Source organism: Salmo trutta, chromosome 33 (assembly GCF_901001165.1).
Source record: "Salmo trutta chromosome 33, fSalTru1.1, whole genome shotgun sequence".
Lineage (NCBI taxonomy): Eukaryota > Metazoa > Chordata > Actinopteri > Salmoniformes > Salmonidae > Salmo > Salmo trutta.
Window position 1 is genome coordinate 4920020 of NC_042989.1, and position 144179 is coordinate 5064198.

General features: G+C 45.5%; 1 protein-coding gene and 2 long non-coding RNA genes across 6 annotated transcripts; 1 reads left to right on the plus strand and 2 right to left on the minus strand.

The window, feature by feature from the left end:
* The first annotated feature begins 3349 nt into the window (after positions 1-3349).
* On the plus strand, positions 3350-4009 carry LOC115172277 (uncharacterized). The gene is made up of 2 exons (XR_003871414.1): positions 3350-3603; positions 3834-4009. It is a non-coding gene; the product is annotated as an uncharacterized LOC115172277 (long non-coding RNA).
* Positions 4010-7690: 3681 nt separating this feature from the next.
* Positions 7691-8402, minus strand: LOC115172276 (uncharacterized). The gene is made up of 2 exons (XR_003871413.1): positions 8313-8402; positions 7691-8199 (listed from the first exon to the last, which is right to left on the minus strand). It is a non-coding gene; the product is annotated as an uncharacterized LOC115172276 (long non-coding RNA).
* Positions 8403-16839: 8437 nt separating this feature from the next.
* plekhh1 (pleckstrin homology domain containing, family H (with MyTH4 domain) member 1) lies at positions 16840-83029 on the minus strand. 4 transcript variants are annotated; one of them, XM_029729573.1, is made up of 31 exons: positions 82700-83028; positions 66758-66973; positions 56719-56781; positions 56234-56383; positions 55929-56012; positions 52389-52470; positions 51389-51993; positions 50023-50154; positions 49638-49850; positions 48395-48473; positions 48021-48112; positions 47753-47900; positions 46174-46313; positions 45972-46082; positions 45765-45851; positions 41476-41637; positions 40389-40469; positions 38913-39092; positions 36631-36742; positions 36145-36257; positions 33208-33384; positions 32896-32993; positions 32504-32681; positions 32155-32310; positions 31565-31662; positions 31244-31400; positions 30962-31110; positions 30630-30759; positions 25799-25882; positions 24057-24203; positions 16840-18845 (listed from the first exon to the last, which is right to left on the minus strand). In XM_029729573.1, the coding sequence occupies exons 2-31, from the start codon at positions 66908-66910 to the stop codon at positions 18636-18638; spliced, it is 4371 nt and encodes a 1456-aa protein (XP_029585433.1). In that variant the 5' UTR covers positions 66911-66973; positions 82700-83028; the 3' UTR covers positions 16840-18635. The 4 variants fall into 4 exon arrangements, with proteins under 4 accessions (XP_029585433.1, XP_029585436.1, XP_029585434.1 ...); XM_029729576.1 differs by having other exon boundaries at positions 31259-31400; positions 82700-83027; XM_029729574.1 differs by lacking the exon at positions 82700-83028 and adding an exon at positions 69256-69639.
* Between the last annotated feature and the right edge of the window lie 61150 nt (positions 83030-144179).

The window sequence follows — 144179 nt, forward strand, 5'->3', positions numbered from 1 at the left end:
TAAGACTGCACTCAGTCAGCTGTATAAGGAAATAAGCAAACAGGAAACCGCTCACCCAGAGGCGACGCTCCTAGTGGCCGGGGACTTTAATGCAGGGAAACTTAAATCAGTTTTTCCTAATTTCTATCAACATGTTAAATGCGCAACCAGAGGGGAAAAAAATTATAGATCCCCTGTACTCAACACAGAGACGCATACAAAGCTCTCCCTCGCCCTCCATTTGGTAAATCTGACCACAATTCTATCCTCCTCATTCCTGCTTACAAGCAAAAATTAAAGCAGGAAGCACCAGTGACTCGGTCTATAAAAAAGTGGTCAGATGAAGCAGATGCTAAACTACAGGACTATGCTGGAATGGTCCAAACACACCAAAAGGCACTACAGGGAAGTGCGTACGGCCCAGTACATCACTGGGGAAAGCTTCCTGCCATCCAGGACCTATATACCAGGCGGTGTCAGAGGAAGGCCCTAAAAATTGTCAAAGACCCCAGCCACCCCAGTCATAGACTGTTCTCTCTGCTACCGCATGGCAAGCGGTACCAGAGCTCCAAGTCTAGGACCAAAAGGCTTCTCAACAGCTTTTACCCCCAAGCCATAAGACTCCTGAACAAGTAATCAAATGGCTATTCGGACTATTTGCATTGTCCCGCCCCACCAACCCCTCTTTTACGCTGCTTCTACTCTCTGTTTATCATATATGCATAGTCACTTTAACTATACATTCATGTACATACAACCTCAATTAGCCCGACTAACCGGTGCCCCCGCACATTGGCTACCCGGACTATCTGCATTGTGTCCCGCCACCCACCACCTGCCAACCCCTCTTTTACGCTACTGCTACTCTCTGTTTATCATACAGTTGTGGCCAAAAGTTTTGAGAATGACACAAATATTAATTTCCACAAAGTTTGCTGCTTCAGTGTCTTTAGATATTTTTGTCAGATGTTACTATGGAATAATGAAGTATAATTACAAGCATTTCATAAGTGTCAAAGGCTTTTATAGACAATTTCATGAAGTTGATGCAAAGAGTCAATATTTGCAGTGTTGACCCTTCTTTTTCAAGACCTCTGCAATCCGCCCTGGCATGCTGTCAATTAACTTCTGGGCCACATCCTGACTGATGGCAGCCCATTCTTGCATAATCAATGCTTGGAGTTTGTCAGAATTTGTGGGGTTTTGTTTGTCCACCCGCCTCTTCAGGATTGACCACAAGTTCTCAATGGGATTAAGGTCTGGGGAGTTTCCTGGCCATGGACCCAAAATATCGATGTTTTGTTCCCCGAGCCACTTATTTATCACTTTTGCCTTATGGCAAGGTGCTCCATCATGCTGGAAAAGGCATTGTTCATCACCAAACTGTTCCTGGATGGTTGGGAGAAGTTGCTCTCAGAGGATGTGTTGGTATCATTCTTTATTCATGGCTGTGTTCTTAGGCATAATTGTGAGTGAGCCCACTCCCTTGGCTGAGAAGTAACCCCATACATGAATGGTCTCAGGATGCTTTACTGTTGGCATGATACAGGACTGATGGTAGCGCTCACCTTGTCTTCTCCAGACAAGATTTTTTCCGAATGGCCCAAACAATCGGAAAGGGGATTCATCAGAGAAAATGACTTTACCCCAGTCCTCAGCAGTCCAATCCCTGTACCTTTTGCAGAATATCAGTCTGTCCCTGATGTTTTTCCTGGAGAGAAGTGGCTTCTTTTCTGCCCTTTTTGACACCAGGCCATCCTCCAAAAGTCTTCGCCTCACTGTGCGTGCAGATGCACTCACACCTGCCTGCTGCCATTCCTGAGCAAGCTCTGTACTGGTGGTGCCCCGATCCCGCAGCTGAATCAACTTTAGGAGACGGTCCTGGCGCTTGCTGGACTTTCTTGGGCACCCTGAAGCCTTCTTCACAACAATTGAACCGCTCTCCTTGAAGTTCTTGATGATCCAATAAATGGTTGATTTAGGTGCAATCTTACTGGCAGCAATATCCTTGCCTGTGAAGCCCTTTTGTGCAAAGCAATGATGACGGCACGTGTTTCCTTGCAGGTAACCATGGTTGAAAGAGGAAGAACAATGATTCCAAGCACCACCCTCCTTTTGAAGCTTCCAGTCTGTTATTTGAACTCAATCAGCATGACAGAGTGATCTCCAGCCCTGTCCTCGTCAACACTCACACCTGTGTTAACGAGAGAACCACTGACACGATGTCAGCTGATCCTTTTGTGGCAGGGCTGAAATGCAGTGGAAATATTTTGGGGGGATTCAGTTCATTTGCATGGCAGAGGGACATTGCAATTAATTGCAATTCATCTGATCACTCTTCATAACACTCTGGAGTATATGCAAATTGTCATCATACAAACTGAGGCCGCAGACTTTGTGAAAATGTATATTTGTGTCATTCTCAAAACCTTTGGCCACGACTGTATATGCATAGTCACTTTAGCCATACTTACATGTACATACTACCTTAATTAGCCCAACTACTGTTATTTTCCACTGTTGTTTTTATTTCTTTACTTATCTATTGTTCACATAATACCTATTTTTAACTTAAAAATTGCACTGTTGGTTAGGACATAAGTAAGAATTTCACTGTTGTATTCGGTGCACGTGACAAATAAACTTTGATTTGATTGATGTGCCTTTCTAAATCATAGCAAAGGGTCTGAATACTTATGTAAATAAGGCATCTGCTTTTTTATGCTTAATACCTTTGCAAGCATTTCTAAAAACCTATTTTCATTCTGTCATTATGGGGTATTGTGTGTAGTTTGAGGATTTTTCCCCCCATAAATTTTAGAATAAGGCTGTAATGTAACAAAATGTGGAAAAAGTGAAGGGGTCTGAATACTTTCCGAATGCACTGTATTTATCTTACAATTGACTTCAGGTGTGTGAGTTTTATTGTCTGTTCAAGGTCAGTGGCCTCTGGGCATCCAGCCAATTTAAGAGTTCAGGCCAGGTGCTTCGTTCTTTAGTCCCTATCAGAACAAAATCCCTTGTTTTGCTTGAACTGGCTGTAACCTATTCCTTGAGACCCAGCAACGGCAAACAAAATCTAGGAGGACAACTGCATCAGGTGGCACATCAAATCACACATCAATGGTCTCCACAAAACCTAAAAAAAAATTGAATCAAATGAGCCTACACAGAGCCGCCAGAAAACGTGTGGCGAGATAGCACTCGCCCCAGTACTTTTCAATCTGGTCACTTTCAAGCAGCAGCAACAAACCCGTTTACCAGACATATTCATTAGTTCACATCATAGAACTTTTTTGAAAAACTTACGTCAACTGAGAAGAATGCAGGAGTTTCTTATTAGACAGGTTTACACAGTACCTCCCCCAATTTCAGCCTGTTTGCCTCTATTTTGTCTTGCGAATGCAACCCTATCCCTGGGATTTCACACTGTCACAGTGGTCTTCTAGCTACAGCCTACAGAGCCTCATCAACCACACCTCTCAACAAATAAATGTAGTTGCACCAGCACCTCATTGTTTGACTCTGCAGTCTGCACGTGGTTTCTTTCATCGCTCACGCTCTTCTCCTGCCTGGTTGCTTGCCTCATGAGAGAGTGAACACACATTTTAAATGGAAAACAAGGTATGTGTAAATAAAAGTAGCTAATAAAAGCAGTTTAGTCATCCTCTAAAACTAGCTACATTGATGCAATCTATAGCTAGCTAACAAAACTACTAATGTTAGCTTTAGTAGCCTAGCTACAGTAGATAGATAGCTAGCTAGCTAACATTAGCTAGCTAGGTTGTTCCAATCATGCAGCAATCAGCTAACATTAATAACTTCGATTCACTGAATAAATGTGTTTGGAACAGGATAAAGAAGGCGAAACGATCGGATTCTGCTACCCAAGGCTAAGGGATAGTGACGTTCCTGAAAAAGGTTAGTCAGACAGTTTGTTAGTCCAGTAATGTTGGAATATTATTTTATTTTTTACTGCAGGTGATCATTCACAAAATGTTTGTGGTGCACTATCTTAAAAGCAAAAAAATTCCACCACAGAGCAGTCTATATAGACAATATGAACACGTTTGTACAACTATAACAGATGGATGGCTAATGCAGAAAGAGAGAATATATGTATTCTAGCACCACCATAACCTTCACAACTAGAGACAGGCAGCTTGCAAAGTCTACTGTGTATAGTGTTAAATGTAACCCTGCCTTACATAAAGCTTACAGACTGAATAATTACAGAAGAGCACTGTATTCAGATGAACAAATAATAGTTTATGACATACAATTCAAATAGTTCACAATGTAGAAAAGTGTGTCTTTTTTATTTTTGAAGGTCCACTGTTTAACATTGTGTGTATAGAGTGAAATTGATATTTAAATACATTGTAACCATTCTTTGCATAACTCTCAGCCCTGATATAGTACTTCACTAAACTACAGAGTATGTTGCCCATTGAAGTAGTTGTTTCTGGCTCATTTGATATCCAATTCAGAATGAATAATAACGAGGTTTGTGGTAGTTTGAAAGGGTTTCATGCACCTTTGGCCAGGAGTGTTTCCAATTCACATGACCCGACAAGAAAACTCCCAACCCTATAATCATAGCACAGATTAAAAGGGAAGCAAGCTATCTATAATAATAATAATAATAATATTTTGTCATAGTCTATGAATAGGACCCAGAGTTTTACCTGACCAGATCATTAGATCAGAAAAAACTCCAGGCCCCAGAAAAGACAAGTACACATTTTGCCACACCACTTTGGAACCTGTGGTGCCACCTCTGTGCCTATAACAACATAAGCTACACACAGAACAAATAGGCTACAATATATAGATTAGAGTGTAAAGAATATTTTCAGTATTTCTGCATCTATTTCAATCAATAATGAAATCCTATTAATTCATCCAAAAATTCTAGACTACAATTAAAGGAAAAATCAACCCAAAACCACTCATTACTTTAATTTACAGTGTTAAATAACACCAACATGTGAGAACAATATTTTTGTTGCGAAAATATGTTTCATTTTGGCATTATAGTAAGGTTTGTAGCAACATGGAGAATCAGTCTAGTGAGAGCGACTGTCACAGTGCTACGTCATACCGGATGGATTTCTGCATGCTTGAAATGGCAATAACTCAGATAAACAGGGAATCAATAGAACCATAGTTTGGGGGTGATGAGGGTGGGGGAGAGAGTATGTCCGCTAATAGAGGACTATTAAAGGCCCAGTGTACTACTTTAGTGAGAATATATATATATATATATATATATATATTCTCACTAAAGTAGTACACTGGGCCTTTAATAGTGTGTATATATATATATATATATATATATAAAAATTCTAGGCACACTTAACCAGCATGGCTACCACAGCATTCTGCAGCGATACACCATCCCATCTGGTTTGCGCTTAGTGGGACTATCATTTATTTTTCAACAGGACAATGACCCAACACACCTCCAGGCTGTGTAAGGGCTATTTGACCAAGAAGGAGAGTGATGGAGTGCTGCATCAGATGACCTGGCCTCCACAATCACCCAACCTCAACCCAATTAAGATGGTTTGGGATGAGTTGGACCGCAGAGTGAAAGAAAAGTAGCCAACAAGTGCTCAGCATTTGTGGGAACTCCTTCAAGACTGTTGGAAAAGCATTCCAGGTGAAGCTGGTTGAGAGAATCCCAAGATTGTGCAAAGCTGTCAAAGGCAAAGGGTGGCTACTTTGAAGAATCTCAAATGTATTTTCGTTACTACATGATTACACGTGTTATTTCATAGTACTGATGTCTCAACTATTATTTTACCTGGTAGAAAATAGTCAAAATAAAGAAAAACGCTTGAATGAGTACGTGAGTCCAAACTTTTGACTGGTACTGTACAGTTGAAGTTTACATACACCTTAGCCAAATACATTTAAACTCAGTTTTTCACAATTCCTGACATTTAATCCAAGTAAAAATTCCCTGTCATTGGTCAGTTAGGATCACCACTTTATTTTAAGAATGTGAAATGTCAGAATAATAGTAGAGAGAATGATTTATTTCAGCTTTTATTTCTTTCATCACATTCCCAGTGGGTCAGAAGTTTACATACACTCAATTAGTATTTGGTAGCATTGCCTTTAAATTGTTTAACTTGGGTCAAACGTTTCGGGTAGTCTTCCACAAACTTCCCACAATAAGTTGGGTGAATTTTGGCCTATTCCTCCTGACAGAGCTGGTGTAACTGAGTCAGGTTTGTAGGCTTCCTTGCTCGCACACGCTTTTTCAGTTCTGCCCACACATTTTCTATAGGATTGAAGTCAGGGCTTTGTGATGGCCACTCCAATACCTTGACTTTGTTGTCCTTAAGCCATTTTGCCACAACTTTGGAAGTATGCTTGTGGTCATTGTCCATTTGGAAGACCCATTTGCGACCAAGCTTTAACTTTCTGACTGATGTCTTGGGATGTTGCTTCAATATATCCACATAATTTTCCTACCTCATGATGCCATCTATTTTGTGAAGTGCACCAGTCCCTCCTGCAGCAAAGCACTCCCACAACATGATGTTGCCACCCCCGTGCTTCACGGTTGTGATGGTGTTCTTTGGCTTGCAAGCCTCCCCCTTTTTCCTCCAAACATAACAATGGTCATTATGGTCAAACAGTTCTATTGTTGTTATATCAGGCCAGAGGACATTTTTTCAAAAAGTACACTCTTTGTTCCCATGTGCAGTTGCAAACCGTAGTCTGGGTTTTTTATGGCGGTTTTGGAGCAGTGGCTTCTTCCTTACTGAGGGGCCTTTCAGGTTATGTCGATATAGGACTCATTTTACTGTGGATTTAGATACTTTTGTACCGGTTTCCTCCAGCATCTTCACAAGGTCCTTTGCTGTTGTTCTGAGATTTATTTGCACTTTTCGCACCAAAGTACGTTCTTCTCTAGGAGACAGAACGCGTGTCCTTCCTGAACGGTATGACGGCTGCATGGTCCCATGGTGTTTATACTTGCGTACTATTGTTTGTACAGATGAACGTGGTACCTTCAGGCATTTTGGAAATTGCTCCCAAGGATGAACCAGACTTGTGGACGTCTACAATTGTTTTCTGAGGTTTTGGCTGATTTCGTTTGATTTTCCCATGATGTCAAACAAAGAGGCACTGAGTTTGAAGGTAGGCCTTGAAATACATCCACAGATACACCTCCAATTGACTCAAATTATGTCAATTAGCCTATCAGAAGCTTCTAAAGACATTACATAATTTTCTAGAATATTCCAAGTTGTTTAAAGGCACAGTCAACTTAGTGTATGTAATCTTCTGACCCACTGGAATTGTGATACAGTGAATTATAAGTGAAATAATCTGTCTGTAAACAATTGTTGGAAAAATGACTTGTGTCATGCACAAAGTAGATGTCCTAACCGACTTGCCAAAACTATAGTTTGTTAACAAGACATTTGTGGAGTGGTTGAAAAACAAGTTAAATGACTCCAACCTAAGTGTATGTAAACTTCCGACAACTGTGTGTGTGTGTGTGTGTGTGTGTGTGTGTGTGTGTGTGTGTGTGTGTGTGTGTGTGTGTGTGTGTGTGTGTGTGTGTGTGTGTGTGTGTGTGTGTGTGTGTGTGTGTGTGTGTGTATGTATGTATGTATGTATGTATGTATGTATATATATATATATATATATATATATATATATATATATATATATATATATATATTTTGGGGGGGGGGGTGGTTTGATTGAATTCTAGAGGCGTTGACGGGAGGGGGACTTGCAAGATCACATTTTCATAAACCAACAAGCAGCCGCATACAGAACGTGGAAAGGAATGCGGAACCCGATGCGGACAGTAATGTTTTCAGAAGACATATAAAAAAGGACACCATCCGGTACAGAACAGTTTGAATAGTTCAGAGTTCATCACAACAATTATATAACTTCTTGAATTACGTCTACAGTAAAAACAACTATTCAGATCGTGGGAACATTGCTTTCCATAATGTCTAAAACTGACATTCTACAGTAGGCATGTAGGAAAATTAACTTAAACAAGCGCAGTCGATTGTTCATTTGAACCATACAACCGACTGTGGACAATATTTGATATACTAAAAGTGTTACTAACCTAAAGTTAGTCTTACCTGCTGATCCACCGGCAATGATCTGGTGAGATGCCTCCCGTAATAAACCTTGCTTTTTGGGGGATGTCATCTTGTTTCGCTAGTCTGCCTGCAAAAGCACACATCACATGAGTTCACTGAAATACCTTCCAGATAAACGCAATACAAAATCTACAGTCAGTTCATTTCAACGTGGTGAAATAACATTTGTGTAACTATGACCTAGTGTATTTTCTGGGATGACCAAAGTGTCGAGTATGTCCCAAACAAGGGCAACTGGAATTTCAGAGGCTATTTAAACTTCGGGTTTACCTGTTAGTGAATGAGTAATGACAGCTAGGGCATATTCATTACACCGATTCTGTTGAAAAACGTGTTTTAAACGGAAGTACACGGAACGAAACGGGGAGGGACCTACCTGCATTTATCCAATAGAAACTCTTTGGACATATGCCGCCGCTTGTCAATTTCGCTTCGAGCGTAACGTTGAACAGCGCAACAGCAAAATTATGAATTTCCGAGTTGTGTAGCCCATAGAGATAGATAGAGAACTCATTTGTAACTGTGCCAGAATGGGTATCGGGAGGGATCAGCCAATGAAGTTGAAAGTCCCACCCAGTTGGCTACGTTAAAATGGAAGCCCTAAATGGCGCTAAAATAGTATTTTGTCCACAAGAGGCCTCTATCATTCTCTATGGTGTAGCCTTACTAGACACTCCGTTTAATTTTAACCTTGACGATGATACGGTAGTGGTGCATGATGCAACAGCATAGCCTACAAGAAAAACTCAAAACATATGAACTCAAGTTTAAGTTATAGGCTATGCAAAAAATAATGCCATGATATTTGTTATAGAGCCCACCGCGGAGGTCATAATACCCAGAAAACCTAGCGGTCAAACAAAGAAATGGTTCCAATCGTTTTTCCACAATAATTTTTTCCCATATGGAATTTTAGAAACAGTTAAAATAATAGCTGTGTTTCGTGTAGGCTTGCCCTGGCTTCGCCATCTGACAGTCCGACACACAAATCTGGGTTTGGAGGATGCCAGGCATAGTGCCAACTAAAGTTTGGTGGATGAAGAATAATGCAGGTTAAGTGTGCCTTGAATTCTAAATAAATCACAGACAGTGTCACCAGCAAAGCACCCCCACACCTCCTCCTCCATGCTTCACGGTGGGAACCACACATGTGGAGAGCATCCATTCACCTACTCTGCGTCCCACAAAGACACGGTGGTTGGAACCAAAAATCTAAAATCTGGACTCATCATACCAAAGGACAGATGTACATAGGGCCACAGCCTCTAAGGTGCAGGGTTGAGTTACCAGGTGGTAGCCAGCTAGTGACAGTGACTACGTTCAGGGCAGGGTACTGGGTGGAGGCCGGTTAGTGATGGATATTTACATGTAACAGTCTGATGGCCTTGAGATTGAAAAACAGTTTTGATGCACCTGTACTGACCTCGCCTTCTGGATGATAGCGAGGTGAACAGGCCGTGGCTCAGGTAGCTGAGGTCCTTGATTATCTTCTTGGCCTTCATGTGACACCGGGTGCTGTAGATGTCCTGGAGGAAGGCAGTGTGTCCCTGGTGATGTGTTGGGCAGACCGCACCAACCTCTAGACAGCCTTGCGGATGGTGCAGTTGCCATACCAGGCGGTGATACAGGCATTGTAATTCTGGCATGCATCAGAGGAACATGCCCATTATGGCAGACTACTGTCCAGACCCGGGTTCAAATAATATTTAAAATATCTCAATTACTTTAACATACATTTGTAGTAAGTATTCCGATATTTTTTACAAGTAGTTTAATATTTTAATGTATTTGGAAATACACTTGGAAAGATACTCTAATACACTGACTCAAATACACTCCCATGCATTTAACCCATGTATTTGAAAGAAGTATTTGAAAATACTCTCAAATAGGGTTAATATTGGTTAAGTTGCTAACATAGCAAAGTGTAATGCCTAAGCTGTCTTGGGTGGCAGGTAGCCTAGTGGTTAGAGCGTTGGGCCCCGAGGTGACAAGGTAATAAATCTGTCGTTCTGCTCCTGAACAAGGCAGTGAAGCCACTGTTCCTAGGCCGTCATTGAAAATAAGAATTTGTTCTTAACTGACTTGCCTAGTTAAATAAATAAAACATGTGTACAATAAGTCGTTTTTCTCAAAGTTGCCGGAATGCCACGTGCGCACCCACTTATATCAGTACATTTGTAACAGCCTAAACATTACGAAACTTCTATTCGATCAAATAAGCCTGACATAATTCAACAGTATCTCATAGACCTCCACCCGAAAAAGGGTTTATCTCACGCGGACAGATATTGGGCGGAGTACTATCTTCACGCGGACAGATATTGGGCGGAGTACTATCTTCCCCGCGTCGTCTCCTCTCTGTAAACGGGTTCAGAGGGTATGCCGTTGTCATAGTGGGCGTGGCACACGTCTCAAGCGGCATAATAGTAAGTAAAACGATATAGCCTTCTGAGGTAAATAATGCTAAGGCTATAAAAAAACTAAGAAAGGATATTCAGCGTCTCATTAAAACATATTTTGTAATGGGATGTAATCGTGAATCAAAATGACTCTTTTCTTAATACTGTCACCTTTTTAGGGGGGGGGGGGTGTGAAATACATGTTTCTTAACAGAAATCCATTTTCTAAATAGGATCAATTTCATTTTCCTCAAATTTTCTATCATCGAGCTTGCTAGTGAAAGCTAGCGTAGCTGGATTTTATTTAGAAAGATATTACTTCAACATTAATAAAACCCTAGCAAGCTATATTCATAACCATACAGGTATATGACTAAAAACGTTTATTTTGCTGTATTTGACTATGGTGACAATAAAACAGTAATTGGAATTGTTGAGGGGTGGGGGGGTCTTTCTGGTTGCATTCTACGAAATGTCCACTAGAATTTAGTGTTGAGAATGTTGAGCTGATAAGCCTAAATGTATAATGAACAAACATATAAACGCAAAATGCAACAATTTACAGTGATTTTACTGAGTTACAATTCATATAAGGAAATCAGTCAATTTAAATAAATTCATTTGGCACAAATCTATGGATTTCACAACACTGGGCAGGGGCGGAGCCATGGGTGGGCCTGGGACGGCATAGGCTCACCCACTGGGGAGCCAGGCCCAGCCAGTCAGAATGAGTTTTTCCCCCACAAAGGGCTTTATTACAGACAGAAATACTCCTCAGTTTTCATCAGCTGGCCGGGTGGCTGGTCTCACACAATCTCGCAGGTGAAGAAACCAGATGTTGAGGTCCTGGGCTGACGTGGTTACATGTGGTCTGCATGTGGTGGACATTCCTGCAGTCAGCATGAAATTGCACTCTCCCTCAAAACTTGAAACATGTGTGGCATTGTGTTGTGTGACAAAACTGCACATTTTAGAGTGGCCTTTTATTGTCCCCAGCACAAGGTGCACCTGTGTAATAATCATGCTGTTTAATCAGCTTCTTGATATGCCACACCTGTCAGGTAGATGGATTCTCTTGGCTAAGGAGAAATGCTCGCTAAGGAGAAATGCTCAGAAATGCTCACTAACAGGGATGTAAACACAACATTTGAGAGAAATAAGCTTTTTGCGCATATGGAACATTTATGGGATCTTTTATTTCAGCTCATGAAACATGGGACCAACACTTTACATGTTGTGTTTATATTTTTCTTCAGTATAATTTATAGGCTATACAATTACTACATAATATAATTATAATCCAGTATGATGATATTAATAATACTAAATAATAATACTAACAATAAATGACAATAATTAATGTTCCACTCATTTAAAAAAATATATATTTCATTTGTACGAATTATTTTATTTTATCATTAAAATATAGAAATGACTCATATACTCTCATTTATCCTTCTTTACAATAAATAATTGTGTCCCATTTTGCCAATCAAGTTGTCCAAATTTCCCAATATCGGCTGAAAAAATACAATATTTTGTATAGTGTAGTAGAGTTCTTAAGCTATTTAGAATGGTATCATGTTGGGGGTTAAGACAACGGGCTGAATCTGTAAGGTGTTCAAGAAAGCACATTTTCGGAAAGTGTCCCACTTTACCAATACTCACCCTACAATTTGGTAGACTATCCGCCACATTGTCAGAACCCTAATTACTAGTTTATTCAACATCTCTTTCGTATCGTCTGAGATTCCTAAATATTGGAAAGCGGCCGCAGTCATCCCCCTCTTCAAAGGGGGAGACACTCTAGACCCAATCTGTTACAGACCTATATCCATCCTGCCCTGCCTTTCTAAAGTCTTTGAAAGCCAAGTGAACAAACAGATCACCGACCATCTCGAATCCCACCGTACCTTCTTCGCTATGCACTCCGGTTGCACCTCAGCCACTCTCAAGGTCCTAAATGATATCATAACCACCATCGATAAAAACAGTACTGTGCAGCTGTCTTCATCGACCTGGCCAAGGCTTTCAACTCTGTCAATCACCGTATTCTTATCGGCAGACTCAACAGCCTTGGTTACTCAAATGACTGCCTCGCCTGGTTCACTAACTTCTTCTCAGATAGAGTTCAGTGTGTCAAATCTGAGGGCCTGTTGTGCGGACCTCTGGCAGTCTCTATGGGGGTGCCACAGGGTTCAATTCTCGGGCCGACTCTTTTCTCTGTATATATCAATGATGTCGCTCTTGCTGCGGCTGATTCTTTGATCTACCTCTACGCAGACAACACCATTCTGTATACATCTGGCCCTTCTTTGGACACTGTGTTAACAAACATCCAAAGAGCTTAAATTCCATGCAACACTACTTCCGTGGCCTCCAACTGCTCTTAAACGCTAGTAAAACTAAATGCATGCTCTTCAACCAATCGCTGCCCGCACACCCGCCCGCCCGCCTAGCATCACTACTCTGGACGGTTCTGACTTAGAGTATGTGGACAACTATAAATACCTAGGTGTCTGGCTAGACTGTAAACTCTCCTTCCAGACTCATATTAAGCATCTCCAATCCAAAATTAAATCTAGAATCGGCTTCCTATTTTACAACAAAGCCTCCTTCACTCATGCTGCCGAACATACCCTCGTACAACTGACTATCCTGCTGATCCTTGACTTCGGCAATGTAATTTACAAAATCGCCTCCAACACTCTACTCAGCAAATTGGATGTAGTCTATCACAGTGCCATCTGTTTTGTCACCAAAGCCAAATATACTAACCACCATTGCGACCTGTATGCTCTTGTTGGCTGGTCCTCGCTACATATTCGTCGCCAAACCCACTGGCTCCAGGTCATCTATAAGTCTTTGCTAGGTAAAGCTCTGCCTTATCTCAGCTCACTGGTCACCATAGCAACACCCACCCGTAGCACGCGCTCCAGCAGGTATATCTCACTGGTCACCCCCGCCTTTTCTTCCAGTTCTCTGTTGCCAATGACTGGAACGAATTGCAAAAATCACTGAAGTTGGAGACTTATATCTCTCTCACTAACTTCAAGCATTGGCTGTCAGAGCAGCTTACAGATCGCTGTAGCTGTACACAGCCCATCCAACCAACTACCTACCTACCTCATCCCCATTTTTTTCTGCTCTTTGGCACACCAGTATTTCTACTTGCACATCCTCATCTGCACATCTATCACTCCAGTGTCAATTGCTAAATTGTAATTACTTCGCCACAATGGCCTATATATTGCCATAACTCCTTACTTCATTTGCACACACTGTATACACACTCTATTGTGTTTTTGGCTGTACGTTTATTTATCCCACGTCTAACTCTGTGTTGTTGTTTTTTGTCACACTGCTTTGCTTTATCTTGGCCAGGTCGCAGTTGTAAATGAGAACTTGTTCTCAGCTGGCCTACCTGGTTAAATAAAGGTGAAATAAGTAAAACAAATAATAATACATTTGGTTTTTATTACCATTTAAATATTCAAATAAAAGTATTTGTTTTGGGCTGTGTATTAAATACACATGTGTGGTGCATTCGTAAAGTATTCAGACCCCATGACCTTTTCCACATTACAGCCTTATTCTAAAATGGATTACATTTTTGTTATCCCTTAGAAATCTACACACAATACCCCATAATGACAAAGTGAAAACTGTTTTTTAGAAATTGTTGCTAATTTATTAAAAAATAAAAACAGAAATACCTTATTTACATAAGTATTCAGACCCTTTGCTATGAGACTCAAAATTGAGCTGCATCCTGTTTCCATTGATCATCCTTGATGTCACGTCCTGGCCAGTATAAGGATTAATTGTTATTGTAGTTTGGTCAGGACGTGGCAGAGGGTATTTGGTTTATGTGGTTCGGGGTGGTGTTTTTTCTAAAAAGGGCATTTGATTTAAGTATTCCGGGGTTTTTGGGCACTGTTCCTTGTTTACGTATTTCTATGTTGATCTAGTTAGTTGTATGTCTATGTTTGGTTAATTGGGGTGGACTTCCAATTGAAGGCAGCTGTGTGGTGTTGCCTTTGATTGGAAGTCCTATATTAGTTGGGTGTGTTTGTCTGTGTAATTGTGGGAGATTGTTTCTTGTTTAGCGTGTGTGAGCCTAACAGGACTGTCTAGTAATCGTGAGTTGGTTTTGTTATTTTGTATGTTCATTTTTGAGTTTATTAAATGTTCAAAATGAACTATCTCAACTCTGCTGCATATTGGTCCTCTTTTTCCGACGATGATTTCGCAATATCGTCTGACGACGAAGAAATTCCTGACACTTGAGATGTTTCTGAACTTGATTGGAGTCCACCTGTGGTAAATTCAATGATTGGACATGATTTGGAAAGGCACACACCTGTCTATATAAGCACAGTTGTCAGTTGCATGTCAGAGTAAAAATCAAGCCATGAGGTCAAAGAAATTGTCCGTAGAGCTCCGAGACAGGATTGTGTTGAGGCACAGATCTGGGGAAGGGTACCAAAACATTTATGCAGCATTGAAGGTCCCCAAGAACACAGTGGCATCCATCATTCTTAAATGGAAGAAGATTGGAACTACTAAGACTTTTCCTAGAGCTAGGTGCCCAGCCAAACTGAGCAATCGAGGGAGAAGAGTCAGGGAGGTGACCAAGAATCCAATGGTCACTCTGACAGAGCTACAGAGTTCCTCTGTGGAGATGGGAAAACCTTCTCTGAGTACATTTAATTAAACCCCAGAATACACGCCCACTGGGTAGCCTACCAATTTAATCAGGGAGTTTTTGTTCAATTCGTTTTTTTCTGTTCATTTCTTCAAAGCAATCCCTTTAAATATGATGTACCTTTAATTAGAATTTGATTGGCACAAGACTTTAATGTAGACTATGGAGAATGCTCTCAGAACACAGAAAGATAGCCATGTAAACATACGTATATCGGTCTCTGTTTCAGAACCCATGGGCAGATTTAAAAACACTCAGATTTGACCTACTTCATGGAGGTAGCTTTTACGCACGAACCCACGAAAGTTGCCACATTCAGTTCATCAATGGTACCATTGGAAGTAATGTAGCCTACACTATATTTATACTATGGAGAATAGTATGCAATGGTGTGATATAATAAATATACCCTAATTGCCTGCACTGATCATGGAACTGTGTGACGGCAAATGCCAAGTCTTGTACCATGCGTCAAGTTCAAAGTAACGGTTTGAGCGCCGTAATGAGCTCCATAATGAGCTCCATAATGATTTATTAAGCCTACATGTCCACATTAGTTTTTTTTACTATAATTTGTATTTGGCCTTCATGAAATAGTATCCACTATTACTTGACCCTCAGCCAAAACCACAAGGACGTGACAGCATTTTACAGAGGAAAGGAATAAAGGTCGGCTGAATCAAACAATGTAATGGAATGATACTAACGCAGGGAAGGGAACAAAAACTCAATTAAAAGTTATATATAAATGCTTATTACATAAGGCCGCTACTGATAGCGGCTAATAATATTTAACAGAGCCTATAGCGTACACATTTAAGGAAAAAGGAACATTTTACCCTCATGCATAGGTTCAAGGTCAGAAACGCATAGAGAGAAAAGTGCATAAAAAGGGGAAAAGTTCAATTTACACATGCGTAACTTGGGTCTGAATTTCCCCCATAGGGCCTAAAGCAAAAAATACTATTTAAAATCATAAGGCTAAAAAAGAGACAAACACATAAGCAACGTTACGGTATGGCCAAACCTACAACAAGCTATGCTTCCATTCTCTTCAACAGAGAACAAAAACAATGACAAACAATTGTCTTTTTCCTAAGTTGGCAGTGTCCAGTAATTACTTTTTTCCCCCCTCATATTAGAGTAACTACAAAAACATGAGGTTTTGAGAAATCATTAAATAAAAAGAGAAAGATTTATAGCAATGCTGTTGGCAGGAAAACATCATTACCATTTTGACCCGTTTGGATGAAGCAAATCAGAGCAACTACCATCCTAGCTACCAAACCCCACCTACGTCAACATATGCACAATGCATAGCCTACTGTACATCACACTGGCACATTTGCCAATGTATGGGGATAGTTTGGGTGTAAAAAAAAACAAGATAAGAACAAGCATATTGTATTTTCCAGTATGTCTGAAGTCTTTCGAAATGTTTCCTAGGTCAAAGCCATGCCAAATTCCATCATACTGTATATAAGCACTTTCAACGTCAACATATTTTCCAATTAGGCTAGAAATGTGTGATTGTTTCCACATTGAGAAAGAATTATGGGGCTTGAAAGTGGAATTGAAAATGTATCACACAAAACAGTTGTGTAGATTGTACAGTTTATTTGATTTTAAACACAGAATCTCATAACAGCTAAGCACGTCGTATATAATCTGTTTCATTGACCTAACATCCCTAATTCACAAATCATACTGCATTCATACAGTGTTAAACTGTCAAGTTAAATTATTCAGCTACAATAGACAAACAAAGTCATTGTCCGTTTTGAATGTTTCAGTTGAAAACCTAACAGTTCTGCCAAACATAATTTACAGCATACAAAAAAAAGCCACAAAATGCTGAAAATGAAATAAATAAGAACAAAAAACAAGTGGTTTGATCCAAAACAATTCAAGTCACTAATAACATTTGAATATCTGTAAGCGTACCAGTCGAATGTGGCTGGACCTCTCCATGTAATCCGTCCTACCTGGCTGCGTTCCCATTACCTTCCATTGTATTGTATAGTCGTAGCGTTCGTCGTTTACATTTGTGTTGCTGTTCCTGTCCATTAGTGTTCTGTATTATATCATGTTCTATGTTTTGTGTGGACCCCAGGAAGAATAAGCTGCTGCTTCTTCAGAAGGAACATGACACCCAAAGAGTTCATACATCTGACAGACACATCACACATTGTATACCATCTCTATTTCTATTCTTCACTATAATCTTTAAAAAATATTGATAACCATTATGTGGTCAAAATGGTTCTAAAAACATTGCTTGGTCAGAATGGTACAATCATCACTTGTATTATACGTTATAGAGCTTTGATGGTTCCTCCTCAGGCCCTGGCCTGGTGTTTTCTATAAAAGTCAGACATTTTGTTCAATTGTTTGATGAAAACAATCAAGTACAATTTGATTTCTTGAATATTATAATTATTTTGTACTGGTTTAATGTTAAATAACATTAGTCCAATCCATATTAGGTACCAAAGAGCCAGAAGAAATCAACATTATTTTCCTCTTTTTTTAAACAGCTTTTTTCCCTTTAAAAAAAGACAGTGGATGCATTGCAAAGGGAGCCCTATTCCCTATGTAGTCCACTATGAAGGGAATAGGGTGCCATTTGGCATACACTGTCTGGAACAGACAAGGGTGGGGGTGTGGGAGAGTTGAGGTTTAAATGAGGAGGGAGAAGCTGCCAGCTATTGAGGTTATTTCTCATTGTATAGCTAATGGCCAGACTACCAAGGTCAACAAGTTGTGTGTGTGTGTGTGTGTGTTGGTCCTTTATACTGATCCCACACTGTAAATCTCCTTTTTCAAGGCTCAATTGTTTTTCAAATAGTCCCCAAACGTGAGAATATTTTTGTAAATTAAGCAGAGGTGAACACTTATTACAGGAATAAATACAACAATTTAAAGACTAAAACCGAAGAGCGACATCTTCATATGAACCACAAACGATATCATCTCCCACTTCTTCCGACTAACTGTTATCCCTTTTACCTATTGTCCATTCCACATATGACGATCATCATGGTTAAAAAGGAACGTCATGTGTATATGCAACAGAATCCACTCCTGGCCAGAGGGAATGAGGGCAAAATAAAACAATGGCCATGTTCAGGTGTAATGTGTGTGGAGCAAAATATATTCTGTACCACAACTCCCACAATACCCTGTAGTTTCTCAGTCCTGGATCATGTTCAGTAGGGTACACTGTAGCAAAACAGTTTGAAATGGAAAACAAAAATGAGCCTTTCTTATTTGACAAGTCCAGGAATAGATCCTCCTTGTTTCAGTCAGTTTTCTTCCATTCATTGGCTAAGGAACATGACCCTGTTTTTCCAAAGATGCACTGGAACAGGGGGTCGATTGTTGTTTCTGTATTCACAGTAGAGTGGGTCCTTTGGTTGTGTAGGTCATGGAGGGAAAGTGTCTGCTATCCACGTCCCACATCTTCCCGACCTCAGCCCCAGCCCCACGGGGCCCCAGAGGGGAGCAGGGTCCTGGGGACTGGTGCTGGGCCCCAGGGGGGCAAGGGAGGACGGGGGTCCAGTAGTTAATATAGCTGGCCATTAACAGAGTCAACTCCAGGATCTGGGAGGAGAGAAGAGGGAGGGAGGACAGGAGGAGGAGACCGTGCAGGGGAGAGAGCAGAGGACAGAAGGAGAAGACGGGAGGGGAGAGGAGAAGACAGAGTAAGGAGGGGAAAATTGTTTAACCATTTTAAATGATTGAATTTCATTTGATCCAAGGGAGCTGGATGCCCATTTGCTCACATTTAGAAGTTCAGTTTAAAGCCAATGAGAAAACCATATAAATGACTTGATATTTAGCAACCTGTCATGAATACAGCAGGGCCTTATTAGCACGTCCTACAGTCGTAAATTGACTCTACTGTATGCTTAGGCCAGGCATCAACCCAACACAGATCGATGGCTCAAGCCAAAATCACCTTTTAAAGTCAATTTCAATGCACTGGTCATTTATTTGCGTTTCTTTGAATCGCTCCCTTTGGCTCCTCTGAAGCAGAACAGATCAAATAAAATCGAGGATCAACCTGCTTTCTACATCTGCCCAGTGGAGGGTAACCTTGCTATTATATCACGTTATATGAGATTTTATCCAAACTATTTAAGGTACAGTGATGTGATCCCTGTGGGAATTGAACCCATGACCCTGGTTGCTGCTTGTGGATCACGCAACATAGCAGGAGCTCACCTCCTACTTTTCACACTGGCTTTCTGCACAGTAAGATCCTATTGACTGACTGAAAGTTGGCAGAGCTGTTGTGGTCCATGATGATAATTATCCACTAATCGTTTTCACTGACCACTTGCACTTGGCCAGAGATAAAGCCAAACCTACGGTAAGTCTTACCTACAGATATACACTGAACATTAATATAAACACAACAGGTAAAGTTTCGGTCCCATGTTTCATCAGCTGAAATAAAATATCCCAGAAATGTTCCATATGCACAAAAAGCTTACTTCTCTCAAATGTAGTGCCCAAATTGTGCATTTGTCCTTTGCCAAGAAAATCCATCCACCTGACAGGTGTGGCATATCAAGAAGCTGATTAAACAGCATTATCCTTACACAGGTGCACCTTGTGCTGGGGACAATAAAAGGCCACTCTAAAATGTGCAGTTTTGTCATACAACACAGTGCCACAGATCTCAAGTTTTGAGGGAGCGTGCAATTGGCATGCTGACTTTTGGAATGTCCACCAGAGCTGTTGCCAGATATTTTCTCTACCATAACCCACCTCCAACATCGTTTTTGAGAATTTGGCAGAACATCCAACTGGCCTCACAACTGGAAACCCCGTGTATGGCGTCGTGTGAGTGAGCGGTTTTATGATGTCAACGTTGTGAACAGAGTGCCCCATGGTGGCGGTGGGGTTATGGTATGGGCAGGCACAAGCTACAGACAATGAACACAATTGCATTTTATTCTATGGCAATTTGAATGCGCAGAGATACCGTGATGAGATCCTGAGGCCCATTGTCGTGCCAGTCATATGTCGCCATCACCTCATGTTTCAGCGAGATAATGCACGGCACCATGTCGCAAGGATCTGTACACAATTCCTGGAAGCTGAAAATGGCCCAGTTCCAGTAGCGGTACATGGGTAAAATCACTGGGGAAGCCAACCCAGAAAAAATGCCATATTATAACCTATGTGTTGTGATAATTGCATTGTTTGCTCTACAACCTGTTAATTCATATGCCTTGCGACCGTGATCTACACTACCGTTCAAAAGTTGGGGGTCACTTAGAAATGTCCTTGTTTTTGAAAGAAAAGCACTTTTTTTTTGTCCATTAAAATAACATCAAATTGATCAGAATTACAGTGTAGACATTGTTAATGTTGTAAATTACTATTGTAGCTGGAAACGGCTGATTTTTAATAGAATGTCTACATAGGTGTACAGAGGCCCATTATCAGCAACCATCACTCCTGTGTTCCAATGGCACGTTGTGTTAGCTAATTGAAGTTGATCATTTTAAAAGGCTAATTGATCTTTAGAAAACCCTTTTGCAATTATGTTAGCACAGCTGAAAACTGTTGTCCTGATTAGAAAAGCAATAAAACTGGCCTTTTTTAGACTAGTTGAGTATCTGGAGCATCAGCGTTTCAGGATACAGGCTCAAAAAGTCCAGAAACAAAGATTTTCTTCTGAAACTCGTCAGTCTATTATTGTTCTGAGAAATGAAGGCTATTCCACGCGAGAAATTGCCAAGAAACTGAAGATCTCATACAACGCTTTGTACTGTACTACTCCCTTCACAGAACAGCGTAAACTGGCTTTAACCAGAATAGAAAGAGTAGTGGGAGACCCCGGTGCACAACTGAGCAAGATGACAAGTACATTAGTGTCTAGTTTGAGAAACAGACGCCTCACAAGTCCTCAACTGGCAACTTCATTAAATAGTAGTCTCAACGTCAACAGTGAAGAGGCGACTCCGGGATGCTGGCCTTCTAGGCAGAGTTGCAAAGAAAAAGTAATATCTCAGACTGGCCAAAACTCCTTTCATGTATGTTTTCATGGAAAACAAGGACATTTCTAAGTCACCCCATACTTTTGAACGGTAGTGTATAGTCTAATAGGCCGACACAATAAGAAGACAGAGGCAGAATAAATTCAACCACAACTTTGTTTCATCACAAAACCGTAGAGAAACCTCTGTCCGGTGAAGTCCACAAAACATATTGCATGTAACAGACAGTTACATGACCTACTGCATGGTCAAGCATGGTAACGTTTCCGACATTTCAGACCACTTAACAACTAACGTTATTGATTTGGAACCACGGAGAGTCACCGCAAGTCGCAAAGAAAACAGGAGCTGCCTCCACTATCCCAACACCGTTTCAACATCATATCAACTATGCTTAGTCTAATACAGTGACAACTAAAAGATACCAAAAACAATTTAGTCCAATCGACGTAAGCTAAATATGATGTGGCTGTCCATGTTTCTGATTTCTGTGTGCGTGTGCATTCGTGTAAGTAGAAAAAAAACATGTCGACTCAGCCTACTTGTAGAGAAACGCCAATGCCATTCTCCTCTCTTCCATGTTGACGAAACGGTCTCTATCACTCTGTCACACAGTACACGCTTATATTTTTTGTTTTCGCAAAAATGTTTGCTTGCTAGCCTAACTTCCTTTCATTGGCAACGTTAACTAGTTAACATTTGCCTTCCACATCTAGCTACATATTGAACTTCCATCCTCTCAGGCCAGGGGCACAATGTACGAATTTATGATTGGATCAGAATTACCATTATAATCATTGGCCTGTATGGAGAATTAGTAAGTCCAAATCCCTATCTCCATCTATGGCTAATTTAGGAAAGGGACAATTTTAGCTGTCTGGCTCCACTGGAGGACAACAACACAATGAGATGCAACAGTTCAAGTTGTTTCTGTCAATGACGTATGCTCTCGATGCAATGCGATAGGAGTTAGGCCAAATCCAAACTGGCTTGCCTTGACGCTTTTTTTGGTGCACCAGGACCATTCACAGTTGAGCTCACTCAGTTGAGCTCAACGCTGATTGGGTATTATTTTATACTTTATTTGTCAAGGGATCCCGAATGCTCGCTGGCTTCCCTTGCATTCAATGCTACGTGTGGCGACAATGTCATACTCTTTATGACCAGACAGCATCAGATAGATGGCCTACACATACAGAAACAGAGGTGCGCTGTTTTGCTCGCTCGGATGCTTTCTCCGGTGAGATACATTCAGACTCATGAGAATTTAAGGAAAATGATGAACCACAGAGAGACGAAAGATTCCTTATTTGGTACATTTTGGAGGGAAGCCTGTCTTTCCTTGGCATCCATGAATACACACCACTACCCAGTTCTTCCATAGCCTGCATACTCACCAGAAATGTCACCCATTGAGCATGATTGGGATGCTCTGGATCGACAGCGTGTTCTAGTTCCCGCCAATATCTGGCAACTTTGCACAGACATTGAAGAAGAGTGGGACAACATTCCACAGGCCATAATCAATAGCCTGATAAAAGCTGCATGAGGCAAATGGTGGTCACACAAGATACTGACTGGTTTTCTGATTCACTCACCTACTTTTTGTTAAGGTATATGTGACCAACAGATGCATATCTGTATTCCCAGTCATGTGAAATCCATAGATTAAGGCCTAATGCATTAATTTCAATTGACTGATTTCCTTAACTGTTTTACTCAGTAAAATATTTAAAATTGTTGCATGTTGCGTTTATATTTTTGTTCATTATAGAATGAAATAATATTTTTATGGCCTTGACTTGAGTTAAGACATACTGGAGACTAGGTAACCTTACCTTGGGTTTAGCCATAGAGACGACTAGGTAACCTTACCTTGGGTTTAGCCATAGAGACAACTAGGTAACCTTTCCTTGGGTTTAGCCATAGAGACAACTAGGTAACCTTTCCTTGGGTTTAGCCATAGAGACGACTAGGTAACTTTACCTTGGGTTTAGCCATAGAGACGACTAGGTAACTTTACCTTGGGTTTAGCCATAGAGACGACTAGGTAACCTTACCTTGGGTTTAGCCATAGAGACGACTAGGTAACCTTACCTTGGGTTTAGCCATAGAGACAACTAGGTAACCTTTCCTTGGGTTTAGCCATAGAGACGACTAGGTAACCTTACCTTGGGTTTAGCCATAGAGACGACTAGGTAACCTTACCTTGGGTTTAGCCATAGAGACGACTAGGTAAACTTACCTTGGGTTTAGCCATAGAGACAACTAGGTAACCTTTCCTTGGGTTTAGCCATAGAGACGACTAGGTAACTTTACCTTGGGTTTAGCCATAGAGACAACTAGGTAACTTTACCCTGGGTTTAGCCATAGAGACAACTAGGTAACTTTACCTTGGGTTTAGCCATAGAGACAACTAGGTAACCTTACCTTGGGTTTAGCAATAGAGGCGACTAGGTAACTTTACCTTGGGTTTAGCCATAGAGACAACTAGGTAACCTTACCTTGGGTTTAGCCATAGAGACAACTAGGTAACTTTACCTTGGGTTTAGCCATAGAGACAACTAGGTAACCTTACCTTGGGTTTAGCAATAGAGACGACTAGGTAACTTTACCTTGGGTTTAGCCATAGAGACAACTAGGTAACCTTACCTTGGGTTTAGCCATAGAGACAACTAGGTAACTTTACCTTGGGTTTAGCCATAGAGACAACTAGGTAACCTTTCCTTGGGTTTAGCCATAGAGACAACTAGGTAACCTTACCTTGGGTTTAGCAATAGAGACGACTAGGTAACTTTACCTTGGGTTTAGCCATAGCGAAGACCAGTTTCTCCACACTCTTCTTCCCTCCACCCTGCTCTTTGGTCTGGCTCACTACCACCATCAGGTCGTCACGGCAACCGCCAAAGGTGATCACTGATTGGTAGGAGTACATGACCAGAAGGTGCTGTAAAGGAATGGATGATTTATTTCAGTTGTTTAAATACAGTACCAGTCAAACGTTTGGACACACCTACTCATTCCAGGGTTTTTCTTAATTTGTACTATTTTCTACATTGTAGAATAATAGTGAAGACATCAAACCTATGAAATAACACATCAAAATATATTTTAGATTTTAGATTCTTCAAAGTAGCCACCCTTTGCCTTGATGACAGCTTTGCACACTCTTGGCATTTGATGTCTTCACTATTATTCTACAATGTAGAAATTAGTCAAAATAAAGGAAAACCCTTGAAGTAGGTGTGTCCAAACTTTTGACTGGTACTGTATGTACGTGAATAGGAAAACGTTTGGTTTGTTTGGTTTAGTAGTGTAAAAGGCCCTTAAAGGAAAATACCACTCAAAAACAATATTTTGGTATTTGTTTAATTGGTCCACTGTTGATACTGTCCCAAAATGACAATGCAAAACACATCATACTGTGACACTTTCTGTATTTTAAAAGTTGATTGCTGGCATGCAAAACATTTTGGGATTGTATCAACAGTGGACTAATGAAACAAGTACCAAAAGATAGTTTTTGAGTGGAATTTTCCTTTAAGTAATCTGTCTCATCTCTCTTCCTGGTACAGGAAGGATCCTTTCTTTGGGAATTGGTTTCTTGTTATTGTTTTCTCAAGAGGCAAATTGAGCATGAACCATTGAAGCAGCCAGACATCATTTCTAATTCTTTATTGTGTATTTTTTCCTTATTTTCTCCCTAAGAACTAGTAAATGTATTGGAGCGTGAAAGGACGCCAAACCAGAAATGACAGAGGAATACGGCTAAGATAATTATAGTGTTGTAAGTTTATCATTGTTTATATCTCAGTCAGCATTTTGATCTCTGGGTAGACCCAGATCTGGTTTCATATACTATTTGAAATCTTTCAAATACTTTGGCCCTTTTCTCAAGACTGCCTGGAGAACCAGATGGGTGGGATTTGCACTTTTGGGTCATTTTTATTGGTTTTATAAACCCAGGCAAGGTTAATCAAGCCCAGCTTAAGTATTTCAAATGCTTTCAAATAGTATTTGAATTGAACCCATGTCTGGTAAAATTGTAGGCCAGCAGTTTCTGTTTCCCTGTGGGGATCTGGTGTTTCAAACGCTGCAGTAGAAAATCATTCCAGACCAGTAGATCAACAAGCTTCTGCTCCTGTGGTCTGGCAACAGCCAGACTGGTAAAGAGAGACGAGAAACCCCAAACCTTAAGTGCTCTGAATCTAAGCTAAGATTGTGCCCGATTAAAAAAGGAATTAGAGAATACCAAACCATAAAACTTTGGTTGGAATCTGAGAGGTTGTTGTCTTTAAAAAAAAATGTCTAATGAAGGTAATTAATGGTTGAAATATGATGTCATTATCTGTTCAATAGCTTTCTTCTGATGGTGGTCCACTGACCACTGGCTGTAGGTACTGAATCACCAAAACACTTTTAGTACCAGTAATCCTACATGGTTGGATTTTGACCTGCATGCATACTGTTAATAATCACTTATTCCATGGTAAATGAGCTAAGGAAGCAGACATATAAACATGTAGATAAACACACACTTACCATGGTATAGTCAAGCACACACAGTCCATCCTCATTGACGGCTAGCCAAATCTGGGACTGCTCCACAGACGAGGGAGGTATAGGCTGCAGACAGAGACGGAGGAGAGACGCAGATGGTATACAGAGACAGTAGATCAAGCTCAAAGTGTTTTAATGTCACGTGCACAAGTACAGTGAAATGCCTTTCTTGCAATCTAAAACCCAACAATGCAGTAATCAATATCAATGTTGCAATAAAAATAACATAAGGTAGAACAAGTAATAAAAATAAGAAGAACACGAGAAAGTAAGAAGCTACACTACATGATCAAAAGTGTGTGTACACCTGCTCATCGAACATCTCATTCCAAAATCATGGCCATTAAAATGAAGTTGGTCTCCCCTTTGCTGCTATAACAGCCTCCACTCTTCTTGGAAGGCTTTTACACTAGATGTTGGAACATTGCTGTGGGGACTTGCTTCCATTCAGCCACAGGAGCATTAGTGAGGTCGGGCACTGATGTTGGGCCATTAGGCCTGGCTCACGGTCGGCGTTCCAATTCATCCCAAGGGAATTGGAAACACAAGAATCGTCTAGAATGTCATTGTATGCTGTAGCGTTAAGATTTCCCTTCACTGGAACTAAGGGGCCTGAACCATGAAAAACAGCTCAAGACCATTATTCCTCCTCCACCAAACTTTACAGTTGACACTATGCATTGGGGCAGGTAGCGTTCTCCTGGCATCTGCCAAACCCAGATTTGACTGCCAGATGGTGAAGCATGATTCATCACTCCAGAAAACGCGCTTCCACCACTCCAGAGTCCAATAGCGGCGAGCTTTACAGCACTCCAGCCGACGCTTGACATTGTGCATGGTGATCTTAGGTTTGTGTGCGGCTGCTCGGCCATGGAAACCTATTTCATGAAGCTCCCGACAAACAGTTATTGTGCTGATGTTGTTTCCAGAGGCAGTTTGGACCTTGGTAGTGAGTGTTGCAACGGAAGACAGACGATTTTAACGCGCTACACGATTCAGCACTCTGCGGTCCTGTTCTGTGAGCTTATGTGGCCTACCACTTTGCAGCTGAGCAGTTAGACGTTTCCACTTCTAGACGTTTCCACTTCACAATAACTGCACTTACAGTTGGCCGGGGCAGCTCTAGCAGGGCAGAAATTTTACTAACTGACTTGTTGGAAAGGTGGCATCCTATGAAAGCGCCATGTTGAAAGTCATTGAGCACTTCTACTGCCAATGTTTGTCTATGGAGATTGCATGGCTGTGTGCTCGATTTTACACACCTGTCAGCAACGGGTATGGCTGAAATAGCCGAATTTACTAACTTGAAGGGGTGTCCAAATACCTTTGTATATATAGTGTATATACAAGGTCGGTTCCAGTACCATATTTACAATGTGAAGGGATACTGGAGTGATAGAGGTAGATACTGAATGTATAGGGGTAAGGTGACTAGGCATCAGGATATATGATAAACAGAGTAGCAGCAGCGTAAATTATGATTGTATGTGAGTGTGTGTGCATGTGTGTAGAGTCAGTATAAATGTGTGTGCATGTTATGTGTGTGTTGGAGTGTCAGTGTGTGTGAGTCCTGTGAGTATGCATAGAGAATAAAGTACAAGGGTCAACTCAGACAGAGGGTAGTGCGTACGGCCCAGTACATCACTGGGGCCAAGCTTCCTGCCATCCAGGACCTCTATACCAGGCGGTGTCAGAGGAAGGCCCTAAAAATTGTCAAAGACTCCAGCCTCCCTAGTCATAGACTGTTCTCTCTGCTACCGCACGGCAAGCGGTACCGGAGCGCCAAGTCTAGGTCCAAGAGGCATCTAAACAGCTTCTACCCCCAAGCCATAAGACTCCTGAACATCTAATCAAATGGCTACCCAGACTATTTGCATTGCCCCCCCCCCCCCCCTTTACACCACTGCTACTCTCTGTTGTTATCATCTATGCATAGTCACTTTAATAACTCTACCTTCATGTACATATTACCTCAACTAACCGGTGTCCCCACACATTGACTCTGTACCGGCACACACCTGTATATAGTCTCGCTATTGTTATTTTACTGCTGCTCTTTAATTACTTGTTACTTTTATTTCTTATTCTTATCCGTATTTTTTAAAACTGCATTGTTGGTTAGGGACTCGTAAGTAAGCATTTCACTGTAAGGTGCTGTAACCTGCTGTATTCGCGCGCATGTGACTAATAAAATTTGATTTGATGAAAATTTGATTTGAGATAGTCCGTGTAGCCATTCTGTTAGCTATTTAGCAGATTTATGGCTTGGGGATAGAAGCTGTTCAGGAGCCTGCCTGTCACGCCCTGACCAGGTGAACTCTGCTATTTTGGTCAGGGTGTGGCATTTCTATGCTTTATTTTCTATGTTTTGGTTATAGCCTTTCTTTGTGTTTTATTTCTATGTTGGGCTCGGGTGATTTCCCAATCAGACAGCTGTCGCTTGTGAAGTCTGATTGGGAATCACATTTAAGTTCCTTTTCCCCCACGATGTTTGTGGGTTGTTGTCTCGTTATTTGAGCACGTAACGTATTGGCAGTTTTTCCTTGATTTTGTGTACATGTTTAATTCTAGTGTGTTAAATAAACATGTGTTCGCTCCCAGCTGCGTTTTGGTCCGCTTCCTCGTCTCCCGACGACAATCGTTACAGAACAACCCACCGAACCAGGACCAAGCAGCGGGAGGAAAAGGAGCGCGAGAGATGGGCTCACGAGGGGAAGGAGTTCTGGACCTGGGAGGAGATCATGTCGGGGAGAGGACCCTGGCGGAAGGATTCCCAGGTCGAGGAGGTAAAGCCAGCCGGTAGACGGAGTCGCAGGCGGCGGTCGAGGAGGCCCGGAAAACACCCCCAAGAAATTTTTTTGGGGGGGCTAATGGGGTGGTCCGGAAGGGCAGAGGAAGAGCCCAGACCACTGCTCTCATGGGGGATGACGGCGGAGGAAGAGACGAAGATGATGAGGCAGTTGATTGAGGACCTGCAGAGGGAAGATCTGGAGGAGGAGCCATGGTATGCGGAGTTGTGCGCTGTGTCGCCAGTGCGCCCGCACAGCCCGGTGCGTCCGGTGGACATGCCCAGCACATGCCGTGCTAGGATGGGCATCCAGCCAGGACGAGTGGCTAAACCGGCTCCACGCTTCAGTTCACCAGTGCGTGTTCACAGTCCTGTCTGGCCCGTTCCTGTTCCCCGCACCAAGCCCACGGTGCGTGTCCACAGTCCTGCCCGGCCCGTCCCTGCTCCCCGCACCAAGCCATGGTATGCAGAGTTGCGCGCTGTGTCGCCAGTGCGCCCGCACAGCCCAGTGCGTCCGGTGGACATGCCCAGCACATGCCGTGCTAGGATGGGCATCCAGCCAGGACGAGTGGCTAAACCGGCTCCACGCTTCAGGTCACCAGTACGTGTTCACAGTCCTGTCTGGCCCGTCCCTACTCCCCGCACCAGGTTAGTGGTGCGTGTCCCCAGTCCTGTCCGGCCCGTCCCTGCTCCCCGCACCAGGTTAGTGGTGCGTGTCCCCAGTCCTGTCCGGCCCGTCCCTGCTCCCCGCACCAGGTTAGTGGTGCGTGTCCCCAGTCCTGTCCGGCCCGTCCCTGCTCCCCGCACCAGGTTAGTGGTGCGTGTCCCCAGTCCTGTCCGGCCCGTCCCTGCTCCCCGCACCAGGTTAGTGGTGCGTGTCCCCAGTCCTGTCCGGCCCGTCCCTGCTCCCCGCACCAGGTTAGTGGTGCGTGTCCCCAGTCCTGTCCGGCCCATCCCTGTTCCCCGCACCAAGCCCACGGTGCGTGTCCACAGTCCTGTCCGGCCCGTCCCTGTTCCCCGCACCAAGCCCACGGTGCGTGTCCACAGTCCTGTCCGGCCCGTCCCTGTTCCCCGCACCAAGCCCACGGTGCGTGTCCACAGTCCTGTCCGGCCCGTTCCTGTTCCCCGCACCAAGCCCACGGTGCGTGTCCACAGTCCGGCACGGCCCGTGTCTGGTCCACCGGTGCCCAATCCTGTTCCGGTCGACGGCTCCGCTCCGGAGCCTGAGCATGCCGCTCCACAGTGGTCCAGTCCGGGCCAGAGGGGTAGGGCTAGGGTGGAGGCAGGGGGAGAAACACGCCCGGGGCCAGAGCCTCCACCGAGGGTGAGGCGCCCACCCGGGTCCCCCCCCTAATAGACTTTAGGTTGGTGCGCCGGGAGTACGCACCGTTGGAGGGGGGGTACTGTCACGCCCTGACCAGGTGAACTCTGCTATTTTGGTCAGGGTGTGGCATTTCTATGCTTTATTTTCTATGTTTTGGTTATAGCCTTTCTTTGTGTTTTATTTCTATGTTGGGCTCGGGTGATTTCCCAGTCTGATTGGGAATCACATTTAAGTTCCTTTTCCCCCACGATGTTTGTGGGTTGTTGTCTCGTTATTTGAGCACGTAACGTATTGGCAGTTTTTCCTTGATTTTGTGTACATGTTTAATTCTAGTGTGTTAAATAAACATGTGTTCGCTCCCAGCTGCGTTTTGGTCCGCTTCCTCGTCTCCCGACGACAATCGTTACACTGCCGGTGTCAGACTGGATACACCGGTACCACTACATGTATATCGGTGCTACTAACAGTTTCAATAGGAATGGGCTGTTGTCTGGGTAAATACTGAAACACTTGGCCTTCTAAAAAGAGGACAGAAACATTTATTTGATTATAAAGAGACCTTCCAAGTCACTGGGGACACCGAACATAGATTCAGCAAAAGCTGGAAATACAGTACAGATACACTATGTTGGACCCTTGCAGTAGAATACACATTCAGGAACGCGGTAGCGGTTGTTCAGTCTACTTGCATCCCCACTTACCTTAGCACTGAAGAGCTTGGCACCGAACAACGGCCACTTCCTAGCGACGGTCAAGTAGATTCTGACACACTCTGAGGCACTGCGGCCACGCAGGACTGACCACTTAGTGGCCAGACGCTCTGATAGGTCTCTGAAGGGAGTTGAAGAAATAATTAGTCTGTCTGTATAGGTATCTTTATCTGAGTATAATGCGTGAATGTGGCCAGTATTGCCCGAGTTGACCCATGCTGCAGTCCTGTTAATAGCGTTTTGGGGTAGAAGCCTGTGTCTTACTTTATCTGTGTGTGAGGGTAATGCATCACCTGAGCTGGTCGTGCGTATGGACGTATTACCTGAATTGGTCCATGGTGCAGTCCTGTTTGTAGCGTTTGGGGTAGAAGCGTTCCAGGGCCTGTACGAGGATCTGTTGGGCTTTAGGCTGAGGACAGGAGCTACTGCTGGGGGAGAAGGGGGCCGGACGGTCCAGGTCACCATTCTCTACCTGGGGAAGGAGAGGGTGTGATTTATAATAAAAACACATTTGTAGTCAATTGTGTTAGACCATTAAAAAAAATAAATAAAAATAAAAACTTTGGCATGATGTACTTCAGTACCCATAATGCCCCTCTCCTTACCAAAGCACTACCAACCTGAGCCATGAGAGCAGCCACTTCCAGAGCCAACTCCTTGTTGACGGGGAAGTGTCCCTGGTGGACCTCGTCATTCACCTGGTAGGCCAGCAGGAGGCGCTCACGGTCCGTTTCCCCTTTAGCCTGGGCCCGGAAACACAACCTACACAACAGACATCACAATGGTCAACGCATGATGTGTGTGGCACTGAGTGATACGTTATTCGTAAAAATAAAATCAAAAGTCCGCTGCACCTCGTCATGCATTTTGGGTGTCTTCAGCTCAACAATGAGCACATCAAGGAACTAAAACAAGACAAAGCCTACCTGCTCTTGTATGTCAGACGGACGATGCGTGTCCCCTCATATTTCCCAGGATGCAGTTCTTTCAGGGCCTGTTCCCACTTGGAGATGACATCACAGATCTGTTGGCAGAGGTGAGAGTTAAAAGATCAATTCATTAATTGTCTTCTACTTTGGAGCCAGGAGTTTTCCTGACCATGCAAACCCATTGACATAGATATAGGACTCCTTACGGATAAAACCTGTTATAACATGGACATTGCCATTGAGGGCTTCCACCATTTTAAAGTAGTCACGTGGGTGGGGATTCCTACGAGTTGGGCGCAATCAGCCAACGAAGAAGACAATTGACTACTTTACGATGGATATATCCTCAATGGCGCTGCCCATGCTGTCACAGATGCTATAATGGCACAGATAAAAAGACGAGTCCTCTATCTATCTCTACGGGCAGACCCTGGTCTCTGTTCCCTGTCCTGATTCCAGTCTACCCCTCTGTTTACTGCCTTATACTTAGTTGCAGGCACTAAAAGGTTTGATTGTGTGGTATTGGAACAGCTGCCACAATGCGTGTGCAGGTATATAATCATAAGAGTATGTAAGTCCACACTGACCTTGACGCTGGGCTGTAGGCAGTGCTCCAGGTCTTTCCCTGAGGGGTCGTCAGTGAAGAGGGCGAAGCCAGACAGGTGTGGTTTCCTCATGCCCACCCTCTGGGTCAGGGTGCTCAGAAACTCGTCTACCGTAGTGGAGCCATCGAAGCCTACAACCTAGAGGACGGGAGAGGAGAGTGTGACTTCTTAAATGATTGGGTGTAACAGAAAGTGTGCTTATTCATAGTCTATTTCCCATCAGTCTGCACTTTGCCGACTTTTTGTGTGCGCGCCTCTCCATCTTTACGACTTGGTAGGTGTTTGATTGTTAGCGTGCTAGTTGGTTGCGTGTCTGTGTTTAGTGGGTTACCTGGTAGGTGTTGTTCATAAAGTGAACAGGGATGCTGAAGGGCAGTGAGTGGTGGTAGGGATTCCTGAGTAGGATGGACAGGATTTCCATACGTGACGGTTTGGCCTCTCGCTCCCCGTTCTGTAGGGTACGCTCCACAGACCTCTGACAGTACACTGCATACTTCCCCACCTCACTCCTACACACACACACACACACACACACACACACACACACACACACACACACACACACACACACACACACACACACACACACACACACACACACAATGATCATACTATTCTGTAGTTGGATTATCTTTGACGGTGGGTTATCATTAATGGATCGGTTTCCGTGTGTGTGTGTGTGTGTGTGTGTGTGTGTGTGTGTTCGTGCATCGCTGTGTATACCTGGGGTCTGCATGACGCTGCAGATACTGTCTGAGGTACCACAGGAAGTGTTGCTGAGGCAGAAAGAGAGCCACACACACAGACAACAGCTGCCAGCACTGAGGAGAGGAGAACACACTATTCACTACAACTCATACAACACTAAAGCAACCAAGCATAACATTTAACAAGTGACAGGAAGATCTGCTCACCAGAACCAAACTGTGCTAACTCTGATATTTGCTTACCAGATGGTGCTTTTCGACACACAGTGGACGTGTAACCAGGCCAGCCATGCTGATTAGTGGAAAGGGGTACCAGTCTCTAACATACCTGAGTGAGGGAGTAGTTGTGTGGCGTGCGTCGGTTGGTCTGCTTGATCAGCTGACAGTACATCTCGTTCTGGAGCTCGGAGTGCGTCAGGCACACCTGCAATGCATTCTGGGCAAGGGATGTGTGGTAGTCGATGGAGGGAGACTCTACCAGCACATTGATGAATAGCTGACAGGACTGAAGAAAGGAGGGATAAAGAGGATGAAGAAAGTTGTACTTGCAATGATTGTGATACATGTAAACTCAGCAAAAAAACAAATGTCCTCTCACTGTCAATTGCGTTTATTTTCAGCAAACTTAACATGTGTAAATATTTGTATGAACATAACAAGATTCAACAACTGAGACATGAACTGAACAAGTTCCACAGACATGTGACTAACAGAAATTGAACAATATGCCCCTGACTAAAGGAGGGGGGGGGGGGTCAAAATCAAAAGTAACAGTCAGTTTCTGGTGTGGCCACCAGCTGCATTAAGTACTGCAGTGCATGTCCTCCTCATGGACTGCACCAGATTTGCCAGTTCTTGCTGTGAGATGTTACCCCACTCTTCCACCAAGGCACCTGCAAGTTCCCGGACATTTCTGGAGGGAATGGTCCTAGCCCTCACCCTCCAATCCAACAGGTCCCAGACGTGCTCAATGGGATCGAGATCCGGGCTCTTCGCTGGCCATGGCAGAACACTGACATTCCTATCTTGCAGAAAATCACACACAGAACGAGCAGTATGGCTGGTGGCATTGTCATGCTGGAGGGTGAGCCTGCAGGAAGGGTACCACATGAGGGAGGAGGATGTCTTCCCTGTAACGCACAGCGTTGAGATTGCCTGCAATGACAACAAGCTCAGTCCGATGATGCTGTGACACACCGCCCCAGACCATGACGGACCCTCCAACTCCAAATCGATCCCGCTCCAGAGTACAGGCCTCGATGTAACGCTCATTCCTTCGACGATAAACGCGAATCCGACCATCAGCCCTGGTGAGACAAAACTGCGACTCGTCAGTGAAGAGCACTTTTTGCCAGTCATCTGGTCTATTGATGGTGGGTTTGTGTCCATAGGCAACGCTGTTGCCAGACATGGTGAGAACCTGCCTTACAACAGGCCTACAAACCCTCAGTCCAGCTTCTCTCAGCCTATTGCGGACAGTCTGAGCACTGATGGAGGGATTGTGTGTTCCTGGTGTAACTCGGGCAGTTGTTGTTGCCATCCTGTACCTGTCCCGCAGGTGTGATGTTCGGATGTACCGATACTGTGCAGGTGTTGTTACACGTGGTCTGCCACTGCGAGGACGATCAGCTGTCCGTCCTGTTTCCCTGTAGCGCTGTCTTAGGCGTCTCACAGTACGGACATTGCAATTTATTGCCCTGGCCACATCTGCAGTCCTCATGCCTCCTTGCAGCATGCCTAAGGCATGTTCACGCAGATGAGCAGGGACCCTGGGCATCTTTCTTTTGGTGTTTTTCAGAGTACGTAGAAAGGCCTCTTTAGTGTCCTAAGTTTTCATAACTGTGACCTTAATTGCCTACCGTCTGTAAGCTGTTAGTGTCTTAACGACCGTTCCACAGGTGCATGTTCATTGTTTATGGTTCATTGAACAAGCATGGGAAACAGTGTTGAAACCCTTTACAATGAAGATCTGTGAAGTTATTTGGATTTTGATCTTTGAAAGACAGGGTCCTGAAAAAGTGCCGTTTATTTTTTTGCTGAGTTTATGTGTTGAGAAACAATATAATCAATGTATTTAAGGTTATAAGCTTAAGCAAGGGGTAGAATCGGTAGTCTCGAGCACATAATGAGTAGTTATTTTGGATGTATTTTAAGAAGGTTGATTTGTAGATCAGTGGCTCTGTGTTGTCAGACCGCGATGTCAATCTAAAACACATGCAATGATATGTCAGTGTAATACCACCTCTCTACCAGCAGGTGGAAGCAAATACATACGGTTGTGAGACTACCCAACTCAGGTCGGAAAATTGTCATGAAACATGCAGCAACATGATGTGTTTCCTACTTGGAGACAGATTACTATTCTAATGAAAACAAGTCAGGAAGTAGCCGTCAAACAAGCCGGTCATGTCATGGCTGGAGGGCAACGAGAGAATGTTCACCGTCAGGATCAAGGCACTATAAATGAATACTGTGAAAATGAAAGAGCTTTTCACTAACCCAGTCGTGTCAGATCAGGGACTATACTTCAAAGACGGGGAGGACAGAAGAGAAGGGTGCATGTTCAAAGTATTTGAACAGGAACAGAGACTTTAAAGGGTTGCGAGTGAGCTTAATGAATCCATTCCTCTATATATGGAACACCAATCAGACAAAGCCAAAATGTGGGGCCGAGGGAAAGCTCAGTGAAGCATAGAGAGAAGGGGAGGGGGAGGCGGACTGGGCGGCTGTATTGAAAAGAGAGGAACAGGATACATCCAAGATCAAGGTCCATACTCCTCCAGATCCACTTTATTACCCCCGTCCCTGTCCCACTCCCTTCTCCCAGCTACTTCTCACATTCACCGTGCTGTCTGTCTGTCACACTCCCTCCTCATTCTATTACATCCATCTACCGCCCAACAAGGACAAGTACAAGAAGAATGGTTCGATTCAAACAGATGAGATGATCACCCCCATTACCTCTCTTCCATACTTCTAATGAGCGCCAGACCCCTGCTGTGAGGCTTTGATCTCTGAGCGGCGCTAGGGTAGAGGGGCATGGAGTGGGTCCAAGAGAAGAAAAGGAGGGATGCCTCAAACAGACTGACAGAAGGGCTGGGGGCCTCAGTCAGAGCAGTAGACATGAATGCAGCCAGGAGAGGAGAAAGAGCGAGGGATGTGAAGAAATACAAAGGAAGAGAAACTAAAGGGACTAAAAGAAAGGAAGTGAAGGAAGTTGAAGCAAAGGAGAGGATGAGAGCGAGGGAGAGATGAAGGGACCAACCTTGAAGAGTTTGAGGGCTTCAGTCTGCAAAGCTTCAGAGGGGAGAGTGGTGAGAGGGGAGCGCAGGCCATCTTTACAGAAACATAGAGCCTCCCTCCTCCACAATGCAGAGTCTGAGAGAGAGAACACAATCTCACACACACACACACACACACACACACACACACACACACACACACACAGGGTTACAAACTCAAGTGGTGCAACAGCTGACCAGGAACAGCCCTACTAGAGCCCAGTCATAAACACTGTCTGCAGATTGAAGACTAGATCAAGAGGTTTCAGTAGTCAGTCCTCCTGGTTGAAAATAATATTAAAATCTGGATCCTTGGCATCTGATACAGATCTTTTAAGGTATTCCTAGACAACTGTTGTTAGTCAGTAGCCCTCTCGTGTCATATTTTGTGATGTCAGGCATACAGACTGATTGATTGGATGGCTGAGTGACCGACTGATTGATTGATTTGGTGACTGTGGATGTCTTACCTGGGTCACCCTCTAGGTCCAGTAGGTTCCCGACTAACTGCTCGTACTCTGTGCCCACCTTGAAGCTGGCACTGCTGCCCGCTGCCACCGCCAGATGATACAGCCAGGTGTCCTGGACAGGAACCAATGGGAAATAATGGAGATAGGGAAGTGCCAAGATGTGACTGTGTATTATATTTAAACAATAAGGCCGGAGGGGATGTGGTATATATTGCCAATATACCATGGCTAAGGGCTGTTCTGGATGCAGCCCTTAGTCGTGGTATTTGGCTATATACCACAAACCCCCAAGATGCCTTATTGCTATTATAAACTGGTTATCAATGTAATTAGAGCAGTAAAAATAAATGTTTTTTCATCCCCATGGTATAAGGTCGGTTATACCACAGTTGTCAGCCATTCAGGGCTCGAACCACCCAGTTTCTAATATTGAGGTAGCTAACTGCTAAAATGAACTGCCTGAATGACTAGCGGACCGTAGCACTCACGTCTGTAGCCATGAAGTGCTTTAAAAGGCTGGTCATGGCTCACATCAACACCATCATCCCAGAAACCCTAGACCCACTAAAATTCGCATACCACCCCAACAGATCCAAAAATGATGCAATCTATATTGTACTCCAAACTGCCCTTTCTCACCTGGACAAAAGGAACACGTACGTGAGAATGCTGTTCATTGACTACAGCTCAGCGTTCAACACCATAGTGCCCTCAAAGCTCATCACTCAGCTAAGGATCCTGGGACTAAACACCTCCTTCTGCAACTGAATCCTGGACTTCCTGACGGGCTGCCCCCAGGTGGTAAGGATAGGTAACAACACATCTGCCATGCTGATCCTCAACACCGGGGCCCCTCAGAGGTGCGTGCTCAGTCCCCTCCTGTACTCCCTGTTCACCCACGACTGCATGGCCAGGAATGACTCCAATACCATCATTAAGTAAAATGTAGATAGGTTCAGAAATGTTGTGAAATAGCACAGTTACAAATAGAAGGTATATTGTGAAATAGCACAGTTACAAATAGGAGGAATATTCTTAAAAAAGTATGTATATCTATATAGGTGTGTGTATATGTGTATATGTATGCATAAGTGTATGTATATGGATATATATATTTACCCAAAAAATATATGTGGGATTGGAAATGATGCAGACAATTACATTGATGGAAGCAACAATCTTTCCGCAATATTAAGCTGATCCATCCCTTAAAATGAAATGTAAAAATTTTAAAAATACCATCATTAAGTTTGTCAACGACACAACGTTGGTAGGCCTGATCACCGACAATGATGAGACAGCCTATAGGGAGGTCGCAGACCTGGCAGTGTGGTGCCAGGACAACAACCTCTGCCTCAATGTCAGCAAGACAAAAGAGCTGATTGTGGACTACAGGAAAAGGAGGGCTGAGCACCCCCCATTCTCATTGTCGGGGCTGTAGTGGAGCAGGTTGAGAGCTTCAAGTTCCTTGGTGTCCACATCACTAACAAGTTATCATGACCTAAACACACCAAGACAGTCGTGAAAAGGGCACGACAAAGCCTATTCCCCCTCAGGAGACTGAAAAGATTTGGCATGGGTCCTCAGATCCTCAAAATGTTCCACAGCTGCACCATCGAGAAAATCCTGACGGGTTGCATCACTGCCTGGTATGGCACCTGCTTGGCCTCCGACCACAAGGCACTACAGAGGGTAGTGCGTACGGTCCAGTACATCACTGGGGCCAAGCTTCCTGCCATCCAGGACCTCTATACCAGGCGGTGTCAGAGGAAGGCCCAAAAAATTGTCAGACTCCAGCCACCCTAGTCATAGACTGTTCTCTCTGCTACTGCACGCAGTACCGGAGCGCCAAGTGTAGGTCCAAAAGGTTCCTTAACAGCTTCTACCCCCAAGCCATAAGACTGCTAAACATCAAATCGCTATTTGCAGTTACCCCCAAATATTTTCTTACTTTTCAAACAATGCTGCATTTTTGGTTAAGGGCTTGTAAGTAAGCTTGTCACGCTAAGGTCTACACTTGTATTTGGCACTTGTGACAAATAAAATTTGATTTGATTTGTAGGTGGATAGCGATTTAAATTTGAGTATTGTGTTTCCTGTTTCCAAATATTGTGAGTTACACTGTACTTATTTACATAATACTGGGACTTATCTATCTCCATAGGAAGAGGTCATAGGTTAGGGTTAGTGTGGCGTTATAAGTGCTGTACCTTCTCTTACTTGGTGCCTATGAGCTGTTAGGTGAGGGTCTGTATGGGTTGTGTAGTTTTAGAGTGCTGTACCTTCTCTTGCTTGGTGCCTATGAGCAGATAGGTGGGGCTTTGCTCTCTGGGGTGCACCACTAGGGTACAGTGGGACGACAAGAAGCCACGCCCACTGGCCTCGTAGTCCTCGTCCGAGTCACATGACCTGTCCACCTCCTCCACCGCCGCCTCACGCATCCGCAGCTGGCCTAGGGGGAGCTGACACGCACACACACATTTAGGGAATATATTCAAATATGATATGGAGCAGAGCCAACCAAACTAGGGTGATGTCTGATTTGGCCCGCCAGGACCACTATGGGGCCCCCGACCAAAAAATAAATACATTATCTAGTGCATCAGCAGTGTTCCTCATGTTATGTCAGTCACTGACAGTCAATCAATTAGCCCATGTCTGCTAACATTTTATAGATTTCTAGATAACTTAGTCTAGCCAGCTATCTAAGCCTTGTAGTAATCATGTCTGAATTACTGACCGGGCACCCAAAGCATGTGCCCAGGATCCCTGACCTCCAGGGGGCCCCCATTGCTTTTGTTAGTCACTCTCACTCAGATATCATTTGAACATGGCATAAGTAATTGCAAAATATGTAGAAATGCAGGGAATTAGCATCAAAACTGCAAAAACAAAACTCCATCCCATGGCAAAATATGTGGAATTGCAGGACATTAATGGTGTTACACATAGGATGGTTTCGAATTTTTGCATTTCAGAACATGTCCACAATATATCTGCAGTAATAGTGGAATGATAGTGTTTCACAGTACAACTTAGCCGCCATTGTTGTGATTGGCTGTGATATTCGCCTATTGATTTCTCCCGCCGGAGTGGCATCTGTTGTTGAAATGGGAACGCTGTTCTGACTTTGTGGCTGTGTTATCTAGTGGAAATCGCTCTGTAATTTCCTGGTTGCTAAAATTCTAAGCCTTTCGCTCAATTTCAGTTTATGTGAAAAAAATAAGCGAGAGAAATCAATAGGCGAATCACAACACTGGCGGTTAAGTAATACTGTGAAACACTATCATTCCACTATTAGTGCCAGATACACTATGGACATTTTCTGAAATTACAATGCAAAAATACTACTAAATCCTATGTGTAACACCTTTAACTTTAAAGATACACTTGTTTTTAGTTTTATGAACATAGAAACTTGGTTGCAGTTTCTATGCTATAATTGTAAAAATGTGAATAAATCTTTAATACTGGTAATCAGAATGTGTTGTTAGGTGTCAAAATATATGGCTACAATTTGATTAATGTTTGAAGTGTAATTTTATGATTACATTTAAAAAAGCTATTGATTCAAGACCCTAAAAAGCTATTGCTTACCTTTTATGTTTCTGAATAAATGCGGAGAAATATTTTGCTTACCCTTTATTGTTCGGCCTGTGTCCCACCAAACCCAAAAATGTGAGCACCCCTGATATAGAGACTGGCAACAATTGAGGACACTTCAGGGTAAGTTTATGAGGAGAAGAGGAAGCGAGTACCTTGTCATCCTGGTTCCTGTAGTAATAAAACACCTTGCTGACCAGAGAACACCACACCAGCTTAGAGTGACCATGCTTCACCTAGAGGACAGACAGCGAGAGAGAGAAAGAGAGTGAGAGAAAGAAAGAGAAAAAGACAGCGAGGAGAAAGTACGAGGGTAATACACTCATTACCACTGACTGTATCGCATACTTCTCATTTGAACACCAGGCGGCACTAGAGAGTGGGTGGGTGTGTGTGTGTGTGTGTGTCTGTGGATTTCTGGCCACATGTCATCATGACTCATAATCCCAGCTGTACATCTCTCATCAGGGTCAAAGGTCAAATATGCAGCAGGAGAGGTAGTGAACCAACAGCACATCACTATAGAGCTCTGAGGTGTATAACGTCATAATGTAGAGATCAAAGCCTCTTTAAAGGAAGAGTAGAGGGAGGTTTCATCTGTCAGTCAGCCGTAACAGACACCCCTCTGATGTTAGAAGGCTGCCAAGCCCCCTGTATTAACCATACTGACAGATACACCTCAGTGGAGAGAGACAAGAAAGAGCCAGAGGGGGATGGAGTGAAAGGGGGGATATCACTCAAACATTCCACCATCCCCTGACCAGTAAGGGGTGCTAACCATAGCCGTGTCCCAACGCAAATTAGCTTTCCAGGAATCTGCTGAAAGTGAAATCCTTCCGTCAAACTGTGACTTTCAGTCGACAGAATGGTTAGTTTAAACTTCCCTGTGTCCCAATATGAAACATATGGTTGATATAACAGGACATATTGGGCGAGAATAGCTGTATTGTTCTGTGTTGCCTTTGAAATAAGGGTTGTCCTTCCATTAAAAAGACGAGTTAAAAGCTTCCATGACAACTGTGTGTTTGAAAGGATCGCCTGAGCAAGGCTGTGTCCAGAATCTGTGATCTACAAACCATCCTGCTTACATCCCAATGAACCACCCATTATGTGATCGAGATAAGTCATTCTGTACCTCGCCTTGCTCAAGCCAATCCCCTTAAACATGCTGTCTGTTTCTCATCTCCATAAGCCTCATATCTTAGGCCCCACCTCCAGCCTAGTGATGCATTGACCCCTGACCTTAGTGAGCCAGCCCCTCACGGTGGGTTTGGCTGCAGTGGTCTCCATTGGGACGGGGCTGCTGGCCTGGACCTTGAGAATGTTCTGTAGAACTCTGATCCACTCCTCTAAGATGTTGGGAGAGTCAGCCGTCAGGTAGAACGTCTTCTTCTCCGTTATCAACTGATTAGGACAGGAGATGGAGAAAATATGAGAGAAATGCATTATTGAGTGTGAAAGCATGCCTGTGAAAGTGTGCCTGTGCAAGCAGGTAGGCACAGACACGTACATGTCAGCAAGCACACGCACGCACGCACGCACACACACACACACACACACACACACACACACACACACACACACACACACACACACACACACACACACACACACACACACACACACACACAGGCACACAAATCAAATCAAATACAATTTTATTTGTTACATGCTTCATAAACAACAGGTGTGGACTAACAGTGAAATGCTTACTTACGGGCCCTTCCCAACAATGCAGAGAGAAAGGAAATAGATAAATAATAAAAAAGTTAAACACGTAATAATAAAAGTAATAATAAATACACAATGAGTAATGATAACTTGGCTATATATAACGGGGTACCAGTACTGAGTTGATGTGCAGGGGTACGAGTTGGTTGAGGTAGATATGTACATATAACTAGGAATAAAGTGACAGATAATAAACAGTAGCAGCAGCGTATGTGATGAGTCAAAAAAGTTAGTGCAAAAAGGGTCAATGCAGAGAGTCCGGGTAGCTATTTGCTTAACTGAAGCTGTTTAGGGTCCTGTTGGTTCCAGAATTGGTGCATTGGTACCGCTTTCCAAGAGAAGAGTATATGACTAGGGTGGCTGGGGTCGTTGACAATTTTTATGTCCTACCTCTGACACCACCTGTTATAGAGGTCCTGGATGGCAGGGAGCTTGGCCCCAGTGATGTACTGGGCCGTACTCACTACCCTCTGTAGCGCCTTGCGGTTGGATGCCGAGCAGTTTCCATACCATGCGGTGATGAAGCCAGTCAAGATGCTCTCAATGGTGCAGCTGTAGAACTTTTTGATGCCAAATCTTTTCAGCCACCTGTGGGGTAAGAGGCGTTGTCGTGCCCTCTTCACGACTGTGTTGGTATGTTTGGATCATGATAGATCCTTAGTGATGTGGACACTGAGGAACGTGAAGCTCTCAACCTGCTCCACTACAGCCCCGGAGGTGCTCAGCCCTCCTTTTCTTGTAGTCCACAATCAGCTCTTTTGTCTTGCTGACATTGAGGCAGAGGTTGTTGTCATGGCACCACACTGCCAGGGGTCTGTGACCTCCTCCCTATAGACTGTCTCATCGTTGTCGGTGATCAGGCCTACCACCGTTGTGCCCTTGACAAACTAATGATGGTGTTGGAGTAGTGCTTGGCCATGCAGTCGTGGGTGAACAGGGAGTACAGGAGGGGAATAAGCATGCACCCCTGAGGGGCCCCAGTGTTGAGGGTCAGCGTGGCGGATGTGCTGTTGCCTACCCTCACCACCTGGGGGCGTCGCGTCAGGAAATCCACGATCCAGTTGCAGAGGGAGATGTTCAGTCCCAGGGTTCTTAGCTGAGTGATGAGCTTGGAGGGAACTATGGTGTCGAACGCTGAGCTGTAGTCAATGAATAGCATTTTCACATAGGTGTTCCTTTTGTCCAAGTTGGAAAGCGCAGTGTGGAGTGCAATAGAGATTGCATCTTCTGTGGATCTGTTGGGGCGGTATGTGAATTTGAGTGTGTCTAGGGTGTCTGGGATGATGGTATTGATGTGATCCATGACCAGCCTTTCAAAGCACTTCATGGCTACAGATGTGAGTGCTACGTGGCGATAGTCATTTAGACAACTTGGTGTTTTTGGGCACAGGGACTATGATGATCTGCTTCAAACATGTTGGTATTACAGACTGGGTCAGGGAGAGGTTGAAAATGTCAGTGAAAATGCTTGCCAGCTGGTCAGTGCATGCTCTGAGTATGCACCCTGATCCAGCCTTGTGAATGTTAACCTGTTTAAAGGTCTTACTCACATTGGCTGCGGAAAGCGGGATTATAAAATCATCCAGAACAGCTGGTGCTGTCACGCATGGTTCAGTGTTGCTTGCTTCGAAGCGAACATAGAATGCATTGAGCTTGTCTGGTGGGCTCGCATCACTGGGCAGCTCACGGCCGGGTTTTCCTTTGTAATCTGTGATAGTTTGCAAGCCCAGCCACATTTGATGATTGTCAACGCCGGTGTAGTAGGATTTTGATCTTAGTCCTTAATTGACACGCTGCCTTCGATGGTTCATCGGAAGGCATAGTGGGATTTCTTTAAAGCGTGCGGGTTAGTGTACTGCTCCTTGAAAGCGGAAGCTTTAGTTCAGTGCGGATGTTGCCTGTAATCCATGGCTTCTGGTTGGGATATGCACAAACGGTCACTGTGGGGATGACATCATCAATTCACTTATTAATAAAACCGGTGACTGATGTGGTAAACTCCTCAATGCCATCGGATGAATCCCGGAACATATTCCAGTCTGTGCTTGCGAAACAGTCCTGTAGCTTAGCATCCGCATCATCGGACCACTTCTGTATTGAGCGCGTCACTGGTACTTCCTGTTTGAGATTTCCTTTTAAGCAGGAATCAGGAGGATAGAGTAATGGTCAGAGCTTTGTATGCATGTCTGTGTGTGGAGTAGAGGTGATCTAGAGAATTTTTCGCCTCTAGTTGCACAGGTGACATGCTGGTAGAAATGAGGTAAAACGGATTTAAGTTTTCCTGCATTAAAATCACCGGCCTCTAGGAGCATCGCCTCTGGATGAGCATTTTGTTGTTCGTTTTTGGCGCTATACAGCTTGTTGAGTGCGGTCTTAGTGCCAGCATCGGTTTGTGGTGGTAAAAAGACAGCTACGAAAAATATAGATGAAAACTCTCTTGGTAAATAGTATGGTCTACAATTTATCATGAGGTATTCTAACTCAGGTGAGCAGAACCTCGAGACTTCCTTAATATCAGCGATAGCGCACAAACTGTTGTTAACAGAGAGACACACACCACCCCCCTTGAGCTTACCCGACGCTGCCGTTCTGTCCTGCCGATTCACAGACAAACCAGCTAGAACATGATCCGTGTCCTTGTTCAGCTAAGTTTCTGAGAAGCATAGGATATTACAGTTCTTCAGGTCCCGTTGATAGGATAGAGCTTGTCCAGCTTGTCCCGTGTGTTCTCCAGTGATTGTACATTCGGCAACACAACAGAGGGTAGAGGCGCTTTACTTACTCGCCGCCGTTCATCAGGGTACCCACATGTTCATCAGGGTACCCACACGCTCATCAGGGTACCCACACGCTCATCAGGGTACCCACACGCTCATCAGGGTACCCACACGCTCCTCAGGGTACCCACACGCTCCTCAGGGTACCCACACATTCATCAGGGTACCCACACGCTCATCAGGGTACCCACACGCTCATCAGGGTACCCACATGCTCATCAGGGTACCCACACGCTCATCAGGGTACCCACACGCTCATCAGGGTACCCACATGTTCAATAGGGTACCCACACGCTCATCAGGGTACCCACACGCTCATCAGGGTACCCACACGTTCATCAGGGTACCCACACGTTCATCAGGGTACCCACACGTTCATCAGGGTACCCACACGTTCATCAGGGTACCCACACGTTGGCCGCTATATCGCCGTCTCTTTCCCTTCCGAGTGTCAGTGACTAGGACCTGATCCGGGGTGAGCAGTATGTCCTGTGCCGCCGACTCATTGAAGTAGAAATTGCCATCCGAATCTAGGTTAGTGATTACTGTTCTGATGTCCAGAAGCTCTTTTTGGTCATAGGAAATGATGGCGGAAACATTATGTAAAAAACAAGTTAATTTCAGCGCAAAAAAAAAACACACAACATAGCAGAACTGGTCAGGAGCCCGAAAAAACAGCAGCTATACATTCCAGCGCCGTTCTTCACACGGATGCATGCCACGCATACAAGCATACACGCATGCACACACACACGCACGCACAAACAGACACACAGACACACAAACAAACACACCAGATCACCAGATCAGTAAAGATGAGAATCAGCTTTAGAACACAACATTCCATTCCCTGCAAGGCTATCCCTGATGATGTTAAGCCCCTCTAGAGGAATGCTGCCCTTTCTCTTTGACCCAGTTTGGTAATGGTGGTAGGCTAGGGTGTGTGCGTGTGTACGTGTGTAGAGGTGCTCTCGGAACCAGAACCAAAATCTTGGTTTTCAGTCCCTCTTCAATATCACTCACCTGGAATGTCTGTGCTCCTTCTCCACGGACGATCCTGCAGGAAGAGTTCAGCTCCATCTGACCCTGAGGCTTCCGTATGACGTCGCTCTGAAAGACCATGAGCAAGACCATTGGAGTTGGCAATACAGCTCAAACAGATCTGGGACCAGGCTATTGTTGAACTAATTCTGTCAGAAAAGCACATAGTGATGACGTGTGGAGACTCACAGGAGACTTGTAGTAGAGTATCTCTCCGTTCCTCAGGATGAACCAGCGTCTTTTCCAGGCCTTCACCTGACTGCCCATCTTTAGCAGGTACCCTGACTTCTCCAGCATCTCCTGTGTGGTAACATCCAGTGTTGTTGTATTGTATGATATGGTATCATTTTGTTTCATTGTGCATTGTATTGTACGGTAAATGGTCACTCACAGGCTCTCGCAGGCTCTCACAGGAGTATGAGGATGTTCTTTGGACTTTGTGTTCCGGCTCAGAGTAGTCAGAGTCCAGGGAGTAGGCATCAGGTGGGATGGCGTAGTCACTCTCAGAGCTGATGGACGACATGGACACACCTGGGCAAATCAAAGGTCAGAGGTCAACAAATTGACAGACAGGTGACTCAGATGACCGACAGCTGATGGACTTATTGTCATACACTAGACCAGTGTCTCTCAACTGGTCCTCCGGATGTTGCTGTATGGTCCCTTAGATGGTTAGCTAGCCTAGCACTCATTTAGTACTAGTTTACATGTAAGTACTAGTTTAGTATTAGTTTACATGTAAGCAGGCCTCCATAGAGAAGAACCATAGCTTGTTGGTCCCTGGTACAGTACAAAAAAGTTGAGAAACACTGATGTAGACCCTGTAACTACACTATATATAAAAAAGTATGTGGACACCCCTTCAAATTAGTGAATTTGGCTATTTCGGCCACACCTGTTGCTATCAGGTGTATAAAAATCGAGCACACCGCCATGCTATCTCCATATACAAACATTGGCAGTAGAATGGCCTTACTGAAGAGCTCAGTGACTTTTAACGTGGCACCGTCATATGATGCCACCTTTCCAACAAGTCAGTTCGTCAAATTTCTGCCCTGCTGGTGCTGCCCCGTCAACTGTAAGTGCTGTTATTGTGAAGTGGAAAAATCTAGGAGCAACAACGGCTCAGCCGTGAAGTGGTAGGCCACACAAGCTCACAGAACAGGACCACCGAGTGCTGAAGCACGTAGCGCGTCCTCGGTTGCAACACTCACGACCGAGTTCCAAACTGGAAGCAACGTCAGCACAAGAACTGTTTGTCGGGAGCTTCATGAAATGGGTTTCCATGGCCCAGCAGCCACACACAAGCCTAAAATCACCATCCGCAATGCCAAGCATTGGCTGGAGTGGTGTAAAGGTCGCCGCCATTGGACTCTGGAGCATGGAAATGGGTTCTCTGGAGTGATGAATCACGCTTCACCATCTGGCAGTCCGACTGACGAATCTGTGTTTGGCGGATGCCAGGAGAACGCTAGCTGCCCCAATACATAGTGCCAACTGTAAAGTTTGGTGGAGGAGGAATAATAGTCTGGGGCAGTTTTTCATGGTTTGGGCTAGGCCCCTTAGTTCGGGTGAAGGGAAATCTTAACGCTACAGCATACAATGACATTCTAGATGATTCTTTGCTTCCAACTTTGTGGCAACAGTTTGGGGAAGGCCCTTTCCTGTTTCAGCAAGTCCCCGCGGCAATGTTCCAACATCTAGTGGAAAGCCTATCAAGAGGAGTGGAGGCTGTTGTAGCAGCAAAGGGGGGACCAACTCCATATTAATGCCCATGATTATGGAATGAGATGTTTGACGAGCAGGTTTCAACATACTTTTGGTCATGTAGTGTATGTTCCTTCTTGTGTCAGGGACCAACAACCTATAGTTATTCCTAGACCGTTTACATTAAAATAAGCACCGGAGAACAGACTAAATCAGTGTCAGCTAACTATGAAGGATAACAGCGCTGATGTAGCAATGTTCACCCCTCTTGACGGCGCGAGGGCTCCCAGGGGTGCTTCCCTTCCTGTCTGGGCCCAGGGTGGAGGTCCTGAGGCTGGCCAGAGAGCCACTGTCGTCCTCCGAACCAGAGTCATCATCATGCAGGGGCACACTGCTGATCTGAGTGGCTTTCTGCAGACACACACAGGAGAGACTTTTAGATATTCCTCAGTACATACCACAGTCCATAGGAAGTTGATATGGCATTGTCAGTTTGTCACAATTCAAGCTACTGTAGAGTATGGTACTTACCCCTTTGAGTGTGGTATACACGGGCACACTGATATTCTTGTAAATCAGGTGAGTGAATGGGCCTGTGGAGGGGTACTGCGGTAAGCTGGATCCTGCAGAAAACATGAGATGTATGTGATCCAGAGAGAACGCAAGGTGATCATTATAGCTGTGCAAGTCCTATGTTTCTTCACAGCTGATTAAAAAAAACAGGTTTCCGTCCTTACACATCTCTTTAAAGAGCTCATAAAAGCTTCCCAGATCGCACCTGCACAGGTGTTACTTAGCCCTGTCTGCTGAGAGGATGTTACATCAAAAGGAGCACTGACAGATCCCATACTGCAACTCCCCCACAGACACAGAGAGTCTTTTCCAACGTAAGCAGGGTAACTCACCTCGTCCAGGACCTCTGGCTGCTGCAGTCGCCTCTGATACTCTCATCCCTGACTTGGCCACAGCATAGATACGGCTCTCCTGTAGAGCACATAGATCAATGTGCAAGCATGAGCGTGTGTTTGTGTTTTACAGATATGGTCAAATATATTTGCAATAGAGCTCTCGCTCTCTCTCTTTATAAAACAGGTTGGATGGCTATTTTTACCCTGAAACTTACCACAGGTGAGATAGATTAGCAGTTAACAAGAATCACTTGCCTCCAACCAAATTCATTTGAATTATAAATGATTAAATCATTTATTTTGAACTTTGAAGTGAAAAATCTCAACTTCAGTTTACTTTCAGCTTACTTCAGTTTTTTGGGGGGGGGTTCTGTGCACGTGTAAATCAAACAAATACACATATGAACAATGAACGTTTTTTCAATTCCAACTTATTTTTGAAGACATGGTGCCAGGGTGTCAATATATTTGACCGCATCTGTATAACAATACTTTGGCTGCTCCCAGCCACTCTACAGGAACACACACATACACAGATATGAGACAACTGCAAAAAACACTTATATATACAGTATATATTACATATTACTCATTACATTTAACAAAAGTAACGCATTACTTTACAATATTACTTTGTGTGGAAAGTAACATGTCATATTAGTTTGCGTTACTTTCATGAAAAAAAAGATAGGCTACTTACTAACTCAGGTTTGATCACTAGCTTCTCCTTTTATCTGTGGCGCTGCTTTCCTGTGCTAGTCTACAAGCACTTGTGTATATATATATATATATATATATATATATATATATATATATATATATATATATATATATATATGGGCTGTTTAACTAGCCAAATATACTGTAAGCCAAACATCTGGACAGATTTCCTATCTTTTCATTCAAAATATTTCTCTCGAGCCACTAGTTCTGGTTAGAGACCACACACTTGACACTAGACGGGAAAGCCCTGCTATCACAGAAGCGATCCATGGCAAAGATCAGCGGTGCGTCCTCTATACATTTATACGGACAGCACCTGTCATGACATTTCTCCAAACAGCCTTTCTCCGCTCGCTCGGGAACTAAATGAGGAAACAAGTCGAGATCGGATCATGGAAACACAAAGCAACTGTAATAATATTACCCAACTTGAAAAAGTAGCACGTTACTTTACTCTGTTACCCATAAAAGTAATCTGATTACTTTTGTAATGAGTTACCCTCAACACTGATCTTACCCAGGAGGGGAACCGGTGCAGAGGAGGGGTGGGGGGTTTCAGGACATCCGGGTCCAGCAGTTCCAGCTCCTCAGCCAACCTAACAAACACTTGTTCCTTGGGAGGACCTTTGGCCCCGGCCCCCTCCACCACCCCCTCCATACCGTCAGGCAGTCCGTCATCTATATCTGTCTCTTCCAGGACATGATTGCAGTTGGACGGGGACACAGGGCTCTACAGGGTGCAGAAGATGAAAATAAAACAAACAAATACTATAATTGAAACTACATCGAGTGAGGTCAGGTCCTCTTTTTTTTCCGTTGTTACGTGACAGACTGTTGACTTCAGGCACCCTCTCACTGTTTTTGTACAACAGGATAGAGCTGAGCATGCTCCCTCCCTTTACCTGGGTGCTGGAGGCAATCATGTTTATGGGAACATTGAGGTGGTGCAGCCGGTCCAGACCTCCAGGCTGGGGCTGGCTGTAGTGTTTCTTCACCAGCTGGATGCTATCACGGGGGGTCAGGGGCGTCCGCACCTGTAAGTTCACAAATAAAGATGACATGATTGATTGAAATTTGATTGATTGATCGATGTGGTTCAAGTTCAACTAAGTTTATTAACTGATTACATCCCAGAGCGGCCATCATACATAGGCACAGTCAAACAGTGCAGGGATTCTTGAAAGTTGGGACAATCCTTGTCCGGCATGGGAGATTTATTTTTATAGTTGAAAAAATATGAAGATTTTCTTACATTATTTAAGCTTAAAAATTACATTTAGGGCAATTCTATAGGGGGAAAAATTTGTTTTTAGAATTTTCTAAATATTTTTGATAGTATCCATTTCCATGTCGGCTCTATGACTGGAAAAGCCCTTGTCCAAAGCAAAGGATCCCAATTCTATATACTGAGTGTACAAAACATTAGGAGCACCCCCTTTTGCCCCCAGAACAGCTTCATTTTGTCGGGGGCATAGACTTTACAAGATGTCGAAAGCCTTCCATAGGGATGCTGTTCCATTTTTACTCCAATGCTTTCCACAGTTGTGTCAAGTTGGCTGGATGTCCATTGGGTGGAGGACCATTCTTGATACAGGTGGAAAACTGTAGAGTGTGAAAAAACCCAGCAGCTTTGCAGTTCCTGGCACACTCAAACCGGTGCGCCTGGTACCTATTACCATACCCAGTTCAAAGGCACTTAAATCTTTTATCTTGCCCATTCACCCTCTCAATGCCACACATACACAATCCATGTCTCAATTGTCTCAAGGCTTAAGCATCCTTCTTTAACCTGTCTCCTCCTCTTCATCTACACTGATTGAAGTGGATTTAACTAATGACATCAATAAGGGATCATAGCTTTCAACTGATTCACCTGGTCAGTCTATGTCATGGAAAGAGCAGGTGGTCCTAATGTTTCGGACACTCAGTGTATAGCACTATTAAACAAAACAAATATGCGTTCAGAGACTTATTTGTATTACATATAATGTAAATGAAATGCCTTTTATGGTGTCTGATGGAGAATTAGGAGGTTGTTCCATTACATCGTTTGATAGCTGATACTTTGGTCTATCAAAATATATACAGTATTTCAAATGTTACTAATATTAAGAAACAATGTGGGTGAAAAAGTACAGATTGTTCGTTTTCCAAGAATCCCTGAGTTACAAGAAATGTACGACACAGGTGCACAGATACAAGCAAGGGAAAGATCACTGTAATGACAGATGATTTGGGCACTAGTTAGGAATGTAGAACTTATCACACCTTGGGTAAGGTCATGCTGGTCCCAGTATGGGAGGGTAGAGCCAGGGTCTGGGCGGTGGTCTGGAAGGGGTGGGAGTTAGACGGAGAACGGCAGAGGAGAGGGCTTTTAGGGGTGGAGGTGGGGGTAAGGGTGTCAGGGGTACTGGGACCCCCGTGGGTTGTTTCATAGGTGGAGGAAGAGGAGGAGGAGGAAGAGGAGGAGGAGCGCAGACGTTGGGAGCGGAACTTGCTGCTGAGCTCGTCCGAGGAGTGGTCTCTGGGAGTAGCACCACCTAGTGGTTGGTCTTGACCTTGAGTGGTTGGAACAGGACTACCACGTCCAGCCCCAGTCTCCCTGCCCCTGCTGCCCAGACAGGGAGTGTTTGACAGGGTTACTGTCACTGTGCCGTGGCCTGTTGTGTCTCCTCTGTCCCCTCTGTCACCGCTCCGTTTACAGGGCTGCTCTGACCTGTCCCCTGTGCCTGTCTGTCTTCCCCAGCCTGTCTCCTCCTGGACAGGCGGGGTCCCAGGACAGCTTGGGGGGTATAAGGAGCTGCAGGGTACCTGGTGGGTGTCTGTGGAAGGAGAGGTGGGTGGTCCAGGAGATGAAGGGTTCTCCATGATAGCTATTGAACAAGAGGGGAAAATATAGTCAATCTAGAGATACAACTGCAGCTTTTGGAAATATCACAACATGCTCTGTACAACATAGGCCAACAGCAGTCTACCACTAAGGTGACTAGGCCCTGATACTATCAAAGTAACATAGGGTGTGCTCCAGGGCTCTGTGCTGGGCCCCCTTCTCTTCATAATCTACATACTCCCACTCGGACAGATCCTCGTAGTTGTTATTGCGGTGAAAACAGTTGACTAGCAGCTGACTAGCAGCTGGCAAGCATCCAAGGCCTCGGGCGAGGGTGTCTGTCTATTAAAACAGAGTGTGGCACTCTCAGAGAGTATTCTGGGTAGATTAATTAAAGTTCCCAGGAGTTTTGTACAGCTGTGTTGGAAGGAGGATCACCTTGGAGTTTGTCCTGCAGCATCATGATCTGTTCTGCCTGCTTCAGGTTGGACATCTTCAGTTGCTGGTTCTCAATCTCCATCTGAAAAACAGTACAAAAAGAACATAACAATGTAAGGGGTGCGTAACCGGTGGCAGGGAAGTCAGACGCAGGAGAGCAGAACTTGGTAATAGCCGGAACAGTTTAATCGCAAAACCAACGGCATAAAAATAACAAGATATGGGTACAAAACCCGTCGCGCACCAATCAACACGTGCACAAGCACTTACAATAAACATTACTATCGGGATGAAACCCTGAGGTAAGGAACGCCTTCCAGACCCTCGAAGTGAACTGGGGACCTCGATCAGACACTATATCCTCAGGCACCCCGTAGTGCCGGAAGACGTGCGTAAACAAGGCCTCCGCAGTCTGTAGGGCCGTAGGGAGACCGGGCAGAGGGAGGAGACGGCAGGACTTAGAGAAACGATCCACAACGACCAGGATCGTGGTGTTTCCCTGTGAGGGGGGGAGGTCGGTAAGAAAATCCACCGACAAGTGCGACCAAGGCCGCTGTGGAACGGGTAAGGGGTGTAGCTTCCCTCTGGGCAGGTGCCTAGGAGCCTTACACTGGGCGCACACCGAGCAGGAGGAAACATAAACCCTCACATCCTTGGCCAAGGTAGGCCACCAGTACTTCCCAACCAAACAGCGCACCGTCCGACCAATCCCAGGATCACCAGAGGAGGGTGACATGTGGGCCCAATAGATCAACCGGTCACGGACAGCAGACGGAATGTACAGACGCCTAGCGGGACACTGGAGGGGAGTGGGCTCTGCACGTAACGCCCGCTCAATGTCCGCGTCCAGCTCCCACACTACCGGCGCCACCAGGCAGGATGCGGGGAGTATGGGAGTGGGATCCATGGGCCGCTCCTCTGTGTCATATAGTCGGGACAGTGCGTCTGCTTTCACGTTTTGGGAACCTGGTCTGTAGGAAAGGGAAAAAAACTAAACGGGTGAAAAACATGGCCCAGCTTGCCTGGCGAGGGTTCAGTCTCCTCGCTGCCCGGATCTACTCCAGATTGCGGTGGTCAGGTCAGATGAGAAAAGGGTGTTTCTTCGAGATTCTTCGAGAAGAAGGCACAGGGGCGGAGCTTCGGTGGCGTACCCGAGCGCTGAGAGAGCACGGCTCCTATCCCAGCCTCGGACGTGTCCACCTCCACTATGAATGCCAAAGAGGGATCTGGATGGGCCAGCATGGGAGCCGAGGTAAACAGAGCCCTCAGGTGACCAAAAGCCCTGTCCACCTCAGCCGACCACTGCAAACGCACCGGGCCCCCCTTCAGCAGTGAGGTAATGGGAGCCGCTACCTGACCAAAACCCCGGCTAAACCTCCGGTAGTAATTGGCAAACCCTAGAAACTGCTGCACTTCCTTTACCGTGGTGGGAGTCGGCCAATTACGCACGGCTGAAATGCGGTCACTCTCCATCTCCACCCCCGAGGTGGAAATGCAGTACCCTAGGAAGGAGACGGATGCTGGAAGAACAGACATTTCTCAGCCTTGACGTACAGGTCATGCTCCAACAGTCGACCAAGCACCCTACACACCAGGGACACATGCTCGGCACGTGTAGCGGAGTATATCAGAATGTCATCAATATACACCACTACGCCCTGCCCGTGCAGGTCCCTGAAAATCTCGTCTACAAAGGCTTGGAAGACTGATGGAGCATTCATCAACCCGTACGGCATGACGAGGTACTCATAATGCCCTGAGGTCGTACTGAACGCCGTCTTCCACTCGTCTCCCTCCCGGATACGCACCAGGTTGTAAGCAATCCTGAGATCTACTTTGGTGAAGAAGCGCACCCCGTGCATTGACTCAATCGCCGTGGCAATAAGATGTAGCGGGTAACTGTACCTCACCGTGATCTGATTCAGGCCTCGGTAGTCAATACACGGGCACAGACCTCCCTCCTTCTTCTTCACAAAAAAAACTTGAGGAGGCGGGTGAAGTGGAGGACCGAATGTACCCCTAACGCAGGGATTCAGAGACATATGTTTCCATAGCCGCCGTCTCCGCCTGTGAGGGGATACACGTGACTCCTGGGAAGTGCAGCGTCTACCAGGAGATTTATCGCACAATTGCCCCGTCGATGGTGTGGTAATTGAGTCGCCTTCTTTTTGGAGAAGGCGAGAGCCAAATCGGCATATTCAGGGGGAATGCGCATGGTGGAGACCTGGTCTGGACTTTCCACCGTAGTAGCACCAACGGAAACCCCTAAACACCTCCCCGAGCACTCTCGCAACCACCCCGTGAGAGCCCTCTGTGGCCAAGAAACAGTGGGGTCATGACAAGCTAACCAGGGTAGGCCTAGCACCACGGGAAACGCAGCAGAGTCAATGAGGAAGAGACTAATTCTCTCCTTGTGACCCCCCTGCGTCACCATACCCAGAGGAGCGGTGGCCTACCTAATCAACCCTGACCCTAATGGTCGACTATCTAAGGCGTGAACGGGGAAGGGCATAGCCACGGGAACAATGGGGATCCCTAAACTAAGGGCGAACGATCTGTCTATAAAATTCCCAGTTGTGCCTGAATCGACGAGCGCCTTATGCTGGGAAAACTCAGGGAAAGAAACATACAAAAACATGTGTGCAACAGAAGGCTCTGGGTGAGAAGGGTGCCAGCTCACCTGGGATGATGCCAGAGTGCCCTGCCTGCTGCCTCGATCCCGCAAAACCAACGGCATAAAAATAACAAGATATGGGTACAAAACCCGTCGCGCACCAATCAACACGTGCACAAGCACTTACAATAAACAATCCCACACAAAGACATGGGGGGAACAGAGGGTTAAATACACAACAAGTGATTGAGGGAATTGAAACCAGGTGTGAGGAAAAACAAGACAAAACACATGGAAAATGAAAAGTGGATCGATGATGACTAGAAGACCGGCGACGCCGACCGCCGGGCGACGCCAACTACCGAGCGCCGCCCGAACAAGGAGAGGACCCGACTTCGGCGGAAGTCGTGACAAACAATGAGCAGAAGTTTTGAGTTAATGGTTCTCATTGTCTTTATCAACTGATCATGATCTATGTTTGTGTTCCAGTTGAAATAATGCAAAGAAATCTTTGACCTGGCTGGTCCATATAGGATTTATATGTACTGTACACGATGCCAGTATTGTGATGCTACGATTTTCCTTGGCAAAAAAAGAAAATACAAAGCAGACAACGCTATGGTCCTTTAAAAACAAAAATGTATCTGTATTATAATCCACATAATAATTCAAATGTCCTGTTGCCTCAGGATAATTTTCCTTCTGTAGCAAACTGGCTCAAATAAATGTCCTACATCTGTAGCTTGCAAAGAAAACAAATGTGACACTGGGTGACAACAGAAGGCTGTTTTTTTCCAACATTAGGACTATTTTCCTCAAGAAATGAAGTCCAATTCATATTTTGTTTCCTTTTCTTCCTTACTTCATAGTATTGTGATACATACTAGTATCGTGACAAAAATACTGCATACTGTATTTGAGCTTACCTCTCGTAGCTTAAATGTAACCCAGTCTTTGATTTTAGCAGCCTTCTCCTCAATGATCTTAGCCTCCTGAGCTCTGACTAAGATCTATAGGCCAAGAAAACAGGGTTTTAGGGTTAGTCAGGGGTTTATCAAAACCCACATCATTATGAACATGTATGTTCCTTATCTATGGTTGCTTCTCAAATGGAACCATATTCTCTATATAGTGCACTGCTTTGGACCAGGGGCCATAGAGCTCTTCTCAAAAGTAGTGCACTATATAAGGGATAGGAAACCATTTGTGACTCACCCTATAACTTCCATACCTGTTTTTCCAGCTGCATCTCTAATCTCTTTATCACGGCATCTTTCTCCTGCACCTGATTGGTCAGCTCCTGGTACCTTCTGTACAACGAGTTCTCTGATTCGCTGGGTTGTATGTTTGCAGATTTCAGCTTCTCTTCCATGACATGGACCTGTAATAGACCATTAACTACAGTATGATTACATGCTCACAGACTCACAAGATAGACGGGAATAAACGGGCTCTTTCTCTGACTCTCAGTAGAGGAGACAAAAAAGACGAGCCTCGATGGTTATACACAGCATAGTGCAGAAAATAGAGGAACGAGAGATAGACAAAGACAGAGAAAGAAAGTGAAAGAGAGAGAAAGTTCTGAACATCTCTTTTGACTTTTGTAGTGGAGATGAGCCTGACTCTGGGCACGCTGTGCTGTAGCTACTTGAGGCGACTGAAGCTTCTCCAGTAGCTTGAAGTAGCCGAAGCTGTGGTTTTAAAACTCTGCCGTACCTGTTTCTCAGCGCTCTCAGCCCGCTGGTCAGACTCTGTAACCCTCTGCTCCAGCTCTTGCATCTAGGGGACAAAGGGGTTGCCATGGTTACTCCTTCCTACAGGTCAGCTGTGTCAGTATGGGGTTAAAGGGGGGTCACTGGAAAATCCTGTGTGTGCGTGCGTGTGTGTGTGGTTGTGTAAGAGAGAGTTTGCACTGCCCTTCAGAGGTAATTCTGAGCCTCCCCAATCACAATTGCTAGCTCTAGTACTTTCACAAACTCAACAACTCAACTCAGAGATGCTGCCATGCACAGGTTCAGGCAAGACACATCTTGCAATGTAGGCTAGCACACACACACGCACGCACGGACACACATATACACACACACACACACACACACACACACTCTGTTAGCTCTATAGACCACAAGCACACACACACTCTGTTAGCTCTATAGACCACAAACAAACACACACACACACACACACACACACACACACACACACACACACCTGGGACTGCAGATTATAAGCAGTGAGGAGTGCTAGTTGGCACACACACACACACACACACACTGTTAGCAGTATAGACCACAAACACACACTCTGTTAGCTCTATAGACTACAAACACACACACACACAGACTGTGGAGGGGTCGGGGAGAGAGGGGAGAGGGGGTAGAGGAGAGAGGACCCTTGGCTTGTCAACCTTGTGAGAGTCATTGCTCGAAACCAATTCAACTCAGACACTTCTCTTCACAGCATCAAACTGACTAATAAGACCTTGAACATTATCAGGCAAGGTCATCAGAGGGTTTTCAGGAAAAAACCCTGAACCTAACTTGATCCTATAGGTTGGTCCGAAATGGCCATATACAGAGATCATCAGAGGGGGCTACGGACTGTGTGTGTCTGTGTATTCTTGGTTTTACTATCCTTGATGGGACCTCACAAGGATCGTAAAACAAGGTAAAGGTGGGGACATTTTGACAGTCTCCACAAGGATAAAGGCTAGTTTAGGCTTAGGAGTTAGGTTTAGGGTTAGGAGTTAGGGGTTAGGTTTAGGAATTAGGGTTAGGTTTAGGGTTTGGAGTTAGGTTAAGGGTTAGGTTTAAGGATAGGGGTTAGGGAAAATAGGATGTTGAATGGGAATCAATTAATTGGTGCCCACAAGGATAGTGTGTGTGTGTGTGTGTGTGTGTGTGTGTGTGTGTGTGTGTGTGTGTGTGTGTGTGTGTGTGTGTGTGTGTGTGTGTGTGTGTGTGTGTGTGTGTGTGTGTGTGTGTGTGTGTGTGTGTGTGTGTGTGTGTGTGTGTGTGTGTGTGTGTGTGCACGTTTGTGCGCGCGTGTGTGTGACGGGAGTCTCGGAGGAATTATCTGTGGTGAGATCATATGTTTTTACATTTCTAGAGGACTGGTACTTCAACACTGGAGCACGGTAAGGTAAACAGTGCACAACGATCGAGATACACCTCAGTTAATGCTTAGCTGTGTAAACCTCGCAAAGACTAACTCAACCTCTGACATTAATACTAGAATAAGGATACGTTTAGCCCATATACAGTTGAAGTCAGAAGTTTACATACACTTAGGTTGGAGTCATTAAAACTCATTTTTCAACCACTCCACAAATTTCTTGTTAACAAACTATAGTTTTGGCAAGTCGGTTAGGACATCTACTTTGTGCATGACACGAGTCATTTTTCCAACAATAGTTTACAGACAGATTATTTCACTTGTAATTCACTGTATCACAATTCCAGTGGGTCAGAAGTTTACATACACTAAATTGACTGTGCCTTTAAATAGCTTGGAAAATTCCAGAAAAGGATGTCATGGCTTTAGAAGCTTCTGATAGGCTACTTGACATCATTTGAGTCAATTGGAGGTGTACCTGTGGATGTATTTCAAGGCCTACCTTCAAACTCAGTGCCTCTTTGCTTGACATCATGGGAAAATCAAAAGAAATCAGCCAAGACCTCAGAAAATAAATTGTAGACAAGTCTGGTTCATCCTTGGGAGAAATGTCCAAATGCCTGAAGGTACCACATTCATCTGTACAAACAGGGGGACGCTTGCAAGCTGAAGAACACCATCCCAAACGTGAAGCAGCATCATGTTGTGGGGGTAAAGGAGTGGGCGTAGGGTGTTAGTGGTTAGTGGTGAAGTGACTCTTCACCTCAAGGTCAAAAACCTTGAGAATGAGTCCAAAGAAAGGCATTACTGGCAGAGTGAGAAAGGAGTCAGAAAAGTAAACAAAGTCTTCACCACACATTAACCAGTAGTAAAAAGCATATGGTTAGCTTATAGTCACAAGTCTCTCAGGAAGATTTTAAGCAGGCCAAGATGACAATGAGGGGACATAGGTGGTACTTATAAAATGGAATGAACATTAAAGTAGCTGACACATCCAAGTAAAGCTTACTACAAGCTCTACGGAGACGCAAGATTCAGAGCGTAGTGCAGTGTTGCAATTTCGTTTTTTTTGTCACAAAAAGGGCCGCTCCTTGTAAACTCAGCAAAAAAAGAAACATCCTCACACTGTCAACTGCATTGTTTTTTTCAGCAAACTTAACATGTGTAAATATTGGTATGAACATAACAAGATTCAACAACTGAGACATAAACTGAACAAGTTCCACGGACATGTGACTAACAGAAATGGAATAATATGCCCCTGACTAAAGGAGGGCGGGGGGGGGGTTCAAAATCAAAAGTAACAGTCAGTATCTGGTGTAGCCACCAGATACCAGATACCGATGTTCGGATGCATTAAGTACTGCAGTGCATCTCCTCCTCATGGACTGCACCAGATTTGCCAGTTCTTGCTGTGAGATGTTACCCCACTCTTCCACCAAGGCACCTGCAAGTTCCCGGACATTTCTGGAGGGAATGGCCCTAGCCCTCACCATCCGATCCAACAGGTCCCAGACGTGCTCAATGGGATCGAGATCCGGGCTCTTCGCTGGCCATGGCAGAACACTGACATTCCTGTCTTGCAGGAAATCACACACAGAATGAGCAGTATGGCTGGTGGCATTGTCATGCTGGAGAATCATGTTAAGATGAGCCTGCAGGAAGGGTACCACATGAGGGAGGAGGATGTCTTCCCTGTAACGCACAGCGTTGAGATTGCCTGCAATGACAACAAGCTCCGTTCGATGATGCTGTGACACACCGCCCCAGACCATGACGGACCCTCCACCTCCAAATCAATCCCGCTACAGAGTACAGGCCTCGGTGTAACGCTCATTCCTTCGACAATAAACGCGAATCCGACCATCACCCCTGGTGAGACAAAACCGCAACTCGTCAGTGAAGAGCACTTTTTGCCAGTCCTGTCTGGTCCAGCGATGGTGGGTTTGTGCCCATAGGCGACATTGTTGCCGGTGATATCTGGTGAGGACCTGCCTTACAACAGGCCTACAAACCCTCAGTCCAGCCTCTCTCAGCCTATTGCGGACAGTCTGAGCACTGATGGAGGGATTGTGCGTTCCTGGTGTAACTCGGGCAATTGTTGTTGCCATCCTGTACCTGTCCCGCAGGTGTGATGTTCGGATGTACCGATCCTGTGCAGGTGTTGTTACACGTGGTCTGCCACTGCGAGGACGATCAGCTGTCCGTCCTGTCTCCCTGTAGCGCTATCTTAGGCGTCTCACAGTACAGACATTGCAATTTATTGCCCTGGCGACATCTGCAGTCCTCATGCCTCCTTGCAGCATGCCTAAGGCATGTTCACGCAGATGAGCAGGGACCCTGGGCATCTTTCTTTTGGTGTTTTTCAGAGTCAGTAGAAAGGCCTCTTTAGTGTCCTAAGTTTTCTTAACTGTGACCTTAATTGCCTACCGTCTGTAAGCTGTTAGTGTCTTAACGACCGTTCCACAGGTGCATGTTCATTAATTGTTCATGGTTCATTGAAGTATGGGAAGCAGTCTTTAAACCCTTTACAATGAAGATCTGTGAAGTTATTTGGATTTTTACAAATTACCTTTGAAAGACAGGGTCCTGAAAAAGGGACGTTTCTTTTTTTGCTGAGTTTATATACGCTCTGGCATTCAACATACTTTTGTACTAGCTGAAAATTGAGACGTGCCGTATCATTTCTTCCGCAGCCATGGGGGCAGTGCTGTTGTTTGGTTCCTTGATCTGATCCCCAGTATATCTGGTCATCAGAATAGCCAAATATAATCTCAGCGACAGTTGAAACAGTAAACCAACCAAAAATAATCCAAGTATTATCTAAGAAGAAGCCACTGGAGCCAACCATGTGCTTTTTTCCGTTACCAAAACATGATGATGTTGTATTTTTAGCTGATATCGGAATAAATACATGAGCAGCATGGGATAATGTTTTAGGTTACACCGGCAAGGATACAAATATTTGCCAAGGCATATTTTTTTAATTATAAATCGTATTATTTCACATGGAGATGTGGGAAGCTAAAAAGGCTAACTAGCGTGCTATGTTTTTAGCCAGTCTAAAGCCAGCTAGCCAGGCTGCCAGCTAGCTACTACTAGCTAGTGAAGTGACTCTTTCTTGCTTTCACAAAATAATATGACAAGAAGAAAAACCTTTGCTGTCGCCCCCTTGTGAAAGTGTATGCTGCTCACGAAATCCCACTTTACCCACGCGAACGCAAGTAGATCAACGGAGTGGAGCTTGTAGTAACCTTTAGAAAACAAAGGAGGTCAGAGCAGGTTAGAAGTCAAAGGTGAAGGAGCTGGGAAAAGGAATCAACCTGAGTCATGGGATTGAAGGCTGACAGTACTGTGTTTTGTATGTGTGTGTGTGTGTGTGTGTGTGCTTGTGTGTGTCTCTAAGTGTGTGTGTGTGTGTGTGTGTGTGTGTGTGTGTGTGTGTGTGTGTGTATACGCGCATGTGTCTGCATGGCTAACAACAGGTGATCAACAGGTGAGTGCCCCCAGCCACTGACCAGGCATGAGACAACTACAGTACAGTATCTCAAGTATCCAGCAACTGTTGTTCACTCTGACTGACTTCAGAATCATCTTACTGCTACATTTAATACAATCTCATATTTCACCAAGTAACTCAACCAAGTTACTTGTAAGAGCATAGAATCTAAGATGAATCTACTTATTAAATGTTCATTTAAATGCTTTGTATTTTTTGTATGGAAGATAAAATAGCCTAGATTTTCTTTTCAAAATGGAGTCTTGTGTTTGACAGACAGGATAACAGACTGGATGAGACACAGCGGGTCATCTCATCCACTAACAGCTGATAGCTTCGTCATAGACAACAGCGCAGTTAACATACTCCTGCTACAACTATCTTAAGAATTTGGACATGAGTAAACAAATGGAGGAACTAGGTTACTTTCGTAACCTCGGTTCTCTGAGAAGATGAGTGAGATGCCCCACAATGGGATTTGCTGACGGGAGGATCACTACTAGAAGAACCAATAACACAACGTCTGTCGGAGACCCTCTGGTTGTTCTCAAGCATGTCTCTCTTCTTTGCCCTCTTGCGAGCAGAGCAATGCGCTGAGACATCTCACTCATCCTCAGAGAACAGGGGGTTACGAAAGTAACCTTGAGTTCTCTTTCAAATACTCGTTTCGATGTCTCACAATGGGTTATGGCCAACTCTCGTATCAGAGACATGCTCTCCCGAAGCCAGGGTAGTCCCAACAATATCACCCCTCAGAGCAGTGGTGTCGTGGAGGGTATACACAGGTATACTCCGAATACTCACTTCTTAGTCCCCACAATGTGTGTTGAAGTAGTGTAGTGGAGGTCTACGCCGTATCAATTAATAAGGCTGGAACAGATCAGAATGTTTCGCTTACAATGTTGACCTATTATTTCTTCACATTTTAGCCCCAGCGATGTGCACACGGCGGTAGGCCTACACTCAAATGTTCCAAAATAACATTGTGGGAAAACACCGTTTTGAAATGCGCACCGCACACGCGAGCGGTTTCATGGACAGAGATGGAAAGATCTGTTCGAAATTTACAAAGAGGGGAGATCTAAAGATGCGGGTTGCTAATATGACTAGGATAATGCCTTTGGCTGCTAGACAATGAAAGAAAGTTGAAAGGAAACCAATAGTACAGTACAGCTAGTTAGCACAATGCCAGCAGGAGAAAGCATTTGCTTTCTTTGTCTCTCAATGAACAAAGAGTCTCTCTTGACAGTCGAGCTGTGAAGCTAGGTCAGTCAGTCTACTCAACTTGTCACGAGGGAAAGTGGGTTGAACTAAACGAGAGAGGAGAGCTAGCAATTTTACTGTCTGGCTAGGTAGAAAAGCTAGTTTGGTGGTTTAGCTGGCCTTGCAGCAATGGTTGCTTCAACATTTTTCCATAAAACTGAGCAATTTTGATCAGTAGTGCCACCTAGTGGGCAATTTTTTGGAATCTTCCAATCAGAGAACAGATATTGGTCATGTGATCAGCCATTCTAAAATATTTTGGAAACATGGCAGATGTTATTGAGCTGAAGTGAGAGAAAATCAACTCCTGCTTTGGAGTGAATATGTTGGCCATTCACTACTCAAACTACTAATACTCATACATTACAATATTTGATAATGATGCGTTAATACATACTGTACATAATGTGTTCAGTTCGTCATGTTTAACTGACAAAAATATCCAGGCTGGGGTGCATGCTAATCGATTAGCATGCTAACCTAAACTCATGCTAAGTCATTGGGACAAGCTGGCAAATTCGCTAGCTTTTTTTGTATGTTTAAAGGTACAACACATAGGATTTTTGCATTGGAATTTCTGAATATATATGAAGTATCTGCAGTAATAGTGAAATGATAGTGTTTCACAGTATTACTTAACTACCAGTTTTGTGATTGGCTGGGATATTTTCCTATTGATTTCTCCCGCCGGAGCAGCATCTGTCAAAATGGGAAAGCTGTTCTGACTTTGTGGCTGTGTTATCTAGTGGAAATCGCTCGGTCCTTTCCTGGTTGCAAAAATTCTATACTGTTCACTCAGTTTCAGTATATGCGAGAAAACAAGCACTGATTAGTGTAGGGAATCATTGTAACATCTAAATCGCTGTGAAATATCTTTTCAATAACAAAAAAGATAGTTTTTTACAGCTGTTTGAAGCTGGTGGACCAAAACTAAAAAGTAAAAGGTTCAAGCACCCTTCTGTAGGAATTGGTGCATCTGCAGGAACCCCTCTTCATACTTATAGTGGTCCATTTTTAAGCTAGGCCTCCAGTACACAGGCAGGAGGCGGGGGCGCTCCAGTACAGTAGGTGGTGGTAATGCACCATAGCGTTGGATGCCAATCCGCGGATGCAGATGCAGGAATGCCCCGAATTGCCGCAATCACACGCTATTGAGGAAGAGAGCGAGAATAACCAACGATGAGGCGACTGGCAGGGAAGGACTCACCGCTTTTGCCACTCAACCGGTCTGTCTCAGACGGGAGTTGTGTGATTGGTTCCTCCTGTGGTGATCCGCCTATCAGGGAATCCCATTGTGAGACATCGAAACGAGTATTTGAAAGAGGACCTGGAAATGCAGCTAGCAGTAACACACATCTAAGAATACTCCCATGAATGTATACCTGCATTCTACACCTTTTTGCAGACCCTCAGAAAGCTACTGCTGGTCTGTAGGTTAGCCATACCTGCAACTTATACTATATTGTCTTAATACCAGAGAGAGAGAGAGAGAGAGCGAGCGAGAGAGAGCGAGAGAGCGAGAGCAAGAGAGAGAGAGTGAGGGAGAGAGAGAGAGAGAGAGAGATAGAGAGAGAGAGAGAGAGAGAGAGAGAGAGAGAGAGAGAGAGAGCGAGAGCGAAGGATGGTCTTGGCCAAACACCAACATCCATCTACCTCAGTGTTTCAGCTGCAACTGACTACAGTATAATCATTAACCCAGTGATATGGCTGTTAATGGTTAGTGAGAGCCACTGTTGATGGTTTAGTGAAAAGTTGGCTCAATCATTAAGCGGACATCCAGAGGTCAAAATGTTACATGAGGAGAGATAGACAAAGGGAAGATGGGTGGGAGAGAGAGAGAGAAAGTGTCCTTTCCCTCTAATCTTCCAGTCCAACAGCTTATTTCAGGTTTCTTCCCAAAGTCCAGTGAGACCTAACTTGTTTGGAGAACACAGCTTCCAGTCTCCCTTGCACTGTCCTCGTCCTCTGTTTTTAGGCTCCACACGTTTGGTTGCAGTATTATAAAATAAACAAACTAACCCAACAAATCATGTTTATATGTGTAGTGCACTCAAAGCCAGTAGCCTTTTGCCTTCTATAGACTTCCTCTCTGGGTGACCATTGACCTGCATCACATGATAGAGCACGTCTCCACTTCTTAGGGCCATTAGGAAGAAATTCGTGTAACTATGAATTATGAAGTCCACATGCCTAGTATTTACTTACTGTAGCCAACACATCACTAATAGAAAACAGCTCTACTATAAAGAGCAAGCAGGCATCTTTTACACACACACACACACACTAGGCTGGTGGGTGGAGGTCTGTGTTGTTGCTGAGTGTGTTCTCTCTGGGGAGTAGGAGGGTGTTGAGTGCTAATCGGCCATGTTATTGCTGTTTGGAATGATTGCTTCACGCCCCTGCCCCACACACACACACACACACACACACACACACACACACACACACAGAGAGAGAGAGAAGGTAGAGGGCTGATAGGTTGACAAGAGACAGATAAGAAAACCCTACAGAGTCCACTGGGCAACAGAGAGACTTTATTGTCTTATCATTAATCCTAAATTTGCCCTGTAAACATCCGGCTGACTGACCTACAGCAGCAGGAGGATAAGGGATGAAACTTAAAATGACGGTCCTCCTTACCAAAACAATGCAAATATACTTGGTGTTATACTCCCTTAACAAGAGAACAGTCCCAGAACAAAATTACTTTCAAAAGGTTGCTTAATAACAACGTTACTCTGAACATTAAGCAAGTGAGCAAATAATAAATGATCTCTGCCTTTTTTGTTGCGTGCTCCAACAATGTTTTGCCTTGAATTAGTCTTTTTGGAAGTTTTTCCTGGTAAGCGCTTTTTTTTAAAACTCTGAACATTATTAGAATGTTTTGAAACAAGCAAGGAAAATGTTTGTTTCATGTAACAATTAAAAATGTGAAGAACTATCCCTCGTAAATGTTGCTATACTGTTCCTGGAATGATTTTATAAGGAACTTTCTCAGAACACTTACACAGGAGGTTGGTGGCACCTTAATTGGGGAGAACGGGCTCGTGGTAATGGCTGGAGTGGAGTAAGTGGAATGGTATCAAATACATGGTTTCCATGCGTTTAATGCCATTTCATACCCACACACACACACACACACACACACACACACCTGTATTTTCCCTCCGGCACTCATTCACACAAGTCAGTTGTTATCCTTGCTTTCATGCAGGGCTGTTTGGAACAGACAAGGAACAAACAGTTAACCATTTGTTGCAACACAGAGGTCAATGCAGCATGACAGAGTCTAGAGGACAACAAAAGCACCAAAGGGAGAGACAGAGGGATAGAAGGAGGGAGGTTTTACGTGTTCATTCACAGGTAGTCTTTCGTGTCAGTGTGGCAACTGGCCAAGGAGGAACACTCAAAGAAAATGTTCTTATACCACCAGCCTGTTCTACTAAATCAACACAAATGATCATCCTGGCATAACCAGATACCACACTGTGTGGCAAGGCTGCTAACCAGATCCCACACGCACTGGCAAGGCTGCTCCGTGGCTGGAAAACATCATTCTGTACTTTATGTTATGTGATGATAAAATAATATAGACTTGGGTACAACTGTTCTTTCTTTTCCATTAGACCAGTGTTTCTCAATCCTGGTCTTGGTGTACAGTTTGTTTTTGCCCTAGCACTACACAGCTGATTCTACTAATCAAAGGTTTGATGATGTGTTGATTAGTAGAATCAGGTGTGGCGCTAGGGAAAAAAACTAAATGTGCACCTATTTGGTCCTCAGGACCAGGATTAAGAAACACTGCCTTAGACAGGACAAAGTGGCAATGGCACATGATGGTGGTTATACTACATTACCCATGATGCCCCCCTCTCTCACCTTCTCAGCCAGCAGCTCTCGGATCTTCCCCGCCTGCAGACGGAACCTGAGCAGCTGCATCTCCAAGGCAACGCAATGCTTCTGCCAATCCACGATGCCGGCTCCTCCTACAGAGCCTGCTCCCGCCCCGCCACTCTCCAAGACGTCCGCCATCTTGACCGCTGACCGACAGACGGACAGAACTCGCAGACTGGTAACCGACCGACTGACCCGGACCTGCCAAACAACACACAGTGATTAACACACACACACACACACACACACTACCCTGGTCAGATCAATACACAACATTACAAATGCATATTAAACTGTATTAAACAGACACAGCTCCTAACACAAAACACTACATCACTCACAAAAAGAGATATTAAGCGTCAGGCTACAGGAATGGATAAGCAGATAGCTACAGATGGAGGTTCTTAATAATACTGCAGGATTCGTGTTGGGGGTACAGCCAGGTCACCCATGGTACAAGTCAGTATTCGACATCCATCCATGTCTGAGGACATTGGGAGATGATGTGAAAACCAGACACTTGGGGCAACAGTGAGTGCTGTTACTTTCAAGCAGGTTTTGCTAGGGTTTTGTGGACAGGGATAGGGGATGGGTGTGTAAACATCTGCTTCTGTTTCCAAAGGTTACGTGTTCAAATCCAGCAATAGAAAGTTGTTTATAATATTTTTGTTTTAAGCCGATCCCAAACCTTAACCCTTACGTTAACCATTCGGAGTTGTTGCCTAAACTTAACCTTAAACACTTCGAAATTTGACGTTTGGAACAACTTCTACATTTTACGTTTGATAAACATGAATGAACTTCTAATTCTGACGTGAGCCTGTGAGAGTTTGTTGGGGGGGGGGGGGGGGGGTGTAACGACTTACAAAAGTAACGACAGTGGTTCATTTGAGCTGGATCCTGCCGGAACATAATCCAGCACCTCTCGGTTTCGTTCCGGAACCTATTTGCCAGGATCCGGTACCTCTCGTGGCATGAACAATTTTTTTCACTGAGAGGTGAAAATTTGAATAAAAGTGACCAGAGTTCATTGAAGTTGACTCCTCTGTAATTCTAATACCCCCTAAAAAAAACATATTGTGAAAATGTAGATTTTCAGCCCGTTCCTGATATTGTAAGAATTGATTTGGGTTGGTCGGCCCGGGTTTATGGTTTGCACAACATTGTAGCCTAGAAACCAATGTGTGGCTATTGCTGTGGTGAGAGAGAGAAGCATGCCTGCAGCCTATCTCTCACAGAGCTAGAATGAGATTAACTTTCTATTATCTCTCTCCCTCTCTCTGCTCTGATAGACATGAGCCTGCAACTCTCATCTCTCCAGTGTTCCACTTCATCATTTATTTCCTTATTAGAATCATAGCCGTGGGAAGGGTGCTGGAGGTGCCGCAGCGCCACTGATCAATTGAAATACATTTGCCAAAGTTATAGAATTACTGCTGTCTGTTCAGAAAGAAATGTAATAATTCAGAATACTACACCGGGATTAGGCCTATAATTTAGCCACGGAGGATCAATAGTTTAAAAAATATATATGTTTTTATTGCCTAGCTGTGGATTGTGTGTAGCCCAATCACATTTTTCACATTTTTGACAGTATGACGGTATTTGACAGTATTTTATCTTTTTGATTAATAAAAGTTCTACATTTGCTTTATGAGTAGTGTGTGACCCTAGGGTGGCAACACATATATTCTAAATTATTTCAATTAGTCTTTCTCCATTCTGATTGGTTTAGCATGCCAGGAAACTAGCGATTAGCATTAGTGGCTAACACGATTTAGCTTAACTTGCAAAGAAAATACAAACTAGCTGTTTGCAGATGTAAGAAACACAAACTAATATTGTAATTCTAGAATGCTTGTGGATTTATATTAAGATCAAAGTAGAAACAACATCGTTGTCATCAACATTGTTGCATGCGCTGCACTGACCATGCAGACTGAACACAAGTGTCTCGTGGTCAAGCAACAACATATGCGCTCCTTGAGTGACAGGGTGGGACCAGGTCTGTGTGGAAAGCAGCATGGAGAGAGAGAAAGCGGAGAGAGATGACTCAAGTAGCGAAGTAAACTATAAAAATGGACGTTACACACGGCGTATTACATTTAACAAAGCAAACATTAAAATACCGTTATAGAAGGTAAAGTAAAATCCCAAACTGGTCCGTACATAAATACCGGTTGTTTCAATATGCTTTGTGATGTAGTCACGACAGAGAAAGACATATAGTTAAGCAAACTTTACTAGGCATTTTGTCAACCAGCACATTAATGAAGTAAGTAACAACTGGTTTCTGTTTCCTGTGAAACATCAATATGAGTAACATCAATATTGCTACATATTCTCTTTTTTTTTTTTTTTTTTACAACAAAGGCAGACTCCACCTAACTTTGGCTTGTAGTCCATGTCTGCAATAAACTGCAATGTGAACTGAAATGTTGTTTACTGTCTCTGACTGTCCATTAATTATTATTATTTTTTACCTTCACACAAATTCTTTCAGGTGTATAGGTCTTCGGATGGCCCTACCAGACCTTGCGCGGGGAGTGTTGATTACATCAGGAGGTGCTTGACCTGAGATGTTTGGATCTTCGTGTTGAGGTGCAGCATTCACCTCTAGGTTGTGTTCAGCACCCTGCTGGGCGTCAGCTGGTGCTCTGTTTACTGGCTCTGTGCCAGGCTCCTCAACAGTGGGGAAATCCTCCTCTATTTCTCTGCTTTTCCTCAGGTGTCGCCTGTTCCTGCTGAAGACTTGTTCCTGTTCTGTCTTCACCTCGTAGGACCTTTGCTCCACAGGTCTGACTACTGTGGCCCTCTGCCACCACTGTTTCTGTCCTGTGAGTGGCTGAACTCTCACCCTGTCCTCTCATTGCAGCTCTGTGAGATCCTTATCAGAGGTGTCGTAGTACTTTGCCTGTTTCTGTTGTCTTTCTTTGAACTTCTCCAGCTGACAGTTTGCCATCCTCGGTCTCAGAAGATTTTCACTCATTATAAGTAGTGTCTTTGTACGTCTTCCCATGAGCACCATTGCAGGGCTGTTGTCTGTTCCTTGTGACGGGGTATTTCTGTGATCCAGCATGGCCAGGTATGGGTCAGCACCTGCTCTCTTTGCTTTTGCCATCAGTCTTTTGGCTGTTTTCACTGCACACCATTACTTTGCGGGTATCTTGGAGACGATGTTTTGTGTGTAAAGTCCCAAGCCTTGCTAAAACTTCGGAACTCATCTGAAGCGTACTGGGGACCATTGTCTGAGTAAAGGATGTCAGGAATCCCATAGCGTGCAACGTGTGTCTTCAGTTTTCGAATGACCGTTTTCGACTGTGTGTTCTCTAAATGGTCCACTTCCCAGAAGATGGAGAGATAATCAACTGTGACCATGTAGTCTCTGTCATTGAACTGGAACAGGTCAGTCCCTATTTTTTCCCAGTGACGCTTTGGTGCTTCGTGTGGCCTCAACGTTTCTTTCCGCTGCTTCATACCCCATGCAGTGCAGGTGCTACATTGTGCCATGTATGTTCTCAGCTGTAAATTCATGCCTGGCCAGTAGACACACTCGCGAGCTCTTCTCAGACATCCCTCCGTTCCTATGTGTGAGGAATGGATTCTCTGCATTATCTCTGACCCGAGGGCAGTAGGCACAACGACTTGCTCACCTCTGAAGATAACTCCATTTTGCACACTCAGCTCATCTCTGTTGTGAAAATACATGGCTACTTCCAAGGGTACATGTCCTTTCACTTCAGGCCACCCCTGCAGGATCCCATCTTTCAGTGTCTGGAGCTCCTGGTCCAGCTCAGTGGCTCTCTGGATGTGCTTTAGTCTCTCGCTTGACACAGGGAGGTAGTGTATCATATTGATTGATTCCACTTGGACCTCCACAGGGCCTCTGTTGTCTTGTTCTATGGGGTACTCCCCGCTCAGGGTGTCGGCCAGCACCACAGGGCCTCTGCCTTGTTCTGTGAGGTACGCCCTGCTCAGGGTGTCGGCCAGCACCACAGGGCCTCTGCCTTGTTCTATGGGGTACTCCCTGCTCAGGGTGTCGGCCAGCACCACATGTTTTCCCGGACCGTATTGGAGACTGACCTCGTAGTTTTGGAGTCTCATGAGCATGCGTTGTAGTCTTTTTCGTGCGCTGAGGAGAGGCTTTGTCATGATGCTCTCTAGAGGCTTGTGATCTGACTGCACTTCCACAGTTCGTCCATATGTGAATTGGTGGAACCTCTCCATGCCAAACACCACTGCAAGCAGCTCCTTCTCTATCTGTGCATACCCTTTTTCAGTCTCTGTCAGGGCTCTGCTGGCATATGCTATTAGTTGTCCTCCCTGCATCAGGGATGCTCCTAACCCACTCTCTGAAGCATCACACTGTAGCACAAGCTGCTCTGTTGGGTTGTAGTATTTCAGCACAGGGGTCTGTGCAATGGTATCCCTGATTTTATTGAAAGCCTGCTCATCTCTCTCTGACCACTCCCACAGTGAGTCCTTGTGTGTTAGCTGTCGCAGTGGCTTGCAGAGCTCCGTGGCGTGGCTGTAGAACTTGGCTAGGTAGTTTACCATGCCCAGGAAGCGCTGCACCCCCTGCACATCTGTAGGCCTAGGCATCTGTCTGATGGCTGTCACTTTTCCTGGGTCCACTTTCAACCCCTCTGATGTCAGCAGGTGGCCAATGTAGGGCACTTGCTTCAGCCTGAGCTGCAGCTTCTCCGGATTCAGCTTGATATTGAGCTTCCTGCATCTGTCCAGGAGCATTTTCAGGTTTTTGTCATGGTCCAAAGTCGCCGCTTCATCATTGTCTCCTTCTCCCACAATCAGGATGCCGCCTGCAATGATTTTGACCCCTGGAAGACCTTCCATTGCCTGGTTCAACTTCCTCTGAAAGATCTCTGGGGCTGGACGGATTCCCATTGGCATGCGCAGCCACCTGTAGCATCCGATGGGAGTAGAGAACGTGGTGAGATAGCTGGATTCCTCCTCCAGATCCACATGCCAAAATCCATTTTTTTACATGACAAACAGAGAACACGCGTGTTCTGTTCAGATCTGGCAGCACGTCTTCAATACTGGGAAGTGGGTAATGGCTCCTCTTGAGTGCCTTGTTGAGAGGTTTCGGATCAATACACACTCTTAGTTTTCCAGACGGTTTCTTCGCTACCATCAGGCTGCTAATCCAATCTGTGCTTTTTTCAACTGCTTTTATCATCCTTCTTTTCTCTAGACCACTGAGCTCCTCTTTGAGTGGTTTATATAGTGCTACTGGCACTCTTCTCTTTGGCAGCTGGACGGGCTCCACTCGCTCATCCACTTCCAGCTTCAGTTTGCCAGGTAGGCATCCATCTCCCTGGAATACATCAGAGTACTCCTGTTTAATTTGCTCTTTAGTCCAGGATCCTGTTGTTTTCTCGATGGCCAGGATGTTGTGATGCTGCACAGTAATCAACTCCATTGCCTGGATAGCCTTACTGCCTAGAATGGGCCTGTGCACATTCTTGTTGACTACGATGAACTCAACTCGGTAGGTTTCCTTATTGATCACTTTAAGTGTGCACTTCCCCAGTGGCGTCAGAGTACACTTGTTGTACATCACCAATACCTGACTGCAGGGCTCTAGGTGACTGGCTGTTATGAGGTTTTCAGGGATAACATTAATACTAGCGCCACAATCTAGCTGAAATCTGACTGACTTTTTGTTGACCAGCATGGTTGCAAAGAGAGCTGCATTGGGGTCTGTGGTTTTCTCCTGCACCACGTTGATGCTCTCTGATTTTGGCCCTAGTGTGTTGCACAGAACATCCTCACCGCTCTCTGAGTCCATTACCGGGACTCTGTTTCTCTTGCTGGTCCCTGCACTTTTGCAAACCGTAGAGAGGTGATTGTTTTTTCCACGGGATTTACATTTTTGTCCATATGCAGGGCATTTTCCCTTTTCTCTCATGTGTCCATCCACAGTATCTGCATTGTATAATACTCTGTCCCTCTGTAGGGTCTCCTCTCCCTCTCGGTCTCTCTTTCTGTGTTACTGCATGCACTGCTACAAGGCCCTGCACATTTATGACTTTAGCTCTGTGTCTGGACAGTTCTGCAGCTCTTCCAATCTGTATGCATTTCTCTAAACTGAGATCAGTCTCGCTGAGTAAGCGCTCTCTTAAGTGTGGGTCACACGTGCCACACACAATCCTGTCCCCGATAAGAGAGTCTGTGATTACTGCAAAGTTGCAGGTGGCCACTAGAGTCGTCAATTCAATGAGATATTTGTCTAAACTCTCATCTTGGCCCTGACTTCGCATGAAAAAATATCTCTCAATTGTTTCATTTTTCTTGGGATCACAAAATGCATCCAGTGCTGCAATTACTTCCTCAACAGAGAGATTGTCTTTTGTACTGCCCACCCATAGGGTCTCACAAATCTCTCTGCCTTTTTCCCCAGTGAGATAATCCAGTAGCTTCACTTTGTAGTCATCAGTTTTTTCTCTCATTGTAAGAGCCATGTACAAATTGATTTCCTCTTTCCATCTTTTCCAGGTCAGTGCTAAATTACAATCATCAAAGTCTATTTTTCCTGGAGGTTTCAGTGCATTTTCCATGCCGATTTATTGGTAGAATGGAACGTTAGCTACTCATGAATCTGCTTGTATCCAATAGCCAGCTAGCTTTTAGCATAGAGTCTCTCACGATAGCCAGCTAACGTAGACGTTCGGCGCGATGACTAGCCTGTAAACGCGGCTCTTTTTCAAACTGCCGCCTGGGATATATTCTTCATTTACATCGATGAGATCCAGCTTCTTTTGAGTACCGCTGCCACCATGTTTCAATATGCTTTGCGTTGTAGTCACGACAGACAAAGATATATAGTTAAGCAAACTTTACTAGGCATGTTGTCAACCAGCACATTAATGAAGTAAGTAACAACTGGTTTCCGTTTCCTGTGTAACATCAATATGAGTTACATCAATATTGCTACACCGGTATATAGTCAAATACGGTATGTCGCCCAGCCCTAGTAAAATACAGTATGCCGCCCAGCCCTAGTAAAATACAGTATGCCGTCCAGCCCTAGTAAAATACAGTATGCCGCCCAGCCCTAGTAAAATACAGTATGTCGCCCAGCCCTAGTAAAATACAGTATGTCGCCCAGCCCTAGTAAAATACAGTATGCCGCCCAGCCCTAGTAAAATACAGTATGCCGCCCAGCCCTAGTAAAATACAGTATGCCGCCCAGCCCTAGTAAAATACAGTATGTCGCCCAGCCCTAGTAAAATACAGTATGCCGCCCAGCCCTAGTAAAATACAGTATGCCGCCCAGCCCTAGTAAAATACAGTATGCCGCCCAGCCCTAGTAAAATACAGTATGCCGCCCAGCCCTAGTAAAATACAGTATGCCGCCCAGCCCTAGTAAAATACAGTATGCCGCCCAGCCCTAGTAAAATAAAGTATGCCGCCTAGCCCTAGTAAAATACAGTATGCCGCCCAGCCTTAGTAAAATACAGTATGCCGCCCAGCCCTAGTAAACAGCATGCAGCCAAAACAGGCCACAATATTTCAAATACAATCGCGGGGAAAAAAACAGGTTGGAAAGCAAATAGCTCCCCTGCTGAAAATAGAACAATCTAATCTGTCTGTTCCAAAATATCCTATCAACTTCCAAATAGGCATATTGAGCCAACAGCATTGTTTAACAAGAGAGAGAGAGGTTTTTGGCACGAGCACATCGTCATCTCTGGTGTGTGAGCTGCGCATCATTGGGTGAGTTAGTAAGTAGTCTATCTTTGGTATGTGTGTGTGCGGCTCGCCTTGCTCCCTCCCTCAAACAAACAGATTTTTCTTCATGAAAGTAACGCAAAGTAATAGAACTAGTAATATAGCGTGTTACTTTCCACACAAAGTAATGTTTTAATGTAATGCATTAACTAGAAATATGTAATATGTTACTTTCAAGTAACTAATCACAACACTGAACAGGACATTATTATTATGTGGATTACAATGAATGGACATTTTTTGTAGGGGTTGATAAATTATTTGTTAGAGCAAATCCAGTCTGACATTTTAAAGTGGAAATTGCAAACTTTAGAAGCATTTTTAAACCTTGAATACAATACAAGCTTGCATTTCCTTTCTGTAGAGAAAAATTCCTGCAACAATAGGATGATCAAATTAAGATACAGCATCTTTTGCTAAGCAAAATCATGTGAAACCCCTCTGAAGAGTTTATGGAAATAGTTTCACTTCACAACTCATCCTCACTTCACTTCCTGTGACTCAGTGGGGCAATGTGAGAAAAGCAAACACTTACCGCTCAGCGATGACTTCATTATGACAGTTAAATAAAAGCTTCCTCTTTGAACCTCAAACTGTCTTTAGCTCTACACACAGCATGGCCAGGTCGTGCTTTTTAACTAAATGACCTAATACCTCCTAACCCAGTCCCTGTGCACCATCCCCAGTGTCAGTCCCACACCAAGATCTCCATAGCTTTTAGTATATGCGCTGCCAAGGCCTAGCGCAGCCTGGCCATGCAATGCCTGTATTCCACCCCCACTCCCAGCCCCCAACCCAGCTCTCCCCAGCCCAGCCAGACCAGGCAATCCCTTCTTAATTACAGGGCAGGAGTGAAACAGAATCCAGGCCGGTACAATAGTGTCTTTCTACATGATAGTCCCATCATAGATGTGGAGGCTGGAGGAGGGTTGTTTGTATGTCAGCTATCCTAGCTAGGCAAAGAAAGAAAGGGGAAAAGAATGTGTGAGAGTGAGTGGATGGGCAGGGCTCTGAAGTTCTCTTTACCTGAGAGAGAGGGATCAGAGGTTGAGAGAGTATGTGTAATGCTGCCGGAGAGAACGGCGGATGTTTTACGTGCTCCTGACCAAATGTGATATTTTGTACATAATGTTTCCGCCACTGTTTCCTATGAGCATGAAGAGCTTCTGGACATCAGGACAGCTATCCCTGATCTCCATTTGGATGAGGACTTCCACGAGTCGAAGGTGAAAGACATACCGATTATCGTGGACCAGAGCCAAATCCCAGACACTCATGCGGGATACCTGACAAGACTACGTCAGAGAGTGGATAAATCGCCTGTGTTAAAATAAATGACAATAAGCTGTAGACCACACTATTTACCAAGAGAGGTACATTTACATTTCAGTCTTTTAGCAGATGCACTTATCCAGAGCGACTTACAGTAGTGAGCGCGTACATTTTCATACTAGTCCCCCATGGGACTTGAACCCACAACCCTGGTGTTGCAAGCGCCGTGCTCTACCAACTGAGCTATATGGGAGTTTCTTATATGTGTCTTTCGTAGCTGTCTATTTAACACCACAAACCGATACTGGCACTAAGGCCGCACTCAAGGAGCTGTATAGGGCCATACGCAAACAAGAAAATGCTCACCCAGAAGCTGCGCTCTTGGTGGCCGGTGACTTTAATGCAGGAAAACTGACATCTGTTTTACCTCATTTCTACAAGCATGTCACCTGTACAACTAAAGGTGAAAAAACTCTAGATCACCTCTACTCCACACACATACAAAGCTCTCCCTCGCCCTCCATTTGGCAAATCTGACCATAACTCTATCCTGCTGATTCCTGCTTACAAGCAAAAAGTCAAACAGGAAGCACCAGTGACGCGCTCAATACAGAAGTGGTCCGATGATGCGGATGCTAAGCTACAGGACTGTTTCGTTAGCACAGACTGGAATATGTTCCGGGATTCATCCGATGGCATTGAGGAGTTTACCACATCAGTCACCGGTTTCATTAATAAGTGATTCGATGATGCCATCCCCACAGTGACCGTTTGTACATATCCCAACCAGAAGCCATGGATTACAGGCAACATCCGAACTGAACTAAAGGCTAGAGCTGCCGCTTTCAAGGAGTGGGACACTAATCCGGACACTACGTGAGAATGCTGTTCATTGACTAGAGCTCAACGTTCAACATGCATATCTACCTCAACTACCTCGTACCCCTGCACATCAACTCGGCACTGATACCCCGTGTATATAGCCAGGTTATCGTTACTCATTGTGTATTTATTCCTTGTGTAATTACTTAGCATTATTTATTTGTTTTACTATTTTCCTATTTTTTCTTTCTGCATTGTTGGACAGTAAGCATTTCATTCACTGTTAGTATAGACACTGTCACCTGTTGTTTATGAAGCATGTGACAAATAAAATGTCATTTGATTTGACTAGTTTTCTATGGCTAGACGGACACCCAGACAGACTCAGGCAGACAGACGGACACTCTAGCATGTTTATTCATAAAGGCTCAATCGGGAATTCAATGGGGGAAAAGTTGATTATAGTAATGATAACAAAGTGTTGAATGTATAAGTCATAAAGACAGACACCCAGACAGACTCAGACAGACGAGAAGCCATCCAGTCAGCCAGACAAACAGATAAGACAACCAGCCACTTAGCTAACCAGCCTGCCGGCCAGACAAACAGATGGCTGCTGAAACTGAGCCATTTCTCTCTGTACTCTCTGCAATTAGCCTGCTCATAAGTGTAGGGTTAGCACCGGCTAGCAGGCTAATTACAGAAGCCATATATCCAGAGGTTCCTCTGGCCCACCACAAGGCCTAGACCCTGGTCGAGTGCTGGATGGATCTCTCTGGAGGTTTAGGAGAACCAGCCAGGCAGAGGGAAACACTGTGTGTAAGGGAGGAGAGGTCAGCCCAAAGCAGACAGCCATGCTAGACCCTGTCAGCCTAGCATAGAGCTGGCCTGCTACGGTAGGCCCAGCTAGCTATGGCCAAACCAGGCCAACCCTGGTATGGTAGGCCTTGCTAGTCCATTCAGGCTAGACCAGACCAGGCCAAAGCATCCCTGCTATGGTAAGCCCAGGCCAGGCCACCTCCACCAGTAAGCTAGCTAAGACAGCTGGGTGCAAACAAACCATTTGCTGGTTAAACACTTTCAGCACGACCATGCTAATTCTCCCTGGAACAATTCCTTTAGTTCCTTTAACACTGCATGCTTGTTTAACATAGGGGGGAGAATGTGGGCCAGGGTTGGTTCCCTCTCCTCTCCTCTTGCTGCAGGGAGCCTGGGCTGGGGCCTTCCTTCCCTGGGCCTTCCGTCTCTGGGCCTTCCCTTCCTGGGCGTTCCCTCCCTGGGTGTTCCCTCCCTGAGCCTTCCCTCCCTGGGCCTTCCGTCTCTGGGCCTTCCCTTCCTGGGCGTTCCCTCCCTGGGTGTTCCCTCCCTGAGCCTTCCCTCCCTGGGCCTTCCGTCTCTGGGCCTTCCCTTCCTAGGCGTTCCCTCCCTGGGTGTTCCCTCCCTGAGCCTTCCCTCCCTGGGCCTTCCGTCTCTGGGCCTTCCCTTCCTGGGCGTTCCCTTCCTGGGTGTTCCCTCCCTGAGCCTTCCCTCCCTGGGCCTTCCGTCTCTGGGACTTCCCTTCCTGGGTGTTCCCTTCCTGGGTGTTCCCTCCCTGGGCCTTCCGTCTCTGGGCCTTCCCTTCCTGGGCGTTCCCTCCCTGGGTGTTCCCTCCCTGAGCCTTCCCTCCCTGGGCCTTCCCTCCCTGGTCCCTGTCTAGGACTTCTGTGGGTCTTCCTTCCTATACTCCCTTCTTCTCCAGCTGAGAGACCTTGAAACACTCTGGGCCAAAGAAAACACTAGTTGTCTGGGGAGTACTGGATTGAAACCCTGCTGCAAGCAGCTCGCTGGAACCAAGATATACCCTACCGTTCAAAAGTTTGGGTTCACTTAGAAATGTCCTTGTTTTTGAAAGAAAAGCAACATTTTTTGTCCATTAAAATGATATCAAATTGATCTGAAATACAGTATAAACATTGTTGATGTTGTAAATGACTATTGTAGCTGGAAATGGATGATTTGTAATGGAATATCTACATAGGTGTACAGAGGCCCATTATCAGCAACCATCACTGTGTTCCAAATGGCACGTTGTGTTAGCTAATCCAAGTTTATAATTTTAAAAGGCTAATTGATCATTAGAAAACCCTTTTGCAATTATGTTAGCACAGCTGAAAACTGTTGTGCTGATTAAAGAAGCCTTCTAGGCAGAGTTGCAAAAAAAAGCCATATCTCAGACTGGCCAATAAAAAGAAAAGATTAAGATGGACAAAAGAACAGACACTGGACAGAGGAACTCTGGCTAGAAGGCCAGCATCCCGGAGTCGCTTCTTCACTGTTGACGTTGAGACTGGTGTTTTGCGGGTACTATTTAATGAAGCTTACATTTGAGGACTTGTGAGGCGTCTGTTTCCCAACTAGACACTAATGTACTTGTCCTCTTACTCAGTTGGGCCTCCCACTCCTCTTTCTATTCTGGTTAGAGCCAGTTTGTGCTGTTCTTGGCAATTTCTCGCATGGAATAGCCTTAATTTCTCAGAACAAGAGTAGACTGATGAGTTTCAGAAGAAAGTTCTTTGTTTCTGGCCATTTTGAGCCTGTAATCAAACCCACAAATGCTGCTTCTCCAGATACTCAACTAGCCTAAAGAAGGCTAGTTTTATTGCTTCTTTAATCAGGACAATAGTTTTCAGCTGTGCTAACATAATTACAAAAGGGTTTTCTAATGATCAATTGTCCTTTTAAAATTATAAACTTGGATTAGCTAACACAACGTGCCATTGGAACACAGGAGTGATGGTTGCTGATAATGGGCCTCTGTACGCCTATGTAGACATTCCATTAAAAATCAGCCGTTTCCAGCTACAATAGTCATTTATAACATTAACAATGTCTACACTGCATTTCTGACCAATTTGATGTTATTTTAATGGACCAAAAATGTGCTTTTCTTTTCAAAAACAAGGACATTTCAAAGTGACCCCAAACTTTTGAACGGTGTATATGTAATCTACATATGAGCTACACTGACTCAGTAACTATGAAAACCTCTGGCTCCAGGGCAATGGCTATTGACTGAAATGTTTGGCAATAATCTGAGTATCATGAGCTATGTACAAAATATACGTGGCTAACTCACTGCTTAAACATTTTGGACAATGTGTGTGTGTGTGTGTGTGTGTTGGGTCGGAGGGCATGTGTAGGTCTCTAGTGCATAGAGAGCTCGCTAGTTGATCATATACTCAACCACTACCTCTTCAATTAGCAACCATTTCAAACACACACTCCCCAGCCTGCTGTAACTCTTCAACACTGGTAAGCGCATGCACACACACACACATACACACACCAACACACACTCTCTTTCTCTCTCTCTCTCTCTCTCTCTCTCTCTCTCTCTCTCTCTCTCTCTCTCTCTCTCTCTCTCTCACTGTTACACACACACACATGCATACACAGTGCTGAGCATGCAGCTGGGGTGATGTAATAGATTAGGTGATTGGAACAATGATGGGATGATATCATCCCAGTAGACATTTCAAATCCCCACTGTCTTCTATTCCTCTATTCCCTGACTCAGATCAGGGAGGACCAAGTGTCTAAATCTGTGTGTGTGTGTGTGGTGTGTGTGTGTGTGTGTGTGTGTGTGTGTGTGTGTGTGTGTGTGTGTGTGTGTGTGTGTGTGTGTGTGTGTGTGTGTGGTGTGTGTGTGTGTGTGTGTGTGTGTGTGTGTGTGTGTGTGTGTGTGTGTGTGTGTGTGTGTGTGTAATAGAGAAGAAGAGACAGAGAAAACAACACAGGGAGAGAGTTATGTTTATAGATGTGTAGTGGTCAGGGACAGGTTACATTACATAGATATATCCAGTATGGTCTTCCTGTCTGGTTCACGTAGCTATCTAGGACAGAGCCCCCCCCCCCCCCCACACACACACACACACACATACACTCTTGTTTAAAACTATGACTCAATGTTTTGGTCTCAGTGCCTCACTTTACCACCAAAGTAGCTCCAGTATTCCATTTAGATTAGCAAGCAGAAAGGAAAGATTACACATACGCACACACCTTTTATGGGGTTTCCTTACTTTGTTTTTCAGTGTGTTCTTAAAGAGGAGGTTTGTTATTGGAAACAAAATAAACACTAAGCTATAGAGATTTAAATACCAGCCTTTTACTCTAGACGTCTAAACAGAAGCGTGCAACTTTACGGTGAAGTGAATATGGTATACTGTCCAAACACAACTTTTGTGTTTTTGTGAATACAGTTTTATACACATTATGCAGCTCAAGGGTCTGTAACAGCTGTACATTCAAAGACTGGCATGTGCAGGGGCACCTAAGAGCCAGTGTAGGACCCCCCCCTTTCTTCCTATCTCCGCTTCTCGTCCCCTCTTCTCTCCTCCTCTTCTCCCCTCTCTCCCCCTTTCTTCTCCTCCTCTCCTTCTCTCTCCTCCTCTCCTCTCTTCTATTCCCCTGTCCTCCTCTCCTCTCCTCCTTCTCTCCTCTCCACCTTTCTCCTCATCTCCGCTCCTCTCCTCCTTTTCCCTCCTCCCCTCCTCTCCTCTCTTCTCCTCCCCTCTTCTCATATCCTTTCCACTTCTCATCTCCTCCTTCTCTCCTCTCCACCTCTCTCCACTCCTCTTCTCTTCTCTCCTCTCCACTCCACCTCCCATCTCCTTCCTGTCCTTTCTATTATCCTCTCCACCTCTTCTCTCCTCCTCCTCTCCTGCCCTCTCCTCATTCTCTCCTCTCTCCTCCTCTTCACCTCTCCTCTCCACCTCTCTCTCCTCTATCCCTCTCTCCTCGCCCCCTCTCCTCTTCTCCCTCCCTACCTCTATAGGAAGCTGAGTGTGCAAGCAGGGTAGTCTAATGACAGGCTCTCTGTAAACTGACCACACTCATTATCAGTCTCTGCCGTAAATACAGACCAGGGCATTGCTGTCCCATAGCGGAAAACACACACACACACACACACACGCACAAAAAATCCTGTCTCCCCTCAACAATGCATGACTAACTACAGGAGAGGAGGGAGCAGGACTGTGCTGTGGGGAAACCGTTGCAGCAGGGTAAATAGAATCCCCAGCTCGTACATACACTAGGGTAGAGGCATATAGCAGCGCATGCCTTGACACAGGTCCCCCATCTAAAGCTCAACATGGGGAACTAGGTGTGGAGTCTGAACTGACCTAATAAGAGCACATCTGCCATGCTTTGGATTCAGTCTGTATGGGCTGTAGCCTACATATTTAGAGTTGAGCGCGCATGTTCAAAACCAGCTTAGAAAGAAAAAGAGGTAAGATATCAAATACTGTCATGGTTAATACCCGTGTCATAAATAAGACTGTGATTTACCACTCAGATCAAATAGATGCTACTGTACTGTATGTACAACAGGTTCCAATTCTGATGGTTGCAAAAGCTGAATTGCCAACACCCAACAGAATGCATTTAGTGTGGAAGTGGCAGTACAGGACAGATGGTAGGCCACTGTCCCTGGTGCCCTTAGATAACACCTGGACTGTTTAGGTTTACATGTATTAGTTAGTAAAGCCATTATTATGGATGTGAATGTGATACAGACAGACAGTTGGCTAGCTGGCGAGAGATACACACCAAAACACTCCACAACACAAACACGCCAACATGCATGCACCCGCCCACACACACACACACACACACACACACAAACTGCAAAAGTTCGTATGTTTATTGCATAAAAAATATATTCTGTATATCTTCTTCTTGCATGCCAAGAGGATGAGGTTAAAGTTACATTGCTGGTGTAATATTGTCCAAGAATGGTCACAAGCAACGCACAGGTGTGCCACACACACACACACACACACACACATACACTGGACTAGAAACCACCATGAAAACGTCTATAGCAAAGTAGCAATGCTCAATCCTAAACTCGTGTTGCATTTCTCTTCTAACGATGTCAAACGAATAGTAGACTACAGTAGAGCAGACTCGTAATAACTGCAGTATGTCCCTGTCAGAGCATAAATCAAAGCAGATGAGTAGTATGCTACAATCGGAAATAGAAAAAAACGTAGCGTTCCTGCTTCTAGCGGAACTATTTCTAATACCTCTCACCTTGTGACTTTGTAGTCTTGCAGTCAGTCAGCTCTCTCTCTTGCTTCACGTAGCCTAGTAAACTCGCCCTGGTAAATCACATCACGCTGCAATTAACATTCACTCTCTGACTGTATCCCTAGCCTGCTATTCTCTCTTCTTTCAACGTTTCATGCTGTAGTATCGTCCGGTATAACCCCGGTTGTCCGTGTCTCTCCTGCACGTAGAGAGACTGAGAGAGTTCAGGGGACTGTGCCACCGTGCTGTGGATCCCGATTCCCCAGTCCCTAAATGCATCCCTTATTCCTTTAAAGGGCCAAATGCAGGATCAAATTTCGCAGGGAGTCAAACCCACTTGTGTCAGGAACTATGGTAGGAACTGCACAGGATATTGCATCAGAGCTCAACGCTGATTTTTATTTGAGAATTGATTGTGTTCTATGTGGTAGATAGCTTATTACTATAGTATAAACAGAATATGAGAGGATAATCCGTTTCAGATCGAAACGTTCTCAATAAATCGGTGAATTGGGAGCTTTAACAGTGTGCGGCCTTCTTGTTCTGTACTAGTATTCTTTAATAGCCCAGCACCTATGTTTTTAATGATGATTAATGATGGTTTAAGTATGTGCGTTTGACCACTAACCTTCCAATAAACTAGTAGTAACCTGAATTATTTCACAAATCAGTAGACTGTATTGTTTTGTTTATAAGTCTGTCCTTTGTGAGTGTCCAGTATAGCCTAATGTCTTATTTCTGTTTAATCACCTACAGTTTTACTAGAAAGTCACGTTTTTAGACTGTGGTGTGAGAGTTAACTATTAATGAATCATTAGCCAGGCTGTAAAAGTTTTGTGAGGGGATAATTAGGCCTGTTTTAGACGGGGGGGGGCAGTCCAGGAATTGGTAGGGGGGGGGGGGCAGTCACCAGTGCTAAGCTACGCTTCATCTCTTCTCCGGGCTGGGTCTGGCCACAATAATTCGTCCACATCACAAGATACGTTTTCTCTTGCCAAACATCGAGGGAAGTATCTCCTAGCATGGCGTATCCAACCTTGGACAGAGGCAGCCTCTATGTCCCCACATGCGTCCTCCATTGCCTGGAGAAGCGGCATGCGGGCATAGGGTTGGCGATCATACACTTTCCAGCGCCAGGCTGAGAAGAATTCCTCTATGGGATTTAGAAAAGGTGAATATGGGGGTAGGTACAAAACTACAAATTGTGGATGGGTGGCAAACCAGTTTTGGACCAGAACGGCCCGGTGAAAACTAACATTGTCCCATAAAACCACAAATCTAGCAGGCTCCTGATCTGGATCAGGGACAAGCATTGTGTAAATTGCATCCAGAAAAGTGAGCATATGGCCGGTGTTGTACGGACCCAGTGTGGCATTGTGATGGAGGACCCCGTTTTGAGTGATGGCAGCACACATAGTTATTACCCCCACGCTGTCCAGGGACATTGGTAATTGCCCTCTGTCCTATTACATTTCTTCCGCGGCGCCTGGTTTTGGTGAGGTTGAAGCCACCCTCATCCACATAAATAAATTCATGGCGAATTACATGGGCATCCAGCTCCAATACTCTCTGTAACAGACAAAAGGATATACAGATGAGTAAATATGGTATGTCTGAAGTACTGGAAGTAGTGTTGCATACATACCTCTACAAAGTCATGTCGCATATTCTTGACTCTGTCAGAGTTTCTCTCAAATGGCACCTTGTAAAGTTGTTTCATCGTCACTCGGTGCCGTTGGAGGATGCGCTGTATGGTCGACAGGCTTACAGCATTGATGTTGTTAAATATGGTGTCATTATTCAAGATATGCTCTCTTATCTCTCGAATCCTAATTGCATTGTTGGCCAAAACCATATTTATAATTGCAGTCTCTTGTACATCTGTAAACAAGCGTCCTCGTCCTCCATGATGTCTTTGCCTTTCCACTCTGTACAGAATTCAAACACAGTATGTGTTCAGCATAGGAACTGTAAACAATGTACAACAAAAAGGTAGTACAGCATGATAACCAACCTCATTCATTCAATGCAGTGCAGTAAATGGATGGCTTAGAGCTACAAATGTTTATGCAATACTATGCAGTCATACGTATTTTACAGTACATTACTGTAATGCTAAAATAGTCATTAGATAGTTGCATACCTGTTCTCATTTCTGAAGGTTCGAATTATGGACGCCACTGTAAATCGACTCAAGTTGGGCTGGACTCTCAGTCCAGCCTCTCTCATGGTCAAACCGTGGTTGATCACATGATCAACAAGTGTTGCCCTAATCTCATCAGAGATGGCTCTCCTTCCTTCTCTTCTTTGCCCTCGTCCTCTTCTTCCTCTTCCTCTTCTTCCTCTTCCTCTTCCTCCTACTCCTCCAACTCTTCGTCTTTGAATTTGTCCTCGTTGTTGTCCCCTGCCTCTCCCTCCTACTCCTCTTGCTCTCTGTCCATTGTTGGCATCCATTGTTCAAAACAGGTACGGTAATCTGACCTTTGACCTATTTATAGGCCTATACTACAGTAAAGCAGTGATTGGTTAGTGATCAGTTAAGCAATTAGTGTTTGCACATGTGAGGAGTGTGTGTGTGACCTGGTGAATAAGTGTAGCATTTTGATTGGTTGTGTTTGGAAAAGGAAAGCAAGTCACTTCCTGTTAGATTTTTGTGTTTTAGGTAGAGAATTGTGTGTAGTGTTTTGAAAAAAGTGTTTTCTGCAATTGACAACTGAGTCAAAGGCTGAGAAATAGCTTATGGTTTTGGATATTTGGTGTGTAGTTTTGCACTTTGAGTGAGAGGTTTAAAAAATTGTGTGACATGAAAAGATGTTGTGTGTAAGCAGTTGGAAAAAAACTGTAAACATCCTTCTTTAACCTGTCTCCTCCACTTCATCTACACTGATTGAAGTGGATTTAACAAGTGACATCAGTAAGGGATCATAGCTTTCAGTTGGATTCACCTGGTCAGTCTATGTCATGGAAAAAGCAGGTGTTCTTAATGTTTTGTATACTCAGTGTATTAAGTCTTTATAAAGTCCTCAGAACATCATGATTGATTCTTTGAGTGTACTGTATATGGTATATATGTACTTGTGTCTGGACAGAGCTAATGTACTGTGCTGCTACTTTCTCCCCACTGCTACTCTAAACACTCCTTACTTTATCCAGCACTCATCAGCCAGCTCACCAGTCCTAATCTCTCTCTCTCTCTCTCTCTCTCTCTCTCTCTCTCTGTCTCTCTCTCTGTCTCTCTGTCTGTCTCTCTCTCTGTCTCTCTCTCTGTCTCTCTCTCTGTCTCTCTCTCTGTCTCTCTCTCTGTCTCTCTCTCTGTCTCTCTCTCTGTCTCTCTCAGCCCATTGTTGGTATAGTAGCTCAGTCACTGCCCATTTTCTGCAGTGGAACTGGTTTAGCACTGGCTTGTGTCTGTCTGTTGGGGCTGGAGAGGAAATGTTCAGAGCACTATCTAGGGCCCTGGCTGGAAAGGAGAGTGGCTGGATGGTTGGACTGGCCTGACCTGCACAATGTGCTCCAGTGCTCCCAGTCACAACAATGTCTGCCTGTCAGGCCTACAGGGTTTACATCAGGGATCATCAACTAGATTCAGCCGCGGGCTGATTTTCTTCTTGAGCGAATGGTCAGGGGGCTGGAACATAATAAAAAATAATTTGACCTTATGACCAAAAGTATGTGGACACCTGCTCATTAATCATGGGCATTAATATGGAGTTGGTCCCCCTGCTGCTATAACAGTCTCCACTCTTCTGTGAAGACTTTCCAATAGATGTTGGAACATTGTTGCGGGGACTTGCTTCCATTCAGCCACATGAGCATTAGTGAGGTCGGGCACTGATGTTGGGCGATTAGGTCTGGCTCGCAGTCAGCGTTCCAATTCATCCCAAAGTTGTTCGATGGGGTTGACGTCAGGGCTTCCACACCGATCTCGACAAACAATTTCTGTATGGACCTCGCTTTGTGCACGGCAGGGTTTTGTCATGCTGAAACAGGAAAGGGCCTTCCCCAAACTGTTGCCACAAAGTTGGAAGCACAGAATCATCTAGAATGTCATTGTATGCTGTAGCGTTAAGATTTCCCTTCACTGGAACTAAGGGGCCTAGCCCGAACCATGAAAAACAGCTCCAGACCATTATTTATCCTCCACCAAACTTTACAGTTGGCATTATGCATTGGGGCTGGTAGCGTTCTCCTGGCATCCGCCAAACCCAGATGTGTCCGTCGGAATGCCAGATGGTGAAGCGTGATTCATCACTCCAGAGAATGCTTTTCCACTGTTCCAGAGTCCAACACCACTCCAGCCGATGCTTGGCATTGCACATGGTTATCTTAGGTTTGTGTGCGGCTGCTCGGTCATGAAACCCCATTTCATGAAGCTCCCGACAAACAGTTATTGCTTCCAGAGGCAGTTCGGAACTCGGTAATGAGTGTTGCAACCGAGGACAGACGATTTTTATGCGCTACGTACTTCAGCACTAGGCGGTCCGACCATTGTTGCTCCCAGACGTTTCAGCTCTAGCAGGGCAGACATTTTATGAACTGACTTGTTTGAAAGGTGGCATCCTATGACAGTGCCATGTTGAAAGTCACTGAGCTCTTCAGTACGGGCCATTCTACTGCCAATGTTTGTCTATGGAGAATGCATTGCTGTGTGCTCAATGTTCAACGGGTGTGGCTGAAATAGCCAAATCCACTAATTGATGTCCACCTACTTTTAGCCATGTAGTGTATAATATTTTACTAAAACATAATTATTTCAAACCATTTATCTCTATTTTTGGGGAACACCTAGGGAGCCAAATAGAATCACCTGTGGGCCAAATTCGGCCCGCGGGCCGCCAGTTGGGAAACCCTGGTTTGTGTGGTCTGCTCTCTCTGCTCTAGGGGTTGCCAGTGCAGTAAAGGCGTCAGCATTCTTCTGAGACAAAAAAAGTTTGGAAGAGTTCGTGCATATATTATGACAACATTTTGTGACATTTTTGTTCGTTTTGTACTTCGGAATCTGGCTGTTCGGGGACACAAAAATTTCTGGATGCAAGCCGAAGTCGGCAACCGAAGTGTACACCCCTTTGTAGGTGATTGGTGAACAGGAGGGATTCTTCAAGTCTTTATCAGTCAACGACAGACGACTTGTTTTCATGGACATTTTGTCTTTGAGAAATACTGCACTTAACATCTTGGTTAGATGTAAAATTGCGGAACTAAGATCTCCTCGGCAAAAATGTCAAAATTAAGGAAAGATTTCTTGAGTTATTTTAGATCATTTCAGACTATTTTGAGGAAGTGTATACTGGCTACAACATCTCAAATTGGACAAACAGTACTTTTACTACTTTTACATTTTTTTTCAAGCGGTGGTATTTTAAGGAAGTATGCGAACACATTCGTTCGGTTCGCCTAGCCGACAACAGACTCAATAATTCATGCTTTCTGGGAACGCTATAAAGTCTGGAAGTTGTGGGCGGAGCTAGAAAGTTGTCTGTCTGAAGTATGACAATGTAAACATACTTTTAATCCGTCTGTCTGCATATTTCAAGACATGGCATATGGGGGTGTAGTGAGACACCCAATGGGCTGGACAATTCTCTTTTCATCACTCATCTTGAGAAACATATACTAAAACGTGGAAATGAATCAATCCGCCACCATTATTATTGAAATATTGAAAGTGCGTGGGCTACAGAGAGAAACAAGATGGTGCAGTTTCAGGCCATGTGGTGGAAAGTGATGCGGGTGTGTGCTAGTGGGTCTGGGCAGGTGTGACGTCGTTGATGTTTGTATGATGTTGTCGTTTGCGTGTGTATGTTTTGTAATGTTTATAAAATATCAAATAAAATCTTACCCCCAAAAAAAGAAATGACGTGAAAACAGTGTTGATTCAACCAGTTAGTTGCCAGTGGGTCATCTGTGGACTGTACTAGACCAGGACTGAAGAGAGACCTGGAAACCTTCATACTACTGAGCCAGTAGTATCACCTAGTTCAGCACCCATTACAGACAGTTGTTCATCTGAATGGCATGGTTGAATGTTGAGGTCATTTCATCGGTTGTCAACGCCAGTGACCTGGATTGAAGGAAGATTGTGATTAGCCACTACAGGGTGCAATATTGGAGCCCCTAACCTTGCCACAGCGTTTTGTTGTACAACCTTGGCTCGTCCATGTCACCATTTCACGTGTTGACTAGTTGTTTGAAGACTGGAGAGCTTTTCTTAGTTAGGCCAACAAATAGGTCTGTTTTTCCCTCTTGGTGTCCTGTGAGCCGTGTTACTGCCATTTGGCCAGGCAGAGGGAACCACAGCCAGAGAGGAGTGGAACAACATGATGGAAACTCACTATAAAAAGAAAATGAACAAAATCCCATTTTTACAGCAGCAACGTGAGGGAGGACGACACACAGCTAAAGATGAGAGAAGAACAGGAGAAGAGAGAGAGAGAGAGAGAGAGAGAGAGAGAAGCACTGGAAGAGAAGAGCTTCATTTGACTAAGAAAGAGACAACAGGCAGTGTTCATGAATGATGGTATTATACCTCGGACCAGAGTAACGAGTTGAGTAAAATACAACGACATTATTTTCTTATTTGCTCATTCTGACATGTTTTATTTTTGGAAGACCTCGACATCTGTTGCTTTGCGTTACGTGTTACACAAAGTATGTTTAGGATGTTTTTCACTGTTGTTGGTGACTGTGATGCATTGAAAATGTCAAATAAAATGTTTGAAAGAAAGGGGGGAAAAAAAGTTTTTATTTTTTACTTTAAGACAAGGCCACCTCTCCCTCTTTTGCTCTGTCGTTCCCCTCCTCCCTCTTCCTTTCCTAGTAACTCTGTGTGTGGTCTGTTTAGCTTTGGTGTTATGCTGGAGCTGACAAAGCAGACACCTGCTGGTGAAGGCTAGTTAGCCATCACCCGCGAAGGTCGATGGCACTGCAATGGAAACAGGAAAAAACCTACCATCCACTGACACCCTTAATCACAATATGTATAATGTATTATAATATTAGGATCATATTCAATATTCACATCCCATGATTCACTGTTGCCATTTTGTAACAGGGTTTATAGTGAGTGGTTTAGTTGGCTGTGTTCACATTTTTCAACAAACTCATCTCTCCACCAGCCTGTAAAATTCACTCTGGGCAAGTGAGTATGAGTGAGATGTAGGCCAGCACATGGTGGCAGTGGATGCAGACTGTGTGTGCGTATGCACTGGGTGTGCACTGTGTATGTGTGTGTGTGTGTGTGTGTGTGTACTGTGTGTGTGCGTGTGTTTGTGAGCGTGTATGACAGTGGCTTCGGATGCAGACCGTCTGAGTGTGGCTAGACAGTGATCTTTAAATCACCGGGGCTAAAGGATTGGTGGCTGTTTATCTACTGTACGTCACACAGAAACTCCTTTCAGGAGAGGCTTCGTTTGAAATGGTGTGATGCTCCGGACGTGTGCATACAGTACGTACACGTGTGTTTGTTTGTGTGAGTACAGTAATATGCGTCTCCTCGCGGGTTTCTTGATGATTACAGTATAAAGATCTAAACTACAATGCACGCTCTCATCTTGTGGATTCTCTATGTGAGGAGGACTAACCAGAAAACCCCATGCAGGCATCATGTTTACACTCTGTTGGTCAGTGCTGGCCTCAGTGTGTGTGTGTGTGTGTGTGTGTCTGTGTGTGTGTCTGTGTGTGTGTGTGTGTGTGTGTGTGTGTGTGAGTGTGTGTCTGTGTCTGTGTCTGTGTCTGTCTGTGTGTGTGTGTGTGTGTGTCTGTGTGTGTGTGTGTCTGTGTGTGTGTGTGTGTGTGTGTGTGTGTGTGAGTGTGTGTCTGTGTCTGTGTCTGTGTCTGTGTCTGTGTCTGTGTCTGTGTCTGTCTGTGTGTGTGTGTGTGTGTGTGTGCGTGTGTGTGTGTGTGTATGTGTGTGTGTGTGTGTGTGTGTGTGCGTGCGTCGACTTCAACGATCCACAGCTGATCCAGGGACCACTAGCCATAATTGTTGGGCAGTGTTTTCCATCCTGCTTGGATCTGTGAAACTAGCCACGTTCACAGCACGCCGTCAAAAAGACATGCAGAGACTGGGGCTGTTGCAGTAGTATGCTACTACAGCATCACTTGTGCAGGGCTCAGTTAGTAGAAGTGTGGCAATGCCACTAGCAATGCCAAGGTCATGGGTTCATTTCCCTCATCGATCACATACACACACTAAAATGTATGCGCTTACTGTACTTTAAGTGGCATTATAATTACAGACGCAAATTCTAAAAGGAAGGAAGCTCGTCCTAAATATTGTCCGGGCAGCGGAGTAGTTGGGTGTTCTTCTTCTTCCCTTGGTTTTACAGATGGACTAACCAAATAGTGGTGTTGTTTGCTGACTGTCAAAACAGGCTGAAGGAGCTGAGTGAAAACATCCGCTTGCACACATCGGATTCGCAGGCATCGGGAGATCTCAGTCACTCATGGTGTTTCCCACAGACAAGACAGCCTGTGTGTGTGTGTGTGTCAAGCAGCGCGGTGGTAGTGTGGACAGATGAGATCTGTCTATACACAACATGCTGTCTGTTTACTTTGGGAAATACCACAGGGAAATCAACTGGAAGAAGAGAACAGGAGAGGGGAAGGGAGAGAAAGAGAGAGATGGGAGGGAAGAGAATGGAGGAGACGGGGAAGTGAGAGAGCGGGGTAGAAAGGGAAAGAGAGAGAGAGAGGGAGAGGGCGTGGGGATAGAGAACGAGACTGTAGTGTGTGTGTGTAACTATCTGCGTGACGGTAGAGGTGTAAAGCCCACACAGACATTCACAAGACAAGGGAGTTACAGAGAAGAGGAGTGTTGAAGCAACACCAAACTGTCTTTTGTTGTTGTTAGAGGGAGAGAGGCCCACCACAGGTTTTTCATGTGACTTCTCTTCTTCCATGGGACAGGGAACAGGAGAGCCAGGTCCAGCTTGTAAAAAACAACACCCCCTCACTTCCTCCCCTCTACTCCTTTGTGAGTCATCAGGTGTCACTTTCATGTCCCGGGGCCAGCTTCTTCTTTGGTGAAGAGGAGAGCACTGATACCCGGGGTGATGTCATAGACAGACAGTCAATCGCCTTGACAGTGTTCAGCTGAAGACAGAGATCGAGCTTGCAGGCCTCTGGAGAAAGATGGAGAAAGACGGGGGAGAGGAGGAAAGAGAGAACGAAGAGAAGGGAGGAAGAAGGGGAGAGGAGGAAAAGAGACAGAAGGGAGAAACAAGAGGAGAAAAGAGAGTAAGAGGAGGTTGATAGAAGGAAAGAGAGAAGGGGGGGGGGGGCTGAGCTGGATTTCATGGAGCGAGCTGAAAAACAGAGGGGTGTGGGTTTTAGGGTTGTAAGGCTGGAGGCTTGTAGGGTTGTAGGGCTGGAGGGGGGCAGAGTGATGACTATACCAGACACAGACCGAGGAGAGGGAGTAGAAAACAGCAGAGGAGAGAAGAGGGAAAAACAGCTGTACAGTACAGAGTTTTACAGACAAACACAAACCCATACCACTCAATCCGTGGTGCATGCGAGCGTGTGCCTGCGTGTATGTGTGTGTGTGTGTATGGACACACTCTCTGGCTTTCCTCAGTCGCTGGCTTGTTTATGTAATGAATGGGTGTTTCCCTCTGTAGTGATCCAGCCAAGGTTAAACCCTAGCACTGTGCTAAACCACACTAGAAAACACACTTCTGCCCTGGTAGTTAGACTCTACTGTGAGATCCTGCACTGGGATTTTACTGTTAGTTTCTACTGTGAAATTCTACTGTTATATTCTATTGTCACAGTAGGTATTTTCCTGTGTCTGTTGTGCACACATTGTGCATATTTGGCGGTACTGGCCTTGGCTCCTAGAGGTCCTCGCTTGAGACTCAAGCCTTTCTTGTGTTAATGGTAACCCTGAGCTTTGTGCAAAAATGCGAGTTATGCATTCGTAGCTGACGTTCCTATTGGTCTTCATGAGCATGTATCTGGGGGAGGACAGAGGTGTTAATGCTTTCAACAACAACAACAAACACATCCCTCCGTCCAATTGAATGGATATCAATAATACTAGATCATAGATTGTGTTGTCACTTCACAGTTTTAGAAGCATACTGGGTCACACTTAATTTGGATAGTCAGGATTTGCCATCTGTAGACGCTCCACAGACGGTCATACTATCAACAAACTATCTGTTGATAAGCAACTGCTTTCTAAGGTTACGGTTAGAGTTAGGTTTAGAGTAAGGGTTAGGGTAAGGGTTAAGTTTAGGGTTAGGGTGAGGGTTAAGTTTAGGGTTAGTAGATAGTTAGTTGAAACGTTACGGATAGTTTGTAGATGGACTATCCAAATATAGTGTTACCGCATAGTGCCCCCTGCTGTTGACTGAATAAACTGAATGAAACTTACCACAAGAGTCCGCCAAAATAGAACAAACTATTTATCTATACATTATACAATGAACAAAAAGGTCAACTGAACCTGTGGTGTTGGTCCCATGTTTCATGAGCTGAAATGAAAGATCCCTGATATTTTCCAGATGCACAAAAATCTAATTTCTCTCAGATTTTAGTGAGCATTTCTCCTTTGCATAGATGATCCATCCACCTGAATGAATGAATCTTACGTTTCATTCGAATGCAGGGCTTAAGGTGTCCTCTCACCACTGTCGTCCAGGTACTTCTCTGTCTAATGGACATGACATCAGTCAAACATCTTGTCATCTAATGTTTCTAACGTTGCACTTTCGACGGTTAGAGATCATCATTTCGATGGCTAGAGATCCTTTTAATTGTGCGGTGGGGTTGTAGTAATGTTACACTTGGTCCAGTTTTTGAAATGAGTTCTTAAGAGTCTAAGTCGTTGGGCGTGGGGGGTTCTAAGCTGACAAATGGAATTGTTTTAAGATGGTCATACCATGGATCATTTAGCTATATGATTTTGATTTGTAGGACTCCTTTAGGTATAAAAAATGCAATACAAATATTTGATAAAATACCTGTCACCTTCCACAGCAGATGAAGAAGGCTGCCATAGGCAGATCGGGTGGATTGAATTGACTGATTTTGATGGGGATTCTTTTATTATGTTACTTAAATTGACGCAGCGGTGCGTCAATAGACTCTAGGGGGTTAAATAAAAGTATTAGCCCTGTCTTATTCTTGAAAATCCTACAGTGAAATAACTGACATTACACATTTACAGCCACTGTTTGGTACAGAATGTGTTGAGCAGCTTTCAAACAGTTCCTTTAATAACCAAACATTCTCGTTCAATGTTTTCGGAGGCAGATATAACAATAGAGTCAATAACACCCCGTCTATAACAGTTACACATGTCTTATGAGATTCTCAACCCCCCTCCCCTCCTTCCTGAGTTCTCAGAATGAACCTTTGCTTTATTTGACCCAACACACTCCAACAGCAGATGCTTGAAGAACCTAGACCACACTAGGTTCTTCAAGTCCCCCCCACACAGTCCCCCTTGAGACACAGCAAGAAAGAGAGACAGAAGTGCCTGTCTATAAGAAGACAGTTAGTGAGAGAATCTTTGAAAGGACCGTTAGACAGTTAACATGACAGCCAGCGTCCTCTTCAAGTGCAAGCCTCAAACTGCCCCCCCCCCAGAGGGGTGGAAAGGTCATGGCCCCTGTATCGACCTCCCTGAGGCATTTTCATATCCTTAAAAGAAAGGGAAGAAACAGAAACAAAGAACTCTCTCTCTCTCTCTGTCTCTCCATCCCCCCACTCCCTTTCCCCCCTCCACCGCCAACTCTCATTGAGTAACGGTCACTTTGATCAAAGACGGAATCCAGCTCTCTCTCTCCTTCCCTCTCTCATGCCCTCTCTCCCCCTCTTTCTCTACCTCTGTCTGATTCAGTTAAAGAAGTGAATGGTGGTGTGTACTCCTCTCCTCTCCTCTTCTCCTCTCTCCTTTCCTCTCCTCTTCTCTCCAGCTCTTCTGCCTTCATAGGGATTTGAGTCCACATTCTCCGCAGCAGCTGTGACTAACTAATGTGTCAGCCCGGTGGGATGGAGAGATGGGCAGGGTGGTCACGGCATACACACACAAACCCTCCGTGTCTCCCTCCCGCTGAGCAGGAATTTTGTCACCGCACCTGTTTCAGCATGCCAAATCTGCTCTGAGTTACCGCGGTGAGGGACGTGCGGGTCCCCCAAACCCAGAGGAGAGGAGACCGAGGTGAACAGACTACACATACACACACTAATACAGACACATACATCCACCCCAATCCAAAACATCCTCCAAGCACCACGCACAGATCTGGAACACAGCTGCCCAACCAATGGAAGGGTGTGTTTGTGAGTATGCGCGGACACGTGCATGTGTGCACGTGAAAGCAGAGCCAGAGCAGAACCAGAGTGAGAGGAGGGAGGACTGGGACCATGCCACTGATCACCAGACCCATGCCTCGCCATTATAAGTAATTGAGACCAGGAGGGAGATAGCGAGGTCAGGGCTGTACAGTATGGGGATCAGCGGGATGCATCCTCACTGGAGCACGGAGATTCCACATGCCCGTGTGGGCTACTGAGAACTAGAATGTGTTTGGCATGGGCAGGAGAAGGCCAGCAAGAGCGCGAGAATTCTATTGTGATTTCAATACCATTCCCTTTTCTCCCGAACTTTAGAATTGTGAATGAATAGGGAAATAAAACGGAATCTTATTTTGTACGGCAAGTACTGATCCAGACCTCCTGATTCCCCACTACGGCCCTGACCTATACAGGCCCAGCTCCCGACACAGGTCCTGACACAGCCCACCACCCATCGTAGCATAGGCTACTCCTGTTAACTCTTCCTTACACAGTCAAGTCAGGTTTATATACAGTGCTTTTATATCCTTATATTAAACTGTATATACTATACAAAAAGAGTGACTTGACTGAGGGCATATTACTCTGTGCTTTGGGTCACGGCCATCCTCTGTTTGTCAGTGGAAAACCAGACCGAGAGAGAACTGCAATAGGGTTCCCTCTGTTCCTCGCGTCGTCTCCTCCATTCTCTGCTCTCCTCCTTCAGAAAAAGGTCAAAGATAATCGAAGAGAGGCGGGAAAGCGAGGGAATGTGGAAATAATGCGCATGTATGAAATGAGGCTACTTCTCCACTCAAATGACGTTTACAGAGGAATCCCAAAACACATGAGTGAAGTGGTATTTTTTGCTAGTTGTTCTAGATATTTTATAGCAGTAGGTATTGTTTTTAAATGTGCTGCATGCTTTTCTTCTCCGAGATGACAACAACAGCTGACACAAAGGGGATGTGGTGGATTTCAAAGCTCTTCCGCGGTAGGAAACGCCTGAGAATTTCGATTCCGGAGGAGGCAGTGGAGGAAAGGATCAAACTTGAATTGACAGTCTCCTACATATGGGGGCCGCTTATCGGTTCCTGGGTCACGGAGAAGAGGAGGAAGAAGGAGTCGAGGAGAGAACAAACTCTCCGATTGAGCATCTCCCAGACCGTTGCCTGCCTCTTCCAACAGTATCTATCCCAATGTAGAAGTGAAGTTGTAGTACTGGCTGTATCCAGCAGGGAACACTGGTGCTCTGTCTCGCTCTCCCAGGAGGTTGACAAGGCAACCGTCTCTAGGTTCCGGTCTCTCCATTCTAGGCAGGTAGTGGTTGTAAACGCAGTTATCAGTGCTCTCTTGGCCAGTGCATTCTGTGTTAAACACCGCTGCTCACAGGAGCACTCCCCCCCTCTCTTTTCTCCTCTCACTGAATGAAATAGTGAACAGGCTCGGGTTGTAATTACAGTAATGAATGATTGTACTCTGTCGTTCTGCACGTCATGTGTTTTCACTCTTCCCCACCCCGTTCCGATGGATGTCAAATCTAATTGTATTTGTCACATGCTTCGTAAAACAGCAGGTGTAGACTAACAGTGAAATTCTTAGTTACGGGCCCTTCCCAACAATGCAGAGAGAAAAATATTAGAAAAATAATAACACAAGGAATAAATACACAATGAGTAACGATAACTTGGCTATATACACGGAGTAACAGTACCGAGTCCATGTGCAGGGGTACGAGGTAGTTGAGGTAGGTATTTACAGTACATGTAGGTAAGTAAGCATTTCACTGTAAGGTCTACACCTGTTGTATTAGGCGCACGTGACAAATCAACGTTGATTTGGTTTGATTTGATTTGATTTAAAGTGACTGGGCAAACAGGATAGATAATAAACAGCAGCAGCAGCGTATGTGGTGAGTCAAAGTGTTATAGTCCGGTCAATGCAGATTAGCTATTTGGTAGGTTAGCTATTTGGTTAACTATTTAGCAGTCTTATGGCTTGGGAGTAGAAGCTGTTCGGGTCCTTTTGGTTCCAGACTTGGTGCATCGGTACTGCTACCCATGTGGTGGCAGAGGGAACAGTCTATGACTTGGGTGACAATTTTTGTGTGTGTATGTGTGTATGTGTATGTGCGTGTGCGCGTGCGTGTGTGCGCGTGTGTGTGTGTGAAGATTACTTTATGATTGATATATTGGGGCACATAAAAATACCTCTGGGGCGTACACGTGTGTCTGGAATGTGTGTGTGTGTACCGTATCATACATCTACAGCAAAGTCTAACAACTCAGCCTCTCTCTCTCTCTCAATTTAAACTTAAGGGGCTTTATTGGCATGGGAAACATATGTTTACATTGCCAAAGCAAGTGAAATAGATAATAAAAAAAGTGAAATAAACAATTAAAAATGAGCATTGAACACACTCACAAAAGTTCCAAATAATAAAGACACTTCAAATGTAATATTGTGTATTTATACAGTGTTGCAATGATGTGCAAATAGCTTAAAGTACAAAAGGGGAAATAAATAAGCATCATTATAGGTTGTATTTACTATAGTGTTTTTTCTTCACTGGTTGCCCTTGTGGCAACAGGTCACAAATATTCCTGCTGTGATGGCACACTGTGATATTTCACCTAATAGATATGGGAGTTTATCAAAATTGGATTTGTTTTCTAATTCTTTGTGGGTCTGTGTAATCTGAGGGAAATATGTGTCTCTAATATGGTCATACATTGGGCAGGAGGTTAGGAAGTGCAGCTCAGTTTCCAGCTCATTTTGTGGGTGCACATAGCCTGTCTTCTCTTGAGAGCCAGGTCTGCCTATGGCAGCCTTTCTCAATAGCAAGGCTATGCTCACTGAGTCTGTACATAGTCAAAGTGTTCCTTGATTTTGGGTCAGTCCACTGTGTACTCACTGTTTAGGGCCAAATAGCATTCTCGTTTTCTCCGTTTTTTAGTAAATAATTTTAGTTTTCTCCTGATTTGGTGGGGTCTAATTGTGTTGTTGTCTTGGGGCTATGTGGAGTCTGTTTGTGTTTGTGAACAGAGTTTAATTTCTCTATAGGGGATGGCTTTGTTATGGAAGGTTTGGGAATCGCTTCCTTTTAGGTGGTTGTAGATTTGACTTCAAATTCTAGTAGGGTGAGGCCGGATGCTGCAGATTGTTCTAGTGCCCTCTCCAATTCATTGATATATATGTTGAAGAGGGTGGGGCTTAAGTTGCATCTTGGATTTCATAATGTCGTATGTTTTTCCCCCAACACTGCATTCAATCTATTTGTATAGCAGACCCTCATGCCAAATTGAGTCGAAAGGTTTTATGAAATCAACAATGCATGAGAAGACTTTGTGTAAAAGTGTAGGTTCCGTCCCTCTCTTCGCCCCAACCCGGGCTCGAACCAGGGACCCTTGCACACATCAACAACTGACACCCCACGAAGCAACGTTACCCATCGCGCCACAAAAGCCGCGGCCCTTGCAACGCAAGGGGAAACCCTACTTCAAGTCTCAGAGCCAGTGACGTCACCGATTGAAACGCTATTAGCGCGCACCACCGCTAACTAACTAGCCATTTCACATCGGTTACACTCACCCCCCCTTTGACCTCCTCCTTTTCCGCAGCAACCAATGATCCGGGTCAACAGCATCAATGTAACAGTGTAGGTTCCGTCCCTCTCTTCGCCCCAACCCGGGCTCCAACCAGGGACCCTTGCACACATCAACAACTGACACCCCAACGAAGCATCGTTACCCATCGCGCCACAAAAGCCGCGGCTCTTGCAACGCAAGGGGAACAACCACTTACTTCAGGTCTCAGAGCGAGTGACGTCACCGATTGAAACGCTATTAGCGCGCACCACCGCTAACTAACTAGCCATTTCACATCGGTTACATTTGCCTTTGTTTTGGTTTGTTTGTTTGTCAGATGAGTGTTCAGGGTGAATATGTGGTCTGTCGTACGGTAATTTGGTAAAAAGCCAATTTGACATTTGCTCAGTACATTGTTTTTGCTGAGGAAATGTACGAGTCTGCTGTTAATGATAATGCAGAGGATTTTCCCAAGGTTGCTGTTGATGCATATCCTCCAGGAGTTATTGGGGTCAAATTTTTCTCCACTTTTATAGATTGGGGTGATCAGTCCTTGGTTTCAAATTTTTGGGAAGATGCCAGAGCTGAGGATGATGTTAATGAATTTAAGTATAGCCAATCAGAATTTGTGGTCTGTATATTTTACCCCACAGGCCTTTCTGGGTTGGAGGGTTTGTATTTTGTCTTGTAGTTCATTCAATGTAATTGGAGAATCCAGTGGGTTCTGGTAGTCTTTAATAGTTGATTCTACGATTTGTGTTTGATCATGTATATGTTTTTGATTTGTTCTTTGTTATAGAGACAAAAAGATTGGAGAAGTGGTTTATCCATACATCTCTGTTTTGGATAGATAACTCTTTGTGGTGGTGTTTGTTTTGAGTTTTCCAATTTTCCCAGAAGTGGTTCGATTTTATGGATTCTTCAATTACATTGAGCTGATTTCTGACGTGCTGTTCCTTTTTCCGTAGTGTATTTCTATCTTTAGTGATTCACCATAGTGAAGGCGTAGGCTCAGGTTTTCTGGGTCTCTATGTTTTTGGTTGGATAGGTTCTCAATTTCTTTCTTAAGTTTTTGCATTCTTCATCAAACCATTTGTCATTGTTGTTAATTTCTTAGGTTGTCTGCTTTACATTTTATTTTTTGATAGGGAAGCTGAGAGGTCAAATATACTGTTTAGGTTTTTTACTGCCAAGTTTACACCTTCACTATTACAGTGAAACATTTTGTCCAGGGATTGTCTAGAAGGGATGGAATTTATTGTTGCCTAATAGTTTTTTGGTAGTTTTCCACACACTTTTCCTTCCATCTATAGCATTTCTTAATATTATTCAGTTTATTTGGCTTTGATGCCTCATGATTGAGCATAGCTCTGTTTAAGTAGAGTGTGATTTTGATGTGATCTGATAGGGGTGTCAGTGAACACTCTAAGACATTCTGGGTTGAGGTCAGTGATAAAGTAGTCTACAGTACTACTGCCAAGAGATAAGCTATTGGTGTACCTACCATAGAAGCCTAGCATTGACTATGTACATGTAACAGTTTAGCTTCCGTCCCTCTTCTTGCCCCTACCTGGGCTCGAACCAGGGACCCTCTGCACACATCAACAACTGACACCCCACTAAGCATCATTACCCATCGCACCACAAAAGCCGCGGCACTTGCAGAGCAAGGGGAACAACTACTTCAGGTCTCAGAGCGAATGACGTCACCGATTGAAATGCTATTAGCGCGCACCACCGCTAACTAGCTAGCCATTTCACATCGGTTACATACATACCCAGCGTCCGACAGAGCTGCAGGAGTTGTGACCCATTTTTGTTGGTTACAGTATGTTGTCGTAGTTGTGTCTAGGGGGGCATATGGGGGAGTGAATGCTGTCATCTCCAGGTAGGTGTTTGTCCCCTTGTGTGCTGAGGGTGTCGGGTTCTTGTCCAGTTCTGGCATTTAGGTCGACACAGACTAGTACATGTCCCTGAGCCTGAAAATGTCCCCCTCTAGGATGTCATCGTTAAAGTATGGGGATTCTATTGGGGGATATAGGTAGCACACATGAGGACATTTTTCTCTACTGAGATCATTTCCTTATTAATTTCTAGCCAGATGTAAAATGTTCCTGTTTTGACTAATTTAATAGTGGATTAGGTCTGCTCTATACCAAATTAGCATACCCCCTGAGTCTCTTCCCTGTTTCACACTTGGTAGTTTGGTGGTTACCAGCTATCTGTAACCTAGAGGGCAACCAGTGGGTCCGTCTCCTTTATGTTTCTTGCAGGATGACAATGTCTGTATTTTTTATTTCTTTGATCAAGTCTGGGTTCCTGCTCTTTAGGTCAAAAGCAGATGACCTCAGACCTTATATATTCCAGGATGAGATAGTAAAAGCTTTGTGTTCCATAGTGTCTAGTGTTGTTTTTGTGTGGTTTAGGTACGGACCATCACAGTAGGCGTGAGCAGAGCATGTTGAGCATCTGATACACACCTCTTAGGTCGCAGGATGGAGCTTGGGCAGGTGTAATAGCGGGGGTTGGGCATGTTGCTCTGCTCCTGGACTGGGCATATGTCCTGTTGTTATGTTGAGGTCCTTGCCGCAGGGGTGGGGGGGGTGCATGGGGTGGGCAGAAGTGGCATAGGTCTGATATGGGGTGGCCTATATAGGGTGTGGCAAGGGTTTGCTTGGGGTGGTCTTAGCTGGTTGGGGTGTGGCTGGTGATGCTGTGGTCTGGGTGTAGGTCCTCTTGGCGTGGGTTCTCTCTGTGCATGTCCTTCGGGATGGGGTCTTGCAGGTCTGGGAGGGTGTCTCGCTGGTCTGGGCGGGGTGTCCGTTGCTCTGTTGCTCCTGTGTGAGGTGCTGGGGCTACAGCTGAGGGTGACATCCTTTAGGGTCCTGGCAAAAGTTGGGATTGCTGCCTTGTGGAGGTGGATCTGGTCGTAAAGGCCGCTCAAGTCCAGGGTGGAGTGGTGGGCCAGGTACAGTGGCTTGCGAAAGTATTCACCCTCTTGCCATTTTTCATATTTTGTTGCCTTAAAACCTGGAATAAAAATATATTTTTGGGGGGTTTGTATCATTTGATTTACACAACATGCCTAGCACTTTGAAGATGCCAAATAGTTTTTATTGCGAAACAAACAAGAAATAAGACAAAAAAACTGAACTTGAGCGTGCACCACTATTCACCCCCCCAAAGTCAATACTTTGTAGAGCCACCTTTTGCAGCAATTACAGTTGCAAGTCTCTTGGGGTATGTCTCTATAAGCTTGGCACATCTAGCCACTGGGTTTTTTGCCCATTCTTGAAGGAAAAACTGCTCCAGCTCCTTCAAGTTGAATGGGTTCCGCTGGTGTACAGCAATCTTTAAGTCATACCACAGATTCTCAATTGGATTGAGGTCTGGGCTTTGACTAGGCCATTCCAAGACATTTAAATGTTTCCCCTTAAACCACTCGAGTGTTGCTTAGCAGTATGCTTAGGGTCATTGTCCTGCTGAAAGGTGAACCTCCATCCCAGTATCAAATCTCTGGAAGACTGAAACAGGTTTCCCTCAAGAATTTCCCTGTATTTAGCGCCATCTGCCATTTCTTCAATTTTGACCAGTTTCCCAGTCCCTGCCTATGAAAAACATCCCCACAGCATGATGCTGCCACCACCATGCTTCACTGTGGGGATTGGGTTCTCGGGGTGATGAGAGGTGTTGGGTTTGCATCAGACATAACGTTTTCCTTGATGGCCCAAAAGCTACATTTTAGTCTCATCTGACCAGAGCACCTTCTTCCATATGGTCGTGTAGTCTCCCACATGCCTTTTGGCGAACACCAAACGTGTTTGCTTATTTTTTCTTTAAGCAATGGCTTTTTCTGGCCACTCTTCTGTAAAGCCCAGCTCTGTGGAGTATACGGCTTAAAGTGGTCCTATGGACAGATACTCCAATCTCCAATGTGGAGCTTTGCATGGCCTTCAGGGTTATCTTTGGTCTCCTTGTTGCCTCTCTGATTAATGCCCTTCTTGCCTGGTCTGTGAGTTTTGGTGGGAGGCCCTCTCTTGGCAGGTTTCTTGTGTGGCCATTGTAAGGGTCCGGTGTGTAGCTGGTGTAGAGAGTCAGGCGCAGGACAGCAGAGATGAGTAATCAACGTACTTTACTCAAAAAGACAAATTTACAAAGTAACATCACGAGCCCACAAAGACGGACAAAATTACAATAAACAATCACTCACAAACACAACATGTGGAACAGAGGGTTAAATAATAAACAAGTAATTGGTTGAGTGAAGCCAGGTGTGTAAGACAAAGACAGAACAAATGGAAAATGAAAAGTGGATTGGCGGTGGCTAGAAAGCCGGCGACGTCGACCGCCGAATGCCGCCCGAACAAGGAGAAGGACCGACTTCGGCAGAAGTCGTGACAGTACCCCCCCCTTGACGAACGGCTCCAGCAGCGTGCCGACACCGAACTCGGGGATGACCCGGAGGACGAGGCGCAGGACGATCCGGATGGAGACGGTGGAAATCCTGCAGCAACGAAGGGTCCATGACGTCCTCCACCGGCACCCAGCATCTCTCCTCCGGACCGTACCCCTCCCACTCCATGAGGTACTGAAGGCCCCTCGCCTGACACCTCGAGTCCAGGATGGCTCGAACAGCATACACCGGGGCCTCCTCGTTGTCCAGAGGGGCCAGAGGAACCTCCCGCACCTCAGTTTCCTGGAGTGGAGCAGCCACCACCGGCCTAAGGAGAGACACATGGAACAAAGGATTAATACGATAATCTGGGGGAAGCTGTAACCTGTAGCATACCACGTTCAGTCTCCTCTGGACTTTAAATGGCCCCACAAACCGTGAACCCAGCTTCCGGCAGGGCAGGCAGAGGGGCAGGTTTCGGGTCGAGAGCCAGACCCGGCCTCGCTGCGGTGGCGGTTGGTACTCGATTTTTGCCGCCTCACGGCCCGTTGTAGGTGCACATGGGCGGCAGCCCAGGTCTCCTCCGAGCGCTTAAACCATTCGTCCACCGCAGGAGCTTCGATCTGGCTCTGATGCCAAGGTGCCAGAACCGGCTGATACCCCAGTATGCACTGGAAAGGAGAGAGGTTAGTGGAGGAGTGGCGGAGTGAGTTTTGGGCCATCTCTGCCCAGGGGATGAACGCCGCCCACTCCCCCGGCCGGTCTTGGCAATATGACTGCAGAAACCTACCTACATCCTGGTTTACTCTCTCCACCTGCCCATTACTCTCGGGGTGAAAACCTGAGGTGAGGCTGACCGAGACCCCCAGACGTTCCATGAATGCTCTCCAGACACTGGACGTGAACTGGGGACCCCGATCAGAAACTATGTCCTCAGGCACCCTGTAGTGCCGGAAGACGTGGGTGAACAGCGCCTCCGCAGTCTGAGGGCCGTAGGGAGACCGGGCAAAGGGAGGAGATGGCAGGACTTAGAAAACCGATCCACAATGACCAGGATCGTGGTGTTGCCCTGTGAGGGAGGATGATCCGCCAGGATGTCCGCCGACAGGTGCGACCACGGCCGTTGTGGAACGGGTAGGGGTTGTAATTTCCCTCTGGGCAGGTGCCTGGGAGCCTTGCACTGGGCGCACACCGAGCAGGAGGAAACATAAACCCTCAGGTCCTTGGCCAAGGTGGGCCACCAGTACTTCCCACTAAGGCAACACACCGTCCGACCGATGCCAGGATGACCAGAGGGTGACGTGTGGGCCCAATAGATCAAAATGTTGCGGACAGCAGACGGAACGTACAGGCGCCCAGCTGGACACTGGGGGGGAGTGGGCTCTGTGCGTAACGCCCGCTCGATGTCCGCTTCCAGCTCCCACACTACCGGTGCCACCAGGCAAGAGGCCGGAAGTATGGAGTGTGATCCATGGACCGCTCCTCTGTGTCATACATCTGGGACAGTGCATCTGCCTTAGTGTTCTGGGAACCTGGCCTGTAGGATAGAGTGAAAACAAAACGGGTAAAGAACATAGCCAACCTTGCCTGGCGAGGGTTCAGTCTCCTTGCTGCCCGGATGTACTCCAGATTACGGTGGTCAGTCCAGATGAGAAAAGGGTGTTTAGCCCCCTCAAGTCAATGTCTCCACGCCTTCAGAGCCTTGACAACAGCCTAACAGCTCCCGGTCCCCCACATCATAGTTTCGCTCCGCCGGGCTGAGCTTCTTCGAAAAGAAAGCACAGGGGCGGAGCTTTGGTGGCGTACCCGTGCGCTGAGAGAGCACGGCTCCTATCCCAGCCTCGGACGCGTCCACCTCCACTATGAACGCCAAAGAGGGATCCTTATGAGCCAGCACGGGAGCCGAGGTAAAAAGAGCCTTCAGGTGACCAAAAGCCCTGTCCGCCTCAGCCGACCACTGCAGCCGCACCAGTCCTCCCTTCAGCAGTGAGGTAATGGGAGCTGCTATCTGACCAAAACCCCGGATAAACCTCCAGTAGTAGTTGGCAAACCCTAGGAACCGCTGCACTTCCTTTACCGTGGTGGGAGTCGGCCAATTACGCACGGCTGAAATGCGGTTACTCTCCATCTCCACCCCTGAAGTGGAAATGCGGTACCCTAGGAAGGAGACGGACTGTTGGAAGAACAGACATTTCTCAGCCTTGACGTACAGGTCATGCTCCAACAGTCGACCAAGCACCCTGCGCACCAGGGACACATGCTCAGCGCGTGTAGCGGAGTATATCAGAATGTTGTCGATAAACACCACTACACCCTGCCCTTGCAGGTCCCGGAAAATCTCGTCAACAAAGGCCTGGAAGACTGATGGAGCATTCATCAACCCGTACGGCAGGACGAGGTACTCATAGTGCCCTGAGGTGGTACTAAATGCCGTGTTCCCCTTGTCCCCCTCCCAGATACGCACGAGGTAGTAAGCGCTCCTGAGATCCAATTTTGTGAAGAAGCGCGCCCCGTGCATTGACTCGATCGCACTGGCGATGAGAGGCAGCAGGTAGCTGTACCTCACAGTGATCTGACTGATATCTCGATAGTCAATACACGGGCGCAGACCCCCATCCTTCTTCTTCACAAAAAATAAACTCGAGGTGGCAGGTGAAGTGGAGGGCCGAATGTATCCCTGCCCCAGGGATTCGGAGACATATGTTTCCATAGCCACCGTCTCCTCCTGTTGCAGAGGATACACGTGACTCCTGGGAAGTGCTGCGTCTACCAGGAGATTTATCGCACAATCCCCCCGTCGATGAGGTGGTAATTTAGTTGCCCTCTTCTTACAGAAGGCGAGAGCCAAATCGGCATATTCTGAGAGGATGAGCATGGTGGAGACCGGGTCTGGACTTTCCACCGTAGTCGCACCGATGGAAACCCCCACACATCTCCCTGAGCACTGTCGTGACCACCCCTTGAGAGCCCTCTGTTGCCACGAAATAGTGGGGTCATGACAGGCCAACCAGGGTAAGCCCAGCATCACGGGAAACGCAGGAGAATCAATAAGGAAGAGACTGATTCTCTCCTTATGACCCTCCTGCGTAACCATGTCTAGCGGAGCGGTGGCCTCCCTAATCAGCCCTGACTCTAATGGTCGACTATCCAGGGCGTGCACAGGGAAGGGCATATCCACAGGAACAAGGGGGATCCCTAAACTATGGGAAAATGAACGGTCAATAAAATTCCCAGCTGCGGCTGAATCTACTAGCGCCTTATTCTGGGAATGCGGGGAAAACTCAGGAAATGAAATAAACACATACATGTGAGCAACAGGGGGCTCTGGGTGAGCCTGATGCCTACTCACCTGGGGTGACACGATAGTGCCCTGCCTGCTGCCTCGACTCACTGAGGAACCCTCCCAGCACCGACCAGCAGTGTGCCCTCTGCGGCCACAGATGGTACAGGGAATGGCCCCTCCGCCGGTCGCCCTAAGTGCAGCACCTCCCAGCTCCATGGGCGTTGGAGTGGAGGTGCTGGGGGATGGAACTGACAGGCTCCGATCCGGATGTCCGCGGGCAGTCAGCAGGATGTCCAGCTGGATGGACAGGTCCACCAGCTTGTCCAATGTGAGGGTGGTGTCTCGGCAGGCCAACTCCCGACGGAGGTCCTCGCGCAGACTGCACCGGTAGTGATCGATCAGGGCCCTGTCGGTCCATCCCATGCTGGCGGCCAGGGTCCGGAAGTCCAAGGCGAAATCCTGCGCGCTCCTCGTCCCCTGCCTCAGGTGGAACAGACGTTCACCCGCCGCTCGACCCTCAGGCGGGTGGTCAAACACCGCCCGAAAGCGGCAGGTGAGCTCTGTGTAATGGTCCAATGCCGCGTCTCCCTCACTCCATACGGCGTTGGCCCACTCCAGGGCTTTGCCTAAGAGACAGGAGACGAGGGCAGACGCTCTCACACCCCGAAGGATCCGGGTGGACGGTCACCAGTTAGAGCTCCAGCTGGAGTAGAAACCCCTGGCATCCGGCAGCCGTCCCATCATACTCCCTCGGGAGCGTGAGTCGAATCCTGCTGGGACTGGGTGAAGGAGGGGTGGACAGTGGGACCGGCTGTAGTGGGGCTGGTGGAGGTGCTGGAAAACCTCCTCCTCTCTCCCAACGATCCATCGTCTGCAGCACGCGATCCATGGCGGTGCCCAGACGTTGCAACATGGTCGCGTGCTGCTGAACGCGCCCCTCCACTGCAACAGGGAGGGCGTCTGCTCCTGCTGACTCCATTCTTGGTGTGAGTGATTCTGTAAGGGTCCGGTGTGTAGCTGGTGTAGAGAGTCAGGCGCAGGACAGCAGAGATGAGTAATCAAAACTTTACTCAAAAAGACAAATTTACAAAGTAACATCACGAGCCCACAAAGACGGACCGAATTACAATAAACAATCACTCACAAACACAACATGGGGAACAGAGGGTTAAATAATAAACAAGTAATTGGTTGAGTGAAGCCAGGTGTGTAAGACAAAGACAGAACAAATGGAAAATGAAAAGTGGATATGCGATGGCTAGGAAGCCGGTGACGTCGACCGCCGAACGCTGCCCGAACAAGGAGAGGGACCGACTTCGGCAGAAGTCGTGACAGCCATATTCTTTCCATTTTTTAATAATGAATTTATTGGTGCTCCGTGGGATGTTCAAAGTTTCTGATGTTTTTTTATAACCCAACCCTGATCTGTACTTTATATAACCCAACCCTGATCTGTACAACTTTGTCCCTGACCTGTTTAGAGAGCTCCTTGGTTTTCATGATGTTGCTTTCTTGGTGGTGTTGCAGACTCGGGGGCCTTTCAAAACAGGTGTATATATACTGAGATCATGTGACAGATAATGTGATGCTTAGATTGCACACAGGTGGACATTGTTGAACTAATTATGTGACTTCTGAAGGTAATTGGTTGCACCAGATCTTATTTAGGGGCTTTATAGAAAAGGGGGTGAATACATATGCACGCACCACTTTTCAATTTTTTTATGTTTTGAAACAAGTAATTTCACCAATTTGGACTATTTTGTGTATGTCCATTATACAAAATCCAAATAAAAATCAATTTAAATTACAGGTTGTAATGCAACAAAATAGGAAAAATGCCAAGGGGGATGAATACTTTTTCAAGGCACTCTATACATTATGTTTTTAGGCATAGTCTCGTGAAATGCTTGCATTCACCCGCTGTATGGTGGCAGGGTGAAAGTATTTTCGTGGTAGCAGGGTGGAGATAACCACTTGTGTGTTGGGGAAAGTCACTCCCTTGAGTACTGTTGCCACCCTTAATTGCTGGGCCCTCAGGTCATTTGTGCCTGTGTGAATTATGATGTGGCTGGGGGACCCTAGTCTGTCCTCTGACAGCTCCAGGACATGCCTATTGTTTGGGAATCCGAGTTTAGCCACTTTGTGTTTGGGAAAGAGTTTATCCTCTTGAATGTATTTGCCATTTGAGTCAATGAGGAGCACAATCTCTGGCTTTTATGTGTCCTCAGTGGATGTGTGTGTGTGTGTGTGTGTGGGGGAGGGGGGGGGGGGTCAGGAGGGCTATCGGGGGAGCTGTTAGAAGGGGGTGAGGTCTGTTGGGTTGGTGGGTCCTGTGTTGTCTGTCCCATTGTGGTGTTGAGGTTGTGGTCCGCGTCTGAGGTGAGCTGTTCTGCTGGCTTGTCTGGGGGATTGTCCTGATTTCTGTCACACCTCAGCTTTCTGACCTGGTCCTTCAGTGCCATCTGTACCTGTTTAAGTTCTCTTACCTCAGTCTGTAGAGCAGCCTGCTCTCTCAGACAGCCGTCCATCTCCACCTTCTGCCCTCCTGGTCTTGTTGGGGGGGGGGGGGGGTGTTGTGCTAGTCTGTTTTGTGGGCTTGTTCTTTCTGGATTGTATGGACTAGCTCTCTGATCTCCACCATGTCTCTCTCCAGCTCTGTGAATGTATCCCTCTCAATGATGGAGCAGTAGTGCAGTTCTGGGACCTGGGTGTGTTCAGTGCTGGAAGAGGGGGGGTGATTATACGAGGTTGTATTGTGAGTTTCCACCCTGGGCCAATACCCTCTCTCTTGACACCGGGGTAATGTGTGCTCTTATAGCACTGTGCCATGTCAGGGGATGGTTTGTGTGGAAATTTAAGTTGCTTACATTCCGCTCTTTGTAGCGCTCAGCAAATAGTGTCTCTGAATTGTCCTCGAGGAGCTTTTTTTGTACTTTTTCCTTGCAGGGTTATTTTGAATATCCATGGGGTATTGTAATAACCTCTGGACAGGGAGAAGCCATTGGGGCTTCTAAGGCCTTTGGATGGGGGGGGGGGGGGGGGGTTGGGCTCCAGAGTTTTCACACATCAGACTTCAGTGCTAATTGAAGGTGCCGCCAGGTCTGTTCTGTCCTAGCAGCTTGGTAGCTTAGTACATAGCTTTATATAACAAAATTACCTAGAGATTGTCTTTACATTTTTGGCTTCGAAAGTGGCTTCAGACTGAATATTACTCACTCAGTTTTGTGTTGGATGGTATTTCCAGGTTCCACTGTGTTTCTTCTGCAGGTTTTTTTTTGATAGCTTTGGTAGTAATAGTCTATTCAGGTAATTTTGTCCAAAATCAATTTTTTTTTAATTGGATTGAAGGTTTTAATGTTTAGGTTGGTATCCTGTATGAGTCCTTGTGAAAAAATGCAAGTTTATCTACATTTATCCAACTCTAATTCTATATTTTTTGCAGAAGAACTCAGGAGCCCATGAGCTCTTCTCTCTCTCGCTCTCTCTCTCTCTCTCTCTCTCACACACACACACACACACACACACACACACACACACACACACACACACACACACACACACACACACACACACACACACACACACACACACACACACACACACACATAAATAGCTAAATAAAAATTTAAAGCCCAGTCTAATAACATATCAGCCCTCCTTTTCTCCCCCCCCCCCCACTTCTCTCTTTCTCTCTGTTGTGGGTCAGATATGTCCTACTTCTCCTCCAGGGGGGTTGAACAGTACCTGTCAGTCGGAGGGGGTTAGAACAAACACACACACACGCACACATACACACGCCCCTGAACTTTGGGGGTCAGGAGCTGAGGGCCTTCCGCCCCCCCCACCCCCTCCCCTGAACTCCAAACAATAACAGAGAAGGATGGAGTGAAGGAGAGAAACCCAATGAGGCTGACCTCCAACTCTACACTACAGTTCACTGAGAGTTGAGCCAGAGATTAGCTTTCCTTTAGAGCCAGAGTTAGGTCTGTGGGGGACGGTTAGCGTAGCTGTATCACGAGCCTGCATATTACTACTCGACAACATTACAGCAAGGCAAAGGGAGGGGGAAGGAGAAAGATGAATAGAAAAAGAGAGGATAGAGAGAAACGTAACTGCTGTTCAAATCAGCCATATCCTCTATCAACGTGTTCAGAATGCAAAATATATAACCACAATATTTGCCCTCAAATATTTCATATTTCTCCTAAAGTAAAAATACTAACAGAGCGAAGAGGAAGTTGAGTGGAGGTCACTACACTGTGGGTATCCAACATTGGCATGACAGATCCACTGTGTGTGTAGGAGTAAGCTGTGAGTGGAGATTGCCACTGGGAAACTGACATGGACTTTAGCTCAGGAGTAGGCTAGAGCAGTATGTATACAGTCAGTATACTGATTATTTCAGGGGGAAACAATCAGAGAACCAGAGGCCCACACTTCTCTACACAGGGATTGGTCTCTGGCACCAGGCCTCTATTAGCCCACCTCATTGTGAAAAGGACATGAATCAGGTTTTTAAATGATGTTTAAATGAAACACCCCTGGTAATGGAAGGAGTGTTTCTGGTTAAAACACAGACCTCGTGAACACTCAGCTCAGCTCAGCTCAGGCAGGGAATGAGAATATTTAAGGCCCTGAGTGCAGGCCTTGCTGTATCCACTCACATCCAGAGTGCCCCCCCCCCTCCCCCCCACACTACCTCCTTGCCTCCATATCTCCCTGCCTCCCTCTCGTTCCCCACCCCCCATCTCATCACTATCACATTCAGAGCCCCCTCCCACTCCTTCCCAGTCCCTGCAACCCCCCCTCCCCAGCCCAGCTCCTCAGCGGCCCAGGGAGTGGGGAAAGAGAGAGAGAGGCGTGTAAATCTGGCCTCCTTCGGGAGAGCAACAGGCTCCGGAGAAAATAAATCTGCCCCAGTTCATTGTGAGTTCAGCCAGGCTACAGCACTGAGCTAAGCTGAGCTGAGTGAGCTCTCTCTGAAATCTCACCATTCTCTCTCTCTCTCTCTCTCTCTCTCTGTCTCTCTCTGTCTCTCTCTCTCTCTCTCTCCTCTCAGCACTTCAGAATAAGCACGCCCAGAGTGATGCCATTGTTATGATAAGGCCCTTATGGGTAGAGAAGGGACAGTCACACAGCAATGTGTCTTGTCTGGTTTGGATACAGACAGAGGACAGCTTGTGTGTGTGTCCCAAAGGACACCCCTTTCCCCATATAGTCCACTAGTTTCAACCACAGCCCTGTGGGCCCTGTTCAAAAGTAGTACACTATATAGGGAACACGGTGTCATTTGGGATGGACCCCTTGACTCAGCCAGTCTGTACAGCAGCGTCATGCTGTACCTGTGCTTGAGGACTTGAGGTGGGAGACAGGTAGTTGACAACTGTTAATGAGATCAATCACAATGAAACATATTGAAACAGGTGCTAAAACAACACAGAGAGTTTATGACTCATTGACTGACTGTAGTCCTAATGTCACCATGATATGGCCGTTAACGGGAGAGAGTAGTCTTCCCTGTGGCTCAGTTGGTACGGCATGGTGTTTGCAACGCCAGCATGGTGTGTGCAACGCCAGGGTTGTGGGTTCGATTCCCACGGGGGGCCAGTACAAAAAAAAAAAGCATGATATGTATGCATTCACTACTGTAAGTCGCTCTGGATAAGAGCTTCTGCTAAAATGTAAATGTAGTGGTGTGTGGACAAGGTTTTAGTCGAATGAACTTATTGTTAAGTTGCTCTGGGTAAGAGCGTCTGCTAAATGACTCATCTATGTCAAATGTGATGCAATGTCAATTGTGTTAACTCCAGAGTATATCAGTGTTGATAGTGTGTTGACACTGCTAAGCCCTCTCTGCTATTGGCCCCTTGTTTATCAGACAGAGATGAAGTGATAGTGTAAGGGGTGAAAAGGAGAGATAGAGACAGAGTTTACGGCGGAGGCCTGGGGAGTGAAGACATGATGAGGACTTCCAGACCACTGTGAAGGAGACAGATGTGTGGACACCGTAGACTGCTGGGACAAACAGTACCGTCGTCCATCATGACCCTGTCACCTTTGACTTATGACACACACACACATACACACACATGCCCTGACCCATGACAGCATAGTCCAGCACCAGCTGAGAAAGAGATCTGGCCAGAGAATGTGTTTCTCTGCACGTCTTTGAACTGTGTTTCAGTGTGTGTGTGTGTGTGTGTGTGTGTGTGTGTGTGTGTGTGTGTGTGTAAGAGCTTTCTTCACCAGTGAACACTCTGCTATTACAAAACCCTCTAAATAATCACACTTAGTTCTTTCCAACACATTCTCAGTTTCACTATCCCACTGGAAATAGTGTTGCAGCACAATGAGCTCAATAAACACAATTTGGTGAGAAATTCTTTCTGTAAGAACCCAGAAAAAAAGCCTTCAATGTATTCCCCAGTCTACTGTTTCAGGGTGACATTGGTGAAATGACTCCTATGTGTGTGATTATACCATAGAAATCAAAATCGAATCTATTTATCTAGTCATTATAGTTGACGCTCACTCACTATTAAACACATCTGTACACTCGCACCATGACACTAACATCTTTATTCGTGCATTGTAGTCTGAAGCTCTAAAATCCACACTAAAATCCACACTTTCTAAGGTGTGTGTGTGTGTGTTTGTGTTTGCGTTTAGCTGCTCTTCCTAAAGCCTACAGTTCTTAATCCGTCAGCAACCAGGAGGAGGACGAGAGTTTATACAGGGAGTGGTAGGAGTGTTAGATTACACAAAGGCTGTAATTATATGGTCGCTTGTCAGATAAACACATACAAACGTACACACACACACACACACACACACACACACACACACACACACACACACACACACACACACACACACACACACACACACACACACACACACACACACACACACACACACACACACACACACACACAAGCCCAGTTCACTCACCAGGACAAACCCCACTCATCCTAATAATCAGCTCATTAGGAATAGATCAATAGGCCTGATGACAAGTCTCTAAGCCAGAGGACTCAGTCCTGACAGGCCTGAACAAAATGCCCTTCTTAAACCTCACAGCAAATAGCCCTGGGGTAAAGGGTCAGCAGAGCTCAGGGTTGGTTGACCCTGGTGGGTGGGGTGGCTGAGGTGTCCGTCTGGGCCTGAGAGGGGGGCTTTGAGTCTCAGGAAGTCCCTGGTCAGAGTCCCCCCCCCCCCGGGTGATGGTGGGCCAGCTGAACAAACAGAGCAAGTCTGAACAAGGCTGGGCTTCAGAGCTTCAGTCAGACCATGGAACGGCCTAGGCCTGCTTGTAGACCTATAGCCTAGACCCAGGACAGGACAGCATGGGGACAGGGGGTTGCTTTCTTCTCCAGGGACACTGCAGAGGCTAGAGTTGACCCACAAAGCTGACCCATCCCCCCTGCAGTCTCTCTCTCTTTTCCTCAAAACAAGAGGCCTGTCTGTCTCTGCTCTATAACTCCATTTAACTCTCTTCTTCTTTAACATTACCCTCCTCATCTTCCTTCTCTACCTATTTGGTCTTCTCCTCTCTCTTCTATTCCGCAGTGTCTCCACTGTTCCTCCTGATTCCACTGGGCTTCAATCCAATATCTTTTGTGTCTCACTCTTATGTTCAACACCGTCTTTCATGGCCCGTTCTTATTCATCCCTTGCTCCTCCTTTTCCTCCTCTGACAGAGAATAACTGTAAACAACCAAATAAACATTCACAGTTAGGCTTGAGACAATTATGGGAATATCGAATGGAGGTTTGACAGTTACAACAGACAAAGGAAGTCATGTGTTCTTGTTCTTCTGTGGCCTGTCATTGATCAACCATGCAGGTCAATCACTGTCTGATCTGGCATTGTGTTTGCTCCACTTCTTGCAAAACAGGGGTACTGGTACAACACACACACACACACAGACACACATACAGGGATCCTTCTTCTAGGCAATGGGGGGCATGTGCTCTGTTAATGAGTGGCATAGATGAAAGGTTTGGTCTCCTCACATATAAGCAAACTGAACCAGTGGTGCCGTTGTTAGACGTTGTTAGATGGTTGACCTCTCCTCTCTCTCACTGGGCACATTGTGTGTGTGTGTGTGTGTTTGTGTGTGTATGTGTGTCTGTGTGTGTGTGTGTGTGTTGCCGTTGTTATATGGCTGACCTCTCCTCCTCTCACAAGTCAATTGTCCCTCGACAGATCCCCTCTGACAACCTGTCAATAACCACCCCAGACCCGCCCTGTCCTGCCCTGTCAACCAATCACTAACCTGTATGGGTTGCCCTGGGGCCTAGCTTGTCACAGAAGGTTGCTTTGACATCTTTACTCCTCTGTGTTCCCCATAATAAACCAAGGCTAAGAAATGACATGGATTGTGTTGGTATAATAGAGGTATCAATCACTGTGGTTTTGATAGTGCATTACTGGTATATTAACGAGACTGCGACAGCGAGTGGATAAGTCGCCATTACCCTCCGTTCTATTGGCGAACGTGCAATCACTGGAAAATAAACTGGATGAGGTCTGTTTGATTCTATCCTATCAACGTGATACAAAGAACTGTTATATCCTCTGTTTCACCGAGTCGTGGCTGAACAAGGACATGGAAAATATAAATCGGCAGAACAGAACAGCTGTGCCCGGTAAGCTGAGGGGAATGTCTCTTTGTGTCTCCTGGTCAACAACAGTTGGTGCGCGATATCCAATATTAAGGAAGTCAAATCAAACCAAACTTTATTTGTCACATGCGCCGAATACAACAAGTGTAGACCTTACCATGAAATGCTTACTTACAAGCCCTTAACCAACAGTGCCGTTCAGGAAGGGTTAAGAAAATATTTACCAAATAAACTAAAGTAAAAAATTATAAAAAGTAACACAATAAAATAACAATAATGAGGCTATATACAGGAGATACCGGTACCGAGTCAGTGTGCGGGGGTACAGGTTAGTTGAGGTAACTTGTACATGTAGGTAGGGGTGAAGTGACTATGCATAGATAATAAACAGCGAGTAGCAGCAGTGTACAAAACAAATGGAGGGGTGGGTTGTTAATTAAATAGTCCGGTGGCCATTTCATTAATTGTTCAGCAGTCTTATGCCTTGGGGGTAGACGCTGTTAAGGAGCCTTTTGGTCCTAGACTTGGTGCTCCAGTCTATGACTTGGGTGACTGGAGTCTCTGACAATTGTATGGGCTTTCCTCTGACACCGCCTATTATATAGATCCTGGATGGCAGGAAGCTTGGCCACAGTGATGTACTGGGCCGTATGCATTACCCTCAGTAGCGGCTTACGGTCAGATGCCGAGCAGTTGCCATACCAGGCGGTGATGCAACCGGTCAGGATGCTCTTGATGGTGCAGCTGTAGAACTTTTTGAGGATCTGGGGACCCATGTCGAATCTTTTCAGTCTCCTGAGGGGGAAAAGGTTTTGTTGTGCCCTCTTCACAACTGTCTTGGTGTGTTTGGACAATGATAGTTCGTTGGTGATGTGGACACCAAGGAGCTTGAAACTCTCGACCCGCTCCACTACAGCCCAGTCGATGTTAATGGGGGCCTGTTCGGCCTGCCTTTTCCTGTAGTCCACGATCAGCTCCTTTGTGTTCATCCTCACATTGAGGGAGAGGTTGTTGTCATGGCACCACACTGCCAGTTCATTGACCTCATATCTATAGGTTGTCTCATCGTTGTCGGTGATCAAGCCTACCACTGTTGTGTCGTCAGCAAACTTAATGATGGTGTTGGAGTCGTGTTTGGCCACACAGTCGTGGGTGAACAGGGAGTACAGGAGGGGACTAAGTACACACCCCTGAGGGGCCCCAGTGTTGAGGATCAGTGTGGCAGATGTGTTGTTGCCTACCCTTACCACCTGGGGTGGCACGTCAGGAAGTCTAGGATCCAGTTGCAGAGGGAGGTGTTTAGTCCCAGGGTCCTTAGCTTACTGATGAGCTTTGTGGGCACTATGGTGTTGAACGCTGAGCTGTAGTCAATGAACAGCATTCTCACATAGGTGTTCCTTTTGTCCAGGTGGGAAAGTACAGTGTGGAGTGCGATTGAGATTCCGTCATCTGTGGATCTGTTGGAGCGGTATGCGAATTGGAGTGGGTCTAGGGTATCCGGGAGGATGTTGTTGATGTGCGCCATGACCAGCCTTTCAAAGCACTTCATGGCTACCGACGTGAGTGCTACGGGGTGGTAATCATTTAGGCAGGTTACCTTCGCTCCCTTGGGCACAGGGACGATGGTGGTCTGCTTGAAACATGTAGGTATTACAGACTTGGTCAGGGAGAGATTGAAATTGTCAGTGAAGACACTTGCCAGTTGGTCCACGCATGCTTTGAGTACCTGTCCTGGTAATCCATCTGGCCCCGCGGCTTTGTGAATGTTGACCTGTTTAAAGGTCTTGCTCACATTGGCTACCGAGAGTGTGATCAAATCAAATCAAATCAAATTTATTTATATAGCCCTTCGTACATCAGCTGAAATCTCAAAGTGCTGTACAGAAACCCAGCCTAAAACCCCAAACAGCAAGCAATGCATGTGAAGGAAGCACGGTGGCTGGGAAAAACTCCCTAGGAAAAACTCCTGAGAAAGGCCAAAAACCTAGGAAGAAACCTAGAGAGGAACCAGGCTATGAGGGGTGGCCAGTCCTCTTCTGGCTGTGCTGGGTGGATATTATAACAGAACATGGTCAAGATGTTAAAATGTTCGTAAATGACCAGCATGGTCAAATAATAATAATCATAGTAATTGTCGAGGGTGCAACAAGCACGTCCGGTGAACAGGTCAGGGTTCCGTAGCCGCAGGCAGAACAGTTGAAACTGGAGCAGCAGCATGGCCAGGTGGACTGGGGACAGCAAGGAGTCATCATGCCAGGTAGTCCTGAGGCATGGTCCTAGGGCTCAGGTCCTCCGAGAGAAAGAAAGAAAGAGAGAAAGAGAGAATTAGAGAGAGCATATTTACATTCACACAGGACACCGGATAAGACAAGAGAAAACTCCAGATGTAACAGACTGACCCTAGCCCCCCGACACATAAACTACTGCAGCATAAATACTGGAGGCTGAGACAGGAGGGATCAGAAGACACTGTGGCCCCATCCGATGATACCCCCGGACAGGGCCAAACAGGCAGGATATAACCCCACCCACTTTGCCAAAGCACAGCCCCCACACCACTAGAGGGATATCTACAACCACCAACTTACCGTCCGAAGACAAGGCCGAGTATAGCCCACAAAGATCTCCGCCACGGCACAACCCAAGGGGGGGGCGCCAACCCAGACAGGAAGACCACATCAGTGGCTCAACCTACTCAAGTGACGCACCCCTCCCATGGACGGCATGGAAGAACACCAGTAAGTCAGTGACTCAGCCCCTGTAAAAGGGTTAGAGGCAGAGAATCCCAGTGGGAAGAGGGGAACCGACAAGGCAGAGACAGCAAGGGCGGTTCGTTGCTCCAGCCTTTCCGTTCACCTTCACACTCCTGGGCCAGACTATACTTAATCATAGGACCTACTGAAGAGATAAGTCTTCAGTAAAGACTTAAAGGTTGAGACTGAGTCTGCGTCTCTCACATGGGTAGGCAGACCATTCCATAAAAATGGAGCTCTATAGGAGAAAGCCCTACCTCCAGCCGTTTGCTTAGAAATTCTAGGGACAATTAGGAGGCCTGCGTCTTGTGACCGTAGCGTACGTGTAGGTATGTACGGCAGGACCAAATCGGAAAGATAGGTAGGAGCATGCCCATGTAATGCTTTGTAGGTTAGCAGTAAAACCTTGAAATCAGCCCTTGCCTTAACAGGAAGCCAGTGTAGGGAGGCTAGCACTGGAGTAATATGATCAAATTTTTTGGTTCTAGTCAGGATTCTAGCAGCCGTATTTAGCACTAACTGAAGTTTGTTTAGTGCTTTATCCGGGTAGCCGGAAAGTAGAGCATTGCAGTAGTCGAGCCTAGAAGTAACAAAAGCATGGATTAATTTTTCTGCGTCATTTTTGGACAGAAAGTTTCTGATTTTTGCAATGTTACGTAGATGGAAAAAAGCTGTCCTTGAAGCAGTCTTGATATGTTCTTCAAAAGAGAGATCAGGGTCCAGAGTAACGCCGAGGTCCTTCACAGTTTTATTTGAGACGACTGTACAACCATCCAGATTAATTGTCAGATTCAACAGAAGATCTCTTTGTTTCTTGGGACCTAGGACAAGCATCTCTGTTTTGTCCGAGTTTAAAAGTAGAAAATTTGCAGCCATCCACTTCCTTATGTCTGAAACACAGGCTTCTAGCGAGGGCAATTTTGGGGCTTCACCATGTTTCATTGAAATGTACAGCTGTGTGTCTTCCGCATAGCAGTGAAATTTAACATTATGTTTTCGAATGACATCCCCAAGAGGTAAAATATATAGTGAAAACAATAGTGGTCCTAGAACGGAACCTTGAGGAACACCGAAATTTACAATTGATTTGTCAGAGGACGAACCATTCACAGAGACAAACTGATATCTTTCCGACAGATAAGATCTAAACCAGGCCAGAACTTGTCCATGTAGACCAATTTGGGTTTCCAATCTCTCCAAAAGAATGTGGTGATCGATGGTATCAAAAGCGGCACTAAGATCTAGGAGCATGAGGACAGATGCAGAGCCTCGGTCTGACGTCATTAAAAGGTCACACAGTCATCCAGAACAGCTGGTGCTCTTGTGCATGCTTCAGTGTTGCTTGCCTCGAAGCGAGCATAAAAGGCATGTAGCTCGTTTGGTAGGCTCGCGTCACTGGGCAGCTCGCGTCTGGGTTTCCTTTGTAGTCTGTAATATTTTTCAAGCCCTGACACATCCGACGAGCATCAGAGCCGGTGTAGTAGGATTTAATGTTAATCCTGTATTGACGCTTTGCTTGTTTGTTGGTTCGTCTGAGGGCATAGCGGGATTTCTTATAAGTGTCCAGATTAGTGTCCTGCTCCTTGAAAGGGGCAGCTCTAGCCTTTTGCTCGATGTGGATGTTGCCTGTAATCCATGGCTTTTGGTTGGGATATGTACGTACGGTCACTGTGGGGACGAAGTCGTCAATGCACTTATTGATGAAGCCGATGACTGAGGTGGTATACTCCTCAATGCCATCGGATGAATCCCAGAACATGTTCCAGTCTGTGCTAGCAAAACAGTCCTGTAATGTAGCATCTGCGTCATCTGACCACTTCCGTATTGAGCAAGTCACTGGTACTTCCTGCCTTAGTTTTTGCTTGTACGCAGGAATCAGGAGGATAGAATTATGGTCAGATTTACCAAATGGAGGGTGGGGGAGAGCTTTGTAAGAATCTCTGTGTGTGGAGTAAAGGTGGTCCAGAGTTGTTTTTCCTCTGATTGCACATAAAAATTTGGTAAAACTGATTTAAGTTTGCCTGCATTAACGTCTCCGGCCACTATGAGTGCCGCTTTTGGATGAGCATTTTCTTGTTTGCTTAAGGCCTTATAGAGTTGGTGTCACAATGGGTGGTGTGGGGATTCAGAAGAGTCAGGCGCAGGAGACAGAATGATTCCGTGAATGAATTTAATAAAATATCCACACGGAAAATATGCAAAGGTATGGAGTGCAAAGCGTGCAAAAAGAAACGCACCACCCTTAAAAGAACGTAACCAGGGACGCAGCCCAAAAGAATAGCGTAACTCCAAAAATACAGAACCTCATGACAAACACACCCTGACAACACGAACAATCCCGCACAAACAACAAACCTAACTAACTAGCCTAAATACCTCTCCCCACAAACAACTAACACAAAACAGGTGCGCAACTAACCTAGGCCTAACTAACAGAACGTGAAACATAAATCGATGGCAGCTAGTAGGCCGGCGACGACGACCGCCGAGCACCGCCCAAGCGAGGAGGGGCGCCACCTTCCGTAGGTGTCGTGACAGTTGGATGAGTGCGGTTTTAGTGCCAGCATCGGTCTGTGGTGGTAAATGAATGGCTACGAATAATATAGAACTCTCTTGGTAGAGAACTCTCTTGGTAGACAGTATGGTCTACAGTTTATCATAAGGTACTCTACCTCAGGCAAGCAATACCTCGAGACAAATAGACACACCCCCCCCTCGTCTTACCAGACGAGCTTAGCTTCTTCTCTGTTCTGCAGGTGCATGGAAAATTCCACCAGCTCCACACTATCTGTGTCGTTGTTCAGCCACGACTTGGTGAAACATAAGATATTACAGTTCTTAACCTCTCTCGGGTATGTGGGGCGATTTCGTCCCACCTACGTAACAGCTACTGAAATTCCAGTGGCGCGATTTTTGAATCGTTAGAAATACTATTACTTAAATTTCTCAAACATATGACTATTTTACAGCTATTTAAAGACAAGAATCTCGTTAATCTAACCCCACTGTCCGATTTCAAAAAGGCTTTACAACGAAAGCAAAACATTAGATTATGTCAGCAGAGTGCCCAGCCAGAAAAAATCATACAGCCATTTTTCAAGCTAGCATATCATGTCACATAAACCCAAACCACAGCTAAATGCAGCACTAACCTTTGATGATCTTCATCAGATGACACACCTAGGACATTGTGTTATACAATACATGCATGTCTGTTCAATCAAGTTCATATTTATATCAAAAAACAGCTTTTTGCATTAGCATGTGACGTTCAGAAAAAGCATAACCCCCGCAAACTTCCGGAGAATTTACTAACAGTTTGCTAAATTACTCACGATAAACGTTCACAAAAAGCATAACAATTATTTTAAGAATTATAGATACATTACTCCTCTATGCACTCGATATGTCCGATTTTAAAATAGCTTTTCGGATGAAGCACATTTTGCAATAATCTAAGTACATAGCCCGGCATTACAGGGCTAGCTATTTAGATACCCACCCAGGTCAGCCTCCACCAAAATCACATTTCCTATAAGAAAAATGTTCTTACCTTGCTTGTTCTTCATCAGAATACACTGCCAGGACTTCTACTTCAATAACAAATGTTGGTTTGGTCCCAAATAATCCATCGTTATATCCAAACAGCGACGTTTTGTTCGTGAGTTCTAGAATGCTTCTTCACGGTCTCGCGCATGGCGCATTGGCGTGTCAAAAATGTCTAAATATTCCATTACCGTACTTCGAAGCATGTCAACCGCTGTTTAAAACCAATTTTTATGCCATTCAACTCGTAGATTAGTGATAATATTCCGACCGGGAGTATGCATTGAGCCTAAACAGCCGAATAAAATTTCTCCTCAGGAGCGACTCGTGCACGCGCCTCATTCAAAGGTCCTCTGAGTCGACACTTACAAAAGGTGATAATGTGTTTCAGCCTGAGGCTCCCTCGTAAACCTTCAGGTTTTTCGCGGGTTCTGAGAGCCTATTGGAGCCCTGGGAATTGTCACGTTACAGCTAAGATCCTTACTTTTCAATAAAAAGATGCAAGACGCACGACTCCTTGTCAGACAGGGTACTTCCTGCTTGAAACCTTGTCAGGTTTTTGCCTGCCATAGGAGTTCTGTTATACTCACAGACACCATTCAAACAGTTTTAGAAAATTCAGAGTGTTTTCTATCCAAACCTGAACAATAATATGCATATTCTAGCTTCTGAGTTGGTGTAGGAGGCAGTTAAAAATGGGAACATATTTTTTCCAAAATTCTCAATACTGCCCCCTAGCCCAGACAGGTTAATGTTCCGTCGGTAGGATAATCGTAATCATAGGTCATCAATTTTATTTTCCAATGATTGCACGTCAGCCAGTAGAACGGATGGCAGTGGGAGTTTACGCCCTCACCTACGGATTCTCAGAAGGCAGCCCGACCTCCGCACCCTTTTCCTCCGTCCTCTCTTCACGCAAATGACGGGGATTTGAGCCTGTTCCCGGGAAAGCAGTATATCCTTCTCGTCAGACTCATTAAAGGAAAAAGCTTCTTCCAGTTCGAGGTGAGTAATCGCTGTTCTGATGTCCAGAAGTTATTTCGGTCATTAGAGACGGTAGCAGCAACATTATATTAAAAATAAGTTACAAACAACGCAAAAAAACTAACAAAATAGCACAGTTGGTTAGGAGCATGTAAAACGTCAGCCATCCTCTTCGGCGCCATCTTAACATCTCGTGGTTCACAAGGTTCTGCTCACCTGTGTTAGAATACCTCATGATAAGCTGTAGACTACTCTATTTACCAAGATAATTTTCATCTATATTTTTTGTAGCTGTCTATAAATCGCCACAAACTGCTGGCACTAAGTCCATACTCAAAGAGCTGTATAATGCCATAAGCAATCAAGAAAATGCTCACCCAGATGCAGTGCTCCAAGTGGCCGAGGATTTTAACGCAGGGAAACAAAATCCATTTTACCTCATTTAGAGGAGGCAAAAACTCTACTCTACACAGAGACTCATACAAAGCTTTCCCTCGCCCCACACTTGGAAAATCTGACCTTAATTCCATCCTCCAAAATTCCAGCTTACAAGCAAAATCTCAAACAGGAAGTACTAGTGATGAGCTAAATATGGAAGTGGTGTGATGAAGCGGACGCTAAGCTACAGGACTGTTCCACTAACACAGATTGAAATATGTTCCGGGATTCATCCGATGGCATTGAAGAGTTTACTACATCAGTCACAAGCTTCATTAATAAGTGCATCAATTACGTAATACCCACAGCGACCGTACCTACATATCCTAACCAGAAGCCATTACAGGCAATATCCACACTGAGCTAAAGGCTAGAGCTGCCACTTTCAAGGAGCGGGACACAAATCCGGACGCTTATAAGAAATCCGACTACGCCCTCCAACGAACCATCAAACAGGCAAAGCTTCAATACAGGACAAAGATCGAATCCTACTTCACCAGCTCTGATGCTCGTCGGATGTGGCAGGGTTTACTATCACGGATTACAAAGGGAACCCCAGCCGCGAGCTGCCCAGTGACGCGAGACTAGCAGACGAGCTAAATGCCTTCTATGCTCGCTTCGAGGCAAGCAACACTGAACCATGCATTAGAGCACCAGCTGTTCCGGACGACTGTGTGAGACCTTTCAACAGGTTAACATTCCCGTACTCAGAGCATGCAGTATTCACTGATATTTTCAACCTCTCACGCAGACCACCATAGTCCCCAGGCCTAAGAACGCCAATGTAATCTGTCTAAATGGCTATCGCCCGTAGCACTCACATCTGTAAGCATCAAATGCTTTGAAAGGCAGGTCATGGCTCACATCAACACCATCATTCCAGACACTCTGGACCCAATTCTCATACCGCCCACATAATGCCATTTTGATATTTTCTTTTACAATACATCCCTCCGCTATGATGTCTTATGAGGGTACTCAACCTCCCTATTGTAACATTTCTACCAATATTGCTCTAAATATACCCAAGAGTGTAATGGTATTTCCCATTGACTGATCATAGTTTTTCAGATGCCCTAATAATGCCCTAACAATCGGCCTCAATTAATTTTTAAATGCATTGTATCCACGTCTCTTTCCCTGTGTGTTGTCTCCAGACATGTTCCCTCTCCAGAATGCAGTTTATATGAGTATATAAGATTTAAAGACACTACTCCTCTCCTCTCTTCCATCTCCAGTCACGTTTACATGTATCAACCCCCAGCTTTCTTTGAGTTCTGTCTGTCACAGCACCCACACCCTAAGGTGCTGCGAAGGAGAGGGAGGAGGAGGATGGAGAGAGGAGCAACCTTTTCCAACCCCACTCTGCACCCCAGACATAAACACGGCTGACAAATGGGCCACAGTATCAGGTGTCTCAGAAGAAGATTTATAAGATAACAAAACAGTGAGACACAGAAAGCCCTATCTACCCCTAACCCTCAGCTTCTACCATTAAAACCAGAGAAGCCCCTATTTACCATTACAACCAAGAAAACACCACGTGTACGTTTATTAACCATTTATTAGAAAAGATATCAATGCATAGTCTTGGCGTTAGGGCTCTTGCTCCTTCAGGGTAGCTCAATGAGCACAATATGCTATATCAAATACCCTGAACAAAGAAACACAGAACCCAGACAGATGAAGGCTGGGGGTGCTGGTGGGATATCAGAAATGGCAAGCATAGCGAGTAACAGCTAGTTACAGCAGCATGGCAGCAAGAGACACCAGCTCATGTTAGCGCGTGACATCCGGCATTGAGGAAGCATGTGTAGAACTGGTCAACTTAAATATATTGCATGTAATTAGAGTCTGAATCCAATTGGTGCAATATCAGCTGATGCATTCACACTTGGTTTTCCCTTCTGAACTGGCTACGCTTAATTTATCCATAAGATTCCCCCATAGCGGGGTACTCTGGTTTGGTTTCCTCAGCCTTCTTATCTGTGGAGCACAGATTATAGTGTGTGTGTGTGTGTGTGTGTGTGTGTGTGTGTGTGTGTGTGTGTGTGTGTGTGTGTGTGTGTGTGTGTGTGTGTGAGTGAATCAGATGCGTGTGGCTCACCAGGACTACATGTTGAGTGAGCGAACAGCACAGTGCCTTGATTGAAGACCGACGACGTCAGCAACACACGCACACGCACGCACGCACACACACCAACACGATTGTGAAACTAATGTATGAAGGAAGTGCCCGAGCCAGAGCTACACATTGAGACAGGAAGTTAGGGGTCAGAGGGAGCTGGGTCAGCCCGGATGAAGCAGGAGTAGCCAATTGTCCATGTCATCCTGTTTCAGTGGGAGCGTCTGGTGAATACACAATAGTCTTCACAGGAAACACATCACAAACACAAGGTCTTTGTGCACTCTGATGTGTCTCTAGAAAGCTTGAAGTGACAAAATTCTAGAGTAGCACAAGTGGGTCTCTCACTGGGCAAAACATGAGTAAGATCATGTAGCCAGTGCAGGGACTTCATGCAGCCCAAAATTCTTAGCTATGCCCCCTGTCCGTAAATTGCAGAATTTAGCATTTTGAAACACCCGAAACATCTTTTTCTTGCAATCTAGAGCCATAATCATCGTGCTTAATTCTATGTCAAAAAAATGTCTAAGCGTACCTCTTCAGCTGTCTGTATCCTCCTGACTGGTGTTTCTTTTTTAAAAGAAAGCTAAAATCTGGGAAAGGTTTTATTCAGTACATTATTGCTTGCTTTTCTAAAGTCTTCCCTAGCAAACCAAAGTTGGTTTTGTGAAAGTTCCCAGAACAATTGTTAGGTCGCGGCAAATGTTGTTATAACACAAAAACTGTCCAATAGTGGTGATGATACCAGAATGTTTGTATAAAACATTGCACCCTAATATTTTTTTAATCATCCACACAACCGGGCAGTTTTCATGTTTTGGGAACACATCTTTTGTGATGTCCCCACAATGTTTTTACCAGACTGTTCACACAACCTAATGAAACATTCTGGGAACCTTAAAAGAACAGATTAAATGTGTTCTAGTCCTTGCAACATCAGGCGAATGTTTTATACAAACATTCTATAATCATCACCACGACTGAACAGTATTTATGTTATGCGAACATTTGCCGCGACCTAACAAATGTTCTAGGAACTTTCACAGAACCAATTTTGGTTTGCTGTTTTTTTGGGGGTATTTTATTAGGATCCCCATTAGCTGTTGCAAAAGCAGCAGCTACTCTTCCTGGGGTCCACACAAAACATGAAACATGACATAATACAGAACATTAATAGACAAGAAAAGCTCAAGGACAGAAATACATACATTTAAATAAATTACAAATTCATATATTTTTTTAAAAGGCACACAGAGCCTACATATCGATACATACACATAAACTATCTAGGTCAAATAGGGGAGAGGCGTTGTGCCGTGAGGTGTTGCTTTATCTGTTTCTTTAAACCTGTTTTGCTGTTTATTTGAGCAATATGAGATGGAAGGAAGTTCCATGCAATAATGGCTCTATATAACACTGTACACTTTCTTGAATTTATTCTGTATTTGGGGACTGTGAAAAGACCCCTGGTGGCATGCCTGGTGAGGTAAGTGTATGTGTCAGAGCTGTCTGTAAGTTGACTATGCAAACAATTTGGGATTTTCAACACATTAATGTTTCTTATAAAAAGAAGAAGTGATGCAGTCAGTCTCTCCTCAGCTCTTAGCAAAGAGAGACTAGCATGCATAGTATTTATATCAGCCCTCTGATTACAATGAAGAGCAAGACATGTCCCTCTGTTCTTGGCCAGCTGCAGCTTAACCAATTATTTAATTGTAGCACTCAACCACACAACTGGACAGTTATCAAGGTAAGGCAAAACTAGCCTGCAGGACTTGCTTTTTCTCCCATCTATACAACCATTGAATCTATATGTTTTGACAATGACAGTTTATAATCTATGGTAACACCAAGTAATTTAGTCTCCTCAACTTGTTCAACAGCCACACCATTCATTACCAAATTCACCCGAGGTCTAGAACTTAGGAAATGATTTGTACCAAATACAATGCCCTTAGTTTTAGAGATGTTCAGGACAAGTTTTACTGGCCACCCATTCCAAAACTGACTGCAACTCTTTGTCAAGGGTTTCAGTGACTTCATTAGCAGTGTTTGCTGATGCGTATATGGTTGAATCATCAGCATACATGGACACACATGCTTTGTTTAATGCCAGTGGCAGGTCATTGGTAAAAATAGAAAAGAGTAGAGGGCCTAGAGAGCTGCCCTGCGGTACACCACACTTTACATGTTTGACATTAGAGAAGCTTCCAATAAAGAAAACCCTCTGAGTTCTATTAGATAGATAGCTCTGAATCCACGATATGACAGAGTGTCATGCCCTGACCTGAGAGAGAGTGTTTGTTTCTCTATGTGGTTAGGTCAGGGTGTGGGGTGGGCATTCTATGATGTCTATTTCTTTGTTTTGAGCCGAGTATGGTTCCTAATCAGAGGCAGCTGTCTATCGTTGTCTCTGATTAGGAATCATACTTAGGCAGCCTTTCCCCACCTGTAGTTGTGGGATCTTAATTTTGTACTGCTTGTTTAGCCTACAAGACGTTACGGTCATATTCATTGTTTATTCCTTTTTGTTTGTAGTGTTCTGAGGTAATAAAATACGATGAACACTTACCACGCTGCGCTTTGGTCCACTCCTTTTGATGATCGTGACACAGAGGTTGAAAAACCATAACACATATGTTTTTTCAACAACAGGTTATGGTCAATAATATCAAAGGCTGCACTGAAATCTAACAGTACAGTACAGATCTTCTTATTATCAGTTTCTTTATTTATTGATCGATAACAATCATTTTCCACCTCTCCCACACTAACTTTACAAAATTCAAACTTGCAATGTTTTTCTTTCATTATAATTTTTTTAAGCATGAATATGATGGCTCGCTGTTCATTGTTGGCATTTCCTGCCTAAGTTAACCGACTATGCCAATGAAGTTATGATTCAAATAATTCCCAAATGGTTTTATGATGAACATGCCATCTGATTCACTGAAAGATGGAGTTGAATTTGTTTTTCTGCCCATAATTTCATTTAAAGTACTCAATTTTTTCCCATCATTCTTTATATCATTGATCTTGGCTTCATAATACAATTTCTTCTTTTTTGTTGTTGAGTTTAGTCACATAACTTCTCAATTTGTAGTAAGTCAGCCAGTCAAATGTGCAGCCAGACTTATTAGCCACTCCTTTTTGCCCCATCTCTTTCAACCATACAGTTTTTCAATTGCTCAACAGTCCAAGAAGCAATTTCATAAATTCATCATGTGCAGCATCTGGATGCTCCTTATTAATTACATCAGACCAAAAAGTATTGTTAAGATCATCCACATAAGAGTCACATAAAAATATTTTGTATGATCTCTTATATACCATTTTAGGCCCAGCATTTGGAACTTTGTCTTTCCTTGACATAGCCACAATTTTGTGATCACTGCATTCAATGGGTATGGATACAACCTTAGAACAAAGTTGTACAGTATTAGCAAAAATATGATCGATACATGTGGATGATCTTGTTCCTGTATTGTTTGTAAACAAACGTGTAGGTTGATTAATAACCTGAACCAGATCACAGGTATTGGTTACAGTGAGAAGCTTCCTCTTGAGCAGACAGCTTGATGAAAACGAGTCAATATTCAGGTCCCCAAGAAAGTAGACCGCTCTGTTTACATCACATACACTATCAAGCATTTCACACATATTACTTAGATACTGATTGCTAGCACTTGGTGGCCTATAGCAACATCCCAAAAGAAACGGCTTTAGATGTGCCTAGTGAACCTGCAACCACAACACTTCAATAACACTTGACATAAGATCTTCTCTAAGCATTACAGGGATATGGCTCTGAATATATACAACATCTCCCCTGTAAGCATTTCTGTCTCTTCTATACAGTAGATGATATATACTTGTATTGCTATTGCTGTATCATCAAATTAATTATCTAAGTGAGTCTCAGAAAAGGCTAATATATGAATGTTATCTGATGTTAGTAAGTTATTGACTTCATAAACCTTATTTCTAAGGCTACATATATCAAATCAAATCAACGTTTATTTGTCACGTGCACCGAATACAACAGGTGTAGACCTTACAGTGAAATGCTTACTTACAGGCTCTAACCAATAGTGCAAAAAATGTATTAGGTGAACAATAGGTAGGTAAAGAAATAAAACAACAGTAAAAAGACAGGCTATATACAGTAGCGAGGCTATAAAAGTAGCGAGGCTACATACAGACACAGGTTAGTCAGGCTGATTGAGGTAGTATGTACTGTACATGTAGATATGGTTAAAAACTGTTGAGAAACCTTTTTGTCCTAGACTTGGCACTCCGGTACCGCTTGCCATACGGTAGTGGAGGGAACAGACTATGACTGGGGTGGATGGGGTCTTTGACAATTTTAAGGGCCTTCCTCTGACACCGCCTGGTGTAGAGGTCCTGGATGGCAGGCAGCTTAGCCCCAGTGATGTACTGGGCCGTACGCACTACTCTCTGTAGTGCCTTGCGGTCAGAGGCCGAGCAATTGCCGTACCAGGGAGTAATGCAACCAGTCAGGATGCTCTCGATGTTGCAGCTGTAGAAACTTTTGAGGATCTCAGGACCCATGCCAAATCTTTTTAGTTTCCTGAGAGGGAATAGGCTTTGTCGTGCCCTCTTCACGACTGTCTTGGTGTGTTTGGACCATTCTAGTTTGTTGTCGATGTGGACACCAAAGAACTTGAAGCTCTCAACCTGCTCCACTACAGCCCCGTCGATGAGAATGGGGGCGTGCTCGGTCTGCCTTTTCCTGTAGTCCACAATCATCTCCTTAGTTGGTTACGTTGAGGGGTAGGTTGTTATTCTGGCACCACATGGCCAGGTCTCTGGCCTCCTCCCTATAAGCTGTCTTGTCGTTGTCGGTGATCAACACTGTTGTGTTGTTTGCAAACTTAATGATGGTGTTGGAATCGTGCCTGGCCATGCAGTCGTGGGTGAACAGGGAGTACAGGAGGGGACTGAGCATGCACCCCTGCGGAGCTCCAGTGTTGAGGATCAGCGTGGCAGATGGTTGCTACCTACCCTCACCACCTGGGGGTGGCCCGTTAGGAAGTCCAGGATCCAGTTGCAGAGGGAGGTGTTTAGTCCCAGGATCCTTAGCTTAGTGATGAGCTTTGAGGGCACTATGGTGTTGAATGCTAGCTGTAGTCAATGAATAGCATTATTACATAAGTGTTCCTTTTGTCCAGGTGGGAAAGAGCAGTGTGGAGTGCAATAGAGATTGCATCATCTGTGGATCTGTTTGGGCGGTATGCAAATTGGAGTGGGTCTAGGGTTTCTGGGATAATGGTGTTGATGTGAGCCATGGCCAGCCTTTCAAAGCACTTCATGGCTATGGACGTGAGTGCTAAGGGTCTGTAGTAATTCAGGCAGGTTACCTTAATGTTATTGGGCACAGGGACTATGGTGGTCTGCTTGAAACATGATGGTATTACAGACTCGATCAGGGACATGTTGAAAATGTCAGTGAAGACACCTGCCAGTTGGTCAGCACATGCCCGGAGCACATGTCTGGTAATCCGTATGGCCCCGCAGCCATGTGTATGTTGACCTGTTTAAAGGTCTTACTCACGTCGGCTACGGAGAGCGTGATCACACAGTCGTCTGGAACAGCTGATGCTCTCATGCATGCCTCAGTGTTGCTTGCCTCGAAGCGAGCATAGAAGTGATTTAGCTTGTCTGGTAGGCTTGTGTCACTGGGCAGCTCGTGGCTGTGCTTCCCTTTGTAGTCTGTAATAGTTTGCAAGCCCTTCCACATAGGATGAGCATCGGAGCCGGTGTAGTATGATTCAATCTTAGCCCTGTATTGAGGCTTTGCCTGTTTGATGGTTCGTCGCAGGGCATAGCAGGATTTCTTGTAAGCTTCCGGGCTAGTGTCCCGTTCCTTGAAAGCGGCAGCTCTACCCTTTAGCTCAGTGTGAATGTTGCCTGTAATCCATGGCTTCTGGTTGGGGTATGTACGTACAGTCACTGTGGGGACGACGTCCTCGATGCACTTATTGATGAAGCCTGTGACTGATGTGGTATACCCCTCAATGCCATCAGAAGAATCCTGGAACATGTTCCAGTCTGTGATAGCAAAAGAGTCCTGTAGTTTAGCATCTGCTTCGTCTGACCACTTTTTTATAGACCGAGTCACTGGTGCTTCCTGCTTTAATTTTTGCTTATAAGCAGGAATCAGGAGGATAGAGTTGTGGTCAGATTTACGGGCTCTCTCATCCTTTCCAAGCTTTTGGGAGGGAGGATGGACAATGAGCCTGTCATAGCGGATGTAAGCAATGTCCCCATGCACTCTGGTAGCTTTCATTTTTGGGATAAGTTCTTTCCTTTTCTGGCGCACAGCTTCAGGATAGTTCTCTTTGAGGAAGATATACGTTCCTCTTAAGTTCTTGGCTCTTTCCAGAACAGCCCCCTTGTCCTTGAACCTCAGGGACTTGACCACTATCGGCCTGGGCCTGTCGTCTGGGCTAGAGTTTGGTTTTCCAGTCCTGTGGGTGCACTCCACCTCAATCTTCTGGTGGTCCAGCTTCAATTTCTCAGAGATTATTTCACTCAATTTGTCCTCAGACTCCATGCAGGTCTCATGTGGAGATTTTGCAATTCCATCCACAACCATGTTGTTCGGCCTTGATTGTCCCTCAAGATTATTTATCCGTCATTATCATGGATTCACACACAGAACTGATGCCCTCTCTCAATGACTTACAGATTGCTGTCATCTTGCCGTTTTCCTGTTTCACCTCATCGAGCTGACCCTGGGAAAACTGCAAACTGTTTTTCAAGTCCTGGACCTCTCTGGTCAGGTCGTTTATTAGTTGAATCGAACAGTATTTGGACAAAACACTTGAAGCTATTTTCTTGTTGTTGTAATAACTGCTTGTAGAACTCTTTTTGTTCGTTTAAAGAAGTTCACCTGTGATAGAGAGACACCACTGTCCTCAACGGTACTCCTGCCGGCTTTGGTCTTTGTCATGGTAGCTAGCAACGTAGTTTACGCTGTTACTCCTCGTAGTTCCAGACAGGGCAGGTCATAGGGAAGATTGAACACAATAAACTGCAGGGATCTAGACAGCCATAAACCCGGGACAATCCGCGGTCCCAGACACAATGGCTAACCTCGTCGCGGGCTGACCAATCGGAATCCAAATTTCAAGATTGTTTTGATCACGCAGACTGGGATATTTTCCGGGTAGCCTCCGAGAATAATATTGACACATATACTGATACGGTGACTGAGTTATCAGGAAATGTATAGGAGATGTTGTACTCATTGTGACTATGTAAAACCTACCCAAACCAGAAACCGTGGATAGATGAAAGCGTGAACCATCGCATTTAACCATGCAAGGTGACTGGGAATATGGCCGAATAGAAACAGTGTAGTTATTCCCTCCATGAGGCAATCAAATAGGCATAACATCAGTATAGAGACAAAGTGGAATCGCAATTCAACTGCTCAGACACGAGATGTATGTGGCAGGGTCTAGAGACAAACACGGACTACAAAGGGAAAACCTGCCACGTCAAGGAGACCGACATCTTGGTTCCGGACAAGCTAAACACCTTCTTCACCCGCTTTGAGGATAACACAGTGCCACCGACTCGGCCTGCTACCAAGGACTGCTACCAGATGCACAATTGAGAGCATCCTGTAAGCCTGTATCACCGCCTGGTATGGCAACTGCACCACCCACAACCACAGGGCTCTCCAGAGGGTGGTGCGGTCTGCCCAAAGCATCACCAGGAATGTCACAGGAAGGCCATAAAGATAATCAAGGACAACAACCATCTGAGCCACTGCCTGTTCACCCCGCTATCATCCAGAAGGTGAGGTCAGTACAGGTGCATCAAAGCTGGTACCGAGAGACTGAAAAAAACAGCTTCTATCTCAAGGCCATCACTGTTAAATTCTGTTAAATAGCTATCACTAGCACATTACAGGTTGCTTCCCTATATACATAGACTTGAAGTCACTGGCCACTTTAATAATGGAACACTAGTCACTTTAATAATGTTTACATATTTTGCATTACTCATCTCATATGTATATACTGTATTCTATCCTATTCTACTGTATCTTAGTCTATGCTGCTCTGACATTGCTCACCCAAATATTTATATATTCTTAATTCCATTCCTTTACTTTAAATTTGTGTGCACTGTTGTGAAATTGTTAAATATTTCTGTTAGATATTACTGCACTGTCAGAGGTAGAAACACAAGCATTTCGCTACACCCACAATAACATCTGCTAAACACGTGTATGTGACAAAAAACATTTGATTTGATTTGATTTGAAGAAACCCCGCTAGCTTGATAGGCAGTTAGCTAGCAGCTAGGATTGCTGCTATGCCAAGTAGCTCCTCAGATTCGGCATTGGTCGGCAGGATCACTGGACAGAGAGTAGCAGTCCCAGCAACTGATGCCAAATGCGTCACGGGATACAAACTAAAAAGTTAGCTAGCTGCTAAGAAACTTTAAAATACACTTTTAAAACAACAAACCGAGCTCTCCCTCATGAAACATTACTGGTACATAGTGTTATTACCTAACCTATATTTGGTGGTGGTTGTTACAGATGTTGTGCACATCATTTTAGTGAATGTTAGGAGAACATTCCAAGGATATCTCATTTAAATAGGGGGAAAATATTCATATTTTGGAATGTTATCATCCTAATGTTAGATAAAACCCTAATTAGAACTTAATGGTAATCTTAGCTAATGTTCTGGAAATGTTCCCCGTTTGATGGGTACCAACTTTAACAAGCTAGCTACTCTAACTTGATTGATAGCCTGAAATGGCTTTTTGGTAGTTAGTTATGAGGTTGGGAAATTGGGAACCTATCTGGGCTAGCTAAAGCCAACTTCATAAAATTGCTAAGTGGCTAGTAGTAAGTAGTACATGTGTCCCTGTGCCCCCTACTGGCATGATGCCTCTGAGCCAGTGTGTGTATAGTGGATGTGTGCGTTTCTGTACGTTCTTGTATGCTCTCCCCATTATGGGACCATTATTGATTATTCAGCAGCTTAAAACATGTTGGGGATAGGGGGCAGTATTTGCACGGCCGGATAAAAAAACGTACCCGATTGAATCTGGTTACTACTCCTGCCCAGTAACTAGAATATGCATATAATTAGTAGATTTGAATAGAAAAACACTCTAAAGTTTCTAAAACTGTTTGAATGGTGTCTGTGAGCATAACAGAACTCATATGGCAGGCCAAAACCTGAGAAGATTCCATGCAGGAAGTGGAAATCTGATTTGTGGAATCACCTTCAACACTTTGCCTATGAAACACACCGTGAGTTAGGATTCATTTAGCACTTCCTAAGGCTTCCACTAGATGTCAACAGTCTTTACAAAGTGGTTTGAGTGTTCTCCTGTAAAAACTGACCGAACGAGAGGCCTGGAAAGTTGGTCATAGGCGGATGGCCATGTCTACTATGACGCGCATGCGTGTGGGGACCCTTTCTTTCCGAAACGTTTTATAAGACAATGCAATCGTCCGCCTTGAATATTATTGAAGTTCTGATTGAAAAAGGCCCTAAAGACTTATGCTATACAACGTTTGACATGTTTGAACGAACGTAAATATACACTGCTCAAAAAAATAAAGGGAACACTTAAACAACACAATGTAACTCCAAGTCAATCACACTTCTGTGAGATCAAACTGTCCACTTAGGAAGCAACACTGATTGACAATAAATTTCACATGCTGTTGTGCAAATAGAATAGACAACAGGTGGAAATTATAGGCAATTAGCAAGACACCCCCAATAAAGGAGTGGTTCTGCAGGTGGGGACAACAGACCACTTCTCCGTTCCTATGCTTCCTGGCTGATGTTTTGGTCACTTTTGAATGCTGGGCGTGCTTTCACTCTAGTGGTAGCATGAGACGGAGTCTACAATCCACACAAGTGGCTCAGGTAGTGCAGCTCATCCAGGATGGCACATCAATGCGAGCTGTGGCAAGACGGTTTGCTGTGTCTGTCAGCGTAGTGTCCAGAGCATGGAGGCGCTACCAGGAGACAGGCCAGTACATCAGGAGACGTGGAGGAGGCCGTAGGAGGGCAACAACCCAGGAGCAGGACCGCTACCTCCGCCTTTGTGCAAGGAGGAGCAGGAGAAGCACTGCCAGAGCCCTGCAAAATGACCTCCAGCAGGCCACAAATGTGCATGTGTCTGCTCAAACGGTCAGAAACAGACTCCATGAGGGTGGTATGAGGGCCCGGCGTCCACAGGTGGGGGTTGTGCTTACAGCCCAACACCGTGCAGGACGTTTGGCATTTGCCAGAGAACACCAAGATTGGCAAATTCGCCCTGTCCTCTTCACAGATGAAAGCAGGTTCACACTGAGCACGTGACAGACGTGACAGAGTCTGGAGACGCCGTGGAAAAACGTTCTGCTGCCTGCAACATCCTTCAGCATGACCGGTTTGGCGGTGGGTCAGTCATGGTGTGGGGTGGCATTTATTTGGGGGGCCGCACAGCCCTCCATGTGCTCGCCAGAGGTAGCCTGACTGCCATTAGGTACCGAGATGAGATCCTCAGACCCCTTGTGAGACCATATGCTGGTGCGGTTGGCCCTGGGTTCCTCCTAATGCAAGACAATGCTAGACCTCATGTGGCTGGAGTGTGTCAGCAGTTCCTGCAAGAGGAAGGCATTGATGCTATGGACTGGCCCGCCCGTTCCCCAGACCTGAATCCAATTGAGCACATCTGGGACATCATGTCTCGCTCCATCCACCTATGCAACGTTGCACCACAGACTGTCCAGGAGTTGGCGAATGCTTTAGTCCAGGTCTGGGAGGAGATCCCTCAGGAGACCATCCACCACCTCATCAGGAGCAAGCATTGTAGGGAGGTCATACAGGCATGTGGAGGCCACACACACTACTGAGCCTCATTTTGACTTGTTTTAAGGACATTACATCAAAGTTGGATCAGTCTGTAGAGTGGTTTTCCACTTTAATTTTGAGTGTGACTCCAAATCCAGACCTCCATGAGTTGATAAATTGGATTTCCATTGATTATTTTTGTGTGATTTTGTTGTCAGCACATTCAACTATGTAAAGAAAAAAGTATTTAATAAGATTATTTCTTTCATTCAGATCTAGGATGTGTTGTGTAAGTGTTCCCTTTATTTTTTGAGCAGTATATATTTTTTGCTCTTTCGTGGCGACAAGTTCCGCGGGCTTCGGTACATTTTGAGTAGCCTACAGAACGCGCTAACAAGAAGGAGCTTTTGGGACATAAATTATTAACTTTTTTGAACAAAACTACATTTGTTGTGGACCTGGGATTCCTGGAAGTGCCTTCTGATGAAGATAATCAAAGGTAAGTGAATATTTACAATAGTATATTTGATTTTAGATGGTTCCAAGATGGCGCTAACATGTATCACCTAGCCTATTTTTCTTAGCATAGCACCTCGTTTATTGCAAAGTGTGATTTCCCAGTAAAGTTATTTTGAAATCTGGCAATGCGGTTGCATTCACGAGATGTTAATCTATAATTCTTTGAATGACAATATTATAATTTACCAATGTTTTCGAATAGTAATTTTGTAAATTGTAGCGCTGATTCACCGGCAGCATTTGAGGGAAAATATTTTCTGAATTTCACCGCCACTGTAAAATGCTATTTTTGGATTTAAATATGAACTTCATAGAACAAAAAATGCATGTATTGTCTAACATAATGTCCTAGGAGTGTCATCTGATGAAGATTGTCAAAGGTTAGGGCATCATTTTAGCTGGTTTTCTGCTTTTGGTGACGCCTGTCTTTGCATTGCGCCCTGTATTTTTGTGGGGTGGCTTATGTTCGCCGTGTGTGCTAATAAAGCACTACCCTGTACTCTCTGCTTCCTGCGCCTGACTTCGCACCCACTACACCCAGAGCCTTACAGAATCCCGCACCTTCTGAATGCGTCCTCCATCATACCACCGTTCTCCATCGGATAGGATCGGCGATGGATCAGATGATGGAGAGAATGGACCGATGGGAGAGGAGTGGTCTCCTCTCTCCACCTCCGGTTCCTCCGACGAGTCCACCTCCTCCTCCCCCTGCGTCCGGCTCCGGCGCGCTTCGTCTTGCACTCCCGAGGGAGTACGATGGAGCGGCGGCTGGGTGCCAGGGGTTTTTGCTCCAGCTCGAGCTGTACCTGGCTACCGTGAGACTTATTCCCTCGGGGGAGGAGTGTGTGAGTGTCCTCATCTCCTGCCTGACGGGTCGTGCTCTGGAGTGGGCCAACGCGGTCTGGAATGGCCCAGACTCGGCGAGGGATCATTATCCAGAGTTCACCCGCCGCTTTCGGGTGAGCGACTATTCCATCTTAGGCAGGAGACGAGGAGCACGCAGGACTTCGCATTGGAGTTCCGGACCTTGGCCGCTGGGGCTGGGTGGAACAGGGCCCTGATAGACCATTACCGGTGTAGTCTCCGGGAGGACGTCCTCAGGGAGCTAGCATGTCGGGACACCGCTCTCTCCCTCGACGAACTGATAGACATGTATCTCCGGCTGGATAATCTGCTGGCTGCCCGCGGGTGTTCGGAAAGGGTCCTGTCTGTTCCACCTCCTAGCACTCCCGCCCCTATTTCTATAAAGTTAGGGGGGACCGTGCCGAGGGGTACCGGAGGAGGAGGCTCCTCCTGCACCAGTTGTGATCGGAGAGGACACACGGCCGACCGGTGCTGGAGGAGCTAGTTTGGAAGTCGAGAGGGCAGGCAGAACACTTCTCGGTCACCCCAGGTGAGTCAGCACCAAACTCACCCAGAACACCCTGTTGGTCACATGTTTGTATTTATTTGTTTTCGTGACTTTTCTCCCTCTTCCCAGCATAAGGCGCTAGTCGATTCAGGCGCAGCTGGGAACTTTATGGATCGCGGACTCGCCATCAAGCTGGGAATTCTTCTAGTGCCGATAGATCCCCCCTTCCCCGTGCACTCCTTAGATAGCCGGCCATTAGGGTCAGGGTTGGTCAGGGAGGCCACGATTCCACTGGACATGGTAACGCAGGTGAATCATAAGGAACGGATTAGTCTCTTCCTTATCGATTCACCTGCGTTTCCAGTGGTGCTGGGGGTTCCCTGGCTGGCTAGTCACAATCCCAGGATTTTGTGGAGACAGGGGGTTCTCCAGGGGTGGTCAGAGGAGTGTTCAGGGAGGCGTATGGGAGTTTCCATTGGTGCCACGTCGGTGGAGAGTCGAGACCAGGTTTCCACTGTGCGCATTCCCCCTGAATATGCCGATTTAGCTATCGCTTTCTGTAAGAAGAGGGCGACTAAATTACCACCTCATCGACAGGGGGATTGTGCGATAAATCGGCAGGTAAACGCTGCGATTCCCAAGAGTCACGTGTACCCATTGTCACAGGAGGAGACGTTGGCCATGGAGACATATGTCACGGAATCTCTGGGACAGGGGTACATTCGGCCCTCCATTTCACCCGTCTCCTCGAGTTTCTTTTTTGTGAAGAAAAAGGAGGGAGGTCTGCGTCCGTGCATTGATTATAGAGGCCTAAATGCCATCATGGTGGGGTTTAGTTACCCGCTACCTCTCATCGCTACGGCGGTGGAATCATTTCACGGAGCAAGGTTTTTCACAAAACTGGACCTCAGGAGCGCGTATAATCTGGTGCGTATTCGGGATGGAGACGAGTGGAAAACCGCGTTTAGTACCACATTGGGTCATTATCAGTACCTCGTCATGCCGTATGGGTTAAAGAATGCTCCAGCCGTCTTTCAATCCTTTGTAGACGAGATTCTCAGGGACCTGCACAGGCAGGGCGTGGTTGTCTATATCGATGATATTCTGATATATTCCGCCACCCACGCCGCGTATGTGTCTGTGGTGCGCAAGGTGCTTGGTAGACTGCTGGAGCATGACCTATACGTCAAGACTGAGAAGTGTGTGTTCTCCAAATGAGCCGCCTCCTTCCTGGGTTATCGCATTTCCCCCTCGGGGGTAGTGATGGAGTGTGACCGCATTAAGGCCGTGCGCAATTGGCCGACTCCAACCATGGTGAAGGAAGTGCAGCGGTTCTTAGGTTTGCCAATTACTACCGGAGGTTCATCCGGGGTTTTGGCCAGGTAGCAGCTCCCATTACCTCACTGCTGAAGGGGGGGCCGGTGCGTTTGCGGTGGTCGACAGAGGCTGACAGAGCCTTCAATAGGTTGAAGGCGCTGTTCACCGATGCACCTGTGTTGGCGGACCCGGACACCTCTCTAGCATTCATAGTGGAGGTGGACGCGTCCGAGGCTGGGGTGGGTGCCGTGCTATCACAGCGCTCGGGTACGCCACTGAACCTCCCGCCAGCGCTTTCTTTTCGAAGAAGCTCGGTCCGGCGGAGCGTAACTATGATGTGGGGGACAGGGAGTTGCTAGCGGTGGTAAAAGCCTTGAGGGTGTGGAGACACTGGCTTGAGGGGGCTAGGCACCCTTTTCTCATCTGGACCGACCACCAGAATCTGGAGTATATCCGGGCAGCTAGGAGACTGAATCCGAGTCAGGCAAGGTGGGCCATGTTCTTCACCCGATTCAGATTCACCATTTCTTATAGACCAGGCTCCCTGAACACGAAGGCCGACGCGCTGTCCCGTCTCTATGACACGGAGGACCGGCCCATCGATCCTACTCCCATCATTCCAGCCTCTAGGCTGGTGGCACCGGTGGTATGAGAGGTGGACTCAGACATCGAGCGGGCGTTACTGGTGGAATCTGTGCCTCCACAGTGTCCCACGGGTCACAAGTACGTGCCGCTTGGTGTTCGTGATAAATTGATTCGGTGGGCTCACACACTACCCTCTTCGGGTCATCCTGGTGTGGCGAGGACAGTGCGGGGTCTCAGGGGGAAGTACTGGTGGCCCACCTTGGCTAGGGCGTTAGGTTCTACGTCTCTTCCTGTTCGGTATGCACCCAGAGTAAGGCTCCTAGGCACCTTCCTAGAGGGAAGCTACAGCCCCTCCCCGTTCCACAACTGCCATGGTCTCACCTGTCAGTGGACTTCCTGACCGATCTCCCCCCGTCTCAGGGGAACACTACTGTCCTGGTTGTTGTGGATCGGTTTTCTAAGTCCTGCCGTCTCCTCCCGTTGCCCAGTCTCCCTACGGCCCTACAGACTGCTGAGGCGCTATTTACTCGCGTCTTCCGGCACTACGGGGTGCCGGAGGACATCGTCTCTGATCGAGGTCCCCAGTTCATGTCCAGGGTATGGAGGGCATTTATGGAGCGTCTGGGGGTCTCGGCCAGCTTGACCTCCGGTTATCACCCCGAGAGTAATGGGCAGGTGGAGAAAGTGAACCAGGAGGTGTGTAGGTTTCTGCGGTTGTATTGCCAGGACCGGCCAGGGGAGTGGTCTAGGTACATTCCATGGGCGGAGTTGGCCCAGAACTCACTCCGTCACTCCTCTACGAACCTATCACCATTTCAGTGTGTCTTGGGCTACCAGCCGGTCCTAGCACCATGGCACCAGAGTCAGACCGAGGCTCCTGCGGTGGAGGAGTGAGTGCAGCGCTCCAAGGAGACCTGGAGAGCCGTCCAGGAATCCCTCAAGCAAGCCGGTGGACGGCAGAAGAGGAGTGCTGGCCGCCACTGCAGTGAGGCCCCTGTGTTCGTACCGGGGGACAAGGTCTGGTTCTCGACCTGAAACCTACCCCTCCGCTTGCTCTGCCGGAAGCTGGGGCCGCAGTGTGTGGGGCCCTTCAAAGTCCTGAGGAGGATAAAAGAGGTGTGTTATAGATTACAACTCCCTTCCTATTACCGTATTAACCCCTCGTTTCATGTGTCTCTCCTCAGGCCGGTGGTAGCTGGTCCCCTGCAAGAAGGTGAGGTGCCGGAGTTCCCTCCGCCCCCTCTGGACATTGGGGGGTCTCCGGCGTACACTATATGGGCCATTCTGGACTCGAGACGCCGGGTGAGGGGCCTGCAGTACCTCGTGGACTGGGAGGGGTACGGCCCGGAGGAGAGGTGCTGGGTACCGGTGGGGGACATCTTGGATCCGTCACTGTTGAGGGATTTCCATCGCCTCCACCCGGATCGCCCTGCGACTCGCCCTCCGGGTCGCCCTCGAGGCCGGTGTCGGTGCACTGCGCTGCTACCGAAGGTAGCTCCCCTTCCAGCTTGCGTGGTGCTCGGCGGTCGTCGTCACCGGCCTATTAGCTGCCACTGATTCCCTTTTTTTCCCCTTTCTGTTTATTGGTTTCACCTGTTTTGTGTTGGGCTGATTAGTCAGGTTATTTTAGCCAGTAGGCCCGCCTGCTCTGTGTGCGGGATTGTTTGTGTGTTGCTACTGTGCACGCTTGTGTCTGACGTGTTTTCGGTCGTGGGTTTTCTCCGGACTGTTTCAGTCCCCCGTGTTTGGGGCATTTGTTTTGTGTGCGCCCTGTATTTTCGTGGGGTGGCTTATGTTCGCCGTGTGTGCAAATAAAGCACTACCCTGTACTCTCTGCTTCCTGCGCCTGACTTCGCACCCACTACACCCAGAGCCTTACATTATTATACTTTAACTTTAACTTTTGATACTTAAGTACATTTTAGCAATTACATTTACTTTTGATACTTAAGTATATTTAAAACCAAACGCTTTTAGACTTTTGCTCAAGTATTATTTTACTGGGTGACTCACTTTTACTTGAGTCATTTTCTATTAAGTTATCTTTACTTTTACTCAAGTATGACAACTGGGTACTTTTTCTACCACTGTCTGTCCATTCTCTGCCCTCCACCCTCTCTATCCAGTTAACAGCACAACAACTCTCAATACCAGCGCCTCAGTAAATACTCACCAGCTGGGCACAACATAAAGAAAATAGCAAAGCAGAAAGTAGAAAGGAAAGAAAGCGAGGGGGGAAAGAAAGGGAAGAAAAGAAAGAGAAGAAAAGAAAGGATTAGTACGCTGGTGGAATACAACTTCTCCAAAGCTGGGCAAGGTATTGGCAGAGGGCCAAGAGGGAGAGACAACACACTGCACTGCAGGTCCAGGTCTCTTTACAGACTCACTGGAGCTGTCTTTTCTAAAGCGCTTTACAGAGAAGGCGGGTAGTGGGGCATTGGGGTGGTAGGGTATTGGGGCAACAGAATTATCATTCCTGTCCAAGCAAGGCCCAGTGTGTGTGTGGTTCATGCACTATAGACATGTTAGCCTGTGCTGCTCTATTGTGACTGCATGGGGCTACAGTACATGGTGACATACCCCTTCGATATTCACAACACCTCAATGGGGTTACAGTACATAGGCGTAACAGCAAGAGGGAACGTTGGGGACATGACCATGACAATGTTCACAACACCTCAAAGAGTAACAGTAAGGGTAACACAGCCCTGATCAGAAGAGCTATGGTTGTCCTTGTCCCAGATAGTGAAGCTCCCAACATCCCTCCCTCCTCCCACCTGAATCCTCCTCACCACTAGCCGTAACCATGCCACCATTTGGGGTACAGCAATATTTGTCTCGTCATCACTCTCTCTCTCCCTCCCTCGCTCCCTTTCTCGAATTCATTATAGTTTCATTCATTTTGTCAATTTTTTTTATTTCCTTTCTTCTCCTCCTCCTCTCCTCTCATTCTCTCCGCCATGGTGAGTGGAAGGTCAAGGCTCAAACTGAAAATCAGAAACAAGGAAAAAGAGGAGAAGAAGGAAGGACGAGGAGGTGGGGAAGGGGGAGGAGTGCACCCCTCGGACATCAAAGGCTCTGTCCCATTGTGAGGCAGTACAATGGAAGCTGTTGCCGTAGCAGGGAGTAGGCTGGGGGAGATGAGGGGGGTGTCTGACCCCCTTGCTGGCCAACTGACAGCCCAGTGGGGGGTGATTAATTGGAGGAATAAGGGAGGGTGGGGGTGTCTACACTACAGTCGAGTACAGTTGTCCGAATGAAACTCTCTCAGACCCCCTGTTCAGTCGAGACTCAGAGCAATATGGGGACACTGACTGTATATGTCTCATTTAGGTTTAGGCCTACGTGATTCCATAATGAAAATACGGGCTCCCGGATGGCGCAGCGGTCTAAGGCATTGCATCTCAGTGCTAGAGGTGTCGCTACAGACCCTGGTTCGATCCTGGGCTGTATTACAACCGGCCATGATCGGGTGGCGCACAATTGGCCCAGCGTCGGCGGGGTAGGCCAAATAAGAATTTGTTCTTAACTGACTTGCCCAGTTAAATAAATGATGGACTCTCATACTCAACTCTTTCCATGTATGGAGATAAATCTGTTATAGAGGTTGATTGTGCCAAATATTTTTTACAAGCGTCATCCCCTATTTCTCTTTTCTTTCTTCTTTCTATACTTCTCCTTGTTTCTCTCGTGTCGTGGTGATTCTTTTTTTTTTGCCATAATTTGCGTTAAAGATGTGACATTCAATATCATCCCTTTCTCACAACAAGCGTTAGAGAGGTGTTAGCTGGGGCTGGGGAAACCCCCTCATGCCAAAGCTGCAGAAATGGACAGACAGGGCACAAATGCTGAAGCTTGCTGCGTACAAACCTTTGATAAAAATCCCCGGAGATTCCCCACTGAAGAAAGAGTTGGCGACTGAGCCGTTCCTTTATACTGTAGATAGAATGAGGTTGACCTGCAGGCCATGATCCAGATTCAATTTATTTTTTAAGTTGTTTCTTTTACATTCTTTCTCTCCTACTTTTTCTCCCCACCTCTGTCCTCTCTTCCTCCCCCTCTCACCGTCTCCCCCTCTCCCTCTCTTCCCTATCCCCCTAAGCCAGAGGGGCTTACCTTGTGGGGCTGATAGGCGATGGTGAGTGGAGAGTAGTGGACAAGCACTTTCATGGCTGAGTTGGGAGCCATTAACCCCCATACAGTCTCTCTCTCTCTCTCTCTCTCTCTCTCTCTCTCTCTCTCTCTCTCTCTCTCTCTCTCTCTCTCTCTCTCTCTCTCTCCACTATTAATCTCCTGTGACAGATTCACTGTTTACCAAATCCACCGAGAATCCTGGGGGGATGACTGCCTGGCGCCACTCCGTTCCATTAACCTTTGACCTCAATCCTAACGCAGAGTAGCGCTATGGGTACCGGAGCCAGAGACAGGCGAGATGTGGTGGACCCTGGCTGACACAGAGAGTTGGACAAAGTCCACCTGGACCACTGACAGTCCTCACCTACTAACTAACCTAAACCTGGCAGAGACTGTTATCTCGGACATCACTCCATCTCAACTCTGTGCTGACCCCATATCAATGCGTTTAATATCTGAGCACCGCATATACTGAAAGTATGAGTATTGTATTGCAGTGGCACACAGTCAACAGTAGTTGGCAGCATGTGCTGTTGCAATAGTAGATATTTGTGATCCCTACTGTACAAGTACTCATTGACAGTGTAGTGGAGAGGAAATCAACTGGGCAGACAACGTCATTTCAACTTGGATAATTGAGTAACATTTGGTTGAGACGTTGATCAATGAGATTACGACCTATATTCACCCACTCAAAAAGGCAGC

Coding starts and splice junctions, on each gene's coding strand:
- plekhh1 (XM_029729573.1), bottom strand. CDS start 66,910: ATGGCGGACGTCTTGGAGAGTGGCGGGGCGGGAGCAGGCTCTGTAGGA. Junction 48,474..49,637: donor TGCACCGGTTCCCCTCCTGG/GTAAGATCAGTG, acceptor TGTGCTCTACAG/GAGAGCCGTATCTATGCTGT. Junction 46,083..46,173: donor GTGAGAGCCTGCGAGAGCCT/GTGAGTGACCAT, acceptor GTTACCACACAG/GAGATGCTGGAGAAGTCAGG.